The sequence below is a fragment of the Kogia breviceps genome, chromosome 1 (genome assembly GCF_026419965.1).
Source record: "Kogia breviceps isolate mKogBre1 chromosome 1, mKogBre1 haplotype 1, whole genome shotgun sequence".
NCBI lineage: Eukaryota > Metazoa > Chordata > Mammalia > Artiodactyla > Physeteridae > Kogia > Kogia breviceps.
Window position 1 is genome coordinate 127,509,807 of NC_081310.1, and position 144,179 is coordinate 127,653,985.

A 144,179-nucleotide genomic window follows, 5' to 3' on the forward strand; every position below is an offset into this window, starting at 1 on the left:
AATTTCATAGCCCACAGTCAAAATATCACACATATTGCTTTATACCTAGTCCCTTGATAACTAAATCTTGACTAAAGTGTGGATGTGTGTGTCTGTGTGTTTATACACTTTTCCCTTCAGATTTTTCACATGTATTTTTTCATATGGTAATAATGATTTTAGTAATAATATTCTCATGTTTATTGAATACTTCTGTGTGCCTGACACAGCTCTAACTACTTTACCTGCATTCTTTATTTAATTTTAACCACTCTTTTAGATAGGCATTTTATTAATACTATGATATTAATGCTCATTTTATGATGTGAAAACAGAGGCCCCATGAGGTCAGGTAATTTGCCTGAGGGGATGTGTAAACTACCGATGGTGGAGTCAGAGTGTGATCCCAAGCAGTCTGGCTCCAGTGTCCATGCTCTTAACCTTTGTATGAGACTATCCCTTGGATTTCAGTGATAAATGTTTACTGTGTTTCACTTCCCAGACTTAGTGTAATTTCAAACCTTGAACCTAATCCGTTTTCTCAGAAGGTTCTTTATCAATGTACCCATCTCCATACTCTATTTCAGCTGTATTTGACTTAAAAACACTGTGAAGGTCACCCAAACCCACTCTACATGTGTGTGTGCGTGTGCGCACACACACACACACACACACACAGTCACCCCACCACCACTATTTATTCCACAAATATTTATTGAGTGACAATAATGTGCCAGATGATTGCCTAGGTTTTAGGAATACAGCTGTGAAAAAATAGGTAAAACCTCTGCCCTGACAGAGCTTATGTCCTACTGGGGAGAGAGCAAAGAAAGAAGCAAAATAATTGGTACTTCAGATGGTGATAACTATTAAGGAGAAAAATCAAGTAGGAAAGGGAGAGGGAGTGTAGGAGTGGGGAGGTCACAATCAGGGAAGACCTCACTTAAGTAACGTTGGAGCAAAGACCTAAGAGAAGGGAGAGAGCCAGAAATACAGATATCTAGGGGAAAAAGGGGTACTTCCAGGCAGAGGGAATGGTAAAGGTTCTGGGGCAAGAGTATGCTTGGTACTTTTAAGAAAACATGAGATGGCTGGAGTGGAGTGATTGAGGGGAAGAGTAGGAGGTGAAGTTGATCAGAAAGGTAAAAGGGGTATATATTACAGTAAATCCCCTACCTACGAACGAGTTCTGTCCCAAGAACACATTCTTTTTTGTTGTTGTTTGTTTGTTTGTTTTTTGGGTTTTTTTTGCTGTACGCGGGCCTCTCACTGTTGTGGCCTCTCCCTTTGCGGAGCACAGGCTCTGGACGCACAGGCTCAGCGGCCATGGCCCACGGGCCCAGCCGCTCCGCGGCATGTGGGATCTTCCCGGACCGGGGCACGAACCCGTGTCCCCTGCATCGGCAGGCGGACTCTCAACCACTGCGCCACCAGGGAAGCCCGAGAACGCATTCTTAAGTCCAATTTTGTTCGTAAGTCCAACAGAGTTAGCTTAGGTACCCAACTAACAGAATCGGCTATATAGTACTGTACTGTAATAGGTTTATAATACTTTTCCACACAAATAATACATAAAAAACAAACACAAAAAATAAAAAAAAATTTTAATCTTACAGTACAGTACCTTGAAAAGTACAGTAGTAAAGTAAAACAGTTGGCATACAGGGGTATGTTCACATCTTTGGTTTTTATTTTGTTTTTTTTTTTGCGGTATGCAGACCTCTCACTGTTGTGGCCTCTCCCGTTGCGGAGCACAGGTTCCGGACGCGCAGGCTCAGCGGCCATGGCTCACGGGCCCAGCGGCTCTGTGGCAGGCAGGATCTTCCTGGACCAGGGCACGAACCCGTGTCCCCTGCATCGGCAGGTGGACTCTCAACCACTGCGCCACCAGGGAAGCCCAATGTTTGCATCTTTGAAAGTTTGCAACCTGAAGGTTCACATGTAGGGGACTAACTGCAGTCAGCTTTGCTGTAGTAACAAATGCCCTTTAACTCTCAGTAACATGCAACAGCAAACATTTATTTCTTCCCATGTTCTGCATTATGGCTGTGGGTGAGTTGCTGCTTCAAGTCTTATTCTGGGACACAGGCTGAAGGAGCAATGCCTATCTGACACACAATACTTTCATGGCAGAAGAAAAAGTGAGAACTAATCGAACCACGTGATGCTTTCTGAATCTTCTCCTTGACACTGGCACACCATCCTTTTTTCTGCTCACATTCCATTGGCTCAAGCAACTCACACAGCCAATCCTGATAATGGGAGAAGAATGTATACTTGCATAGGAATAGGTCGGAATGTGTGATCCTCTTAAAAGGAAGGTAGGTAATAAGGGCAATTATATAATATACCACAAGGGAGCTAGGTCCTGGATAAGGACTTTGGGTTTTACTCTGAACGAGGTGGGGAGCTTTGGATGGTTTTGAGCTGGGGAGTTACTTTACTTGATCTGACTCACATTTTAAGGATCACTATGGCTGCTGTGTGTCTCGAAGACTGTAGCAAGGAAAGAGCTGAAGCAGAAAATCCAATTAAGAGACAAGTCAGGGCTTCCCTGGTGGCGCAGTGATTGAGAATCCGCCTGCCGATGCAGGGACACGGGTTCGTGCTCCGGTCCGGGAGGATCCCAGATGAGGTGGAGCGGCTGGGCTCGTGAGCCATGGCCGCTGAGCCTGCGCGTCTGGAGCCTGTGCTCCGCAATGGGAGAAGCCACAACAGTGAGAGGCCCGCGTACCGAAAAAAAAAAAAAAGGAGACAAGTCAATAATCCAAGAGAGAGATGATGGCAGTTTAGATAAGGGAGGTGAGAGTGGGATGGAAAAAGTGATTGGATTCAGGTTATATTTTGTAAGTAGAGCCAACAGGATTTGCTGATGACATGGATGTAGGGTCTGAGAGAAAGAAAGAGATCAAGGATGACTTCAGTGAGCTTTGCTTAAGGAAATGAAAGTATGGGGTTGCTGTTTATTGAGATGGGGATCCCCTGGGAAGAACAGATTTGAAAGGGAAGATCAGGAGTTCAATTTGGGGCATGTTAAATTAGAACATAAACTGGACTATAAACTCTGGAAGGATGGGGGTTGTGTTTTCTTTCCTATTATTGTAACCTCTGTACCTGACAAATGTATCAATATATACTGAGAAAAATTGTTAACTTAATGATTCCCTGGTCCTCCCTTCTCCCCTTCCACTCTTAGTTTGTGAATTTCCAGTCTGAACAAAAGGCTTTTGCCTAATGGCCTGTGGAATAACCTGTATGCATGCTTTATTAGTTTTCTATTGCTGCTGTAACAAATTATCACAAACCTAGTGTCTTAAAACAACACAAATTTATTATCTTATAGTTCTGTAGTTCCAAAGTCTGGCATGGATCTCAGTGGGCTAAAATCAACATGTCAGGGCTTCCCAGATGGTGCAGTGGTTAAGAATCAGCCTGCCAATGCAGGGGACATGGGTTCGAGCCCTGGACTGGGAAGCTCCCACATGCCACAGAGCAAGTAAGCCCGTGCGCCACAACTACTGAGCCTGCACTCTAGAGCCCGCAAGCCACAACTACTGAGCCCATGTGCCACAACTACTGAGCCTGCACTCTAGAGCCCGCCAGCCACAGCTACTGAAGCCTGCGTGCCTACAGCCCATGCTCCACAACAAGAGAAGCCACCACAATGAGAAGCCCGAGCACTGCAATGAAGAGTAGACCTCGCTCGCTGCAACTAGAGAAAGCCTGCATGCAGCAATGAAGACACAACACAGCCAAAAATAAAGATAAATAAATTAAAAAATAAATCAAATCAAATCAATGTGTCAACAAGGCTGCATTCCATTCTTTTTAGAGGCTTTAAGGGAGAATCTTGCCTTGCTTCCTTGCCTTTTCCTACTTCTGGAGGCCCCCAGCATTTCTCAGCTTATAGGTCCTCTTCCTACATCTTCAAAGCCAGCAATGGTGGGTTAAGTCCTTCTCACATAGGGTACTCAGATCTTCACTTCTTCCACCCTCCTCCACTTTTAAGAACACTTGTGATTACCTTGGACTCACCTCAATAATAAAGGATAACCTCTATTTTAAGGTCAGCTAATTAGCAATTTTAATGTCATTGCAACCTTAACTCTTCTTTGCCATGTGTAGTAAAATATTCACAGGTTCAGGGATTACCAGGTGCTGCTTGAATATATAGGTATCAGTTTAACAAAATCATCCCAAGAAATAGTCAAAATAATCACATGTGCCCAGTTCTTTTCAAATGTTGCTATTAAATGATGTGGGTAATTTGGTTATTTCCAATTTTGGGGGAAAACAAAGTTAATTTTCCAGCAGTATATCAGGTGACAAAATTGGAACAAACATTAAATGTGTGCTGCCTTACCAAAACAGTTCATTTATTACTTTCACAAATATTAACTCCCGTGTCTAATATATTGACTAGTGACCAAGGAAAAGGGAAGATCCGATCCTAATCCTTCCTAATTGAAAAGCAGAATATCTAAGTTGCTAGGCAGATGGAAAAATTCATTAGCTGAGGTCAGCCTGGGAAAAACAGTCTAAACTAAAAGAAAATGGCTAGCTTGGGAGTACCTACCTTATAGTGTATTTGTGTTTCAGGCAAATTTTATAGTTTATTTCAGTAACTGCACATAATAAAAGCCCTGCCAACATTGTGTCTAGAAAATAAATCACTTTTAATTACAAATATCAAAATCAAATGAATAATGTAGTCCTGCATTAATTTCAATAAACACACCTTAACTATTCAAGGTTTATTTTTTTGTGCAGATTTTCCTTTTAAAAGCAAATCCCAAATAAAAGATTTGAAATTACAGCAGGTCTTACTAAAATTTTTTCATAAAACTAATGGCATACTTCATGCAGTGAATGTGCTATATTATATTTTCCAAAATTTTCCCATTAAATTGACTGCTAAAAGGTCATGAAAGATTTTCAGGGAATTCCCTGGTAGTCCAGTCTTTAGGACTCTGTGCTTTCACTGCGGAGGGCCCGGGTTCTATCCCTGGTCGGGTAACTAAGATCTCACAAGTTGTGTGGCACAGCCAAAAATAAATTGTTTTTAATACAGATATCACTTTACTAAGATTACTCTGAAATGCTCATTTTTCCTTTTCCAAACTGAAGTAAATTCATTATGATTAACAGTAGCAGAAGAGAAACTTCATTTATTCTTTTTTTTTTTTTTTTTTTTGTGGTACGCGGGCCTCTCACTGTTGTGGCCTCTCCCGTTGCAGAGCACAGGCTCCAGACGTGCAGGCTCAGCGGCTATGGCTCACGGGCCCAGCCGCTCTGCGGCATGTGGCATCCTCCCGGACCGGGGCACGAACCCACGTCCCCTGCATCGGCAGGCGGACTCTCAGCCACTGTGCCACCAGGGAAGCCCCATCTATTCTTCAAATAAAGGTTATGCCTACCACAGGGGATTGTACTACAATTGGTTTTCAAAGCCACCATAGCTGATTGAATTTCAAAACAGAATTTATGAAAGATAATACTTACAAATACTTAAGCATTCCATTTAAATATTGTTGATATTAAAACCATCTATTTTCTTTGCAAATTAGCTCACCCATTCCAGAATACCTTTTTTGCTAGCAGTGTACCAAAGGACACATTTTTTACCTTCCACACTAATAGCAAAAGACGTTAGGGGGGTAACAAAAGAAATGAGTTCAGTGGGCCCTCCTCCACATCTGTGGGTTCCACAATCTTGGATTCAACCCACCTTGGATCAAAAATATTGAGAAAAAAATTCCAGAAAGTTCCAAAATGCAAAACTTGAATTTGCCATGCACTGACAATTATTTACATATAATTTACATTGTATTAGGTATTATAAGTAATCTACAGATGATTTAAAGTATGCAGGAGGGTGTGCGTAGGTTATGCAAATACTACACCATTTTATATAAGCATCCTCAGATTTTGGTATCTACAGGGGGCCTGAAAGCAATCCCATCCCCTGGGGATAAAGAGGGACACCTGTACTGGGTAAATGCTCCGTGTAACAGTTCAAAACCTGTAATGGCACTCCACTGACTATGGCGGACATTGCATTCAGAGCTGTCCATGACCTGGTTCCAAATTAACTTTCAGGACTTACTTGTGACTGTGTTTTTTTATGAGGCTTCTAGTATTCAGGAGGATAACTACTGCAGATGAAGGAATAAGTGATACGAATTATAACTGACATAATGCAGTGATTTAAACAGTTATTAGCTTCTTCTCTTCACTTTTCTGCTGTATTGCACACGCCTGTTTACATGTTCCCATTTGTTACCTGTATGCGTGTGTGGCTTACTCCTAGCCACGAGATCTTTAATTCTAAGACCTGTAGCACTGGTACCTTATCTTCACCCAGAGTCTTCCTAAGAAAGTATTACTTCCTTGAGTCTTCTTCAATTAGCTGACCTTGTCTAGGTGGCCATCATCCTCTTTATCCTCTTTTATCTTCCCAAAGTATTTGTAAGCTCATCATGCTTGCCTCCCATCTTTTTTTTTAAATATAAAGATTTAAAATAAGATCCAAGACTAACATCTTGGGATTCTTGTATGAATGTCTCCAAGAACTACTGCTTCTTGGTCAATCTCTGCCAAGACCCTGGTTAAGCTTCAAGGTTCTCCTGGGTTCTTCCACCATATTCTGAGAAGTACATGACACCCACCCTCCAGAGATAACTGTTCCTTCAATATTTGTTAGTCTTCTCTTCTTGTTTTTCCCCTTATAACCTACTCCCATTCTTTTCTAAGATTAGATATTTACTTATTTAAGTAGATGCTAAATCATCACTTTTCTCTTTGAAATATCCCCTGAATTCCAAGCTCTCTTCCCCCATAGCATCCTCTGGCTTAGGCCTTCAACATGTTCTTCTATACCAGGAGTTCCTAACTATTTTGTGCCATGAACCCCTTTGGCAGCCTGGTGAAGCCCATGCATCAAATAAAAACATGGGATTACAAGGGAGACAGATGGTATTGAAATACAGTTATCAAACTATTTTAAAAATTATGAAATAATGTATGTGCTTCTTTATTAGTAAATTAAATAAGATATAGCAGTGGTTCTAATTATTGCCTTAATTTTGAAGAAGTGATGAGCATAAATAATATATCTATAACATCATGATATATGAAAAGAGTTATAATTTCTTCTGGTGACAAAGTCACAGGTTCCACTAATACCAAATGCATTCATTTCAATTAGCAGTTAGTAAAAATAAACATGTAAGTTTTTTCTAACCACAGATTTCTCTCCCCCCACCCTTTGACAAGATCATGAACATTTAGCTTAACTTCCTGCCTCTGTTCCAACCAGAACAGTCACCCACGGGGCATGCCTTCAGAGTTCTCTTTCTAAAATGCAGATCTTAACAAGTCACTTTCCTGTATACTAGGGAATACAATGTGGGTCCCTATCATCCATAGAGGCATTCTCCTGCAGTAGTACAGAAATGGAATTCATCTGAAATGCAAATTTCCTGGACTTCCACTGCAATTCTGCAGATCTGGGTGAGCCTGGAACACTGCACTTTAAAAATCACTATGAGGAAGTCTTGCACTAGTGGTCCACAGACCAGACTTTGCAAAACAGGATAGAGTCCAACCTTGTAAGCATCACCTTTAACACCCTTCACAGTCTGCCTCGCCACACCTACCCTTCCAATTCTACTCCGGCCTCACAGAATTACTATCCATTCTCCAAACCGAGGGGGAGAATGCCCTTCCTTCCCCACCCCTCCTGCTCCACACGATGCACACATTTCTCTGCTTGCTTAAATCTTGCTCATTCTTAAAGGCTCAACTCCAATATGACTTTCTCTCTGAAGCCTCTGCAACTTTCTCACTCAGGCTGATACAATCTTGTTTTCCCTGACAATTTCTAATCATGCCGTTCTGTATTAAATTATGCCAGGCTTCTGCAAAGGCAGAGGGCCCCAAACTCAGAGCTGCCTGAAAGATAGTTGTGAATTTATTTAGCACTCAGCATACACTGTGGAGAAGGAGAGAGAAATTACTGAGCAGCAATCGAGTCCTGCAGGTCAATAGAGGAATAAGACAAGTCCTTACTTTCAAAGGGCTAATGTTCCCCTGTTTATCTTCTTCACTCTTCATATACTCCAGCCCTTTCTTAAGTCCTGAAGTCATCTAATTACTTCAGCTCACATTAATCATTTCTTCTTTGATGTCCTATACCAGGATCATACTGTTTTCCTTTTCATCCAACCATCCATCCATCCATCCATCCATCCATCCAGTATTTATTGAGTTTCTACTATGTGCCAGGCAATGTGATAGGCAACTGGGAATGTAAAACCTGTGAACAGGTACCTGCCCTCAAAGTTCTTAGAGTGTCAACTGCTCTCTCGTTGATATTTTTGTCTCCTGGCTAGGCTGGAAGTTCTTTGAAGGCAGATAAAGTTTTGTACATTTTTGTAGTCTTCACTGCATCTACTACCTCTCTGGCACAGCGAGTGTTGCAAACGCCTTTGAAAGAGTAAGTGAAATACTTGTTTTCCAAGCTTCCTTTCCCACTCAGAGCTCCCCTTACCTGATACTGCTAAACTGAAGGGAAAAGAAGCCTCTTTGCAATACCCTGGAGAAAAATTCCTTCGGGAGCTGGAGATGGGATTTTGAATTCTCCTCTCACAGAAAAACTAGTCCCAAAAACACAAACTGCAGTTCCCCCGGCAGACTGTTGCCGTGACGCATACGTTGCTAAGAGAAAAGAGGCTAGTCGTCTGCTGAGATTGACAAAGCAGCCTCACCAATAAACTGCCCGCTTCCTAACAGTCTCTTTCAGAGCAGGCTTGTGATTGGTTGCTATGATGCTGATACGAACTGGAACGAAGTCCGCAGTTTCCCCCTAGCAAGGGACTTGTATCGAGGGCTGCAGCCTGGTCTGGCGCCAGGGCCGTGAGGCTTGGTCCATGCCTCGCACCGAGAGCAACCGTAATCAAAGGAGAACCCTTCTAGGGTGTGGTCTCCAGCAGCAGAGAGTGAAGGGTGAGATGAAGATTTAGGGCTGCTGCTCTGTTTACCCCAGCTGCTACCTGGGGCCGTCCCATGAGCCTGCCCTAGATTCCCGTCTGAGAGAAAATCCGGCTCGATTGGGTGTCGTGATATCCTAGAACTTTTAATGTGTTATATTTTTTCTTGCTAAAATAACTTTTGTATAGAGTTTGAGACAAACTGGCAGTATGAATCTCAGGTAAGAAGATTAAATCCCTCAGCAAAACAAAAATTAATTTTATCTATGATTATGGGTCCCATGGGATTCTTACAGTCAAGTTCATCTCCCTGAACAGTTACTCGCTCTCCCCTCCTTTAAAAAATAATTAAAACTGCCTAATTTGTAATCTGGCAGAATTTAATAAAGTAATTCAATTGACTGCGGTAATTGGTCTAAATTAATTTTTTACACCCAATTTAAATAAAAATACTTGGCAATAGGCTTATAGATTCATAACATATCTGAAATTTAATGACCCTAAATAAGATGATTTTACATGGTGTGTAGGAAGATCATGTACATTCTTTCAAATATCTGAAGAATTTGTGCTTGCAAAATACAAATGAATTTTACTAAAGAAATCATTAAAAAAATAAAACTGGGAGGAGGATTTATTATTGTGACATTGTGAAAAACTTTTCCCAGGCTCTTCCACTTTCTGACACTGAAAGGTTAGTTTTCCCCTGGCCTCAGCCCTGAAATCTTTTCTTACTCTTTGCACTCTCCTGGCGGCATCATAGCTATTCCCCTTAGCTTTAACCATCCTCCAAACATATCGGGGACTTCCATTTCTATACTCTCAGCCTCGTACATCTCTTAAATTCCAGACTTGAAATTCCACTGAATTTCTTGGATATATCCAAACATGTCTAGCTTAGTTCATGGTGTTTAGTAGTTGCTAAGTAAAGATATTGAGTGAACAAGTGAATAAAGATATCGAATGAATAATTACTATACCAGAGGTATCACAGTTTCGCAGAAGCAAAAATCAACTTACTATCTTTCACGTGTCTTTCAGGTATCTTTGGGAAACTTTTTTAACTTCTTTGTTTTCTACCTTAGGTAATAGTATCCACAGTCCATTATTTTGCAAAGCAAGAAATCTGAGTCATCCATGATTCCTACCACCCACAGTCACCATGTTACTAAATCCTGTCATTTTCCTTTTCTAAATTCTCTCTCAAATAATCCATTTCTTCTTAGCAATCTTCACTGCCTCTGACTTATTTTAGGTGGTAATAATGGTCTCTTGACTTGTTCTGCCTCTTCCTCTCTAATTTATTTGCTACAGTGCCATGGAGTGTTCTGAAACAGAGATTCAATCCTGTTATCACCCTGTTTACATATTTCAATCTGGCATATGAAACCCTGTACAAATAGGGTTCTGAAGGATACCTTAAAGATATCTGGAAGATAATGAGTTATGTTTCTAACTTCACTTCCTGCCTCTCACCTCAACTCAACCCACGGTTTAGCGCAGTGTTTCTCAACTGAACCCCTTAAGAGCCGAGAGACATGAAACCACAGGGGCTGGGGGTTCATAATAGGCTGATAGTAAGAGGAGTTGCAGCTTGAAATAGACTTCTGCAACTGAGATATATTTGTTTCATACAAAGAATTCATGAGGTTTTTGTATTCTGCTCCACAATGTGTTCATGTTTGTTTTCTTTTTCTTTTAACTTTATTGGAGTATAATTTGTTTACAATGGTGTGTTAGTTTCTGCTTTACAACAAAGTGAATCAGTTATACATATACATATGTTCCCATACCTCTTCCCTCTTGTGTCTCCCTCCCTCCCACCCTCCCTATCCTACCCCTCTAGGTGGTCACAAACCACCTAGCTGATCTCCCTGTGCCATGCGGCTGCTTCCCACTAGCTATCCACCCTACGTTTGGTAGTGTATCTATGTCCACGGCACTCTCTCACTTCGTCACAGCTTACCCTTCCCCCTCCCCATATCCTCAAGTCCATGCTCTGGTAGGTCTGTGTTTTATTCCCGTCCTACCCCTAGTCTCTTCATGACATTATTTTTTCTTAGATTCCATATATATGTGTTATCATATATTTTCATTTTTTAATCTGTCTAAAATCCTTATTCAGTTATATCTCAATAAACTGGGGAAAAATGTCTAAAATTACTATTAACTAAAATTGACATAAAATTGAATAAACTCAAAGAAGCCCCAGGCAGCTGTGACACGCTCATCCTGTGACTTTCCACTGCTCCTGGCATTCTGCGGCACAGGCCCAGGAGTTTGTGTGTTCCAGGATGAGAGGTGGCGGAGCTCTGGTTATGCAGAGCCCTTGACTGCTCCTCAAAGATGCCTTGCCCTTTAATAGCTGTGCATCTACTTCTTCTTCTACCTCAACCTCTAACGTCTTCCTTCATCTTCATTATTTGGTGAGCTCCTATTTATTTTTCAAGACCCAACTCAAATATCATCTTCTCTGAAAGCCATCCAGACACCCAACAGAATTAGTCATTTTTTTCTCTGTTTTTCCATTATAGCAAGTATTACATTGTGTTGCAATGGCCTGTTGATATGAAGGTCCCCCCCACTGGATTTTAGGGCAGGGATGGTGTCTCATTCCTTTCTATCTCCATTGTTTAGCACAGTATCTGACATGGGTATTTAATATATGTTGAATCATTTAATTGATAGACTGTTCTTGATAGCAAATCTAGAAAAAGCTCTCTAAAAAAAAATTTCTTTGTATTCTTCCAAAGAATGTCCTTTTCTTAAAAAGATTCATAATCCATTGCACTCAGATTTAAGGAGGTAATATTATGACCTTGTTATTTGGATGACAAACCAAATCATCCTTACAGACACACAAAGGGATGTCCATTTGGAGGAATGAGTCATAAATCCCGATACCAAGAAAGTTAGAAATCAAATGGAAAATGTTTAGTAATTTCTTCATTTGAAAAATTCAAATTATAAATGAATGACCCAACATCTGTTCTTTCATGGGAGTGGTCAGAAACAAGACATCCCCATGGTGGGTAGTGAACACTTCTATGCTCTTCCAGGAGATGCTGAGTTAAATTTGCCTGAAATTTGAAGATATTTAAAAATTAGTTTTAGTTTTATTAGTTGAGTGAAAATGTATTGAGTCAAGAAGCTGTTACTGAAGATACTTCTCTGATGATTTAAGGACATCTTGATAAGTTTTAGATTGGGTTTACAGAAGGGTAATCTGACAAATTAAATATGAGGTGGCTTTTTACTACTTATTAGTTTAGTGGTTGACTCCCTCACCCCTTTTAAGAATTTTTTTTTTATAAGAGTTCAGAAACTAGGGCTTGAAGACCCTGAATAGGAGTCTTCATGCCTTTTGTTTGTCTGCATCAGTATGCCTGGGAGCGAGAGAGGGTGGGAGAGAAGGAAGTGTCTCTGTTTGAGCCCCAAGTTGCTGGGATTATGACATGTTGGCACAGTGCTTGGGGAAACTATCATAACCTACTACACGAGGGACTGAGGAGCATCCCAGAAGAGAACTCAGCTTCAGAAATGAGAAAATAGACAAAAAAGTCTGACCTGGGAACAAAGCTTTAGGTATTGGAGGAGAGGACCAATTGTGGCAACTCTAGAAAAAACATGAACTAAAACTTCAATAAGAAATGGAGGGGACTTCCCTGCTGGCACAGTGGTTAAGAATTCGCCTGCCAATGCAGGGGACAAGGGTTCGAGCCCTGGTCCGGGAAGATGCCACATGCTGCAGAGCAACTAAGCCCATGCACCACAACTACTGAGCCTGTGCTCTAGAGCCCACGAGCCACAACTACTGAGCCCGTGTGCTTAGAGCCCGTGCTCCACAACAAGAGAAGCCACCACAATGAGAAGCCTGAGTACCACAATGAAGAGTAGCCTCCGAGGGCTTGCCTCAACTGCAGAACGCCCGCACAGAGCAACGAAGACCCAACGCAGCCAAAAATAAATAAATAAACAAGTGACACATATTAAAAAAAAAAGAGCCAGTGAAATATCAGTTCTACATGTATAATGATTATTACCATTAGGACACTTTAAATAATACTGTCCTTAAAGTTAGAAAATTATGTTGGAGCCTAAATTTGTCACTTTCTGGTTAAGGAACACCAGACAAGCTGTTAAACTCTCTATACCTCAGTTTTACATCTGCAAAATCTGGGATAATAATGCTTCCCTCAGAGCCAAGTCAGATAAAGGGTGAGAGCAACCACACTGCTGCTGTAAATGGCATTCTTCAAAAGAGATGAAACTTCACGGTAGCGAATTGGAAACACGTTGTCAGTTAGTTCAGGTTTCCACAGGGGACTTTGTACATACCAGGAGAGAGATAAAACTGATGCTTCCCCCAAACAAGTAGACAGTTTCAGATTTGAAATAAAATCTATGCTGAATATTTTTGCCATATGAGGGTACAAATCACAAGGTTTAAACAAAAGGAAATGTTGCCGCCCCTGAGTTCAGCTAGTTTTAATATTTAAATTTTGAACAGTTCAATATGTTCCCAATAACAATTTATTTAGAAATAACGAATTTAGAAAAATGTGATTTGAATTTCTGTACATTTGAAATAGGTTATTTCAAGTGTACAGAAAGAGTATACATGTTTGTTAGTGGAAATCAGTTTTTCCCTATTTCCACTAAATATATGGTAAAATAAATTTTTTTTTTTTTTTTTTTTTTTTTTTTTTTTTTCCGGTATGCGGGCCTCTCACTGTTGTGGCCTCTCCCGTTGCGGAGCACAGGCTCCGGACGCGCAGGCTCAGCGGCCATGGCTCACGGGCCCAGCTGCTCTGCGGCATGTGGGATCTTCCCAGATTGGGGTACGAACCCGTGTCCCCTGCATCGGCAGGCGGACTCTCAACCACTGTGCCACCAGGGAAGCCCGGTAAAATAAAATTTTAAAGAATATTAGTATGAAGGGATGCCAGATTATTAGCCTATCCAGATTACCCACAGATCTTAATCTGTTCCTTCCTCACAGTACTGCCATTAAAAAGGCCAGCACAGTGCCTCAAACATGGTACATGCTCAATGAACAGTTGTTGAATTAAAATGATCTGAAATTCTGTTCAAAGTGAATGATAGACATTGCCTCCACCATTTGGTGACAAAGGTAAATTTGAATACTCAACTGTCTGCTAGACATTTCCACTCAGATGTCTAATACAGAGTTATCCAAAGTGTGCCCCTCAGATCAGAACCAGCCAGGAAATATTTGTTTCTAGTTTACCCCTCCACGAAATATTTGCTACCTGTCTACAACAAAAGAAGTACAGAAATTGAAAGTGCTTAAAGACTTTCTAGCATTTTTAATAGAGTAACTGTTTTATGTTACATATGAACAAAACTGGTTTGTATTCTAAATGTCTTTATTGCATTTTCTAGCAATTTATTTGTACTGTATTTCACATAAGCATCAGTCTGTGAGAGAAATGGAAACAAAACCAAATCAACTCGCCTCCAACAGTCTGCGAAGCACTTAATAGACATCTCAAACACACGATCAAAACTGAACTCCTGATTCTCTCCACTCACCTGCTCATCCTGCTGTCTTCTTCACCTCAATTGATGGCCACTCCATTTTTACGGTTACTCAGGCAAAAAGCCAAGAGTCATCCTTTGACTCCTTTGCTTCCATCTTTCACCCTTTGGGGATATATTTTGGACACTGCAATCAGAGGGATACACTTGTAAAACATAAGTCAAATCATGCCAATTGTCTGCTCAAAACCCTCCAAAGGCTCCCATTTCACTCTGTGTAAAAGCCAAAGTCCAGAGTCCTCACAATGGCCTACAAGATCCAGCTTAACCTGGCCCCTGTTACTAGGCTCATTTCCTACCACTCTTGCCTGTGGCTCACACCTCTGCAGACACTGGCCTCCTTGGGTTACTCAAATACACTAGGCAGGCTCCTGACTGGCTGTTCCCTCTGCCTGGAGCACTTAAACCAGATCTCCTTCCTGTTTTTGCTAAAACGTTAACGTCTCAGTGAGGCCTACCCCGACCATATTTAAAATGGCAACTTCTCCTCATTCCCCTTTCTCTGCTTGATTTTTTTCTGATAGTATTTATCACTTAAAACACTCTATAATTTACTTATTATAGTCATTGACTGTCTTTGCCCACTAAACTCTAAACTCTACAAGGTCAGAAGTTTCTGTCTTTTTCATTGCTGCATCCCCAGTGCCTAAATCTATGTTTGCCATATAGAAGGTGCACCAGGTACTGTTCATTAAATAATTTGGAACAAGCCCTTTGGGGAGTAATTTAGCAGTAGCTATTAAAACTGAAAATGTATATATCCTATAATCCAGCAATTCTACTCCTGGATATTTACCCTAGAGGAACTCTTACACACATGCGTGAGGAAGTGGTTCACAGATGTTCACTGCAGAATTTTTTTGTAATGGCAAAAGACAGAAACAACCTAAATGTCCATTAGTAGGGAAATGGATAGAATGCTATGGTGTAGTAAATAAATTGCCATAAAACTGCTAAAATAAATAAACTTGAATGGATATAGCTCAGAACCAAAATGGTGAGGTAAATGTTGAAGACTATGTGCAGGGCAGTGCCATCTTTGTGAACAAAAACATGCATAAACTATTTGTTTATTATGGGTACATGTATGTAAGAAAAATATTACAAATGAACTATTGAGATGATTCACACCAATTCATGACAGAAGGTTCCATTTGGGGAGGGGCTGTTAATTTTACAATGTTTTATTTCTTATAAGATAAAAAGACTGGAAACAAAATAAAATGTAAAATTTGTTGCATTTGAGGTTGTGGATATTGAGTGAGATTAATATGGTTTTTTTTTGTACTTTTCTTTGTTTGAACTTTTCTCAGTTAAAAAAAATTGTCTTCTAGACTTCAAAATCTTTAAGAGCCGGAAATGAGTTTTATTCATATTCCTATCCATAGTACCTAATACTCTTACTAGAATTTAGGAGGTCCTCAAGAAATACTTGAATATATACGTATTGAATAAACAAACATTTTATTTTATAAAAAGAGGAGGAATTAAGGGGTAAAGAAGATGAGTGGCACAGATGTAAAAAGAAAGCTAAGAAATATTTTGGATTGACATAAGCATGACTTAATACTCGTGCTACCTAAGACTCTCAGCTGCCCTATGTTACTCTGAAACAGACAGGATTTTTGAGATGGCAAGAAGATAAAGATGTGAAAAAAGCTCTCTTCCATCCATCAGTTACCAAGAATGCTGTAGGGATTCATTGGTTATTGTAGTAGTGTTTCCAAATTCCCAAAAGAAATAAATCTTTGAGATTCAGGAACAAAAAGAAAAAAAATGGAACTCCTGAAATAATAACTTATTTTGCATTTTCATAACTTTTTTTTTTTTTTTTTTTTTTTTTTTTTTTGCGGTACGCGGGCCTCTCACTGTTGTGGCCTCTCCCGTTGCGGAGCACAGGCTCCGGACGCGCAGGCTCAGCGGCCACGGCTCACGGGCCCAGCCGCTCCGCGGCACGTGGGATCTTCCCGGACCGGGGCACGAACCCGCGTCCCCTGCATCGGCAGGCGGACTCTCAACCACTGCGCCACCAGGGAAGCCCTTCATAACTTTTTTTACATGTTTTTAAAATATAATGAGTAAACATAATAAAGAATTTATTATTTATTACAGGGTTATACTAAAAGTTCCAGAAGTTTCTTTCTGTTTTAAAAAATATAATAATAAAAGTGTCATTTATTATTTTTATGAGCCAATATATTGGACAAGATGGTATATTTCAGTTACATGCTACCTGTTATACATATTTCTTAATAAAAATCATTAAAAGAGGGAAGCATTGATGTAAAATAAATTTTTATTTTCTAAATAAAAATCATTTTTAAAGATAAAAGTATTTAATATTTAAAAAGTTATTCTTCAAATGACAATTTAAAGCACATAAAACTTTAATAGCCTTATCCAATAGATTTCATCTTTGTTTTGTGACAAATGAGAGAAAATTCCTCTTATTCTGTATTTGATGTTGGTTCAGCTGATAAAAGTGCTTCCAAAAGTATTATCAGATTGGGCATTAGGGCATATGTTGCTTTTTATAAGCTCATTTACTATTTTCACAATGAAAATATTTGGTCTGTTGTACAAAGAACTATATACTTCAGTGATCTGGAAAATGCAGCAAACAGGATTAGATAATACTTAAACAATGTTAACACTTGGATCTCCTAGCAAGATCATTAGTGTTACATAGAAATATGTTGAAATCACCAATTTATGAAGCTATTTTGCTTGCAAAATGTCATTTCTTGAAATACCATCCACAGGATTAGCACAACATATTCTATGTATATAATTATTAACTATATACATATATACTAAAATTAGTTATATAAATATATATTAAACATATTACTATTTGTTATTTGTAAAAGTGCTCAATAACACAATTTATAACATGACCAAAATTACAAGCAAGATGGACTGCCTAGATATTAACTGTTTCTAATATGTTCCTGTCATGCTTCCAGAAATGTTGACCTTTATTTTTGACTCTGCATGTCAACGTCTCCTGTCTTCCTTTTGACTTGATGTCAGTATATTGCTTTGAGCCAATAATATCACTATGTTGATCATCAAGGTTTAATTTTCCCCTTTATATTGTTTTGGCACCTCTGTCAAAAATCAATTGACTGTATATATGTAGGAATCTATTTCTGGACCCACTAGTCTGTTCCATTCCATTTTATTTTTATATGTCTCTTTTCATAAACATCAAGCTGTCATGCTTAAAGAGCTTTATAATAAGTCTTGAAATCAGGTAGGGTAAGTCCTCCAATTTTGTCCTTATTTTTAATAATTAATTAATTAATTAATTTGGTTGCGCCAGGTCTTAGTTGCAGCAGGTGAGTCCCGTAGTGGCGGCTCGCTGGCCACTTAGTTGTGGCTCACTGGCTTCTTAGTTGGAGGCATGTATGTGGGATCTAATTACCTGACCAGGGATCGAACCCAGGCCCCCTGCATTGGGAGCATGGAGTCTTAAACACTGCGCTACCAAGGAAGTCTCCTGCCCTTATTTTTAAAAATTGCTTTGGTTATTCTAGGTTCTTTGCATTTCCATAGAAATTTAGAATTAGCTTGTCAATATGTATAAAGCAGTTTGCTGGATTTGATTGACATTGGGTTGGATCTATAAATGAACTTGGTGAGAACTGACATCTTAATAATACTGAGTCTTGCAATACATGAACACAGTTGATTTTTTCATTAATTTAGATTTTCCAAAAATATGCCAGGCATAGTAATGGGGGCTTTACATGCATCCAATTAATCAAAATTCATCATTCATTTTTTTTAGGCAGATTATACCCGGAAAGAAACAGGAAGGTGGAGAGGTTAAGTAATTCCCTGAGGTCAGGCCGTAGGTGTCATAGAAAGGAATGTGGGCCCCCAGCTGCTTTTTCTATTCAAAGTCTACTTCCAGTCTACTTAACTCAGCTCTAACTAGGGCCATCACTTATGCCTGCAAACCTTTCTAAAGTTCAGATTGTTCCTGAACAATCAAGCATTTCAAACTCCCACCATCACTGTTATGGTAAGGAGATAGTATTAAATCATGTGGAGGCTATGGGCATAAGAGATTAAATTACATTTTCCAAATTGCACCTGAGGTTTGAATGTGCCAATTATACACTTTTTTAATACACTTTTGACTACCTTGTTCACAGCACTTGGAATTCAGGTTTATGAACAGCATAAAATTCTTGTACCCCACTGCAAGAAAAGATATTCCCATTTATAAAGTAGCCACACCAATTATCCTGGCTTAGGATTTGGAAAAGGTTTTGTAAAATATCTAAAAGCTCTTGATATAATTTGAGAAATGACCTGTTATGGAAATTCAGTGACCTTTACAAACTTGCCCATGGCCAAAAAAGAAAGAAAGAAGGAAATCAATGAAAACAAATCCAAATTGGTTGTCATTAAAAGTAATCAAAGTTCCTGATCTATTCCTGATGAGTTTAATTAAAAAAGAAAAAGAATTCATGAAAAAAAAGGTTATGGTTGGAGATCTACTCTTAAATAAATACTCAATGACACCTATTAAAGTGTCCATTCAGATAGTTATAAGGACCGCTGCCATGGAATTTTACAATGGAGGAGAGAGGTGGGGCTCAACCCCTAATATAGCATGGGCAAGTGGGAATTTGCAGGGTAGGGGTCAACGGATGGAAAATTACTGAAAGAAAACAATAGGGCTAAGGGGAGTTTTGGCTACACTGACCTTGCAGGATTCTTGTTGAAAAAGGGCCAGGATGATCAGACATCACCTGGGGAGTGGTGAAGGATGAGGAACCTGATCACATATTGGAGGGGTGGGGGGGGCGTGGAGTGGCTCTAGTTAGACTGACTTAGCAGGGTTCTTGCTAAAAGCGGATTTTACAAGAAAGTGCACACATGAGCCTAAGAGAAGGTTTCAGGAGCCTGACCGAAGTCTGGCCAAGCAAAGAACCTTTACTTCGAGTGTTTCCAGTCACACTTGTTTAAAGAGCTTTCCCAGGGCTCTTTCAGACCCGGGATCCAGTCTAGAAGAGTCAAGTCAACAGTCCACTAATTTCATAGCAATTCTCCCAAACTGGAAGGCCTAGAGAGGGTACAAGGCTCATGCTTGAAAAATCTTACCCTTCCTGATTTCTTTGTATACAAAACTTAGAATAGGGCTTCCCTGGTGGCACACTGGATAAGAATCTGCCTGCCAATACAGGGGACACGGGTTCGATCCCTGGTCTGGGAAGGTCCCACATGCCGCGGAGCAATTAAGCCCGTGTACCACAACTACTGAGCCTGCGCTCTAGAGCCCGCGAGCCACAACTACTGAAGCCCGCGTGCCACAACTACTGAAACCTGCGTGCCTAGAGCCCGTGCTCTGCAACAAGAGAAGCCACTGCAATGGGAAGCCCGTGCACCGCAACGAAGAGTAGCCCCCGCTCACCGCAACTAGAGAAAGCCCGCGTGCAGCAACGAAGACCCAACACAGCCTAAATAAATAAATAAATAAAAATTAAAAACCAAAAACTTAGAATAGAAGGCTGAAGGAGTGGACTGCGCTCTCACCCGCTTCCAGGCACTTTACCTCCAGCCTGTCTCTTTTACCCCAGCGAGCAGACAGGGGAAGCCGGGAACCCACGCGCTCGCACCTCCCGGGTCCGCAGATCCTGGGCAGTCCGAGAAACCCGAGGAGGGTGGAGCGGGTCGCCTTACGGGTACAGGGAGGGGAGCGAAGGGAGAGAGGCGCCCAGAGGAAGGCGACGGCGCCGGGCTCCTTCAGGCAGCCTCCTTCGCCGCAAGTCCTGAAAGACGGCTCCAGAAAGGGCGTGGAAGGGAGCGGAGCGCTGCGGCGGAGGGTCACGGGTTCAATCGGCCGGAGGAGGGAGGATGCCAAGGGCGGTGGCTCCCGACCGCCGGGCTCACGTCGGGCCCCGGGCTGAGCTGAGCCTCAGAGGCTTCTAGGGCTGGTCACCGGCCGCGGACAGAAGGCCGCCCCCACGCTCACTAGCCGGCGCCCCGCTTTCCCCCTCCGCGCGCCGCGCCCGCAGGTGAGACGAGCCCCGAAGCGCCCGGAGGCATCAGGTGTCTTGGGAACGGCGCCCGCGGCGCGAAGGGAGAGCCCGCGACGTCTCAAGCCGTCGGTGAGACACGGCGGGAGGGTCGGGCCCCGGACAGCGGCGCCATGGAGGGGACACAGGTGGGAGCGGGGTGCGAGCTGCGGCGGTTCGGCCCCGCGCCCCCTCGGCCGGCCGCCCAAGGTCAGTGGTGGCGCCCCCCGCCCGGGGCAGCCGGGACTCAAGCTGCGGCGCCGGGAGACCCTGCCGCGCCACCATCCCCCCAACCCCGGGAAGCCACCTGTGGGCGGGGCCTCGCCTGGGAGGCCTGGGAAGGGGGCGGCCGTCGGCCTGCGGCCAGGGCGGTGGGGCGGGAGCTTCGGAGACACTCTGCAGCTTGCACAGCCAGGCTGTGCAAGCCAGACGTGACTCAGTGTCCCTTTATTAGAGGGTAGGGGGTGGATGAACTTGGGGCCCAAAGCCGGCGTCTCTGCGCTGGTCGAAAGCAGTTTCCAGCCGGGCTCGGGTCGTGTAAGGAGCTCGCGTCCCTGTCGTCAACTGTGAGGCTTTTACTCTTTACACATATTCCTCGGTTTTCTTTAGTTTTCTGCAGTTCATTCCAGTTAAGCCCCTCCTCGCCGTGAATAAGGAACCTCGGTGTGTTTGTAGATTCTAAGACCAGATATAGTACCGCGGGGAGACTTTCCTGACCTGCGTCTCCACCGACCCTGCATCCTGCCCTCGCCCCGGGTGGGTGTGCAGGAGTGTTGGGCGACACTGTCAGCGGCTAGGGGTCTGGACAGTCTCAGTTTTTAAAGTGCACCTTCAGAAGGGCTTCTCTGACGGTAAACTAAGGTTTGCAGCGAGTTCAGCGGTCAGTCCTTGTGAATGAAACATCTTACGATTTGGGACAGCTTGGTGCGATGTGCTGAATAAATTAATTGTGGTTGGCTCCTTTTCTCTTTGTTCCTGTGGGTTACTGTTACACGGCGTGTGGCTAGTTTGTTTACAGTTTAATTTTACCTGTATCAAAATACAAAGGGCTGAATGTGACCTCAAATCTGTCATTCACCAATATGCTGTATTATTAAGAGCTTCATTATTATGTTACTGTTCATATGCGAGTTTCCATGAACTCGCGTGAATCATCTTCCTTATAAATCCCATAGGTAAAGTCTACTTAAATGCTGGTGAAAAATATACCTTTTTGAAGAAGGCAATAAAATGTTCTTGAGTGAAAATCCTAAGGGATTAACTTTTTTCTCTCCCTATGTCTTTATCTATGAGTTATTGTACTCGGACTTTGACAGGCATTTTAACACACATACGAGCCATACTTTAATGAGTTCTATCATAATTATTTCATTTTGAAGGTACTGCATATGCTACTATAAATATGTTTCATGCTCTATTGACTCAGCAATATCCTTTTTTCTTTCTTTCTTTTCTTTTTCTTTCTTTTTTTGTCTGCGAGGCATGCGGGATCTTAGTTCCCCCACCTGGGATCGAACCCGAGCCCTCTGCAGTGGAAGCACAGAGTCTTAACCACTGGAATGCCAGGGAAGTCCCTATCCTTATTAACCTTTTCATTCATCAAGAATTTTAAAACCTTCCCCATGGATAGTTTTTATAGCCAATATCTATTGTTTGGAGATGTTGGGTTTGCTAAGAATGTTTGATTTCAGAACCAGTTGTCGGATTCTAGACTTGGAAAGCACCTAAACAGTAACTTGTTAGATATTGTGTTAGTACAGTTTGAATTCTCCCCCGACCTCATCCCAATCTCTGAGTAGAAGTTATAGTAAAAATATCAAACAGAGCCAGCCTTTCTATTCTATAAAAAAGAACTCTACTCTCCGTGGTGATTTGGGGTATTTTATTTTGAACAAGTTTCCATAATATCAATATTAGCCTGAGGGAAAATCCAAGACAGTTTCCAGGTTCTGGAGTAACTTCTTTATCACTTTGGATAAGCTGACTATGAAGACAATAAAACCAACCTTTGCAAAGGGATTTTAAAAAAAATTATGAAGTGCTTTGAAAAGTAAAATGTGCTACATAACTCGAAGGCCTTCAATAAAAAGCTAATACAAGTGATGTTGCTGATCGGGACTTGGACTTAAATTGAGATTCTGAGTTCTCGTTTTCAGACTTCCTTTGTAAGTCCCCTGAAGCTCACACTGTTTCCTAAGAACCTTGTTGGCTGTTTAGGAAGCTGCTCTGTCTGCTGGGGCTGTAGGGAAAGTAGGCTGCTTGTTTAGTGTTAGACCCTATGCAAGGGTTTTATTTGCATTTGCTCACTAGAAACACATGAGGGTAGATATTCTTATTCCCATTTTGCAGAAGAGAAAACTGAGGCTCAGACAGGCTGAGTGACTTGCCTAAGGTCACAGAAGTGTCAAATTTTAGAACCAGGATTAGAAACCAAACAGGATCTGTTCTCTACATCAGCGGTCCCCAACCTTTTTGGCACCAGGGACCAGTTTCGTGGAACACAATTCTTCCATGGACTGGCGGGGAGGGGGAGATGGTTCAGGCCGTAATGTAAGTGATTGGGAGCGGCAGCTGAAGCTTCAAGTGCTTGCTTGCCGCTCACCTCCTGCTGTGTGGCCCGGGTTCCTAACAGGTCCCTGGGGCTTGGGGACCCCTGCTCTTCATCATATCTTTTACCTTTAACTCAATGGTTTAATTTTTTTTTTTTTTGGATAATCTGATGAAACGGTAAGTATCTCCCTGGGAAAAGTGGCCATATCCATATATCTACAAAATTTTGCATATAATTTCTGAGTCCAGCCTACTCTCTGACACCTTACCAGTGCTTTCAGGACACCCTGCTCTAATTATACCTGTTACTGAATGAGGCAGAAAGCATATAACATACTCTATATAGGTACATATAGTCTTTTATTAATAGCAGCCCTTGAATTTGGTAGTTTTCAATTGGGTAAAAATTCACTCAGTAACTTAAACAAAAAGAAAAATGACATGCTATGTTCTGATTGATTTTGTAAGCATCAAAAGTGCAGTTTTTTTTTTTGTAATTGTAACCACATTCTTTTAGTTTTTAATTTAAAAAAATTTTTGTTTTATCTTGGAGTATGGATAATTTACAATGTTGTGTTAGTTCCAGGTGCACAACAAAGTGATTCAGTCATACCTATATCTATTCTTTTTCAAATTCTTTTCCCCTATATGTTATTATAGAATATTGAGTAGAGTTCCCTGTGCTATACAGTAGGTCCTTGTTGATTATCTATTTTGTATATAGTAGTGGGTATATGTTAATCCCAACCTCCTAGTTTATCTCTCTCTCCCACCTTTCCCCTTTGGTAACCCTAAGATTGTTTTCCATGTCTGTGAGTCTGTTTCTGTTTTATAAATAAGTTCATTTTATCATTTTTTTAAGACTCCACATATAACTGATACCACATGATATTTGTCTTTCTTTGTCTGACTTCATTTAGTATGATAAGCTGTAGGTCCATCCATGTTGCTGCAAATGGCATCATTCCATTCTTTCTTATGACTGAGTAATATTCCATTGTGTATATGTACCACATCTTCTTAATCCATTCATCTGTCAATGGACGTTTAGGTTGCTTCCATGTCTAGGCTATTGTAAACAGCACTGCAGTGAACATTGGGGTGCGTGTATCCTTTCTAACCATGTTTTTCTCAGGATATATGCCCAGAAGTGGGATTGCTGGATCATATGGTAGCTCTATTTTTAGTTTTTTAAGGAACCTCCATACTGTTCTCCATAATGGCTGTACCAAATTACATTCCCACCAGCAGTGTAGGAGGGTTCTCTTTTCTCCACAGCCAGCATTTATTGTTTGTAGATTTTTCAATGATGGCCATTCTGACTGATGTGAGGTGATATCTCATTATAGTTTTTATTTGCAATTCACTAATAATTAGCAATGTTGAGCATCTTCTCGTGTGCCTCTTGGCCATCTGTTTGTCTTTGGAGAAATGTCTATTTAGGTCTTTTGCCCATTTTTTGATTCAGCTGTTTGTTTTTTAAAAATATTGAGCCACATGAGTTGTTTGTAAATTTTGGAGACTAATCCTTTGTTGGTCACATCGTTTGCAAATATTTTCTCCCATTCTGTGGGTTGTCTTTTCATCTTGTTTAGGGTTTCCTTTGCTGTGTAAAAGCTTTTGAGTTTAATTAGGTCCCATTTGTTTATTTTTGTTTTTATTTCCATTACTCTAGGAGACAGATTGAAAAAGATGTTGCTGCGATTTATGTCAAAGAGTGTTCTGCCTATGTTTTCCTCCAAGAATTCTATAGTTTCCAGCCTTACATTTAGGTCTTTAATCCATTTATTTGTGTGTGGTGTTAGGGAGTTTTCTAATTTCATTCTTTTACATATAGCTGTCCATTTTTCCCAGCACCACTTATTCAAGAGACTGTCTTTCCTCCATTGTATATAGTCTTGCCTCCTTTGTCATAGATTAATTGACCATAGGTGTGTCGGGTTTATTTCTGGGCTTTCTATCCTGTGCCATTGATCTTCAAAGATGCAGTTTAGAACAATGGTGCTTATTTGAAAGCTGATCTTTTGCCTGGACTTCATCAACTATCCTGCAATAGCAAAGAACATAGATGTTGCCTTCATTTACAGGTGTTTTTTTTCCCTCCTAGAGATGGCAAATCCTGAGGCTGTTATAAGTAGCTGCAGCTCTCATGAAGAAGAAAATCGCTGCACTTTTAACCAGAATACATCTCCCTCTGAGGAGCTTCTATTAGAAGACCAGATGAGGCGAAAACTCAAATTTTTTTTCATGAATCCTTGTGAGAAATTCTGGGCTCGAGGTAGAAAACCGTGGAAACTTGCCATACAAATTCTAAAAATGGCAATGGTGACCATCCAGGTAACCATCTCAGATCATCAATTTAGTGAAGTCTTCTTTTACTCACAAAGAGGACTATGGACAGTTTTTTTTTTATATATAACTTTTAACTGTATGCATAATAAAGAACAATAATTAAGGAGATACGCAATCTTAAACCCTCCCACTTCAATATTTGTGAAAGAGGACTTTGGTTGTTTTTTTTTTTTTTTCTCTAACTCTTTTCCTTCTCATCTTTCATTAAGTTACAATTTTACTCACATAATGTAATTGGTTTTCAAGAAAAGAAAATTTTAATATTTGGCTTCCAATCAGGAAGTTTAGCTGAAGGTTTCTAAATCAACTGTGGAAACTAGCTATTGCCCAACCAGAGGATTCTTTTTTTTCCCTAGTTAGTTTCCTAAGAATTTCTCTCTCTTCAGAAACTTCAGGATTTTTGTTAAGAGTGTTTGGATTCTCACATCCCTGTGATCATGGGGGCCCTGAAGTGGAAGAATGTGGAGTTGTTTAAAAGGAGTAGCATAGATAGTGAAACATGAGACTTCATTTCAGGAGATGTTGAATTTCATTTCCTTGCCTTCTCTTAACATTTGTGGGGGAAATTATATTTTGTGATTCTTTATATATACTTATGATTTACTCCTGTGAAGGTATGTTTTCCTGCTGGTGAGAGTAACTATCTCTTGTTAAAAGCAAAGGGTCAAAAATAAAAGATTTTAATAGGAAAAATAGATGTGATACGTTTATTTTTATTAATACTTTCTCTTAATTTGGTGAAAAATGCATAAGTAAATAAACAACTGGTATTCAAGGAGAAGTTTTTTAACTCTGAAATTGCTAATCTTAACTGATAATTGAGAACAAATGCTTAAGGTGTTAGAAGCTAAGGCTATTTCTACAGTCATATGAAGTTGGTGAAATTCTTGCCTAAGTTTCTGATGCTAGGTGTTGTGTAAAGGAAACTGACATTTGAGTGATTATTTTGTTCCCAGGACATTATTTCATTTAATTTCAACAATACTTCTATTGGATAAATACTGGAATCCTTCAGTTTACAGAATAAGGAACTGATATTTATAGAGCCACTTGATTAGTATTGACTAGTACTGCCACTGGCAGAATCAAGACTTTAGAGGCACGTGTTCTCTCCCTCTAACATATCAACATAAAAATGGATGTTCAGTTCTCATTATATTTGGCAAGCTGGAATTGAAATTCTTAACATCCAGCTGATAATGTAGTGTGTCACAATAGTGAAAATATTTATCTGTGTTGTTTCTGATAAGTTGGAAGGAAAGCCTGTGTCAGTTGAACATGAATATTTTCTACTTAGAATAATAGATACCACTTGTGTGTTTACTGTGTTTCGGCCTAAACATTTTATATCATCACATTCAATTCTTAAAACAAATCAGAGTTAGGCAGTAGTATCCCCATTACACAGATGAAAACACTGAGGCTTAGTGAAGTAAAATAACCTGTCATAGTCAGGAAACTAGAAGAATAGAACTGAGATTCAAACTCAGATTCTATTCCCTCTAAGACTTGTTCTTTTTTTTTTTTAATTTTTAAACATCTTTATTGGAGTATAATTGCTTTACAATGGTGTGTTAGTTTCTGCTTTATAACAAAGTGAATCAGTTATACATATACATATGTCCCCATATCTCTTCCCTCTTGCGTCTCCCTCCCTCCCACCCTCCCTATCCCACCCCTCTAGGTGGTCACAAAGCACCGGGCTGCTTCCCACTAGCTATCTATTTTACATTTGGTAGTGTATACATGTCCATGCCACTCTCTCACTTTGTCCCAGCTTACCCTTCCCCCTCCCCATATCCTCAAGTCCATTCTCTAGTAGGTCTGTGTAAGACTTATGTTCTTAATTACTCCTAAATCTTTTAGGGAGCTCATCTAAGTTTCCTGTGTTTCCTAGGGTGGTCAAGAGGAAAATTGACTAACAGTTTAAGATGTTAAGCCTGTTAGTAATAAGCATATAAAAGGCATTTAGGTAAGTTTTTTTTTTTTTTGAAGTAACTGAGGGTTTTTCTTAACTGTGATGTTTCCTTAATCTACATTGGAACAATCAAACAAATACTACATAAAGACTTTGAGCAAATGAGGGTGACTTGATGACAGATTTCCTCTTTGAGGGAAAAGACAGTGGTATTTCTGTTAAGTTGGAGATTTTGTGTCTGCAGCAGCAAAAGAAAGATGACTATGATGATAGATAGGCATCCTACTAAAAGTTTCCCTTTTCACACTGCCTGGCTCAGTCTCTGAATTATAGCAGTTCTGTCTGCCAGTGGTACTCCTGTCTGCCCCTAGGCCCTTGAGGGCAGGAACTGTGTCTTCTAGCTCAGTGCTGGCTTGTGAAGGTACTCATATATTTGAATGAATCGGTAAAAATATCTTTGGGAATTCTCTGGAGGCTTTTTGATCATCAGCTTCGATAGATGTAAAATCCCTGGAATATCAAGCTATCATCTTACTGAGATTTAAATAGGACACAGCTTAAAGGGGCTCTTTAGAAATGAGAGTCGAGTTAGGTAGTGATGACATGTGTGGGGTACAGGGCATACATCACAAGGCAAGGTGAGAGGCGAACAGATTGGTCTACTGACTCTATTTTTCCCTGATCAGACTTTGGATACTTTGTGTAGCATGAGCTTGGATAGTTAGAGCTTGGATTTAGTCTGTTAGACTTGGGTTAGAATTTTGACTATATACTTGCTACTGATGTAACTTGTAAAAATTATTTAACTTCTCTGAGTCTTCATGTATGCATCTGTAAAATGGGTGTATTAGGAACTATGCCGTGGGATTAGTATGAAGAAAGTTCCTGCAATAGTGTATGGAACATAGGTTTTCAGTGTTGCCCCCCTTACTCTGGTATCTAAGTCAGAATATATGTTCTAAATTTACAGAGCGCACGCATGTGTGTGTGGGGGGGTGGGGAGAGAGAGCAAGAGGACAACTGAGTTTCATGTAAAACTCTGGGGTCAATCCTGCATGAATGTTAAGGATATGTTATGTTAATATACTTTAATTTAGAGATGAGTTGAAAGAATATTTTTATTTTTGGCCTTATTGTCACAGTTTTGGTAATTCGACCTAGGAATATAGTTTGATTACAGGACTTAAACTTATGTAAGATATTTCTTAGGTTGTATTGCACACCTGCTTCAAGACCTTTTTGTTCTACAGAATTCATTTTGAACTCTTCTATTTGCCATTCAAGCCCCTGCACTAACTGACTCTAGTCTTTCTGTTCACATTTTTTTCTCACTATTTCTCTAATTGAATTATGCTTGTGTCCTCAATGTCCCCCCAAAGTGCTAAGTTTAACTAGACCTTCTTGGCCTTTCCCCTGTGCTCCTCAAATGTCTCCTGCCCAAGTTATGCACATATTTCAGGGTTTCTATTATTCTTTCTTCCTTAGAGAAACCTTCCAACTTCCTTAGTCAGTTACCTTGCTTCTCTGAGCTAAAGAACTCCTAAAGGGCTTCTCTGAACTCCTAAAGCTTTTGTTGGTAGGGAAAATTTCATAAGTGGGATCATACATGAAAATAAATGTTGAAAGTATGCAAAATCACTTTCTTTTATTTTAAAACTAGAAACCAACCTTATCTTTAAGGACAAATTAATTCACAGCTGCCAAACTTTTAATTTCTATTGAATATATTCAGGATTAATTAGACATTGAATCTTGAATAGATGAATTGATCATTTTATAGAGACCTTTATAGAGACCTTTTATTTCATTACTTTGTGACCCTCTTACTTTTTCTTTTTTTCTTTTAAGCTGATCTTTTTTGGGCTAAGTAACCAGATGGTTGTAGCTTTCAAGGAAGAGAACACTATAGCATTCAAACACCTCTTCCTAAAAGGATATATAGACCGAATGGATGACACATATGCAGTGTATACAAAAAGTGATGTATACGATCAGATCATCTTCGCAGTGAATCAGGTAAGTCAAGCACATGCATTCTTCACTTGGGAAAAAGGTTAGACTGGAAAATTATTAGCAATGTACATAATAGAAACTGACATTCAGTTGTACAAGGGTGAACATTTTTTAATGAAATATGTAAACGACATGTATAAAACAGTTAAATTTTTTTAATGTTGCCAACAAACTTTAACAGAACTAGAAGTTGAGAAAAGCTTTTGTTTAGTAACAGAGAGACAGAAACTTTAAAGACTTAATTAAAAGAGTCAGAGCTAGGGCTTGGCATGAGAACCTCAAAGGTTTAAAATGATTAACCATGACCTTGGCTATAAGTAGTCATTAAGTCTTCAGAGTTTATACTTTCAGGGACCCTTAACAAATAAGGAGAATATTAACTTTGCAGAGTGTGTATAGTAACCAAGACCTGAAAGTTCATTTAAAAAATAAGTAAGGCCTTTATGTCATACATGACAAGGATTTTATTGTAATATTGATTAACTGCCTCAAAAAAGGAAGCTTGTTTTTCATACAGATGATTCAAATTTCTATTCAGAGTTTCTGATCAATTTGTTTTTGCTACAAATAGTATTTTCTCAAGTCCAAAATCTCCTATTTTGTGGGAATCATTGGAAGCTTTTGTGAAGTCAGTATTTCTAACCTGAGTTAGTCTGTAGATAGCATTTCAAAAATATCACAACTCTTCTTCAAAAAATTATTAGAGTCCAATCATGGCTCTCCTTATCGTGGAGACAAACTATGCACAGTGAGATAAAATACGTGTTTGTGATGCTAAGGCTTTCTGATCACATTCAGATTACAAAAATTGGCCAGAAATCTATAGTAATAGAAGTAAGCTGCATATGTTGTGAAATAGAAATATGCCCTACAATTTGTAAGGTAAAAAATAGTAAAATCCTGGAGATATTCAGCTTTGAGATTCTTGTTTTAAGATTATTAAGTTTAGGGCTTCCCTGGTGGTGCAGTGGTTGAGAGTCCACCTGCCGATGCAGGAGACACGGGTTTGTGCCCCGGTCCGGGAAGATCCCACATGCCGCGAGCGGCTGGGCCCGTGAGCCATGGCCGCTGAGCCTGCCCGTCTGGAACCTGTGCTCCTCGACGGGGGAGGCCACAACAGTGAGAGGCCTGCGTACTGCAAAAAAATATATATATATATATATATTAAGTTTATCTAAAGCTACTCTGAACCAAATTGGTAGTTTAGTTTTTGGCGGGAGGGGTGGGTAGAGGCAAGATGTAAACAGTTCATTAAATTCCTCCTAAAACATTTTTACCTTTTTAATATAGTAAGCCTAAGAGCAGTCTTAAAAATATATTTGGCATTCAAGCCATTCTGTTTATCAGATTTCCGTGTTCTTTACAGAATTGCATGTAGATTCCTTGTGCTAGTATATAGGTAGATAATATTAATTGGGGTGGGATTTACTTAGGGCAAGTGACTCCCTACCATCTTCTGGGCACTATCAGGCATTTTATTTTATTCTTTTTGAATTTTATTTTATTTTATTTTATACAGCAAGTTCTTATTAGTTATCTATTTTATACATATTAGTATATATGTCAATCCCTATCTCCCAGTTCATCCCACCACCACCACCCCCAGCCCCACTTTACCCCCTTAGTGTCCATACATTTGTTCTCTACATCACTATCAGGCATTTTAAACTGAAGGTAAAGAGTATCTTGATCACAATATTCATAAATAAAGTTTTTGTTGTTACTGAGGTCAGTTATTCTACACGATTCCAGAGAACTGAACAGAGAAAATATAGACTGATATGAAAGAAAGATCTTTGTTTGCTGTAAGGAAATCTTTCGATAGTTGAGGTGATAGTCACCAAGGAGAACGAACAGATAAGATGGTAGCTTCTCAGTCCTTAGAGCTAGTTCCATGACTAATTAGTTTTCCTGAAGAGTAGAGCCCTAAAATGCCATCTAACTGCATAACCTCTAGGGTTCATCCTGATCCAACACTGGTTATAACAGCATCACTTTTGTTTAGTATATATGTTTATGTATTTGAATATCAAAGACCTAGTTATTTTTATACTATGTCCTGGCTTTTAGCAATCAGTCATGTTTGGGCCATCTTTACTGGGCTCCTCCTTTCATCCGCCCCTTCAATTAAGTCAGTCCTCAAAGGTTTGTCCTTTTCCTACAGAATTTCCTCCTCTACACAGCCTCAGCCATTGCCAAGAGAGGTGACCCTGAACCATTTGCTCATACTGCTGCATGTAGACAGCTCACGAGCACCTCAGAACCACTCCATCCAAAACGGGTTCCTGTTCTCTTCCCACCTGCTCCCCAGACATGTTTCTGTTTCTGATCACTTGCTTAGATTTAAAGGTCTCAGGATCTTGGAACCATTTATTCTTGCAGCTCAAGCATAGTCTGTATATCCCTACTTCTGGTTGGCTTCCCTCCTTCCCCTCCCTACCATTTCTTGACTGTTTTCTAAAGGATTCCTCTAAAATCACAGATTTGATTGCATAATACTACTCATTTTATACATATAACAGTGTTCAGTGCCACATATTAATATATTTATTCCATGAAGGTGGAGGTACATCCCAGGTACTCAGATGTTTGTGAATGAATGAAAGAGCTCAAAAGATTCATGTGTTCAGATCAGGTGATCACAGAGGGACCACAAAAAAATCCATCTATAATCAAGAAGCAATCGATTTTAATCTGCTTTACTTTGGGTGCCACATTACTCAGGTAAGGATCTTTAATGTGGTTTTTTTTGTGGTATGTGGGCCTCTCACTGTTGTGGCCTGTCCCATTGTAGAGCACAGGCTCCGGATGCACAGGCTCAGAGGCCATGGGTCACGGGCCCAGCCGCTCTGCAGCATGTGGGATCTTCCTGGACCGGGGCACGAACCCATGTCCCCTGCATCGGCAGGCAGACTCTCAACCACTGCGCCACCAGGGAAGCCCTTTCATGTGTTTTTATATTGTCTTCCAAAGGGTGACCTGGGGCCCATGGATCTGCGTGAGAAACTCCTTCCCTCAAGGCAGAGCTGCAGAGGCAAGTAGGGACAGATGTCCAGCCTGATTAATGCCCCACAGAGGCCATAGCCAGTTAGATGCCCCATCAGTCAGTCCTACAGGTCACCTGCCTTTCAACCATAGTCCTACACCACATTCTGGTCCCAGAGTCCTCTGACTCTGGCTCCAGAGCTGCCCTTTAGCTGGACATGGTCCTGCCACTTGCTCCTGACCACTGTCGACTGAAAAAAATGTGTAACCTAAAAGTTGAGAACTATGTTTAATTCAAGGACATCGCTGCAGACTACAGCCCGGGAAGATGGCCTCTCAGATAGCTCTGAGGGACTCTTCCAAAGAGGGTTTTTGCTGAAACCAACCAACAAACAAAAAAAACCCCCCATGTAATAAAACATCAAAAGATTACTGATAATCATAAAAAACAGATATCTCAAATTAGTGATTTTAGTGCCTTTCTATGTATGGGAAGATGCAAGAGTCTGGGCTCATGGCAGTTATTCCTTTGATATGCATCTTAACTCCAGGACCGGTAATCTGTTTTTCTCCATCCTAAATTCCCCTCAGAGCACACCCTTGATGCCACTGCAGTGGCTGAAGGCTTGATGGCAGGCAACACTTGCTGATTATTGGAGTGGCGGGCAACACTCTTTGTCTACACCATCCAGCTCCTACAGGTGCTCAGACCTCCATGAGGAGCCTTATTAAGATAGCAAGGAAGTCTGGCTGTAGCATCACTTATAACGTTAGCATGTACCTGAAGCCCTGCACTTTGGATCTTTTGTGTCTCAAGGTCTTACAAGGTTTAAGACACAAGTTTCTTAGGTAGGAGGTTCAGATCTTTAAGTATGTCCTTTAAGGAGCGGGTGCTCAGAAGGGCTACAGGGCCCCGTGTAGGTGTGACTGCTTCATGACCCCTGCTTGCCTTTCTGGCTTTACCTCCCGGTACACATCCCCTATTCCAGGCATACTGATCTCCTTGGTACTTTACCGCATTCAATATCTTTTACCTCTTTTTTCATTTAATGTACTGTTTACCTCTTACTCGCCGACACCCCAATGTAAAACTACCAATTTGGCTCAGAGTAGCTTTATAAAGATTTAAGACACTTATTTCCTTGTATGGAAAACAAACAGCTCAAAACTGAGTATCTCCAGGGCTTCCCTGGTGGCGCAGTGGTTGAGAGTCCGCCTGCCAATGCAGGGGATACGGGTTCGTGCCCCGGTCCGGGAAAATCCCACATGCCGCGGAGCAGCTGGGCCCGTGAGCCATGGCTGCTGGGCCTGCGCGTCCGGAGCCTGTGCTCCACAACGGGAGAGGCCACAACAGTGAGAGGCCCGCGTACCGTAAAAAAACAAAACAAAAACTGAGTATCTCCAGCATTATACTATTTCCCACTATATGCAGGACATAATGCTATTTAATGATTTATGTGGCTTAATTATATCACTGTAGATTTCTGGCTCATTTTCCCAATCCCAGTGCTAGCAGAAAGGTTGGTGCCATAATCACAAATCCTATCCTAGCAACTTACCATCTTGGTGTTCATAGATTAGCTCTAGTGAGCAAAGATCCACTATCCCAGTGGTCCCTAACCTTTTTGGCACCAGGGACCAGTTTCTTGGAAGACAGTTTTTCTACGGACCGGTGGCATTGTGGAATGGTCCAGGCCGTAATGTGAGCGATGGGGAGCGGCAGCTGAAGCTTTGCTCACTTGCTGCTCACCTCCTGCTGTGCAGCCTGATTCCTAACAGGTTGCGGACCGGGGGTTGGGGACCCCTGCACTATCACGCTATAGTGATTTTCACCTCACTGTTCATTTGACTCTGTCTCATACTGTTACCTGAAAACTGGGTTTGCCTCTTGGTGGATGTCACACCAAAAGACACAGCCAAGCCAAAGCTCAGGAGAAGGAAGGATTTATTACTTGCAGCAAGTAAGGAGAACACCAGGGATCTTTCCCAAAGCAGTGTCTCCTCAAACAGCAAAATTGGGGAAGTTTTAAGCTAAGGGTACGTGTATAGTCATGAAGGGGTTTGGGCTGTCAACAGAGTCCAGGTTTTTGTTGATTGAAGTCACGAGGGTCAGAAAAAGTCAACATCATCATCCTTTAGATTTCAGTTGACCTGGCAGTTAAGTGTTTTGGGCTACTCTTTACCGTTGAAACAGAACTGGGAATCTTTACAATTGATGTATTATCTTTGCTGTTGTTACTTCTCTTGCCTGTTTCTGCATTCTATTTTTCCCTTAATATTATTAATTACTGAGACCTGTTCAAGGACCAGCATTAGATCACAAAAAGGCTTAGGCCAAAAATGGTTTCTCTTATGTCAAGAAAGCCATGCCTGTTCTCTTTCTCCAGGGACCTCCCCTACCCTATCTGCCTACAATACTGTTCTAAGTGCTGGGGTTAGAGCAGTGGACTTGATCAATTCCTTGCCCTGTGGAACTTACATTCTAATGGAGGAGATGGATTTTAAACAAGTTTAGCCAAAATCAGTTGATTTCCAACAGTGATGAGTGCTATGAGAAAAAAAATTAAGTGGCATAAAATATTAACAATGGACTCAGGATGGTCAGAAAAGGCCTCTCTGGGGACTTGAAGTCTGGGGGAGAATATTTCAGGCTGAAGGAGTGGCAACAGCAAAGGCCCTAGAGGCTAGAAAACATTTAGTATGTTTAAGGCAAGTGTGCAAAGGAGTAAGGGAAGGACCAGGGATAAGGCTATAGGTCTCTCAGGGCTTCACAGGCCCTGGAAAAGAGCTTTGAAGTTTATTCTGAGAGACAGGAAGCCATGGAAGGGCTTTCAGTAAGAGAAAATTGCTATAAAAGTGACCAAGCTGTATTCTTACAAAGATAAAGATTTTTAAAATACATTATTTTTAGACAAAGTTTTTCTGGTTACCCTGGAACAATTTTATTCCATTTCCTATATTATAGTAGAGCAGAACTCTGACTTTATAGGAAATAGTTCAAAGATAAATAAAATTTATATTCACATTAAATGTGAAAGTCAGTTCCTAAACATAGTTCTTTAAAGGACGAAAGAACCTGAGAGTTTATTTAAGGTTAAATTAAGCCTTTAATTTTGCAGATAAGAAAGCAGCAACTCATAAAGTCTGTGACTTGCTCAAGGTCACAGAAATGAGACTTGAACCCAGAACTCGAATTAATTCAAGAGTGCTCCTTGACCTCTGTGGTCCTGGTGCACAGTAGCACGTTAATTACTCTGCATATTAGCGTGCAAGTCTCCACATGGACAGGCGGTGGGAACCTGCCGTTTCAAAGGCAGGGAGGGAGGGGAATCATGGCTTCACTTCCACCTGGCTGGGTGTTCCCCTTTTTCTGTTTCTCTTTTTGCTTGAAGTACTTGCAGCTACGCAACATCTCAGTTGGGAATCACGCTTACGAGAACAAGGGCACGGAGCAGTCAGCCATGGCAATCTGTCAGCACTTCTACAAGCAAGGAAACATCTGTCCTGGAAATGATACCTTTGACATTGATCCAGAAATTGAAACTGGTGATGTTCTTCTATAAGCTAGAACTTCCATTTTTAACTCCTTGATTTATACTTATTTATAAATCAATTTATACTTATTTATACTAATTTCGTCTCTGAAAACATTGATTTGACCTGTGCTATTAGGTCATAGTAAGAACTTTATCAGAGTTGTGTCAGGTACTTCACTATAACTCATGATTCTTAAAACAAACAAACAAACAAACAAAAAACCCCACAAAAACCAACGAGGCAAGTTTATTATTATCCTCGTTTTATAGAAGACTGAAGTGTGCCTCAGAAGGTTAAGTGATCTGCTCATGATGGAGCTAGTAAGAGGCAGTGCTGAAATTTGACCCAAGCCATGCCCTTAGCCACTTTATTCCACAGCCTCTCTGCTGAATAAGCCAGTTAAATAGACAGATATTGTCCTTATAAAACAGTATGCTTGCAAATTCTTGATGTATATAAAACTGTCTCTGCTCAACAGCACTTCACTATTCAGTGTCTTTGGGGTAGGCTGGGCCTGAGGGGGCGGGCAGGGGATGAAAACCAGAACTTAGAATAGCACAGCTTATTCTTATTAGCAAAGTTCTATTTGCAGTTTGTATCTAAAACATTAGCTTAGGTCATCGAGTCAAAAAAAGTAAGTACTTTTAACAATAGCCACTGGGACTTTTTCTTTGAGAAGAATAGTAAAGGATTATAGCACTGACTAGTGAAAACCTTCTAATATGCTATCTTCCTTTTTTAAAACAATGTTTATTGAGGAAAAATTGTCAACACATAATATTTTTTTAAAAAGATCCTTTAAGTGTAGAAAATTTTATTTTAGAAGCTACAGATGCTTCAAACCTATGCTTAGGATACAAAAAGGAAGAAGGGCCTCAAAGTTTAGGCTTAAAAAGACAGAAAGGAAGATGGCATTCTTTAGAAGACTAGTGAGATAGAGTTCAGATCTTTCTCTACCCCCATCCACTCCAGAAATGTCATAGTCACGTATTAAAAACAAATAAATCACTGTAACCACTTGGTATGGATATTTAGCTTTAAAAATCTTAATTTACAAAAATACCAGAATCTGAATATCTGGTTTTAAACATATGATCCTTTCAAGATGCAGTTTTCTATATTTATTTTAGGCGCTATATTATGGTTTGTTCCTTTCTGTGGCAGAATGTTTCTTTGTGGCGCCAGATGAACCTTTTAATGTTGGAACACTAGAAGAAAAACTCAACTTAATGCTGGACTTTCACAGGTGAGGGAACAGATGGGAGTGTAACTCATGTTTGTGTGTATATGTTTTCACTGCACTAAAGTCTCCTGTCTTCTAGACTCATAACAGTGGAGCTGCAGTTTAAATTGAAGGCCATTAATCTGCAGACTATTCGTCATCACGAGCTCCCAGATTGTTACGACTTTACTCTGACTGTGAGTGTGGGCTGGGCTGAATTTGATTCCTATCTGGAGAAAAATAGTTTTATTTAGTTACAGGTTTATTTACTTGTATTAAGGGGTGATCAAATGTATAGGATGTTCCCATTCCACTTGGATGTGCAGAGGGGAAGCATTGGTTCAGCTAGCTCTATTTTGTTATGAAGTAGTCCCTTATCTGCGGTTTTGCTTTCTGAGGTAAGTTACCCTAGGCCAACCTTGGTCACAAAATATTAAGTGGAAAATGCCAGAAATAAATTTTAAATTGCATGTCATTCTGAGTAGCATAATGAAAAATTTCTGATCCTCCCCAGATATGAATCATCCTTTGGTCCAGTGTATCCCACCCATTAGTCACTAAGTAGCCATCTCAGTTATCAGATCAGTTGTCACAGTATCACAGTGCTTGTGTTCAAGTAACCCTTATTTTACTCAATAATGGCCCCAAAGGGCAAGAGTAGTGATGCTGGAAATTCTGATATGCTAAAAGATTCCTTTAAGTGAAAAAGTGAAAGCTCTCAACTTAATAAAAAAAGAAAAAAAATGTATGCTAAGGTTGCTAAATCTACAGGAAGAAGAAATCTTCTATCCATGACATTGTGAAGATGGAAAAATAAATCCATGCTAGTTTTGCTGTTACACCCCAAACTGCAAAAATTATGTCCAAAGTGTGTGATAAGTGCGTGGTTAAGATGGAAAAGGCATTTAATTTGTACAAGATATTTTGAGAGGGAGAGAGACCACATTCACATAACTTTTATAATAGTATATGTTATAATTGTTCTATTTTATTATTAGTTATTGTTGTTACTCTCTTACTGTGCCTAGTTTATAAATTAAACTTTATCATAGGTATGTATGTATAGGAAAAAAACATTGTATATAAGGTTTGATATTATCTGTGGTTTCAGGCATCCACTAGGGGTCTTGGAATATATTCCCTATGCATAAGGGGTGGCTACTGTACTAACTTGTTTACTTGTTAATTATCTGTCTTCTGTACCTCAGTGTAAGTTCTCTGAGGGCAGGGACCTTGTCTTGTTCACTGCTGTGTCTTTAGTACCAAGATCAGTGCCTGGCACAGAGTAGGTTTGTAGGCTCTGTATGGTCAGCTCTCAGCAGTCTGTGGCAATCTGCTTAAGGTCATTGCCAAGGGTTCTTGCTACCGAGTTTCCTCACTGTGGATGTTTGTAGCCTTTGGGTTTTGCTCACCGTGCCTCCCTTGTGCTGCCTCTAGTGCTCTGGTTAGCTTCCTCACCTTCAGCCTACCCTATCACATCTATGTTCTCGGTCTTCCAGTCGCAAATGGAGCTTTTGATGCTCTCTAGGCAGCACAAGATGCCCCTCATGTGAGTTCATCACTTCACGAGGATCAGTCAGTAGTAACACAATGCTGTATCGGCATATGTAGGACAGCATTTGATAACAGCTTGTCTTCATGTGGTCCAAATTTCTATTACTTCAGCAGTAGTTTGTATCAAAAGTTATGTCCACGATACTCAAGTAATTGGCTGTAAGAAATCAAGTTTTCAGAAATTGAGGTTAAAAATATTTTCAGAATATAGGATAATGTAATAATTATGCATATTACTTAATAAGAAAAAGCACTAATTCTATAAGACTATTTTTATTTGGGCTACAGATTTTGATCTTAATACTAACCAGCAAGTTATGAATTTTCAAAATTACTTGATTTTTTAAAAATTGAGCTATTATACACAGTCTTCTCTCTTCTCTCTCTGTAACTCTGTCTGTCTGTTTGCCTCTCTCTTTCTCTCATGGAAAATGATACTTTTCAGAAATCTTATAATCCTTAAAGGCTTTGGTCAACTGACAGCTCCTTCATGAACCCTTTTGTGATTCCTCAGTTAGCAATGCATTCTGTGTTCTGAACTCCCAGATTTTGTTTTCATTTTTGTATTTTGTATGTCTTACCACCTTCTCCTTTGTTTTAGGATTTTGTAGTCTTTATCATCAACTCTACTAGACTGAAAGCTTCCTGAAGGCAGGAACCATTTTATCTTTTCATCCCTCAGAGAACATAGTAGGTGACAAATATTTGTTGATTGAGTAAACAAAACACTAGATCCTTTGTCATGACTCACTACATCAGTAAAAGCAACTTGGCCTTTAGCCACATGCAAATGTCATATTTTGGCCATTCTTGTAGAATTATCCCAAGCTATATCTGTGCAGTGTGGATTTAGCAGTGCATCTCACAGAACTGTGGTGGAACTTATATCCTATCAGGTAGTTTGATAATAAAAGCCATTAGTGCAACTTCATTGCCGTAAGTAAACATGAACTGGGGCATCATGCCTGATATAAAATGCAAGGTCTTTGGAGTCAGACAAGCCTAGATTTTAATGTCAGCTCACCAGTAAGTAGCTATGTAACTTTAGGCAAATTACTTAATTGGTTTGAGCCTCAGTTTTCTCATTTGTAAAACAGAATTAATGTCCGCCTACCTGACAAAATTGTTGTCAAGGTAGAACATATATGAAGGACCTACCAAAGTATATGGTATGTAGTAGATATTTGATTCATTCAACAACTATTTATTAAGCCTATCCTGTGTGTGCCCAGTTGGATTTATAATGTAAAAGTAGTGCATTAGCATTCATTCATAGTAGTTTGATAAATTCTTTCATCCTGTATTTTGAAGCTCTTTATTAGGTGTATAAACATCTAGGATTCTTGTGTTCACTTGAGCTGACTCTTTTATCATTATGAAATGGCACTCATTAACCCTAGTCATATTCTTTGCTCAAAAATTTACTTTGTCTGATGTTAATATAGCCATTCCAGCTTTCTTTTGATTAGTGTTAGTATGGCATATCTTTTTCCACCCTTTGAAACTTATTTGTGTCATATTTAAAGTGGGTTTCTTGTTAGGCAGCATATAGTTGAGTCTTGCTTTTTTTTATCCAGCCTAAAAATCTCTACCTTTTAATTAAGGTGCTTATTACAACATTTAAATTGCATGTGATTGTTAATATGATTTCTCTCTTTTTCTGCCTTCTTTTGGATTGAGTATTTTTTAGGATTCCATTCTATCTCATATGTTATCTTATTAACTATAACTCTTTGTTTTATTATTTTAGGGTTTCTAGTACACATATGTAACTTATTACAGCCTACCTTCAAGTGATGGTATATACCACTACATGTATAGCATATAAACCTGACAGTATATCCATTTCTCCCATCTTGGCCTTTGCGTTATTGTTGTCATACAATTTACTCCAGATATAAACTGGAACAATACATTGTTATTATTTTCACTTTAAACAGTCAGTTATCTTTTGAAGCAACTTAAATAATAAAAAGTCTTTATATTTGCCCATGTAGTTATCATTTCCAGTGCTTCATTCCTTTGTGTAGCTCCAGGTTTCCATCTGGTATCATTTTCCTTCTGCATGAAGGGTTTCCTTTAACATTTCTTAGAATGCAGATCTGCTGGTAATAAGTTCTTTCAGCTTCTGTATGTCTGAAAAAAGTATTTCACTTTCATTTTTTAAGGATAGTCTCACTAGGTATAGAACTCTAGTTTGACTGTTTTTTCCCCAGTACTTTAAAGATGTTGCTCTTTTACAAACTAAAAATACAAACAATACAAACTGCTGTCGCTGCTAAGAAATCTGCTGTCTTCTTCATCTTTGTTCTTCTGTATGGGATGTATTTTCCCCCCTCTGGCTGCTTTAAATTTTTTCTCTTCATCTCTGATTTTAACAATTTGATTCTGATATGCCTTGATGTAGTTTTCTTCGTGTTTCTTGTATTTGGGGTTCATTGAGTATCTTGGATCTATGGGTTTATAGTTTTCATTCTATTTGACATTTACGCAGTGTTATTTCTTCAAATATTTTTCTCTCTCTTCTCCCCACTCTTCAGAGATTCAATAATATGTATCTTTGGGAACTTGAAGTTGTCCCACAGCTCTCTTTCTTTTTTTCTTTTTTTTTTCAGTCTTTTTTTCTCTTTATTTCATTTTGAATAGTTCTATTGTTGTGTTTTCAAATTCACCAATCTTTTTTTTCTGTATTATCTAATCTGTTGTTAATTATACCCAGTATTTTTTCTTCTTCATTTAAAGAATTCAGCTTCTTCTAAACCTTACTTAGATGTGATTGACATTAAGCCAAAATTTATTTAATGAGCATCTACTATTTGTAAGACCCTGAGGCTCTTTGTGTGGGAAAAGCATGGTTTTTCCTTGGCAAGGATTTCTGACTCATTCAAATAATACTGAACATCTTCCTTATGTGAGGCTATGGGCTGGTTCCCTCAGCAGCTATGGAGATGGGCAGACACTAGCAATGACCTTGGTTGCTTGTCAAGGGAAGAAACTTGCAGTCCAACATGAGGAGAAACAGAGTAACTAAACTTACTAAGTTTATTTGAAATCTTATATCTGAAGTGGTATCTGATTACCCCACACGAAGATTTTCAATAAAACTCATTTAAATGACAGACTTTAAAAGAACTTTTCTTTTTCTTTAGGACTTGAGAGAAGAGGCACCAAAACCAAAAACAAAACCCCCAAACCAGACTAATTTCCTTAGCTTGCCTTCTTGGTGTATGCAAGGGGAAAGTGGAAGGAGCTAGAAGGGGAAGACAATGGAAGAACTATGAAAGGTGTTCTGGCATGGCTTTGTCCCCTTTGGTGCCTGGTGTCCCAAAATGGTTATCATTGAAGCCAGACATGCTGTTGGTTCCCTGTGACCACACCTTTTGTAATACATATTGTTCTATAGTGATGAAGAAACTTGGTCCTAGAAGGAAAATCAAAAAAGCTCCATTTGAAACGTTTCAAGACAGAAATAATGAGCATCTGTGTTAGTAAGAATTACAACAACATTAAAAGTCTATCCCTGGCTGAGGCCCTGCTGGAAGGCAGAGGAAAACATACTTGTACTCGCTCTTGCTCATTGTAAGAGGGCAATCTAGGGACGCTTAGAATGGGAAGGAGGGGGAAATTCTTTTGTTTTATAAGTGGTTCAGGGCTTGAATACTGTCCTGGAAGCAGGATTGTAGAGACTAAATGTTCTCTATGGAAGATCTAGTTCAACTTTCTCAGTTCACAGAGAAATAAAAAGAACTTCCCAAGGTTGAACAGAGTTAGCAACAGGTCAAAGATAAGAGTCTGGTCTCCTGTAGCTTTGGAAGAATTGTTTCCTAATTAATGCATAGAGGCATCTTGGCTTTAAAAACTATAGGTATGTTTTTTTACCCTTTTCCTGTTCTTCACAGATAACATTTGACAACAAAGCCCACAGTGGAAGAATTAAGATAAGTTTAGATAATGACATTTCCATCAGAGAATGTAAAGACTGGCATGTATCTGGATCAAGTAAGTGATGAATTTTACTAGTTTTAAAGATGGTTATTAAATAATATTAAATGGTTATTAATGACTTGTCCCAAGGATGTGTGGAACATTAAATGAAAGAATTGGGCCATACCCAAGTTCCTAATTCTCTGCAAGTAGATCAATTCATTGTAGTTATCTGATGTTCCAAGTAATTCCCAAGTTATTAGTAACCAAAATGGCTTTTCCTGCCTTCTCCATGAGCCCTCACTGGCCCACTCCTTACCAAAAAGAAAAAAATGCTTATAATCCCCCCAGCAAAAAGAAAATCACATATACTCAAACCAATGTTTATCGAGTGCTTATTGCATAAATATAATACTTCCACCTACATCTTCCTCACTTCAATATTTTAAAATATCTTTGAGATAGGTAATATCCCTATTTTTACAGATGAAGAAACTAAGACTCAGTGAATTTTGGTGTGTATGGGGTCATACAGCCAGTGAGAAGTCAGGTAGGATTTGACCCTGATGTATCCCACACCTTATAATTATCTTCTATCTAGGTCAAAAAAGTAGATGAAATAAGGAAAGGGTGCATTCCTAGAAATATGGACACAAACTCAGGTGTAAAATGAGTATCACTCAGAATTTTGGAGCTGAACTGGATAAAACTGACTGGGGGGCTTCCCTGGTGGCGCAGTGGTTGAGAATCTGCCTGCCAATGCAGGGGACATGGGTTTGAGCCCTGGTCTGGGAGGATCCCACATGCCGTGGAGCAACTAGGCCTGTGAGCCACAACTACTGAGCCTGCGTGCCTGGAGCTTGTGCTCCGCAACAAGAGAGGGCACGATAGTGAGAGGCCCGCGCACCGCGATAAAGAGTGGCCCCCGCTCGCTGCAACTAGAAGAAAGCCCACGCACAGAAACGAATACCCAACACAGCCAAAAATAAATAAATAAATAAAATTAAAAAAAAAAAACTAACTGGGAAGAATTGATCTAATTTCCTAGTCCCTTGTATTGATATGTAGTGGTGTGTTGTGCTAGACTTTAATGATTAGGTCAGAGAGTCTTGGATTCTAGTGAACAGAAGCATCATTCCAAGTACCTGCTGAGATGCAGTTTCTCCAGCTTCATACAAGACAGTCTGTAGGTCTGGGGGTGAGACCCAGGAATGTGCAGGGAATCCTTATTCAGACCATACTTGTATAATAATTGCTTTAGGGTTTCCTACTAATGGATTCACGAAGTTCAGATGTAGTAATGAGATAGTATGAGTAAATAAAATAAAATAAAATAAAATAAAATTTCCTCATTCTAGTATTCTTTTCACTAATAGATAACTTCAAATATATGAAGATCTTGAATCACAAACTTTTATTTCAATCACAAAGTTGTTTATTTGAAACACAAGCCTGTTTTGTCATCTGTAAACTTTGTAATACTTCTCCACAAACTTGAGAATAGGGAAAATGAGAGCATATGAAGGTGCATGGAACATAGGCTTTCTCTCAAATGTTTGTTTCTTGAATTTTAAGTTTTTCTGAAGTAGATTTCTTCGTGTAACAATTAGATGCCTCTTGACAAAATTACGGGATGCTTCATTTCAGAATAGTCTTGAGTTCTTTCTCTCAGCATAGAGCGGTACAACTTGTTAAGTAAAGACACGCTGTGTAAGAGAGCATGTGACGGCCAGCCCTCTGCTTACCTCTCTTCACCGGGCTCTGCTTATGCTGGGAGGACTGATTCCCAGAATCTCTGCATGGGTGGCTCTGCCTTGTCACTCAGGCCTCAGCTAAAACCCACTGCCTCTTTGGTGAGGCCTTCTTTCATTATGCAGTATAAGTGAACCTTTCTTTTCCCCATTCCCCCAGCTAAAGCTCCCTCAGCAATAGTGATCAAAATTTAGTGTTACCTGGAGAGCTTAGGAAAACACAGTTTCTGATTCACTGGGTCTAGGGTAAGGCAGGAGAATGTGCATTCCTAACAAGTTCCCAAGGGATGCTAAGAGCCACTAACACAGAGTGTTAGTGATGGATTCTGGAGACAGACTGCAAAGGTTTGAATCCTGACTTTGCCACTTACTGGCCGTGAAACATTGGGCAATTCTGTGACCTCTCTGTGCTTCAGTTCTCACCTACAAAGTGGGATAATCACACCTACCTCGTGGGTGTTGCTGTGAGGTGCAAGTGAGTTAAAACCTATAAAATTCTACTTAGAACTCTGCCCGGCAGGAAATGCACTCAATACATGTTAGCTATTTGGATTTACTTTCTTCATATCACTTACTCCTGTCAGAAAATAATTTGTTCATTTACTTGTTCACTTTTTTCTCTTATATCACTGGAGTAGAATAGAAGTTCCACAAGGTCAGGGGCTTTGTCTGTCTTGTTCACCCATTATACTCTCAGCATGTAGAAACACACCTGATGCTTAATATGTATTTTATACCTAGATAAGTATATTTAAATAGGATATGCAGGAACCCTAACCATATTAAGAACAAAAGACTACAAGCTGATAAGTAAAGAACTTTGATGGATAATTGTGATGATTTTTAAAAGAAGGACTTTTAGTCTCCTTTAAATACTCGTGGAAGAATCTGTATCAGAGCCTTTTCTCTTTGTTGTCTTTGTGCAAAGAATGCTTGAATTATTTAAATTATTCTAAACATGAGTGTGAAGGATCCGTATAAAACTTGAAAATGCTTCTGAAGGATGCAAAAAGAAGACTTGAATCAATTAAAAAAACAACTATGTTTTTGGACAAGTGATTCAACATGATGAATATGTCAAGTCTTCCTAAATTAATCTATAAATTCAACATGATTTCCCCCCCAAAAAATTATCTGTAGGATTTTTATTGGAATTTGACAATTTGTTCCTGAAGAATATATGGAAATATAACAAGGAAGACTAGCCAGCAGAAATTCTAGGAATTAGTAATGAGAGTTATTTTTCTTAGGCATTACAACACACGAATACGTCAGAAGGGTAAGATATGGTACTTGAATACAAACGGCCATTTGGTACATGGTAAAGATGGCATTTCAAATCATTTGCTCTTTTAATTGGCCAAAATTAAAGAATATGGAGAAGAGGTGGAGATATGTGTAGGTATGTAAACTGGCATGATCTTTTTGGAGAGCAATTTCTTAGATCTTTTTTTAGAAAGATGCATATGCCTTACCCCAACAATCCCATCTTTGGATATTTATCCACCTAAAGGATCACTTGCACCTGGGCACAAAGAGGACCTGGAGAATGGTTTGTAGTAGGGAAAACCAGATTCCAATCCAAGTGTCTTTACAAATATAGTATTGTACATTTATACTGAAGTATACAATGCAGCAGTTAAAATAAATGATGCTAAAAACGAAAAAAAAAAAGAAGTATATGTCACCATATTAATGTTTCACTGCATAAGCAGGTAATCCATTTTCCTTCCAGTTCAGAAGAACACTCATTACATGATGATCTTTGATGCCTTCGTTATTCTGACATGCCTGGCTTCGTTAATCCTGTGTGCTCGATCTGTGGTGAGAGGACTTCAGCTTCAGCAGGTAGGGATCACTGCTTTCTAGGAATGTGATGGACATTTTGATTGATAGAGAAATTCACTGTGCCTCCCTTGTTTTCCCGAAAGGAATTTGTCAATTTTTTCCTCGTCCATTATAAGAAGGAAGTTTCTGCTTCTGATCGAATGGAATTCGTCAATGGATGGTATATTATGATTATTATTAGTGACATATTAACCATTACTGGATCAATTCTGAAAATGGAAATCCAAGCTAAGGTAAAATTTTTTCCTATTTATGTCGTTGTTAGTATCAGATTTGCAGTAACGGTCATTTATTTTTTCCAAAACGTTAAGAATTCTCAGAGTAAATGATTTCTTTTCAACATTGTATTGAGTAAACCTGAAATAACAGTAATTTGTAAAAATCGAGTCCAGAAATCTTTTAGGCTGAGTTTTCCAAAGTGTGATTCACAATCCTCTGCATCAGGATCATTTGGGTAGTTGGTAAATACCCCACGTTAGACCTACTGAATGTGAACTCTGGGGCTGGGGCCTGTGAATTCTTACACACACCAAAAGTCATACACACTCCTAGGTAACTAAAGTAAAAGGTGTTCTTTGTTGTTCTTACAAGAAATACCAGAATCTTCAACAAAAAGAGTCGGCTGGGGCAGGTGGAGGGAAGTGAGGCCAAACTACTATAGTGTGAGTCATTGCAGTTGTATCAACCCTCCCCCAAAACAAAAATCAAAAACAAAACAAAACAAAGCAAAATGAATACTGTTCAAACTAATTTCGTTCAAATTTATATTTTTCTAGCCTGACTACAACTAAATATGAGTATGATCCTTGTGGGGAGACTCTTAGGGTTCAGATTCCTGGGCAGAGACCCCAAATGCGATGGCTCAGTTAAGACAGGAATTTATTTCTCCCCATGTAATAGTCAGGGCGGACTTTACGTGCTGGCAAGTTGCTCAGCTCCACACCATTCAGGAATCCAAGTTTGTCCCATCTTTTTCTCTGCCGACAATTAAGAGCTCACCCAGACTGCATGATTGATGCTGGGTTGCCTCACAAACAGATTGCAACCCATGAAAGGGAAAACCCGGTATGGTAGTAGGTCTCTCACAGTCTTATAACCTTGGCTCAGAATGTCAGCCTTCATTTCTGTTCAGTCCTACTAGATAGAATTTAGTCACATCTAACTGCAAGGGAGCTGGCGGAGATAACCCAGGCATGTACCTCAGAAAGAGAGAATGGGTTTAGGAGGCCATGGAGCAGCTGTCACTATATGTCAATGTAGTATATATATATCATTAGAATAGATGTTTAACTTTAGGGACCAAAAAAAGAGGAGTAGGGGGAGATTTGCAGCAAATCTTTATTTTTTACCAACCTCACCTACCATTAACTTCAATGAGCCCTTAATGGTGTCCAACAATCTTTCGACATCTTTCTAAGCTATTCATTCCCCCTGTCTTCTAGCTGATCATTTCATATTTCTTCTCTTTTGAAACTTGTAATACCTCCCTGCCCCATCCTCACTCTCAGCTGATGACCTCACTTCCTATTTCACAAAATAGGAATTCCACAAATTCCCACTTCACTTATATACCTGCCAGCATCAGTGCCCATATGCTTTGCTTTTTCTCTGCTACTGTAGATATATTATTTAGGTTACTATCCAAGACCAGCTTCTCCACCTCCTGCTTTTCAGATGCCATCCCTGCTTGCTTGCTCCAGGGCATGGCTCCAGCTATTCTTCCTCCTTTTCTCATGCATCCTCAATTTCTCATTCTCTACCACGATATTTCCATCAGCATGTTTTTGTTTTTTTTTTTCTCCTTTCTAAAAAGGCAAAATCTCAACCTATTCCCTCCAGCTACTTCCCCATTTCTCTGCTCCCCTTTATATAGCAAAAGACCTCAAAAGAATATTTAATCCTGTTCCTGACTCTGTGCTTCCCATTCCCTCTTGTATCTGTTCCAGTGAGGCTGCCCTGCCACTCCAGGGCAACGTTCCAATGACCTCTCATGTTGCTACGTTCAATAATCAATTATTTATCCTCATTTTGACCTATCAGTAGCTTTTAGCACTGCAAGTACACCCTCTTCATTGAAGAACTTTTTCACTGGCTGTCACTTACCTGGTTTTCCTCCTAAATCACTGGCTGGTCTTCTGACTTTCCATTCCTGGTTCCTTCTCATCTCACCAACCTATGAAAGTGACAGTATTTCAAGGCACGGTGCTTGGACACCTTCTTTTTCTGCCACTGTCTTGGTGATCTATCCTGTCCCATTGCATTAAATAGTGTCTATTTTCCAGTGATTTTCAAATCTCTATCTCCAGCTTGGAATTATTCCCTGAACTCCAGTCTCACATATCCAACCGTCTATTCCACATCTTCACTTGGATGTCTACCTGGCCTCACAAATTTAACATACCTGAAACAGAACTCCTGAAATCTCCACCTCCACAGTCCAAACCTGCTTCTCCATGGCCTTTCTAAGTTCAGTTAATGGCAACTCTTTTCAGTTGCTCAAGACAAACGCCATAGATTCATCCTCAACTCCTCTCTTTCACTAATCCCCTCTCCTCCATATCTCATCCAAGAGGAAATCCTATTTGTCTACCTTAAAAAAAATCACCTCATCACCTTCACTGTTGCCAGACTGGTTCAAGGCACCGTCAGCTCTCATCTGCACTATTGCAGTAACCATCTCACTCTTCCAACAATCTGCTCCCAACATATCACTCCTGTTCAGAGCCTCAATCTCCCCAGTCTATTCAGAATAAAAGGTAAAGTTTTAAAATCACACTCGTGAGGCCCTAAACTACCTGCGCTCTCACCTCTATGACTGCACACTCTCCCCCATAGCTCACTCCAGCCAGACTCACTATCTTGCAAGGCGCCCTCCTGCTTTGGGGCCTCTGCACTTACAGGTCCCTGTGCCTGGAAAGCTCTTCCGCAAGATTTTTGCTTGGCTTGCTCCCTCACTCCCTTCATGTCTTTACTCAAAGGCCACCTGTTCAGTGAACAGTCCAAGCTATTTGAAATGCAACACACAGCCTTCCCTTATCCCCTCCCCTGAATTTTCTCCTCAGCACTTACCATCAGCTAATGTACTAAGGGTTTTGCTAATTTATTTCTATCATCTCTCTCTCTCTCCACACTAGAATATAAGCTTCATGAGGGCAGGGAATTTTGTTTGTTCACTGCTTTGTCCTTAGCATCTAGAACAGTGCCAACTCATTGCTACTCAACAAATAATTTTGCCCCAAATGAATTTCTGCTACATAACTGATTATTTTTTCCACTCTGTTTTAGAGTCTGACAAGTTATGATGTCTGTAGCATACTTCTTGGTACCTCGACCATGCTTGTGTGGCTAGGAGTCATCCGATACCTTGGTTTCTTTCAGAAATACAATGTAAGGAATTCCATGATTCTCCAAGCTGCTGGTATTTCTCTTTCAAAGTTATTGCACTGCTTTATCTAAAGGACAAAGGGATTCTAATGACCTCTCTTACTTTCCCAGCTCCTTATTCTCACCCTTCAGGCAGCGCTGCCCAATGTCATCAGGTTCTGCTGCTGTGCGGCTATGATTTATTTAGGCTATTGCTTCTGTGGATGGATTGTGCTGGGGCCTTACCATGATAAGGTACTGATAAACAATTTTTTTCCTGTTGTTATTAAGCTCTCAGAGTAGTGCCTGTGGCTTGTTATCCTTTTAAAATAAGCTCCTTTTACATAGTGACTCAGCCTTAAAATGTTGTAGGTAATGTATCCATTGCCAAGTTCATAAATTGGTAAGGTAAGACCACCTTGAGAGGATAACTGATTCGCTTGACTGCCTCAACTCCTTTTGTGGAATATGTCAGATAATTAAGTCTTTCTTACCATCAGTGAAGTCAAGCTTGCCAATTTGATTCATTGATATATACTGGAGTGGGCTATTTAGTTAAGTCTTATTGAAATTTGACTTTATTTTAAAAGGTAGTATAGGGAGAAACTTGTAGAAATATTCAATATTTTGTTTACCAGAGTTATAGTCTTGACTATAATGCCATCATCTTAAATGGCATGAACTTTAAAATGAGAAGCATGAGTATGCATGTTTGGGACCTGTGTTTCTCTCAGAAGCATTTCAAGGATCTCTTTCTACCAAGGTAAATGGGAGGGTAAAGCTTGACTCAGAAAAGCACTGAAGGTGCAGACCAGCTCTCCTATCTTCAGTTCAGGCTGCTCCTATTATGAGGAGCATCCGAAGGAGCTGCTTGTTCCAAGAAAAACAGTACGCATGTACATGTTGTGAACATCACAAAACAAAGGCCTGGAGGAATGACTCCGTTTTCCTGGGTGTCTCCAATGTGTACATGTTATTAAACTTTTGTGTGATTTTCTCTTGTTAAAAAAACGCTTGTGGGGCTTCCCTGGTGGTGCAGTGGTTGAGAATCCGCCTGCCAATGCAGGGGACACGGGTTCGTGCCCCGGTCCGGGAAGATCCCACACGCCGCGGAGCGGCTGGGCCCGTGATCCATGGCCCCTGAGTCTGTGCGTCCGGAGCCTGTGCTTCACAACGGGAGAGGCCACAACAGTGAGAGGCCCACGTACCACCAAAAAAAAAAAAAAAAAAAATGCTTGTGTTTACCCCAGGTTATTTGTTTGAAGGGGTAACTTGGGGTATCTAGTCCCACTATTTTTAATATGGTGTCATGATCAAAGTCTCCAATGGGAAGGAACATGAAGTAAAGTGAACTTTTCTTTCTTGTTTTTCCAGTTCCGTTCTCTGAACATGGTCTCTGAGTGCCTTTTCTCGCTGATAAATGGAGATGATATGTTTGCCACATTTGCAAACATGCAGCAAAAGAGTTACTTGGTCTGGCTCTTTAGCAGGATTTACCTCTACTCATTCATCAGCCTCTTTATATACATGATTTTAAGTCTTTTTATTGCACTGATCACTGATACGTATGAAACAATTAAGGTAGGTTCATCAAGAACAAGGAGGAACAGCATTTTCCTAGAACTTGCAGAGTGGCAATAAAATAGAGTACCTGAGGATGAGGGCATCAATGGAATGGTTTCTTCAGGGTAGAGAAGAAAGATCTCAATTTTAGATGCTAAAGACAGAAATGAAAGAGAAATAGAATTTATAGAATGTTGAAAGTTTTGTCTCTGCGTAATTGTGCTTATTCAGACAGGGTTTCAAATCGTTTATTAGAATTATAAGGATCAGTAGATACTGAGTGAGTGAAACAGACAGTCAAACTTTTGAGGGAGCTTTTAAAATCCACTTTTCATAGAGAAAAACTGACCTCTTCATTTGGAATGAACCCCTGCGTGGGACTACCCCAGAGGCCTGTCTCCAGGACAGTCAAGGGATTAATATGTCAAGTACGAGCCATGTGTGTGTTACACAGTCAGGAACATGATTTGAAAAGCTGTTATCATTCATGTTGTCACTCCACATTGAATATTTAAAAATCAGTTTGTGCCCTTTGAAATATGGAAAGGCAGAATAAATATCCATATGTATTTAAATTTCTAATAACTTTATACTGTTAGGTATACTATTGGCATAGACACTTCCACTTGGGGACTTTTCTTTCCAAGCATGAGAGGGGTAATGAAACATGATGCCATGCAAATGTATAAGGAGAAAGGCCATCAGGAGTTGATGGATTATGAATTGATAATTACAAATACCTTGCTCACAAAGCCAGGGTTCTGACTTCATTCTTACCAAATCAGATGTCAGGAACCGACTGTCCTCAATACTTGCTTGACAGACTTGCTTAGAGTCACCAAGGAGACTGGGAAAGAATGTAGTTGTACCCATCCAAATCCCTTCCCATGGTGCTCTAAAAATTCACTACCTTCAACTCTGCATGCAGAGAGCTATATATATATATATCATTCGAGGGTGACATCTGAGGTCTCAGAGAATAACATGAGTTGACAGCTCTGGATGACACAAGCCTAAGACTCGTAGTTTAGATGTTAACCTTCTTCCATGGTCTCAGAGCACTTGTCAAATGTGTGAGTCCTTTCTGATCCTTGCTGGTCGGGGCCCATTCTAGAGATCTTAGACCCCCAAACTGATTAGGCCTTTAAATAAATCTGTCTGTCTGGAAGAGAGACTCCAAAAGGGTGTGCAGGCTGGGCTTTACCTGGAAGGAGCTCTCAGATTCAGATTCAACAGGCCCATTTGGGGTTGAATCAGACCCACAAAAGAGAGCCCAGGAGGGCACTGCAGAATCCTAGACCCATTTTTCCTTAGCCAAACCTAAGACTGGCTCTAGAGGCTACATCCCCATGAAAATACTTGGAAGCAAGTAAACTATCCCTTTAGAAAAATCCCCACCTCTGTAGCCAAATGATCCACTTTGAATTTGAAATAAAGTTGTTTTCAAGGGACTTATTAATGAAAACTTTTCTTTTTTTTTTTATTCTTCTATATAGCATTACCAACAAGATGGCTTCCCTGAGACTGAGCTTCGTATATTTATATCAGAGTGCAAAGATCTGCCCAATTCTGGAAAGTACAGATTAGAAGAAGACCCTCCAGTATCTATATTCTGCTGTTGTAAAAAGTAGCTATTAGGCTAATCTATGCCCTGGAGGGAACTATAATGTGTAGCTGAGTTGGGAGACAAAATGGATATTTTAAGATCAGATGTAGTATGTTTGAAGACTATTATTTTGAGCAAATTGGTGGCTATAATTCATCAAGAACTGTGTTTATATTTTAAAGCAATATTTAATGTCTTTGCAGCTTTATGCTGGGCTTATTTTTTTTTTAAACCTAACTTTGATGAGGGAAACTGTTGGATTCTTGTCCTGTTTATTTTTGCCATAGCTTCAGAATGTGTTTTCCATACCCTTCTCTACTCTTGCTTCCAGTTATTCTGACTGTGCTGACTGTGTCATCAGTGGAAACAATGCCTGATCTGACCTCAGACAACTCAGCAACCCTGGTCTGGACCATTCTGAGGGGCTGTCCTTGAGAGAGACGATGATTGCTGTATATCCAGTAATCATTGCATTTTAAAATCTCTTAAAGGGAAGAATAAGAAAGAAAAAACCATCACCAGCTAACAGTCTCGTATTTGGCTATGAAGGACAACTGTTATTTGATACTGCTTTTAATTCTGGAGAAGATCAGGTTTTTTAGTATAAGTTTTCTCTTTTCCTTTAGTGTTAAAGGACAAAGTCGAAAGAGTATTCTATACATCTATGAAAATTAAACTGCATACCAAATGCATATTCAATCCTACAAGGATTGTTTTATTAGTACTTGCACAGCCTTGTGAAAAGTGCATGATGTGCTGTGCCCCTCCTAGGCACATTCAGTCTCACAGAAAAGGGTAGCATTTTTTTCCTCCACATAAACTTCACTGTGAATATTGTTCTTGTCTGCCTATCCCAGAAAATTGTTGCATTTTTACTATTAGCCTGTCTCATGTTTTCTAGACTACTTTTAAAAAATCCCCTTGAACATTGTAAATCAGTGAAAGTTTTATATGAAGGCAACCTGCTAGAGAAATTCAAGAAAAAGGTTTGTAAATTTAAACTTTCATGTTAGAGTACATTACTGAGCAAAATATTCTTCTGTTATTTGGTTATTGGTCATTATAAATGTGAATCAGGGTACAGAACTTTTTGTACTGTCATATACAGAACAGAACATAGACATTTGAAAGGAACAAAGCACAGCACAAAACAATGACTATTACTGCCCAGTGAGAAATGAGCCAGGATCTTTGCCATAAACAAATGATTTTTTGAAAGTGAAAAACATAATACCTATTGTAAATTAATTTACTAATTTAGAATTGTTAGATTTGGTGCATAGAAACTATAATTCATATCTTAGTATGTGTGATATTCACAACTTTCAACAATCCGACTTCAACTATCCTTAAGTCTCATACTCCTCCCCTCTTCCCCATCCCCAGTTCCCTCAAACATGCAGGTTAAATTTTTCCTAGAGCCTTGCTGTTTAAAGAGTGGTGAGTGGACCAGCAGTATCGGCAACATCTTCTAGTTAGAAATGCAAGCCCTCAAGTCCCATTCCAGACCCACTGAATCAGAGTCCGTTTCAATACCATCCCCTGGAGTTTCATTTGCACATTAAAATCTGAGATACTTGGAGCTGCCTTTTACAACTATTTCTCCCTCTATAGTGTTTTATAAGAACTTATCTATGGTTTAATTTTTAAATGATACTTTTATGTCTATCAATAATATATGCATCACCAATTACAGTTATTTACGTACATGTATCTCTTCTCTACTTTGTGAAATTAGTTGTAGATTATTACAGATGTGAAACTGTTTACAGAAACTGCTCCAAATTAGGAGAGCTACTGAAGTGTAGCAGTGGTTAGTCATGTCTTAGCATGTAGTGGTGTGGTGAGAATCAAAGTTTAGGAGACTGAAATATTGAATAAAAATCTAGGACCTACTACATATTCTATGGGTGACCTCAGGGAAGTAACTTAAACCTCTCTGAACCCATGTCCTCACTTTGATAGGGAGATGACAGTACATAGAGCATTCAGTGAGATAATGTATAAATCAACCTTGGTACCTAGTGTTTCTTCTGGCCCCTTTGAAGCACAGGGCCCTTGTACATGGTAAATGTTCTTAATAAATGCAATGTTAACAATGGATTTTCCTTTTAACTACCCACTGGTAAGTTATTCAGTAGAATTGCCCTGCCTTTAGAAAACACTTATAAAGAGAAGTTTGCTGATACAAAAAAGATGTTATCCCAGTTTACAATTCCCTTCTAAAGGGACTGTGACCCCTAGTGGAGTCCTAGTATTTTGAAGTTAAGTGTTGTCCCTTCATAGTGGCTTTTCTTTGAATTAAAAAGGCTTAAAAATTCTTTAGCATAAAAATTGTATATATAGATACTGTATATATAATATATATACAGTATCTATATATACTATATGTATAAATATAATATTTCTTATACTTCCTCCAACACTCCAATAAAGTCACAGTTTGCCTCTTTACACTAGAGTCCACATCCTTCCCACAAGAACAGCGCTGTAACATTTCCTCTCCTTTTCTACTAAAAAGGAACCACGCCACCATTGCACCCACCTGCAGGGACTGTAACTACACAAACGGGAACTTCCAAACCTGTCTCTACCCAGTGGGCATCTCTGATGAAACGGACTCTAAAATAAGGCATTTGCCTGATAGCATACTGGAAGTGACTTTCAAAAGGGGGCGTAAAGAAAAAAAAAATGTTGGGACTTCCCAGGTGGTCCAGTCGGTAAGACTCCACGGTCCCAATGCAGGGGGCTACGGTTTGATTGTTGGTGGGGGAACTAGATCCCGCATGCATGCAACTAAGAAGTCCACATGCCGCAACTAAAAAGATCCTGCATGTGGCAACGAAGACCCGGCACAGCCAAAATAAATAAATTAATTAAAAATAAATCTTAAAAAAAAAACAAAAAAGGAAAACTGTTGCCTGCCATTTCAATTTTACAAGGATCAAGCCATTAGCCACTACAGTCACCCATGGACAGTGCCCCCTGAGGGGAATTCAGGATAGAGAAAAATAGGGAGCATTCTGGGCTTTGTATACACCTAGATAGTTAAGATGCATATCTAAGGGAAAATTTCAGTGACCCCAGATTCTTCTCATACATAGAAAAGCACTAAAATCATTAACTTGAGATGTCGGTTCTTTGTGATTAGCAGTAATCTTTGGCTGTTCCAGGATGTGTTTTTGTTTTGTTTTGTTTTTTCCCACAGCAAAAAAATTCAAGCATACCCTGGCTCCTCCCTTACCTCGCATCAGCAACCTCAGAACTATCTGATGGACTGTTTCCAGGGCTATAGCCCTCAGTAAGGTCCTTGAATAAAACTTAACTCACAACTTTTGAGTCGTGTGTTTGTCTTTCAGTGGACGGGGGGGTCAGTTATGTATGCTTTTATATACCTTATGTATTTCCAACTGCTTCTACCTGGAGATGCAATATAGAAATAATTACCTGGCAGAATATTCTTTGCCCTTGTTAAACCCAGAGAACTTTTAAACATTTGCTGATTCAAACAGCCTGGAACTCGCGGACTTTGCTGCTGCTGCTGCCACCAATAGGAATAGGCCTCCCTGGAAAAGAGGCTATTGGCTCGTCGGAACTTCCAAGTCAACATCACCCACAGCTGAAAGTGGCATTTGGGTAAGTGACCGCGACCCTCATCTCTAAGATTCATGTCCCGTTTCCGACAGGCGTCTTCCTTTGAAGCTCCGGGAGGGAAGAGCAGCAGTGGCTGCACACCAGCACGTGGGCTTACCGAGTCCCAAGGCTCGGGTCTTGCAGGTCTGCGCCGTCCCTCTGTGCCCGCCCCGGCCACGTGGACACTCACTCCCCGCGCAGGAGGCCCGCCCCAGCTTCCCCGCGCGAGCTAACAGCGATTCGTTTCTCTTTCCCTTGTGCGCCCGTAGCACTTTTTTTTTTTTTTTTTTTTTTTTTTTTTTGCGGTATGCGGACCTCTCACTGTTGTGGCCTCTCCCGTTGCGGAGCACAGGCTCCGGACGCGCAGGCCCAGCGGCCATGGCTCACGGGCTTAGTTGCTCCGCGGCGTGTGGGATCTTCCCGGACCAGGGCACGAACCCGTGTCTCCTGCATCGGCAGGCGGATTCTCAACCACTGCGCCACCAGGGAAGCCCCAACCGTAGCACTTTTAACATCGCCGAAGCACGACGCTTGTCAGAGTTTTGTGATCGTGCACTTCAGAATAAAAACACGTCAAAATGAATGAACTTTTCATTTAACGTGAAGTCCTGGAGGGAAAGGATCTGGTCTTTCGTATCTCGGTGCCCACAGTACTCAGCCCTGGGCTTGGCATTCAGTGAATATGGCCTGTGTCTTGAACGCCTCAAAATACAAATGACTTTTAAAATGGGCAAAGGAATGGATGTAGGAAACAAGAAAAGAATGCCGAAATCAAGGAAAGACTGTAGTCAGGAGCCCCGCAGGGCAGGGAGTGCACAGCCCGGCCGCCCGGGGGCGGTGTGCAGGGCGCACCGGCAGCCCAGCGTTCCACCGCGTGGGCCCCTTTTGAAGGCGCTTCTCCCCGGCCCTACCGCCCGGTCGCCACCCAGGAGGCCTCCTCCCCCCGTCGCTCCGGGCAGCACCATGGCTCGTGGCGTGGAGGCGCTGGACCTGCCGGTGTGGAGCAGAGCCTCCGGTCCGTCCCGGGGGCCTCAGTGCAGGTCAGTACCCCAGGGGCGATCGCCGTGGGGCCCCCCTCCATCCCACGGCCGTTTCTCGGGCTCCCACGGACACCCCGTCCCCGGGCTGCTTTCCTCCACGGGTCTCCTGACGCGCGTACCTCTGCCCTATCTCCCACTGCCCGCCCCCTGCCACCTGCCTCCTGGGGCTCAGAGAGGTCAGCTCTCTGACTCGAGGAAAAAGTGCCCCAGGGCACCAAGTTGAGACGCTCTCCGCAGGCTCCTCAGCCCGGGCGGGAGGCGACTGGGGGGAGGTGGGGACTCGGGGCGGGGCGGGAACTCCTGGCCACGAGCCCCTTCCCCGCCGCCGCGCACCTACCCGGCCGGCAGCCTGCCGCCGACGCCGCCCGAGGGGGACCAATCGCCCCCGCCACTCGCCGCGCCTGCCAGAGGGCCGGGGTCTGTGCGCCCCGGGCGGCTAGTAGGAAGGGTAAGAGAGAGGCGCTAAGAGGAGGGGGGCCCGCCTAGGAGGGATCCGACTTCAGGGGAGGCGTTCCCGGCAAGGCTGAAACGCGTGCAGTGAACGGTTTCTCCTGCTCCGAATCCCGAGAGCCGTGGAAAGTTTTGAAGGCGCAGGCCTGGCCCGGCAGCCCTGTCCTTTTCCCCAGGCCAGGAAGCAGAGGAAAGACCAGGTGATTTCAGGTTAACTGTCAGATGAGGCGCCTGAGCTGTGTCTTTCTGGGTATTGGACTCCGGAGAAACCCTCATCAAGTGGATGGCTTTCTTGTTCTAGACTAGAGCTTTCTTGCTGCCTTGCTTATAGTAACTGCTTGCAGTTAGTTAAATCAGGCCAGGCTTTGCCTTCCGGAACAAACAGGCCTTTTCCTCAGGTGGGAGGGTGATATAGTGTTTAACCCCAATTCCTCTGCCTTTATGAAAAGGCGTACAGTTCAGCCCGGTGGCTCTGCCAGTGGGCCCCAACTTCTTGGTCAAAGCTCCAACCACCCAGCTGTGCAGCTGAGCCGGGGGCGGGTAGTGCATACAAACAGGCCTTTGCTCCCCTCTTAAAGCTCGCAAAACAAATACAGTGGTTGGTGGTTAAACTTTCTTAAAATAGCGTGGAGACTTTCCTGCACAGCGCTCTCGATATTAAATACAAATGAACTTAACGCTAGCAAGGAAAGCCAGAATTCAAGAGGAGGATTTATTTGATCTCTGGTCACTGTCCAGATAAGTATTTAACTAATTCCAAGCAACTGTGGTATATGTTTTTTAGACTTTTGACAGAACAGTTTTGAATTAGAAGACAAAACTTTGGTGTAGCTTTTTTGGACAACTGGATACCTGTGAATGTCACATCAAAATGACTGGGTATCGTGTAATTTATAAACCATCTCTCTTAATGCTAAGTGTTTATTTTTAATAGAGCAGAGGGGTAGAAGTTATACACTGCTTCCATCTACCGTAGCCCTAAAATCACTGTCCTGAAAGGTAGGGAGGAAACTGACCCTGGGTTTATTTACTATCTTTTGCTTGGACTGATTGACAGGCTTGTGCTTATGGTAGGCATGGTGTGTATAAACTATTTTTTTTTTTATTTGAATTTAGGTTTTTTCTTAGCACATTTCGACAGGACTTAAATGGTTTTATCATGTCCAGTGAGTATCTTCAGAAGCTCCCATTCTTAGAGTAGAGGAAACATACTTGGGTGTGCACATAAGTAGGTTTTGAACGGATTCTAATTTGAACTATACATATGTCCGGTTGTACAGTACCAGTGGGAGATAGGATTTTGTTTCATCACACACTGAGAATGGAATAAATCTGTAAGAAAGAGGTAGGAGAGGTTGCCTATGGATGTTAGGATGCAAATTCTGATATGTAATCTTGAGGGAATCAACTATATGGTTCTCCCAGATGTGGGATGTGGACTTCACACTTCAGGACCCGCTCACCATCTCTGTGATGCACTAACCACACAGCACAAGTTTGGGGGAATCTGATAACTTCTTTCTGTTGAGTCAGCATTCTCGAGATTTTTAGCTCATCTTCCTCTAAATACTTTAAGATGAGTTAAACTCCCATTACTGTGAACTCTCCCTTCTTCTTTAGCAAACCTTCTGTAAGCAGGTTCTGTGGCTTGGATCCTTTAAAAACAGGCACATTTTCCACACGTCTCCTGACCATTTCCATGCAGAGGCCATCGTGATAGTGCCAACTGTATTTAGTCTCCTGCACATTAAAACGGGTAAATCCTGATGAAGAGTTTGAGGGGGCCATGTTCTTTTCTCCCAAGGAGGAGCATATGAAAAGTGTTGTTTTTAACAATAAAATAATGCATATAAAACGTCTTAATGAAGCAAGGAGGAAGAGTAGGGAGACAAATTTTGTACAGAATGGCAGAGAATATAGAACTGAAAGTCAGGGATGATTGTATATGGCAGCTAATCACTTTGGCTAGGTCTCAGTGAAGTGAAACCCAGAATAAGACAATTTTTGAAACTTAATGAAAAACAGATGTCTTCCTGTGGCTACAATTTTTAAAGTGGCCAAAATAGTGGCCAAAGAAAGCCTTTTTGGCTATGAAAATTAAATGTAGACTCTTCTCTGAGACTGGGCTGTTCTCTCTAGCTGAGGCCTGGAGTCCAAGCCCCACCTGTCAGTTCCCAAGAATGAGATCACCCTTCAGTGCGCTCTTACATCATGTGTTCTGGGCTTCATAGAGAAAAGTAATCTTATTTCCAGACCTCATTTTCTTTATCAAATTGCAATATTCTTTTCAGTATCAAATGCGTAAAGCCATGTTTTGGTTTGTTTACATATTTGTTTGCTTTGGCAGTCTTCTGGGGTTTTTCCTTCTCACTTTCCTCAGCCTAACTCTAGCTGAGCTTTCTACTCTGTTTTGAGCTTGGACCCCATTTTCTTTTCCCTGGTGTGAGGAGAGAGCTTTCCGGGTATGTTGCCCATAGATATTTCCTTCCCCTCAGTTGGGGGGATCCTTCCTTTTTTCTCCTTTGAAGGTTGTATTTTGTTATCTCCCCTTGAATACATCTAGTGGTTTCAGCTTAAAAAATCCTGTCATTCAAGAATTGGTGACTAGTGAGGCTAAAGATTCTGGAAAATTGTCCTTGGTATAATTCCAGAAGACCCACAATTTAAGGGGTGAGCTTTAAAAAAATCCTGTCACCTATAGCAACTAGAGGGAATTTCTAGAGATAGTGTGCATCTAGGGGTTCCCCAACTGGCAATGAGGTGGGCTTGTCCAAAGATAAGGTAAACTCATCCAATGGTTTGAGGAAAAATGATTAATTATAACTTTAGTTATATTTTATAACTTTTTTTATGTTCCAGTAAAACTTTGTTTACAAAAGCAGTCTACTGGCTATATTTGGCCCTTGGTCCATAGGCTTTATACCTTCTTTTAATTTTACTTTTCCTTAGGGAGAGTCATCAGCATTATTGAAAAATTGAGCACTTATTGAAATTGAGCACTTACTGAAAATGTTAGAGAAAGCAAAATGTAAGGAATGCCATAATTCCAGTCATCTTCTCCAGCTTTAACTGCATTTGGAATCCTGTATTGCTTAGAAATGGAGTTTTGCTTTACTTTCCTCTCGATTCAGGGATCTGATGCTTCAGGATATGTTTTCATAGGAGGTATGGCTTGTTCAGAACGAGCACTTTTAAGATGTCAAATCCTAGTTCTACTTTCCTGCTGGCCTGAGGCAGCAAAGTAGTGATGAGAGATGATTTTATAGGACCTTGGTGGCACAGTTGTCTTTAGGGAAATTCCTGAAAGTTGTAGCATGCTCATCTTTTACGGGTGGCTCTACAGGAAAATGAAAAGCCCCTACAGTCTTTCTTCTGGGTATTTCTCAGAATTAGAATGACGATGTCATTTATGTTCTGAGAGCTGTGCTGAGAAGGTAACTAAGGTTTCTTTCTTTGACCTTTTTTTTTCTTCTCTTTAACTTCCTTTAATTGCATCCCAACTACCCAGAGCCTGAGCTATCTGAACATTTTTTTCTCTCTCTCCTGAGATTAGCAAATCATGAGAAAGTCAGTTCATTGTAGGAACTGGAGTGAAAAAAAAAAAACAAAGAAAAAACCCATGTGGGAGTTTGGGAATGGGCTAAAATCTTCCATCTGCTAGATTGCCCTGGGACATTCACCCTACATGATCATTGCTGTAGAAACACCGAATTTTAGTCTCTGCATTTACTTCCCCTGACTCTCCACTTCCCATCCACCACACACAAACTAAGGACAGGGAAACATTTGATTACCTGATATGTATTATTAGACCCTGTGAAATAGCTTATTTTAACTCATAATGATAACTCAAGAATTCATGTTAATCATTCAAAATCAAGAAAATATGGAAAACTTGAAGAAGAAAATTAAGATTACCTATGATACTACTTCACAGAGATTACCAAAATTTTTTTTCTGGATTACGTACTTCTAGACTTTTAAAATATCTACATATTGAAATCAATGTCCACATTTTTGGAAAAATGAGATCTCAATGTGTTTAGTTTGTAACTTTGAAAAAATTTAACAATATGTCATAGACGTGTTTGAGTCAACACAGAGTTACAAATAGGTTTGCAATGAACATTTTTGTAACCATCCTTTTGACTGGTTATTTAAACACTTGTAAGATAAATCCATAGAGGTTTGATTCCTAGATCACAGATACTCTTCTGATCTCATTCTCTTCTACTGCTAAGTGCCCTTCAAAAATTTACATTTCCCTTCAATAGAGATGTGGGTTTTTTTTTTTTTTTTGCATTATTGATAAATAAAATTTAAGATAGGTAGATTTTCACCATTCTTTTTTTTTTTTTTTTAATTGTGGTACGTAGGCCTCTCACTGTTGTGGCCTCTCCCGTTGAGGAGCACAGGCTCCGGACGCGCAGGCTCAGCGGCCATGGCTCACGGGCCCAGCCACTCCGCGGCATGTGGGATCTTCCTGGACCGGGGCACGAACTCGTGTCCCCTGCATCGGCAGGTGGACTCTCAACCACTGCGCCACAAGGGAAGCCCACACCATTCTGACTGTTAGTAAATTTGTTGTTAAATGTTCATTGACCTGTTGGGGTCCTTTATATACAACAGGATAAATATTGAGTTGACTTTCTCTTATTAATAATTTGGAACTCTCTACAGGTAATGGATAGTAAACTTTTGCCTGTTTAAATATATTGTAGACATTTTTTTCCCAGTCTGTCTTTTAACTTTTTGAAGTCTTAATTTTTGTTAAGATCTGTCAGTTATTTTCATTGGCTTCTGAATTTTCTCATGCTTAGAAAGGGATGTTAAATTATATTTTAAAAAATTCTAGATCTTATGCTTCTATCAATTTTATTTTTTAAATGTGTCTAAGTTTTATTTTTGCATTTGTTTTCAAGGAGGGCTCTTTCTCTCTCCCCAGTGGATTGCAAGTTTTCATAACAATTCATTGAATAATTCATTCTTTGTAAAGACTTCAGGAATATTAATTGAAACAAAATAGGGTTTTTATCAGCAAACCAAGCAACTAAATTACCTAACACTCTCTAATGTATCTTGGCTAAGCAAGACTTTTCAGTATATTTTTAACGTAATTTTTCATATCAATTATTTTAGATTTTCTATTGTTTTGTTGTTTTTTTATATTTGTTGTTTTAGTATTATAATTTGATCTTAATGGGTACTGGCTAAGGAAAAGTTCACATAGTTAGAGTTGTCATCTTTTTCACTGACTCATTTCTTTTTTCCAGAAAATTATTCACTGAACACCTATTATGTGTTAGGTAGTCTGCTTTATGCTGGGGATATAGTCATAAGCGAGACCAGGCCTTCATGGAGTTCCCTTGTAGGGAAGACCAGCAAAGATTGCAGTCTCAGATATGAAGGAAATTGATGAGAGAGGCTGTGGGAAAGGCCTCTTTTAATAGAGTGATCAAGCAGCCCGCTCTGAAGAGGTGCCACTTGAGCTGAGACGTGAAGGTGAGAAGGATCCAGACATGCAGAGCTGGGGGAGTAGCAGTAGGTAGATGAACCATCAAGCGCAATGCTCAGAGCCAGGAAGGAGGTGTAGTGGGGTAGTGAGGAAGGGGAAGAGAGGGTATGGGAAGGAGTGGGCAGGAAACTTTCAGGCCATGGTAAGAGGATTGGATTTTAGTCTGAGAGCAGGGGGAAGCCATATGGGGTAGGGGAGTGATGTCTGTCTTATTTTTAGACAGATGTCTGTCTAATTCACTTTTAGAATTACCCCTCTGGCTACGATGTGGAGAACTGGGAAACTGTTGCAGTTGTCTGGTGAGAGCTGCTGCTGCTGCTGGGACCAACGAGGCTGCAGATGTAGAGAGAAGGGGACCACTCCATGTTGTGTTTTGGAGGAAGACTTGATCGAGTGGGTGTGAGGGTTGAGGAAAAGGGGGAATCAAAGCATGACTCTGGAGCAAAAGTTCCTGTACTTTGCTGCACGTTAGAATCGCCTGGAAAACTTATCAAAATCTCAATGCCCAGCTTATACCTAGGCATCAATTAAATCAGAATGTCTAGGGGTTGGAAGCCAGACACTGAAACCTTTAAAAAATTCCCAGGTGACGATTATGCAGGCAACGTGGAGAACCATTGACAGAATGAGGGATTGCAGCTGAAACATATAGATAAGAGTGTGTGATCAGGCATTGAGCAGATGTGCAGAGAAGAGGGTGGAGGGTTGGTATGGGAAACCTATTAGTCATGTGGGTGGAGTTTCAAGGAAGAGGTCGGATAAGGGAGTCTCTTCCAGAGAGATTTGCCAGAGGTGCAAATGTGAAAGTCCACATCCTGTGGATAGTATTTAAAGCCACAGGACTCCATGAACTCTTCTAGAAGGGAGGATAGAGGATAGAAGTGCCCTGGACAGAGGATAGAAGTGCCCTAGACAGTCCTGAGGCACTCTGGCATCTGGAAGTCAGATGGAAGAGGAGCCAGTAAAGGAGAGCCAGAGAAACCCAGTGAGGTAGGAAGCAAACTAGGGGAGTGGGATATCCTAGAAGTGGAGAGATGAGGTTGTTCCAGGGACGTGGTGGATAGCTGGATCAAGTGCTGCCGAGCCACCAAGCCGAGACCTGAGAAATGGCCGCTGGAATCTGCAGGCGGCGATGGTTCCCTCTGAGCAGGTTTAGAATGGAAACCCAGTGTTTGCTGTAGAGAATCTGAAGCACAAAAGTACCTCGAGGAAGGTAAATGCTGGATTCATTCCATCATGGCTTTACTTGCTTTTTCCTCTTCCTTTCAGTAACATTTAGAAGTCTCCTGAATTTACGGACTAGGATGCTGTGGTCTGCAAAAAGTATCACACTGTTTTAAATAAGAGAAATTATGTTGGAAACATTAGTTTATTTGAATGTAACATTATTTTCCTTCATTCGTGACCATCTTACAGGCCATTGCTCTTTAAGAAATATTAATTCAGGGATCAGAAGGAACACTGGACAAGGATTCTTATTGGATTCTTGAATCCAATTCTTATTCTTAATTGGATCCTTATGGTTAGGGGCAAGTGGCAACCTCAGGGCACCTTAGTTGCCTCGTTTGTAAAGTGAGGAGATAGGAACAAGTAATCTCTAAGGTAAGGATTTCAAACTGGATGTACGTTAGAATCACCTGAGGAGCTTTTTTAAATACCCCCATGCCCAGACTGCACCCACACCAATCAGGCCAGAATCTCAGGGAAGAAGCAGGGCATCCGTACTTTTGAGGTGCCCCCTGGCGACTTGGTGTGCAATCAGGTGTGAAAACAATGATACGAGTTCTTGTCTAGCTCTAATACTTTGAGTTATTCTGTCCTGGGTATAAATACATTCCTGCCTTAGACAAAATCAGAAAGAAGGGAGGAGTGAATAGACACTGGGTGGCAGCTAGCAGTGTCTGTCATGGGAGGTCTCAAAATTTACCTTCCAGACTTCCTCTCACAGGAAGGGATTGAAGGATACTCTCCACAAAAATGAGGGGGTAAAGAAAGAGGTGGAAATGGGATCCAGGAGATGCTTCTACTTCTAGTGCTGCTATGTCAATACATGATACCTATATGGGCCTGATAGGAGAATTCAGAATCCAATTTAGGAAGGAGGTGAAGGGAATTCCCAAACTGATGACCTTGAATAAGGATTAGAAAGCAACCCGTGTAGTTGGAACAGGAGGATGAGGGCTCCATGAATGATGTCCCTGGGAGAAGGGAATTTACAGGATGCCCAGCTTGGTTGACTATACTAAAAGGAGCTGGCAGATTCAGCTGGAGTTTGGTGATAAAGTCCTGGTTAGTATATGGAAAACTAAGCAAGTGGAGAAAAAGGCAATTAACTCCAGAAAAAAATTTTTATAAGAGAGAATATAGGGCTTCCTTGGTGGCGCAGTGGTTGAGAGTCCGCCTGCCGATGCAGGGGACACGAGTTCGTGCCCCAGTCCGGGAGGATCCCACATGCCACGGAGTGGTTGGGCCCGTGAGCCATGGCCGCTGAGCCTGTGCTTCCGGAGCCTGTGCTCCACAACGGGAGAGGCCACAACAGTGAGAGGCCTTCGTACCACAAAAAAATAAAAATAAAAAAAGAGAGGATATAAAATCACAGTGTACTGGGGGCTTCCCTGATGGCGCAGTGGTTAAGAATCTGCCTGCCAATGCAGGGGACAAGGGTTTGAGCCATGGTCCAGGAAGATCCCACATGCCTCAGAGCAACTAAACCCGTGCGCCACAACTACTGACCCTGTGCTCTAGAGACCGTGAGCCACAACTACTGAGCCCACGTGCCACGACTGCTGAAGCCTGTGCTCCTAGAGCCCATGCTCCACAACAAGGGAGGCCACCGTAGTGAGAGGCCTGTGCACAACAACGAAGACCCAATGCAGCCAAAAATAAATAAATAAAATAAATTTATTAAAAAAAATATATATATAAATAAAAATAAAATCATAGTTTTACTAATAGCTCAAATCTGAAGAGTATTTGCATATTCACTTCATAAGTTCTGAATGTTAATTTATCTGAATGTTTATTTATTATCAAATTTTTATTAAAACTTTGTTGGGACAATGAATGGGGAGGTGAAATGTGTGTGTTGGCTGGGAGGGGCAGCTGTAAGAGCTACATCCCTATTTTCCATAGGATGATATAAATTGATAATATACTAAAGAGGAAAAAATAGAGAAATGGTATTATTTAGAAATGTTAAATAACAACATCAACAAAGCAGATAAAAGTGGTTGCCCCTAAGGGGCAGAAATCAGAAGAGGGGTTGGAGTTGCCCTTGGTCATATGATAGGCTTAAAATTAGCTGACATCATACAGTCTTGATTATCTGGGGAAAGAGTAGATTTTCTTAATAACTGATGGTAGCTCTGATGGGCTTCCTTTCTGACTTCTTCCCACAATACCAGTGTCAGGCATCCTTCCTAAGTCCAGCTTCTCTAGCTTTTTTTTTAGCCCACTGTGCGGATGACTTTCCATTGTATTCCAGATCTTGTTTTTACTCTTACAAATACTGTGTTTTTTTCCTTTGATATTTGGGTATTTGTGCCATTTATTAAGCTTATACAAATCTATGTTTCCTATGGTTTCGTGAAACAAAAATAATCCATAAGAGTCGTGATTGCTCTTATTTATTTCCTGCAATTTCAGTTGCGTGACTGCCCTGCAATTGATGGATCAGTGTAACTTAGATCTTCATGGATATCTGTTCCTTAACTGTTTTTATGGTGTAGTCACTTCTCCTGGTTGTGTTCCCACCAGTTAGCAGCTCTGTCCTTTTCTAAACCTGTTGGTGATTTTCATCGTTTTTGATGGAAGTTGCAGTATTCCTCCTGCTGGTCTAATTCTTGCTTACCAAGTTGTGATTGCAGCTTTCAAGCCTCCTGTACCAAACATCCAGCCCGGTGCTCAGCCCTAGAGGGTGTTGGATAAGTATGTGTCAAATGCAGCAATGTTTTAATGTTTTAGTCTTATGATATTGTCCTGTCTCTCTTTTGTTTTTTAGTGTTCCCTCTTCTCACTTGGCCCTTTTTCTTTTTTGGCACGGTTGTATTTTTGATATAATGATAAGATGTGTGGTTGTGTGTGCGCCTGTGCATGCCCATGTTTAATACCCTTCACCTACTGGGGAAATCGGGAAAACCCACAAATTGAGAAGAGTGGGGCAGTAAAGTGCCTTCAGAAATGTAGAGTTTAGAAAGCTTACACATTTGCATTTTCCTTGAGATACCAGAATTTTTGAACCAAAATATCATTAATATTTTTTCTGTATTTTTATCATTGTATCATCAGTTGATCACATTTGACTAGTACTATCCTGTATTTCAACTATGGGCTCCTGCATGCTTGAGGGGAAAGGTTTTCATGCTATTTCATTTTTCTTTTTATTCTTCACAGTGGTATGAGTACTGCAGCTGTTCTCTAAACACCTAAGTGAAAAACTTTGGAAGGTTTTTAAATAATTAGTGTAAATAATTTAATACAGTGAGTGATCCCCATGTTCATTATCTGCTACTTTGCCTTTTTTTTTCTTGGCCAAGACTTACCTTCTTAATCGGGTTTCTTAGGGTAATATTAAGAGCAGTTATCATTTCCTGAACATTTAGTGGCCATATTAGTTGAGGAAACCAGCAGCTGGAAGAATTACTTGAAGCCTCTTGGAGCAATTGGGCTGCATCAATTCCCTTCTCTTTGTTCCAGGGCCCTCAAAGCATACTTCAGTTATATCACTTGACACATTTTATTATACTTTTCTCTCTTCACGTCTCTCCCTTCCACTGGACTGAGCTCCTGGAAGGCAGGAAAATGTCTCTGTCAGAGCTTGGCTCACAAGGTATTCACCAAGCACTTGACCTACTACCCTGTGTTTCATTCACACCACTGTTTTCCAGGGAACAACCTCCTCTTTCTTCAGTACAGTGTTTCTCACACTAGAGGCCGAGGGTAGGTTCGGGGAAGGAGTTTCCATGCCTTTATTCTCAGGGTTCTATCACAACTTTTCAGATGCCCTTTTTATTTTACTAAATGAAAAGACATTGTGAATCATCAGGATAAATACATTAGCAACACAGATCCACTGAGGTGATGGTGGTTAACGCTGAATTCGGTATCGCTCAAACATGCCCGCGAAGCTTCCACAGGCATGTTCTCAGGGTTCTGAAGGTTCATATTGGAGGATGTGGCTCTTAGGCACAGTTAAGATGCCACCTTCTTCTTGGAAATGCCTCCCTTGATCCATGCTCTTCATCAAGTGCTCTGTAGCACCTGCCAACTCCGTGTATTAGGACATGTTACGGGATTCCCCCTATGGCTCTGAAACTGTCTCCCCAGAGGCAGACCCCTGCTTCCATAATACTTTGTATACTTATGGTACAGCAGCCACTGAGCTATTTGATAACTTGTGAATTTGCACTCACAAGTCTGTCTCTCCTACTGGATGCTGAGCATCTATTCAGCTTTCTGTCCCGAGCACCCAGCAAAATCGCTCAGCACAGTAAGTGTTCAGTAAGTTGGTTAGATGAAATCAGGAGGTAACTATAGCAGCTGCAGGGCAAACACATTTTAAAAAGTCTACTTATTCTTTTGAAATAAGACTCATTTTGGTCATTGATTTTTCATTTTTTTTTTGTTTTTCCCAAGGTTTTCTTATAGATATTTTTACCTATATGTCTTTAAATATGGTAAGCATGGTTGTTTTCTAATCTGCATCTGATTCTGATATGCGTGGCCCTGTTTCTGCTGTTTCTTAAGTTGACTGCTTCATGCTACTTGGTTTCTTCGTGGGCCTGGTATGTGTTAGTACCTGTTAGTCAATGTGTTTTACAAGTTATTTGTTAGAGCTCCCCAAGTCCTAGGGTGAGCGTCTAGAGAGGTCTGCATGTGTTTGCTAGGAGACGAGGGCAATTCCAGTCTGAAGCCCCCTGAACCAAGCTAGCTCACAGTTTAACATTCCCTGTCTCACCCAGGCAAGAGGCTCAAAGGGCTGGGTTGTGACCATCATTTCTCAGTATGGGTCTTTCCCTTCCTTTCCCTCTCCCTCCCTCCCTCCCTACCTCCTTCCTTCCCTCCCTTCTTCTTTCCAGCAAAATAACCTGGCCTACTAATTCTGGAAATAGGAGGTCTAAATATTAACTTAAAAATAGTCTGTAAATAGGAGGTCTAAATATTAACTTAAAAATAGAAAATCATTAACAACTGAGTATAAGCCTTAAAAAGTCTTAAAATAAGCCTTAATATAGTCTCTCTTTTTTTTGAGCTTCTTTTAAATTTGTTAGTCAAGCTAAATAACATAAGTCATAAGTCAATATAAAAAGTCATTAAGATATTTTAGGTGAAAAGATCCCTAAGAATGACCCCCAATTATAAAAACTTTCTAAGAAATGAGTAACTTGAATGATCAGCTAAACTTAATAGAGTTTATTCATTAAACTTACCATCAAGATGCTTCCTGTTTCAAGAAACAGAAATCAAACTTAAACAAGCTTAAGGTCCAAAGAGTGTTTATTGGCTCAACTTGAAAGTCTTGGAATCATGGCTTCAGGCATAGCTAGCTCCAGGAACTCAAACACTGTCATTAGGCAATCTTAACTGTTCTTCTGTGTTAGCTCCACTCTTTGGCAAGCTCTCCTATGCTGGCCTCCAGGCGAGATGGTGAGATGACTTCCAGGAATTCTAGACTCAGCCTATGCTTTAAGTCTGTGATCCCCAAACTTGGCTGATTATGCATTCAACAGTAAAAGGTAAACACATATCCCCAATGTGTATATATTATTTATAAATTATATGCTACTATATACCACTGTTATTTTATATGTTATATTATTAGCAGAGCTCATTTTTCTGTTTGTTTTTAAGATAAAGAATAAAATAGAAGTACTAATATTTTCTATTCTCCCAGTGGATTGTTTTGCACACCCCATTTTGGGGACTACTTAGTGGAAAGATCACATCTCTTCCATTGGTTATAATTACAGTCCTGTGACCACATTTCATTGGTTCTTTTTGGCCTAGCTTGAGTCACGTGCCCATTTCTGAGTCCAGAGTCCTTGAAATAGTAAAAGCAAAATTTTGCTAATATATAGGGTGACACAATTATATGATTGGTCATAAATAGAGAGATGCTATTTTAACTTTAAAGATATTTATAATTTGGGATCTTATAATCACTGATATATCATGCACAAAAAGAGAGACATAATCCTTCTTTCAAGGATTATAGAACAGAGAGTTATAGAAAAGACATTCTCTATTTCTGTAACAATTTAATTCCTTTAGTCTGTACTACATTTCTGTGATTTCACACCTAGCATATCACAAAAGTATCCCACCTAGTTTTTGTTAATACTCCAGTGACAGGTGAATGCTATCTGTTAGGATGTAGGAATTGACAAGTCTTGCAAATAAAATCCTATTTTTATAATTTTGATAATGGCCACTTGGAGCAAGATGGGTAGCTATATGTAAAGGCAGGTGATAGAAGATCCTGAATCATTTTCAGATTTCTAAAGTGAAAAGGACTTCACTGGCTGGAGAGAGTTTTGCTTGTAAGAATGGGTAAAGCATGTGAATGGAAAGTATTAAGTATTATTCAGGAGCTTTCTGATGGACAGGCTCTTTTGTATATTTAAAAATTAATCTTCTTTGGCAGAGATGCAATGGCTCATCTTGATTCTGAGGTGAAAGAAGAATGTCTGAGAGAAGACCTGAAGTTTTACTTCATGAACCCTTGTGAAAAATTCCGAGCCAGGCAACAGATTCCGTGGAAAATGGGTTTGCAGATTTTGAAGATAGTCATGGTCACCACACAGGTAAATTATATTATCAGTTCACTTGTTCTTTTTCTTACCCTAGGATGAAACTGTTTTCCCATGTTCTGCCACTTGACTTTTGTCCTGAAAAGACCACGCTCATGTTCATAAACCTGTAAAATTATATTGATTCTGGAGGGCAGGTGGTAGGTCGAAGTTCGGTTTAGATGCCGACTTTGTTTTAATAAGGGACTCTGAGGTCATCTCTCACAGGTTCTGTAAATATAGATAATACTAGACCTGGAGGGTGTGTGGGGTTTCTATATCTGAATGAGGCACAGGGCTCGTGAAGGCTGCCCAATCCAAGGTGATCTGTGTTCTTGAAATCTTTTATCTTTATTCAAATACATCTTATATAAATACACTTTGGAAATCTACATTTTGGACTGTTTTGATTTTGGATTTATGGAATGCTAAGTTTTCTTTTCATCAGTAGCTAAGTGCTTAAGTAAACACTCCCCCACCTTACCTATGCCCTGTCCCCTTTCCCAGGCACTATCAGGAATGTCTAAAGACTACACTGGGACCTTTTGTTTAAATTCATATTGTTAAGCACTTTATTATCAGTTGTCATCTAGTTTTGGGGCCTGTGCTACTGAACCAGTTTTAGGGAGGCTTCTCTGTAGGTAACTACATTTGAAACACACGTCCTTTTAAAAACTACTAATTTGGGATATTAGGCTCCATGGGAAAATAATTCTGTCATCAGTGTAAAAACTGTTTGTAAAGATGTGATTTCTGGAACACAAAAGTAAATACCTTTCTAAAAATCACTTCCATATAGTTTTAGAAATGAGAGAGGCGGCTCCTGCAATAACTGAAGTTGCACCTTTGTCCTGTGTTCATAAAGAGGTCTTGTCACTGCATGACATACTGTACCAGCTCATCACGTTTTAGGGTAAACAAGTTACTTCCAAAGAAACAAAGATGAGAGGCAGGGCCAGTGTTAAATGTATATGCTTAGCTATTTTCTTTGAAAATTGTTTTCATTTTAATTCTTGGTTTTGAAGTTTTAATTTTGGCAACCTACCTATAAAGTAGGTGCATTGCTAGTATTGTTTGGAAGAAGGAGAAATAATGTCCCCTTTTGCTATTTGGTTAATTTAAATTTTTCCCCAATTACTTCTCTTGCCAAACCAGCTGTCATTTCAAGATTTTGATCTATTAATGTTATTAAAATTGTAACTTACCCAGGCATAGAATATCATCACCCTCTTTTGACTTACCTTTTTTGTCCTGATAACTACTAAATCCCATGGAGTCTTCCTTCAAAACTCTATATCTTTATGTTTTGCCATATTCACTATCTTCTCTCTAGCACAAACTCTTACATTGTTAGTTAATTAAAAATGTGTATGAAGCACCTCATTGCTCTGCATTGTCTTGGGAGTATAAGCTGTGAATGTGTTACCACTGCTGACAGCTCATACGTAGCCTAGCCGTTCCATGTGTCAGGCACAGTAAGTGCTTTACGTGTGTTAGCTCATTCCATCCTCACTGGAATGCGTGAGGTAGGTTCAGTTTTTACCCCCTTTGTATGGATGAGGAAACTGAACCAAAAAGAGCTGAGTAATTTGCCTATGGCCATTCAGCCAGTAAGTGGCAGAGCCCGGATTTGAGCTTCGGCAGTCTGGCTCTAGAGTCTGCACTCTTATTCAAATAGTGTTTCTTTCTAGATGTTTATCTTCAGAGTTTGCACTCGAGGAATACACATAAGTTAACTAGGCTGCTTCTGGAATTCTTCTTAGACCTACCTTTTTTTATCTCCATATGCACCAGTCCATTCAATACACGTCAGATTAATTTTTCTTAGAATGCTTTTATTGTGTCTCTCCTGCTCAGAAACTTCTGTAGAGCCCTATTTCTCACAGAAAAAAATTTTGACTCTGTGGCCTGAAATTCACAGATTTCCACAGTCTGCTTCAACTTGCCTTTCCAGCAGGTTTTCTTCTCCTGTTTCCTCCCCACTTCCCAGACAGATGGACCCACCCAGTGATTCTCGTCCCTGCCCTGGTGTTTCTCCACGTCCAGAGGGATTCTTTTTCTCCCTCATCCTGCAGGTGCTATTTGAAGTCCACCTCGCCTGGCAGCCTTGCCTGATCACTCAACGTGTAGTTTTTCTTGGTTCACTAGTACCCCTTGCTGGTCACATCACTGATTTCACTTTTAATAGAATATTTCTGGGAATCGATCATTTACTTTTTTGTGTACCTGTACCCGGCCTCCCCTAACAAAATTGTGGTGGATTAAACTTGTGTTCCCCTGTAGGGTCATTCTAATGAGTTTTGCTACTTGGGTGATATGTAATTGGAACAGATTTCTCAAATACCTTTCTTTCCTTCAAATCCCACTTTTCCCTCCTCCTCTTTTTCTGTCTCTTTTAGCACTCCATCCTCAAGTCTAATGGGATGGGTTCTGTTTTATCGTGGTTGATGGGAAGGAACCTTTTTTTTTAGACATTCCTACCCTGCATTCTGCAGTGATTTATAATCTTGAGAGAGGTGTCTACATTCTTTTGCTAGACCTGCTCTTTCTCTCCCATATTCTTTGTATATTATTAGAGTGGTATCTTGTTTTTACCTGGTACAGAATATTTTCTCCTCCATTGATTTCATAATCAGGTCTTAAATTCACAATCTTTGCCAGGCTGCACTTAATGTGTAATTATTTTTCTGTCTTATAACCTCAGCAAATCTTAAGATCTAGTTAGTGGGGCTAGAATGCACTTTTCTGTCAGCCCCTTTTAAAAAATGATATTATTTGACCAATCCTCCATCATCTCTTCACTCTTGCACTGTAGGGGGTGTTTCGTTCTGCCATCGCAGGAAGGGGACCTCATGATATCCCCCTCCAGGGTTTCTCTCCTCTACTGAGAGATGCTTGGAAAATCCTACCCCTGACCTGATTTGGGGCCATACATGTGGATCTTTGCTTGTTCTGTGAACAACAGGATGGAGAAAATTTCCTGTTCTTGATGCCAGATGGAAGTGGTTCCAAGCAGAGATTATACCTCCATGTTCTCTCATTCCCAAAACTGAGGTAATGAGCTTTGAGTCTAAATAAGGTGGTAGCTTAAAATAGCAGCAAATTGAATGCCGCTGTCCTGGTCAAGTTATTCACTCCCCATTCACTTTTGAGTCTTTTTTTTTTTTTTTTTTTTTTTTTTTTGCGGTACGCGGGCCTCTCACTGTCGTGGCCTCTCCCGTTGCGAGGCACAGGCTCCGGACGCGCAGAGTCAGCGGCCATGGCTCACGGGCCCAGCCGCACCGCGGCATGTGGAATCATCCCGGACTAGGCCCATTCACTTTTTGGGTTTCTTTAGCCTAGCTAGGAGCATGGGAGGATTGGCTCTAATATTCTCCACTTCTAGAGTTAAGTTGGCAGCATTTCGGTTTGAGAGGTTGTAGGCCATGTGGTCAAGAGAACTAACGGGTGAGTCAAACAAACCTGGTTTGGACCTCCTCTCTCACACTTTTCTTTTCTGTTTCAACCTGGATAAAGTATCTGACTTCAGGTTGCTGGCGTATAAAATGGGATGGACAGATTCGGTATTTGACTCTGACATTGTGATGGCCACTATTCCAGTTCCTGAGTGCATAGTAGTGGGGAAAAAAGAAAAAAAAAAATCCCTGTCCTTGTGGAGTCTAGTGTAATATCTCCCTCAGAGGGTATTGGGAAATAAAGTGAGAAAGAAAAGTTATAAATGTTAGGCACAGTGCCTGGCACTCAGGACATAAGAGCTGTTATTCAGCACTATGCAGTGTCAACCTTGCCTACTTTGTATGCCCTCTTGGCACAGAATAAGCACTCAGTAAACTTCGACTGAAGAACTTGATTCATGTGTGTGTACCAGTTTTTTTTTTCATTTGTATGTCAGTATTTAATAAAACCCCCAAACAATCATGTGTGTATTGTTTCCCTGGTTTACTTTTTTAGCTTTTGAAAAGCAACGTGACTTTTCCTTTTCTGGCAGTTCCTACAGGCACCATTGATAGACATCACATGCTTGAAAGAATCTTTAGCCTTTGGTTGCTTAGCTTTCAGCCCAGGTTGGATGTTGTGGGACTTCTTATCTGATATTTTCCTTAGAATAGCTGGGTTAAGCAATGGCTCAATCCTTTGACCAGGTATTTGAGGAATGCGATCTGGTGAGGCTCAGATGCTAAAGAGTGTCATTTATGTACATTCTCGAACAATAGTTGCAGGTCTGGAAAGCTAGCACCTAAATTCTTTAACAGGAGTCCTAAAGTCAGATTTTTCAGCAGATGGAACTCCTGTAACATAATAAAAATGACTTTGGATTTAGGCCTGGCTTTCATTATAGTTAGGTGTCTTGGGCAGTGTAATGAGACTAAATCTCAGTTTCCACATATGTAAAGTGGGATTAACAGTATTAACATTTTCATAAGATTCTTGTGTTAGTAAGTGAGATAGTGCATGTAAAGCAGTTAGTACAGTGCCTGGAGTGTGATAATTGCTGAAAAGTGGTAACTATTTTTAATTATTTAGCCTTTTTAAAAAGTTGGGCAAAATGTAAAAGATAAAAAATACAGAGACTTTCCTGGTGGCACAGTGGTTAAGAATCTGCCTGCCAGTGCAGGGGACAAGGGTTTGATCCCTGGTCCGGGAAGATCCCACATGCTGCAGAACAACTAAGCCCGTGTGCCACAACTACTGAGCCTGCGCTCTAGAGCCCATGCTCCGCAACAAGAGAAGCCATTGCAATGAGAAGCCTGCACACCACAATGAAGAGTATCCCCCGCTCGCCGCAACTAGAGAAAGCCCGCATGCAGCAACGAAGACCCAACCCAGCCAAAAATAAAAATAAATTAAATAATTTTTTTAAAAAAATCACTAAAAATATTATGTAAGTTTGCATGTGCAACATTTGTTTCATCTGAAAGGTCTGGTAGTTGAACCATGGAGTGACAGCAGGTGACACAAATGTCAAGGTCATCTTGTTGAACTTGCTGGTTTCACACATGACAGCAGAGTCCCAAATTGTTTTGGTGACTTAGCATGGTGACGGTTTGGGTTAAGTTTTCTGGACTCTCATTGTCTTATAAAGCAGATGAGGAGATAAAGTAGGTAGATGGAGAAGGGTGTGGGGGACAGGGTTTATACAGGTTTGACTTCTGCCATGGCATGTGTGTGTCTGTATGTGTGTTGATGTGAGAAGGAGAGAGAGCAGAGCAGCAGAGCACATGTGAGGGTGTACGTGTGAGAGGGGGTGTGTGAGAGTGAGTGAGAAAGAGTATGTGACAGAGCGTGCGTTGAGTGTGAGTGGAGAGAGAGGCTGTTTGTGCATGGAATTTCCTGGGTTTTGGGGGTAAACATTTAGTGCCTACTAATTTTCCCTACTTGTTGGATTCCAAGAAGAAAACTTAAGGGCAGAAAGAATACATTCACTCCTGGTGAAGACAGCCCTTGGCATCTACCCTGTACTATGATACAGTATAAGGAGGAATAAGTGGGAGTTTTATCACAAGAAGGTGGGTGCTTGGTGATGATGTTTGGGTCGACATCATGGAGGTGGAGCGACCCCTGTTATCCTTTGTGGTGCTTTGATGCTGTAGATCTTGGAGACAGGAACTCTTAGGTGTAAATCTCATACTAGTTCTTGCAGAGCTAGAGGAATTGAATTCCTTTGACGACAATTACCTCTTCGCTGGAGGAAGTACTATACAGGCCACTTTTCAAAAACGTTCTTCAAAAGCCACGTGCAAAACATTGTTACAATTTTTTGAAATACTTACAATTTCTAAATGTGAAATCATTTAGATGTAACTGTCCAATAGTAGTCAAGCACGTGAATTAGTGGTTTACTAAGCACAGTTGACCCTTGAACATAGCAGGTTGGAACTACACAGGTTCACTTATACGAGGATGTATTTCAGTAGTAAATACTACAGTGCTACATGATCCATGATCCATGGTTGGTTGAATCCTCGAATTCCCAGGCCAGACTATAAATTATACTTGGATTAACCCCTGCATTGTTCAAGGCTCAAATGTCCATCAGTTTTGAAAACAATAACTTTGAAATGCAAGTATAAGAAAAATAGATTCAAATTAGATAACCAACCAGGACCTACTGTATAGCACAGGGAGCTGTACTCAATATCTTGTAATAACCCATAATGGAAGAGAATATAAAAAGAATATATATATATATATATATATATATATATATATATATAAAATTCAATCACTTTGCCATACATCTGAAGCTATCGCAACATTGTAAATCAACTATATTTCAATAAAAATTTTTTTGAAAAGAAAAAATAGCAAAACTATAGAAAAAGAAAAATGGATTCAGACGTAACTGATTTGGATTCCTCCTTCCTCTTCTCCTTCTCCATCATTAAAGGCTAGTAAGGTTGTTAGTCATTGGGAGTGGTCATTTCTTCTAATTTTATGCTATTTTGAATTGCTGATTTAGCTTGATGAGGTTATTTCTGGGGGGAAAGAATTCCTATATTTTGACATTGATATGATTAGTAAAAACCAAAGCAGTGAGATTTTTCTGGCTGATGTTTATAGGTGAGGATTCATGATAATAAGAAGGCATTTGCCTCCCCTGGTAAATGGTAAAATTCATATACTTCTATTTGATTTTCTTTCCTAGCTTGTTCGTTTTGGTTTAAGTAACCAGCTGGTGGTTGCTTTCAAAGAAGAAAACACTGTTGCTTTTAAGCACTTGTTTTTGAAAGGATATTCCGGTGTAGATGAAGATGAATACAGTTGCAGTGTATATACTCAAGAGGACACCTATGAGAGCATCTTTTTTGCTATTAGTCAGGCAAGTATTTTGTTGTGACTTACCTATACTTTGAGAATATGTTGATCCTTGACCTTGTTGTCTTAGCAAAGAAAATAATTATACATATATTAACATATTCTGATTTAAGTTTTGCATAGTCTGCCAAAAAAGTTTATTGCTTTTTCTGTAGCTACATTTCCACACAATAGATTTTGCCTATTTTAAGTTTTCTTTAAGATTTATGTTTGTATTTATCCCTTCCCACCCACTACTGTTGGGAGATTACTGCAGATCAAATAGACAAATAGCTAAAAATAGGCTTATAATCTCAGAAGGTTTGATGAATGAGAGACCAAATCTAAGATTCTAGTGTCTCAATTTTGATGTCTTAGCATTAATAAGCCTAGCTGAACCTTAAGAATATGGAGTAGGATATGATAATATTTGTGTCTAGGTAGTATTGAGAAACCAGATTGGTAGGCCTGAAGAAAATATTTAAAGGAGAGAAATTCTTATTCTTTCTTATTCATTAATTCATTCATTTACTCATTCAGTAAATATTTGGGTACCTAGTATGTACCAGGTACTGTTGTAGACATTGGGGATATAGCATGAATAAAACAGACAAAACTCCTGTCCTTAGAGAGCTTAATTCTAGAGGGGAGAGCCAGACAAATGCAAAGAAGTGAAAAATATAGTACAGAATGCTGACTCCTTGAAGACACCACCAAAACAAACAAGCAAACAAACAAAAAAACGCATGTTGAGAGGCAAGACTGAGCTCACTGCTAACAGTGGTAGTAGAGATGGTCCCTTGACCATTCTCCATAGGTTGTAGAGTGCAAAGTCTGGCTATAGATTTTGAAGTCTGGTTTAAGGCACGTCTTTCAGTGTGAGGGGAGCTGGATAAGAATTGAGTAAAGATCATCATATAATAGTTTAGGATTGGTGGGCATAACAAGATGAGGGTTTTGGTGGGGGATGTTCAGAGAGTCTTGAGAGTTATTAGACTATATCTTCAAAATGATCATCTATTTAAATGAGGTTTTGTGATGTTCCTGAAGTAAATAATACAGTTATTTGCAATTTTTATGTTCCTGGGCAAAAGTTTCCTGGAATAATAAATTCATATTAATGAAGATAGGGGCCAGTAAAGCCCTGGTAGTACAGATAGGCAGATGGTAAAGCTGTGTTAATGTAAGCGGTGGGTGTGGATGGCTTGGGTCCTCAGAGGTATGTTGAAAATGATAACTGGAGGGCTTCCCTGGTGGCGCAGTGGTTGAGAATCCGCCTGCCGATGCAGGGGACACGGGTTCGTGCCCCGGTCCGGGAAGACCCCACATGCCGCGGAGCTGCTGGGCCCGTGAGCCGTGGCCGTTGAGCCTGAGCGTCCGGAGCCTGTGCTCCGCAACGGGAGAGGCCACAACAGTGAGAGGCCTGCATACCGCAAAAAAAAAAAAAAAAAAAAAAAAATGATAACTGGAATAAAGCAGGGGAGGAGACTGGACTGCCTGGTGGTGCCTGTGCACTGGAGATGGATGTTTGCAGTTTTCTTTGGGTGGTAAGGAAAGGCCTCATGGAGACGGTAATATTTGAGTCAAGGTCTGAAGACGTGAACCTTGCAGGTAGATACCTGGGCTTCTAGGCAGAGGTAACAGCAAAGGCCCCAGGCAGGTGTGCCTAGAGAGCTCCAGAATGGCCTGGAGGTCAGTGGGGCTTAGGAGGTGGGGGGGTGGAGCCAGTGGCCAGTAGTGGGCTGGGAGTTCAGAGAGATAGGCAGGAACTTGACTTTGGCTCTGAGTAGGTGGGAGCCTCTGGCTGCACTTTAGTTTCGAGTTCTGTGATGCCGTGTGTCTCTGCTCAACCCAAGAAAATTACCTTGTGGTGTTTTACATTGGGGAGTTCTACTGAGGGATATGAGACAAACAATAAAAAATAGCTAAAAGTATATTCCATGTGCTGTAACTTCTGATGAAACTTGTTAAGCTCATAAGTGTCTTTATTTAACTATTTTTTAATAGTTTCATCGGCTAAGAAATTTATCTCTGGGGACCCTTGGTTATGGAGAAAATGAAGACAACAGAATTGGATTAAAAGTCTGTAAGCAGCATTACAAGAAAGGGACCATGTTTCCTTCTAATGAGACGCTAAATATTGACAGCGACATTGAAATAGGTAATACAGTGATAATTTCATTATATTTCTTTATCATCTCTGTGGTAAGAACAAAAAATACCCTCGTGCACTGGCAGCCCAAATGAAACAACTTTGCTTTTGTGACGGCTGACCTATCTGAGGCTTTAACATTTGCCTGCAAAGGGCTTTGGCTCAGGAAACAATGGGTCTGACGTGACAGGACCAGGAACATTTGTGGATCTCTTTGGTGCAACTCAAGATTGTTGGTTTTGGGGGTAAATGCACAGGTGTTTCCTGTTTGTTTAATTTTTTCCCTCCGTGAGGGGGTGATTAGGCTTTTTGAAAAAAAATGAGTCTGTATTTGTTAAATGAAATAATGTGAGTTAAAATGCTTGGTACTCTTGCTTTTATTATTTGTTAAATATATTAATGCCCTTCAAAGGTGAATTGTGATTAATAACTCATTTTCTCTGTTTGGAGATTGGCAAAAAGTTAACATCTAATCAAGTAGAATTGTTTTGTGACATTCTGTTAAGAATTTAAAAGCATACCATATATAAATGCAAAGTATTTGACTTGAGGCTCTGGAGGTTTTGTCTTTCATTCAACAAACCTTTGGTGTACAGTTATCACACCTAAAGCACTCCCTGTTTTATGAACTGGGGTTTCAGAGATTAATCAGTCATGGCTCCTCAAGTAGCTAACAGGTCAGAAACCGGGGTCCTAGTAGCAGTGTAAATTTGGAGTGTTTTTATTAAAAAGAGAGCTCCAGAGTTCATTTGACCATATTTCCTATAACCCGATTTTAAGGTGCCTTGGTAATACAATAGAAGAACATCCCTGTAAAACAAAGGTTCTAATTCATTTTCCACAGGCTACCTGTTTAGAATCTTTTCATGAGTAAATGTGTCCTACCCTCTTGACTCTAAAAGAAACAGCCCATAAGCCAGCACTGTCAGGGTCCCCGGGTTGCTTTCAGAGACCCATCAGTAGCTTGGTTCTGTGGCCAGCAGCCTTGAAATGTCCCTTATCTTATTGCCCTGCAGGCGCTGCTACCCTGAGATCTGTGTGGTAGTCAGTCTGCAGGGGCTGATCCAGTTTCACCCTGCATCTTTCTCCTGAGCTGTCAGCTGTGCTCCCCGCTGTGGGCAGTTCCTGTAACTGGGAGTACTGAGAGGTGGAGCTGAAAGCTTGTGCAGTGACCCTCTGCTCCAAATGAGCCATGGCCACTTGTCCTCTTAAAAATGTGAGCCTTAATTGGATAAATCATACGACTATTTTGCAGTGATTCATATGTTGTTTTCCTCAACTGATTTTTCTTGGAAAATTGATTAAAGAAATGTGGCCAAAGTCAGTATCAGTGGCTAGGCAAGACAGAGCAGAAAGCAGGATTTATTCCCTGAGCATTGGACAGTGGTGTCCTTGGTCATTTCCTTTCCATCATGTGGAATATTTTTAACCAAATGGAGAGAAGTTGACTATTAATTTGACTTTATTTTAAGAGAGACTGTTGAAGCAAGCTAATTATATTTTTTAACTTATTAAATTAAATATAACTTATCAAAGAGAACTTTTTTTTTTTTTTTTTTTGTTTGTGGTATGCGGGCCTCTCACTGTTGTGGCCTCTCCCATTGCAGAGCACAGGCTCCGGACGCACAGGCTCAGCGGCCATGGCTCACGGGCCCAGCCGCTCCGCGGCATGTGGGATCTTCCCGGACCGGGGCACGAACCCACGTCCCCTGCACCGGCAGGCGGACTCTCAACCACTGAGCCACCAGGGAAGCCCAAAGAGAACTTTTTGATGTATCTATTCAAAAGGTGTAAAAAAATAATCTTAAAAATGATTGATACTGCATTTTAGACTTTCTTGTCTTGGACACATTGGAGGAAGCCTGCAGACGGTATAAATAGGGATTGAGTTTGACTTCATTGGTGTGGCATTATAGTTTAAATAGGTGAATTAGCAGAAGCTGTTCTAGATTACCTATTTATGAATTTTGCAGTATCTTTATGATTAAGAGAAGCATCCTTCAGTGTGCTCAGTGCAGAGATCTGCGTGTGTTCTGCTTTCCTGGTGGGTTTATGTTTAGCTGCATGACTGATTGTACAGTTCAAGCTAAGGGTTTCCCCTAATTCATGCTGAGGACATATCCCTCTGTCCCTGCCTCTAGACCTATAGCTTTACAGTTCAGCTTTACTGGGGGTACTGTAATGAATCCTGTTAAAAAAAATTTTTTTTTACAACATTTAGATGGATATCATTCTAATACAGTGTTTCACTTTCTATAATGCAGATTTTGAATTTCTTATCTTCTCTTTTCCACATATTCTTAGCATGAAACATTATGACCATTTCATCATTTTACCTGTCATTTTAAGAACATATTGAATCCACCCTCCCTTTGTCTCTGAGAGGGTTGTTATTTCATTTGCTGGAGTGTTCTGCCTTGTAAATGAGATTCATTTGAGTGATGAGGCTGCTACTCCAATATCAGTTTGTTCTGTTTGAGGTTTGATGTTTTACTCAGGGCTTTTGCCATTCTTTAAAAAAAAAATCTCAGTTCTTAGGTTTTGCTGCCACCAGGTGCTTGGTGGCCTCATTAGCAATGACTGTAGCATGAGGTATGGCAGACTCCAGGGAGTTTTGAATGTATATGTAGCTAAAGTGTAGTTCTATTACAATTACAGAATCTGAATAATCAAATAGAATTTTATAAGGCAAATTTTATAGATAGTGTAACATTAACTAACATATGCTGTCATATTTCTCTGAATCCGTCATCAATTTTTAAAAAACTCATCTGTTTTATAAACATTTGAAAGTGAAAAAACTTAATGTCTTTTTTCATTTTAAAAAAAATTTTTATTGGCGTATAGTTGCTTTACCATATTGTGTTAGTTTATACTGTACAGCGAAGTGAATTAATGTCTTAGAATGAATGAAATATTGGAGAAAAAGACCTAGGACAGTATCTGGCACACAGATTTTTAACATATTCCTCCTTCTTTCAGAATACAGTCATTTACCCAGATAAGTTTCATTTAAATATTATTTTTTCCTTTTCCTTTACTTTAGAATAAAAATGTTAAAGGTAGAAGGGCCTTAAATAGCTTCAGTTTGGCCTTCACTTTACAGTTGAGGAAACTGATGTTCAGTCAAGCTTGGTGACTAGGCCAAGGTCATGCAGTGATTTAGTGACCGTGGGTCTTTGCTACTCTAAACCCGGTAACATGGGCATCACCCAGGAGCTTGTGAGACGTGCAGAATCTCCAGGCCCCACTAGACCTGCAGAATCCAAATTTGCATCTTAACAAGATCCCTGAATGACATATACACACATTAAGCTTGGGAAGCGCCGGCTCAGTACTCTGCAGCTGAAGGTCTTTGACTCCGCACAGACCTCTCTTTTACCAGCTTCACGTATTTTATACTGTCCATCACCATCGGCCTTCAATGCCCCCTGTACCAGCTTGGACACCTCTGTCCATCAGTGTCACTCCCTTACAGAAGCAGTTCGGGCGCTTGCCTCTCCCTTCTTTCTCACCTGGATCCTGCCAGCCGTCACCAGGGTCCTCCGTGGCTGAGCCCCAGTGCCCCAGCTGCTGATACCTCCTGGAGAAACGGGCCAGAGCACACGCTCCCACTGCCACACATCTGCAAGCCTCCAAAGACAGCACCTCCAGCAGGCTTCCCGTCAGCCCGGTGCTGCCGAGGCGAGGCCACGGCCAAAGGCCTCCCACAGCACCAGGTCCCACCCCTTTCAGCTCTGCGAAGTCGCCTCCCTCTCTGCATCTCTGAGCTCAGTTCCTCCCTGAGTTCCAGACTCCTCCTCCATTCAGCGGCTGCTTGACAGGCCACTTGACAACCTCCGCTGTGACTCTAATAGGGATTTCAAACCTGCTGTGTCCAAAACAGAACATTTCAAGCCTCCTCCACCCCCCACCCCTGGCTCAACCTGTTTCTTTCTACTCTTGCCCGTCTCAGAAAATGAAACCAACATTTTCACATCATGCCATCATATTCCCAGTTGCTCAAGCCCCAAACTTGAATGTGTTGTTTTCTCCATTTCCGTTGCCACCTCTGTAGTCCAAGCCGCTGCCACTCTTGCTTGGACTGGTCTCCACCCCCTGCCCTGCCCCTCGGCAACTAGAATTATATATATATATATATATATATATATATATATATATATATATATATATATATTTTCTTTTTTTTTTTTCACTGTTGTGGCCTCTCCCGTTGCGGAGCACAGGCTCCGGACGCGCAGGCTCAGCGGCCATGGCTCACGGGCCCAGCCGCTCCGCGGCACGTGGGATCCTCCCGGACCGGGGCACGAACCCGCGTCCCCTGCATCGGCAGGCGGACTCCCAACCACTGCGCCACCAGGGAAGCCCGATATATATTTTTTAATTGGCTAAATTGGGACATCTCATTCCCTGGCCTAAAAACCACGAGTGGCTTCCCATCTTTTTAGAATAAAACCCGCAAGTCCCTGTAGGACCGGCCACCCGCCTGCCCCTCCAAGCCCCCGCTTCCCTGGTCCTGCCTCCTTTCTGTTTGTTGAACAAGTCAGGCTCTTTCTTGCCTGGGGCTTAGTGCTCACTTTTGTCCTGCCTGGAGCGCTCCCCCTGGATCTGTGCTCAGCTGGGTCTCCTTCCTCCCTCAGGTGTCGGTTTAAACAGCCCCAGTGCCTCAGAGCCCTTCCCAACAGTTCTCCTCAGGTAGGGCCTCCCCACCCACTTAACCTCCATCACTTCACTGTGTCTTGGCAGAACTGTGCACACCGTGAAATTATCTTGTGTATATTTTTTCACTCTTGGTTTATCTCCCCCGGTACAGTGTGAGCTCCATACAGACCTCATCTGTCTCGTTCATTGCTCTACCTTCAGTGCCTGGCACAATGCCTGGCCCCTGAAAGCTTTCAGTAAATATTTACTGAATAAGTGAATGAGTCAGGTAGGGAGCCTGGGCCTTCTGAGTTTCCGAAATAGGTGCTCAGAGGTCAGCCTCATCACTGTACTGGTGAAGAGCTCAGGCTCTGGAACTGAGCACATGTGGATTTAAATTCTGGTTAGCCACCAGCTAGCTGTGTGACCTTGAGGAAGTTTCTTGGCCTCTCTGTGCCTTGGTTTGTCCATCTGTAAAATGGCAACCATAGTGTATCTCTCACAAGGTTGCTTCGGGGGTTAAACAGGATGATGCATTAAATGAGAAAACCTATAAAGCCCCGAGCACAGTGCCTGGCAGAGAGTAAGTCCCTGTATGTTTTTCCTATCTTTATCATCCTATCTTTAGTTTCCTATAAAAAAAGTTTCTTTTGATCAACTGCCCTCACTGTATCAATCAAGGCCCAGTCAGGAAAACCAACATTGAATTGTTTCTTGATACTAATGGTCCATTTGCCAAACACAGGGAGGCACCCCCTCTGACACCTGCCTTTCTTAAATATTGTGGCTGTTGAGCTGTCCATTCAGCTCCGTGTCCTTGTTTTTGGCCCAGGTGGCCTGATTGTCATAAAATGTGAGTGTGTCCTCCATATTTTGAGTGTCCTATATACTAGGCAATGGGTGTTCAACAGCCACAGCATTTGTGCCCTTGCTCTCAAGGACCTTATCCTCTAGTTGAGGAGATAGATAAGCAAATAAAGAGTCAAATTGTGAGAGAAGATTCTCAGAGAACAAGCCATAGGGCCTACCCGGGTTCTCAAGCACCTGCTGAGTGTTGGGCACTGCAGGAGGCCCTGACTTTTCCATTTTTGAGGCAGCACAAAGGGGGCAGCAGCAGCCCAGGTGAGAGTCGGCCAGGCTGGTTCACACCAGTTCCGGCATCAGGGCTGAGTGACCTTGAAGGGCGTTGTCCATGAAAGGTGTTCATTGTCTCCAGGCTTCCTCAGTTTCCTGCCAATGTGTTAGGCTACACAATAATGAGAGTAATTTTTATGTGCGGCTCTTGGAATCATTCTTTTACAGTTTATAGCTCATAATTTATTTTTTTTTTTGCGGTACGCGGGCCTCTCACTGTTGTGGCCTCTCATGTTGCAGAGCACAGGCTCCGGACGCGCAGCCTCAGCGGCCATGGCTCACGGGCCCAGCCGCTTCGTGGCATGTGGGATCTTCCCGGACCGGGGCATGAACCCGTGTCCCCTGCATCGGCAGGTGGACTCTCAACCACTGTGCCACCAGGGAAGCCCCATAATTTATTTTTATTTGAATACAATCTAAGTTCCTTTCTTTCTCTTGATTTTTTTTTTTTGGAAAAGTATCGGACTAAACAGAAAAGTTGCCAAATATCACAAAGATGTCCGTGTATACCTTTCATCTAACTTTCCCGAATGCTAGCATTTTACCACATTTGCTTTATCATTCTTCCTACATAAAAAAATTTCTCCTGAAATATATGAGACTAAGGTGCAGACACAATGCCCCTACCTCTAAATACTTGTGTGCATCTCCCCAAACAAGAACATGCTCCTCATAACCACTGAATAGTGCTCAAAAGCATGAGTTAACGTGGATGTGATACTATAATCTACAAACCCTATTCATATTTCATCAATTGCCCTAACATTATCTACAGCAAAAGCCATGCCTAACCTCCCTGGTCCAAGATAACATATTGCATTTAGTTGTCATATATCTTTAGTCTCCTATAATCTGGAGAAAAATTGAGTTCTTGTCTTTTTTTTTTTTTTAATGACATTGACATTTTTAAAGAGTAGAATGTCCCTCCCTTGAGTTCTCCTGTTTTTCTTTTTTTTAAAAAAATTAATTTATTTATTTTTGGCTGTGCTGGGTATTCATTGCTGCACGCGGGCTTTCTCTAGTTGCGGCGAGCAGGGGCTACTCTTCGTTGCAGTGTGCGGGCTTCTCTTGTTGCAGAGCACAGGCTCTAGGCGCGCAGGCTTCAGTAGTTGTGGCACGTGGGCTCAGTAGTTGTGGCTTGCAGGCTCTAGAGTGCAGGCTCAGTAGTTGTGGCGCACGGGCTTAGTTGCTCCGCGGCATGTGGGATCTTCCTGGGCGAGGGCTCGAACCCGTGTCCCCTGCATTGGTAGGTGGATTCTTAACCACTGTGCCACCAGGGAAGTCCCCCCTGTTTTTTTTTTTTTTTAATACATTTATTTATTTATTTTTATTTTTGGCTGCGTTGGGTCTTTGTTGCTGCGCTCGGGCTCTCTCTAGTTGCGGTGAGCAGGGGACTACTCTTCGTTGCGGTGCGCGGGCTTCTCATTGCCGTGGCTTCTCTTTGCTGTGGAGCACGGGCTCTTGGCACATGGGCTTCAGTAGTTGTGGTGCACGGGCTTAGTTGCTCCATGGCATGTGGGATCTTCTCAGACCAGGGGTCGAACCCGTGTCGCCTACATTGGCAGGTGGATTCTTAACCACTGCGCCACCAGGGAAGCCGCTGCCCCTAGTTTTCCTGTTTCTTTATGCTTAGATTGAGGTTACGCATTTGGGGCAGAAATACCACACAAATGGTACGTTATTTCAGGAGGCACATGATGTTTCTTTATCTCAATCCTGGTGATGTTAACTTTGATCACGTGGCTAGGGTGAGATCTGCTAGGTTCCCCACTGTAAAGTTACTGGTATCCCTGTTGTGATTAATACGTATTCTGTGGAGAGATGCTTTGGAACTTGTTGAGTCTTCTGCTCTCATCACACTTCGGCCCACTGGTTTTAGCATCTGATTCTTGCCTGACAGTCACTGTGGTTTTTTCATGGTCCTAGACTGCATTCACCTAGACCTCCAGACCCTCTCCAAGAACCCTCAGGACTGGAAGAACTCATCATTCTTCAGAATGGAATTTTATCGGTAAATATGCTTTAAAGTCTCATTGCCCAGGAGACGTAGATGGGGAAAGGAGAGTAGGGTAGAAAGACTGTGGCAATTTATACCTTGTAATATTTTTTATTCAGCCTCTTGCAAGTTGAAATCTCCTTTCATCTCAAAGGCATTGACCTGCAGACGATTCATTCCCGAGAGCTACCAGACTGTTACATCTTTCAGAATACGGCAAGTGTCTATTTTACTAAGGCATTTTATCATTTTTCTCTACTCCTTTTGTAGGTGCAGTATGCAAAGCACGTCCACCTATAGATGTGTTTGATGCAGTTGTGTTTAAAACAGTTTTAATGCCACTTTATAGCATCGTTGGTCCAGAGGCCATGACTTCTAAAAATGATACAAGCCCATTCCAACTTTTTAAAACTAGATTTTTGGGTTGAAAAGAGTTTTCAAGGTGGACTTTGACTTCCTACTCTCTGAAATACATTTTTAAAAATAGCTTATGACCTGTGTTTTAAGTGCCTATAATGTTTTTCCCACCTTCGAAGGAAGGTCTTTGCAAATGTTGTAGCAAATGTTTTCAAACCTCAAGGCAGAAAGTGTCCCCTTGGTCTGAAGGCCAATCTGCAAAGGATCAATTGCTGCAGCCTTTATTTTGGAAGGGGCAGGCATGTGCCATGGACTTCCTCCCTTCCTTCCTTCCTTCCATCCTTCCTTCCTTTCTTCCTTCCTTCCTTCCTTCCTTCCTTCCTTCCTTCCTTCCTCCCTCCCTCCCTCCCTCCCTCTCTCCCTTACTCCCTTCTTCTCTCCCTCCCTTTGTTCTTTCATGTTTCTTGATGGGCAGAACTGAATGTTCAGTTGGACGTTATATGTAGCTGCTGTTTTAGCAATTCAGAAGCATGCTTCATTCAACAGCAATCACTAAATGCTCGATGAGTCCCTACGAGGCAGCAGGCAAGTTGCCATGCTCTAGAGGTACCATGGCCCTCAGGAAGCTTACAGCCTAGTGGAAGAGATAGAAAAAGAAGTCAACAAAAAAATTAATTATAAATTGTGACATGTAGTAAGGAAGAATGTCTCCCCCAGAGAGTAGCATGATTAATCTCCCTGGGGTGACCCACACATTACAAAACGCATTATGAAATCCAAGGCAAGGCAAAGCTTGGAGAGCTGACCGTGTATGTGATCTATGATTAAACCCACAGGTGCCTGAACATCTTTGAGCACAAGCCACGTGCACATTACACATTCTCAGTGTAATCTAAGAATATCGTTATGACCAAACCAGAGATTCGAGAATTAAGCTGTACAGACCTCATTTCTATACCTATGAGCTAGGACCAAACTTCGACTAGCCGTGGCATTCAAGGCCTCATTTTCCCCCAGGAAAGCCCCTAAAATATGCTGCATATTTCACTTATAAACTTTAAATACTTGAAACACAATGTGGAAGATTGAGGGCATTTGGAAATCTTAAATTCAACCCATAACCCTGGAGCAATCTTTGCCACTTCTGAAAGCACATGTAGCACTTCTGAAAACATATATATAGCGTTTGAAGCAAATAGAAAAATAATTTCTAGCCTAGTAAAAATCTAGAGTTTCATACCCAAAGGACTAAATTAAGGCAAATGCTTGTAAATTCCATTCAGTATAATAAATGAGGTCTTTGTGTTCTCTTGTTAAAAATTGGTGGTGAATTCTCATTTTTGTTCTTTGGACTGGTTGGCTGCTTTGCTTTAGAGTTTCTCTGAATCCGAATGTGCTTTTAGTAGAATTTCATGTATTCCCCCTTTGGACCACATTTTTTCATTAATAATAGGAAGTTGTGAAGGAATCATGTGATGAGGACATTTTCATCAGTCTAACTCTCTTTGGATCAGCACGCTATCTGGATGCCATTGATATTTTAAGCAGAATTGATCTAACCAGTCATACTTTCTGCTGGGCCGTAACCTCTTCATCAATTTGTGTCTCCAGATTATCTTTGACAATAAAGCTCACAGTGGCAAAATCAAAATCTACTTTGACAGTGACGCTAACATCGAGGAATGTAAAGACTTGAACATCTCCGGATCTAGTAAGTATGTTATATGCTTGCCCGTTGTGGATTATGGAAGATTTTTATCACTTCATTTTGGGATTTGGGATATATAAATGGTTTATTTGGATGATGATAAGAAAAAAGGGCTCCAAAAAACCACATTTTGAGCATTCGCTTCTGTTAAGCATACCCCGAAGCTTTGCATTTTTGTTCAATTCAGCAAATGTTGATTACAGACCTTGTAGGAGAGGTCGTGTGGTCCAGCGGTTAAGAGCAGTTTCTGGAGCCAGACTACCTGGGTTCGAGTTTTGGTTCTGTTTCCTGTGCCTGTGATCTTGGACACATTGCTTAACCTCTCTGTGTCTCAGGGTCCTTCTCTGCAAACTGAAGGTAATAATAGTACTTACCTTCCAGGATGTTGAGTATTAAATGAGTATGTAAAGCAGAGCACTGAGAACAAAAGTTGGCACACAGTAATTGTAGGCGCTCTGGAAAAGAAAGAAAATGCCTTCGTGAGCGGCACTGGCATGCCTATAAAATCTCTAGCATGTCCTGACTAGGGTAAGTGGTGGAGGCACAGAAGATATGAGGATCAAGAAAGCAAAGGTTCCGGCTTCGCTGGTGGCGCAGTGGTTGAGAGTCCGCCTGCCGATGCAGGAGACGCGTGTTCGTGCCCCGGTCCAGGAGGATCCCACATGCCGCGGAGTGGATGTGCCCGTGAGCCATGGCCGCTGAGCCTGTGCTCCGCAACGGGAGAGGCCACAACAATGAGAGACCCGAGTACCCCCCCCAAAAAAAGAAAGCAAAGGTTCGTTTTGATGGGGACAGAGTGAGACGTAGAGTCCAGCAATGCTTCTTGGAGAAGGTATGATTTAATCTGAGCCTGTGACAGTGGAGTGGGATCAAGGCCTTCAGAGCCCAGAGAGCAGCCTGAACAAACTAGGCTGCAGCCATTTTATGTGATAAAAGCTAACCCTCGTCAAATAGGAAATGTGGTTTGGTATAGTCATTTGACCAAATAAGTTATTCAGTCAAACACGTTTGCCAGGACAAGGTTTCCTTCCTCTCCACGGGCGTCCTTTTAATATTGGGGAGCTGTCCTCGCCTTTGCTCAGAAGAGAGGCGCTCTGGCTCCCTCCTGTGGCCAGTGAGGAGAAACACAACCTCACAGCTAGAAGCATTGACATTTATATATGCTTCTCCCAGGGCGGCGCCATCACTAGGAGAGCACAAATTGAAGATGATGTGACAAGTCTTAAAAAGCTGAAGTTTGGAAACCAGCTTAGGAAATGGATTTTTTTTTCTTTTATAGGAAGCTGTCTGGTGGATTGATTGCCTTGGCTCTGGGGGAGTAGAACAAAGGCAAGCATGACAGCTGGTGGGATCCTTGTGCTATTTGCAAAACATTCTGAGATTCATTCACATCCATGTGCTTACCCTGACGCTTCTCTCTCCTTCTTGTCATTACCCATGTTATCTCAAGGTGAAATGTAAGGGAATGCACATTTTTACATACAAACTTGAAGTTGCCTTTTCTGACTTCTAATACCCATGCCCAGTGTACCAATGATCATCACATTAACTTGATTTTATAAATGTAGCCATTTGGGCATGGGAGCTGGAGGAGGTAGGTACTGATGGACAGGATTCCCCACTGATGGGTGATGTAAACGTATGTCCCAGGGAAATGGGGTTTAGTAAGTGTGGGAAGCCCTGGTTAGGGTCACACAGGCGGCAGTGGTGGTGTGTGTGGGACTTCTCAGGCCCCTGGAAGGACTGGGTGGGGTAGGATTTTCTTAACCACATTTCCAGAGTCATGTCTCTGGACTAGTGTTATAGAAACCCAGGTTTAGGAACTGTTCCTGTGAGAATAACATAATTTCAGTAGAAGAAGAAAGCAATTATGATGTTTATAAGATACTTTTTGTAGCCACATCAAACTAATCTTCTCAATAAATCAAATTGAAACAATACAATACTGACTTCCCTGTTAGGAGGGACGGTTTATCTTCCTAGTTCTGGGCCTCAGTTTTCTCATCTGTAAATAAGGCCCAATTCAAGTAATCTTAGAAATTTTGTTCTAGTTATAGGTCAGAAAGGAAGGTACTCGAGGCTGTTCTTGCATTTTTTAAGATTGCGGTCCCATCTTCCCAAGAACTGCCCCTCTTCCCTCTGCTTCATCCCATGGTTCCTGCCCCCCAAAATGGCCTTGGGTTTTGGTCAGGTTGTTTTCTTACCTACCCATTAGATGGTATCTCAGATAACTTAAACTTGTGAAGGATAAAATGGCCAAAGGTGGCTGTAAGTGCTCCGTAAGAAGCACTGACAAGCACTCAACAGGGATTGTTTGACCTGATTTCCTGACAGCGTGTGAAGCTGGTACAGCTGTGCTCCCATTTGGTACCCGAGGCATCTGAAGCTTAGCAAGGCTAAATAACTCACTCAGTGAATTACATTTACTTGCTGGCCATGCTCCTAACCCACTTAGGGGTCATGGTCACTCACACTGCTGTTATTTCTAAATCTGTGGACAGGGCTTCACTGGTGGCACAGTGGTTGAGAGTCCGCCTGCCGATGCAGGGGACACGGGTTCGTGCCCCGGTCTGGGAAGATCCCACATGCCGCGGAGCGGCTGGGCCCGTGAGCCATGGCCGCTGAGCCTGTGCGTCCGGAGCCTGTGCTCCACAACGGAGAGGCCACAACAGTGAGAGGCCCGCGTACCACAAAATAAATAAATAAATAAATAAATCCGTGGACACACTCCCATCTTTCTCTTAAATGCCTTCTCTGCGGAGGTGTCACTGTGGAACACCCTGACTTTAGACTCTCCTGAAGGTTGCCTGTCCCCAGCGCTGCTTCCTTCTCCCCTGGCCTTTCTCTGTCTGGTTTCTGAGTGCATCTCCTCTCCTAATTCCCAAACATTGCCACCCCCGCCTTCCCATCCTTCCTAGTCTGCATTCCACTCTGTCATCTCTCTGAGAGGCTGTGTCCACACCCATGGTTTCAGCTGCCTCCAAGTTGTCCGCTCTTGTCATGAATGTCCAGACTGAGCTCAGTTGACCCAAGACAGAAGAGGAGTCATTCTTGGTCAGTCCTTCCTTACTCCCTAAGTCCCATTAAAGACCAGGTCGAGTCTCTCTTCTTCATCTTTCGCCACTTTGTGCCTTATCTTTGTGCGCCTTCTCTGTCTCTAACTTCGTTCAGACCTTCACGCGTTCTGACTTAGATTATTCAGTGGTCTTCCTGTGCTCTGCTGGGGTCTCTGCACTTATCTGTAAGTGTACTGAAGCATTATGGGGACACACATAAGCACAGGCACTGTCATGCTGAATAAAAACACACCCGGTCCCTGCCTCCCAGAGCCAATCATGTCCGGGGGGAGATGGACATTGAATGATATAATAACCACTGAGTTTGCTGTTCTTGTGTGCATGGGGCTGCTCCAAGTGCTTTCATGTGTGAACTTATTTAACCCTCACAACAGCCCTATAATACAGGTATTTTTTCATTCTACCCATTTTTTGGATGAGGAAACTGAGGCAACTTCCCCAAGGCTCCACAGCTTCTGAGTGCAGGGCAGAGATTCAGACCCAGGTCTCAGGCTCCAGAGACCGTGTCCTTTTTCATTTCACACTGTCTCTGTGCTCCTTGCTGTGCTGTCTTTGAAGACACAACTGTAAGTTCAGTGACCATCAAACAGAGGGCAGTAAATGGAGATATAGATGTGTATACTTATGGACAGGGCTATGATAGGGTATTGGGGGGAGGGTTGATGGGGATGGGAATTTAGGGAATTGTCCTGTTCTGTTCTGGGGAGGAAGATACTCAATCTGAAACCCAAGGCTGAGTAATCACCATGTGTGATGGGGAGGGGGTGCTGTTCCAGGCAGAGAGATCAGCATGTGCAAAGTCCCTGAGGCAAGAAAGAGAGAGAGGAGAGAGGGAGGGAGAGAGCTCCAGTGCCTGGTAGGAGCAGGGAAGGAGGAAGAGAGTGGCCTCAGGGTGGGCAAGGTGTGGGCCAGGAGAAAGCAGTGTGATGAGACCACAGGGGGTGAGTAGGGGCTGGGCAGGGGAGAGCCATGGTTTGGGATTTGGGACAATACCATGAAGTCTGAGAGAAGCGAAGGTTACAGTTTCATCTTCCTCCAGTACCTTCCCTGTGTTACTGTGTTCCAAGGCAAAAATCTGATTACTACTCTCCTTACTCTCATTCTAAGAAGTGATTTTTCCCACATGCAGAAAAAGCTTATTGAATTGGCACTCTTTGCTGGGAAAATACAGAGTAAGCTTGAGAAGCAGAAATGGGGATTCTGAGTGGTGGGACTTTAAAATGTGTGTTCCCCCATAAATGGAGAGCTTGATGTTTGTTTTTATGTGAAAGAACTCAGAGTATGTCAGTAGTTTTGCCTCTTTTTTTTTGGCGGTACGGGGGCCTCTCAGTGCTGTGGCCTCTCCCGTTGCAGAGCACAGGCTCCGGACATGCAGGCTCAGCGGCCATGGCTCACGGGCCCGGCCACTCGGCGGCATGTGGGATCTTCCCGGACCGGGGCACGAACCCGCGTCCCCTGCATTGGCAGGTGGACTCTCAACCACTGCGCCACCAGGGAAACCGAGCCCTGGTTGTGCCTCTTTTGAATGGAGCCCGAATGGACCACCTTCTACTGAATTCCACTCTATAGTAAATATTTATGAATACACTTTAGTACATCTGTTAAGAATTTATATGTTTTTAAATGTCTAACTCAACATCAGGGAATGATTTCCTTTTTTGTGAACCTCTGAATGAGTGCAGTGTGATTTGTTTCTGATGTTGAAGCATTTATCATTTGATCTTATTTTCCAGCTGCCATCTTGTTTGGAAATTATTCCCAAGTGAGGGGTGTTTGACATTTGAATTCTGTTTTCATTTCTCAGTTCAGAGAAATACTCAGTATGTCCTGGTGTTTGATGCATTTGTCATTGTGATTTGCTTGGCATCTCTTATTCTGTGCACAAGATCCATTGTTCTTGGTCTAAGGTTACGAAAGGTAAGTGTGTGTTGGAATTTCCTCCCTCCCTTCCTGACCTCCGCCCGCAGTTTGTCCATACAGTGGGGCCTTGACATTGGGTCATCCTACCCTTTCTGGGGCCCTTGACTGAATTGGATTCCTTTGAGTGACTGTCCCCCTACGAGGCATTATCAACCTGGGGTGTAGAGAGTGAGTCAAAGCTCCCGGCATGTCAGGTGGAATCAGACAATTATCCTGCTTAAACCTGAGCTAATAAGCACAGATACACAGTGGTGAATGATCAAGCTTTTGAACGCTTCTAGAATAAATGAGACCCTTTTAAATTCAGGAGTGATCTTAAGAACAGAGTAATAACATGTGTGGGTTTCATCTTTTGTCTTCAAATCAGAGTTCATTCTGACAGGGAGACATGGTAAATGGGTTATAATGAAGCATAAAAGACTTTATTCTATTATTTCAACTAGTTTAAAAATTCTTCCCTGAGTTTCATTTTACCTTTTTACCCTTAGGGCTCTTGTGAATATATACTCTAGCTCACCACAAATCTTATTCTGGTGTGTGGCATGTATGTAAATACAGACTGGGGTCAGTGGACGTAGGAAGTCATCAGAATACCATATGTAGAGGAAGGAAGCAGTCTACATTCTATTTTTCCAGGGCTTGACCTGTGTCGATTTGTTTTGTAAATATCCACTTCTCTTAGCCACCCTCCCGCACTCTACAAGCCCCTTGATATTCTGAATCCAAAGCCAGGGTCTGGGTTCTGCCGATGCGAGGGTGGCACACTGGGAGCACACGCTCGGGGGCCAGACTGCCTGCACTCAAGTCCCGGCTTGGCCGCCCCATGTCTCAGTTGCCTCCTCTGGAAAGAAGTGTCCATGGTGCCTAGTTCGTAGGGTTTTCGTCTGGTTGAATGCGTTGAGAATATGTAAAGTGTTTGGAATGTGCTCTGTGTTAGCTATTTCAACAAGAGTCTGTTGGAGTGAGAGCACAGCACCGAGTGGTTGAGTCGCTTAGTTAACTGGAATGCTCACCTCTAGCTGGGGTGGATGGTGGAGGAAGGTGTGGGCTGTAATCTCTGCCCCCCAAGTGAGGATCCGTCACGTTGGGAAAGGTAATGCCGTGTCTTTGGACAGGCGAGAGCACTGTTTTGCGCTTTTCTCCTTCCAGAGGGCAGTGTGGTTTGTAAGAAATGCTTTTTAAAATGTTTGCCGCAGAGATTCTTAAATTTCTTCCTGGAGAAGTACAAGCGATGTGTGTGTAACGCCGACCAATGGGAGTTCATCAACAGATGGTATATCCTGGTGATTATCAGCGACCTAATGACAATAATTGGATCCATATTAAAAATGGAAATTAAAGCCAAGGTAAGCGGCAACCCATTGTAAATCTTCTGTCCTTTCTGTTCTTCTGGATGGTCTCAAATACTGTAAAATATGCAGTGATTCTCAGGTTTTCTCTTTTCTCACGCCCATAAAACGGAAGCCTCCTCTGACTTGCTTTCTCGTGAAGGGAAAATGAGGAAGCGGATGTTCTGTGGAAGGTGATACTCCTATGAATATCCTCTAGGAAACTTGACAGCATCTTCAGAATAGGAACTGAAGTTTGAGAAGACTGGTTGTTTGGGCGGGCTTTGTTTGTTTGTTTAAGTTGCAAAAGCAGCAGCTGGCCCATGAGCCAATCACGTCAAGAGCCGAGGTGCCCATCCATGAGTGATGGGGGCTCTGATGGATGGCGTGAGGGCAGGAATATTTGAGTGCCTCTAGGCGCCTGGCTCTTTGGGTAACTTAGTCGATTTCGTCCCCTAAGTCTTGACTTCTCTCCTCCGTGCTCTGCCGTCAGCTAGCAAATCTTACCAGCCTTCCCTCCTGACCTCAAGATACCTCCGTCTTGTCCACCCTGACTGCTTCGGCTTCCTTCAGGCCGTCTTCCTCTCTGACCCCGATCGCCGCAGCTGCTCGTTGTTTTCCTGCCTTCAGCTTATACCCCTCGCAGCCATTCACACAGCTGTCAGAGTCATTTTTCTGGGAGTGTCTGTCCTGCTGTGACGGTCCTTTCTGCCGCAGGGACCCCCTTTGGGATGAAGTGGCCTTTCTTCAGCGTGGCCTCCAGGGGCCTCATGATCTAGCTCTGCCTTCCCCTCCTGCCCTCGCTCTCCCTGACCCTTCAGTGCTGCCCCTCTGGCCCGTCTTGCGGGCTCTCAGCACTGGGCCCTGTTCAGCCCCTCTCCATTTGCTTGCAAGACTCCCCTAGCCTGTCCTTCAGGCCCAGCACTGCTCTGGGGTCACGCCCTCGGGAAGCCCTCCATGACAAGTCCAGCATTGTGTCTCTCTCTGCACACAGCATATTGTATTAGAATTACGCTTGTGTGTGCGTCTCCTCAGTTAGAGTCCTTGAGAGCAGGAACTGTTAGCAAGTCACATTGGAGCGTTCTTTCAAAAGTAGCTGAAAGGTATTGTTTGATATTTAACAAACACCATTAGTTTATGCGCTTTAGTGCCTAGGTCAGTGGTAAATGCAATTTCTATTTCAGGATATTATTTGAACAAGAATTCAGTTCAACCAATCTTAGTACTAAAAGGAAATGAGGAACACATTTGGAATCGTGCTCTCCATTATTTCCTTCTTCAGTTTAAGAACTCTCAGAATCACTGTAGAGAGGCAGGCGGTCCATTCTTCTCCAGTCAGTTTAAAGTGAGGTTCATAAGCTGAGTGGAGTAGAATATTTTACTCATGTCTGTTTTTTCATTCCCTAGAATCTCACAAATTACGACCTGTGCAGCATTTTGCTTGGAACATCTACGCTCTTTGTCTGGGTTGGCGTCATCAGATACTTGGGTTACTTCCAAGCATACAATGTAAGGATGTAGCTGTTGGGTAGCACCACTGGGGTTGAGGTCCATTTCTTTGGGCTCTAGTAGCTACTTTTTAATCCCCCCCGCCATTGTGCTGATTTTTTTCAGGTGCTCATTATAACAATGCAAGCCTCACTGCCAAAAGTTCTTCGCTTCTGCGCATGTGCCGGTATGATCTATCTGGGTTACACCTTCTGCGGCTGGATTGTCTTAGGACCATATCATGACAAGGTGTGTAGCCTCATTCTTCCTTCTGCACATGAAGCACTTAGACCCTTAAATGTGGGTTTCTAGCACTGACCTTCATCCCACTTTTCTCCAGCACATACCCTGGACATGAGTAAGCATGTATCTTTGCATTTGTTTTCTTTTTCTTTCCCTTTTCTGGATATTGAAGTGGCTTCGGGATATTGAAACAAGAACTGCAGGGAACCAGAAAGCATGTTTCATGGTTGTCTGGGTCTGGCTTAAGGGGTCACATATTAACCCAGCCAGTCACCAAGTAAGAAGTGTTTGGATGTGAGATCACTGTAATAAAAATGAAAATTAAATGAAGAAAAGTATTACAAAATCTTCCTAATTCAAAGTATTAAGGTTTTCATCCAAATTAACTGAGGAGACTGGAGGAGGATAAAGACTGCCCAGAATGACCATGTTCGGTTTATGATTTAAATGATAACACATCTTGCCTTTGCAGGTGTGGTTTTTTTTGGGGGGGGGTGGGGCGTGGCACGCGGGCCTCTCACTGTTGTGGCCTCTCCCGTTGCGGAGCACAGGCTCCGGACGCGCAGGCTCCGCGGCCATGGCTCACAGGCCCAGCCGCTCCGCGGCGTGTGGGATCTTCCCAGAACGGGGCACGAACCCGTGTCCCCTGCATCGGCAGGCGGATTCTCAACCACTGTGCCACCAGGGAAACCCTGCAGGTGGTTTTGATTTCAGTGTCCTCTTAGTGCCTTATTAAGGTCAGTATCTGAATTCTAAACTATTGCTGGACTTCAGTATCATAATCTCAAGGACATCAAAGTTATGTTCAGATGTTCTTGTTTTAAAATGATAAATTTGATTCAAAGATATAGCAGGAAATGAAATTAGGTGGGTCTTGTTTTCAAACCAAAAAAAATAAAAGCAATGACTGCATCTTACAGTTTTTTTTGCATGGGCCTCTGGCAGTTGGAACAACAGAAACAACAAAAATAAAAATAACAGCTAACACTTGATGCTATTCTAAGCATTTCTCTCTTCTCCCTCATTTAATCTCGTCAATAGCCCAGAGGACTGTTATCTTGGCTTAGGTGTTCTACAAGGAGAGAAATAGAAATATAATGATGCTGTTATAACAGCTCGGCCTTAAGTTTTGACCTTGATAGCTGCATTAAACAAAACACGGTCAAATCTAGTTTACAAACTCTTCACAAAAATCGAGCAATCCACAAAACGTTCGATATTGTCCTATTAAAATAAATCCTAGTAACTTGGCATCCACCCAGGCTTGCTCCTCTTTAAGTGTTTCATTTAATATGTCCAAAGAGAATTCCCGTTTTCCTATCTGAGAAACTGTATAATCAACAAAGTGCCAATCTCTGGGTTAATAGTAAATCTTGGTAATCTTATTTCTTTCCAGTTCCATTCCACTGATTTAAAGGTGACTCATGAGTAAAAATTGTTCTTCGATGTGATCTCTCTGATCCGGAGAACTGTCTCAGTGCCCAGGAAAATTTACATTTTTCTTCCTTGCTTGCTTTACGGTCTGGATGCTTTGCCATATTTTTGCCACTAGAGGGCAGTGTTGCGCCACGCGGCATAAATACTGAGCCTCTGAGGCCAGTGACTCAAGCGGTCCTATCTCCGCTGCCCTCCGTCTTCCCTACGCCATCATTATTTTGGAGGGTGCTCAGAAAATGTTGCTTGAATTTCACTAAACTAGCTACCATTCTGAACTGCTGTGTGCTAGATAGGTATGGTGCCCATGTTCTTTACCTCCCTTTCTAGGTTAACCTTTCCAGAAGCCCTGTGGGGAAATATTATCCTTTGACAGAAAATAGCGATCTTAATATGTTAATTTTCCTCAGGTTGTATAGTTAGTGAATGGCAGGGATAGGACGCACACCCAGGTCTGCCTGACCCTAATACACATGCTTTGAGCAATACCCTGTAGGACTTTTCTTCTTTTCCTGGTATTATCTAAAACAGACGATTACAAGAGAGCATTCAGTCTGACTCAAGAGTAGATCAATCGTGAGAAGAAAGCCAAGTAATCAGTCTTATTTCTTTCAGTGTGCATCAAGGTTACCTTGCGAAAAATGATGTTGTTTGCTTTGTGAGTCTGACTGCATTTTCATATGTTTAGTTCTGTCCTTTCAAAGAATCCAGGGGAGACTGGGACACTCTAGATCAGCACTATCCGAGAAAAACATAATGAGAACTACAAATTAGAGCCAAGTCTATCCTTTTAAATTTTCTAGTAGTCACATTAAAAAAAATTTGAAAGGAACAAATGAAATTGATTTTAATTATATATTTTATTTAACCCAATATATTTAACATATTACTTCAGCCTGTATTCAGTATAAAACATTGAGATATTTTACATTCCCTTTTTAAGGTACTTAGTCTTTGAGATGAGGTGTGTATTTTATCCTGACAGCATATCTCACTTTGGACTGGCTGCACATCAGATGCTCCATAGGCACCTGTAGTTGGTGGCTGCCATATTGGACGTTTCACCTCTTGACTTGTGTCTCTTACTTAATGCCGGCCTTTCACTTCTCCCCCCGGGGAGTAGAGAGATAAGAACTGTATCTCTGGGGTTGTCTAGCAGGTCTGTTTATGGCTTCTATCTCCCAGCTCTAGCCAGGCTGAAATATTGCGGAAATGCAGAGTTGAGTTAATTCAGTGAATGCACTAGTCAGTAGGATGAGAAAACCTTCAGTCTGGATCTGGACTTACGTGCTTTTCTTCTCTGTGTTACTTCTTCTTTGAGTCTGAAGTTAGAAATGTTTACTGCCCCTGCACGTATCTCTCCAAATTAACCCAAATTGTCAGAATTTTCAGGTTCTGCCAGTCAGTCAGTATCTGTTGAATCAGAAGACCTTCAGTATTGCCTGGAGCCTTGAAAAACAGCACCATAGTGAACATTTTCTAGAATTTCTAGAACCACAGCTAGCTTGGATGTGGAAGCTAACTCTTTCTTTAAAAAAACAAACCAAAAACTCTACAGAGGAGGTATCGGGAAAACTAGAATTTCACCCTGCTGTTTGTATGGCAGCAGGAATCCCACGTTTCAGCTTCGCGTTTTCCGGTTAGACATCGGATTTCGATGGTTCAACTGAAAGAGTATAAAAATACAAGAAGTGTCCCACCAATGTTGCGTCCAGCACTAATGGGCATTGGCACAGCGCCCTTTCAAAATGTCTGGGCACAGCGGGCTGGAGACTGTTGATGTTTAATAATGCAAGATGAGGAAAGGAGACACATTACTCTCATGTGGCTTTGACGTTTCCAGAGGACTTTCCGAGAACTAAACCGTTGTCTTGAGTTCATTGTCCCCATTTTACAAATGAGAAGGCAAAGCATTGAAAAATCGTTGGACTTGGCTGATGCCCTCGGTAAACGTTGAGCAGCACCCGTGTTACATTTGTGCTTTCAAGCCCTCTGCTTTTAGCCAAGCACCTCTCTTACTCAAAACAACTATTAGCTGGTTAAAACATTTTATCTGAATGCTGCATGAGGTTCTTAGCACCAGCTCTTGAAACAAATTTTTATGTCATTCTCTGACATAAGCCATTGCAGGTTATGTTTTCATTCAAATGAAAGTTCTTTTTGGCTCAACTGCAAAATTATCATTTGTGGAACAAATGCTTGGGTTCTCACTGTGTTCCTCTGGAACCTGGGAGGACCCTTTATGGAGATATTCATTTAATATTTATTAAATGTCTACTGTGCACCAAACACTGTCGGGTTCTTCTAGCCCAGGTTCTCGCAGGGCAGGGACCATGGATTATTGCTCTTTGCGTTCCCCGTGTTGAGTGTGGTGCATTGAACATGGTAAGGGCTCAGCAAGTTTGCTGAATGAACCAGAAACAGAGACACAGCAGTATCTGCTTTCCAAGTGCTTACAAGCTTGTAAGAACCAGAAAACAATTTCCTATGAATGCAGTCCTTCTAGACTGGAAGCACATTAGGACCTTATTTCTCCTTACCTTGGGTATTTTTTTTAATCTCTAATTTTTAAAATTGAAGTATAGTTGATTACAGTGTTTCCGGTATGCAGCAAAGTGATTCAGTTACACACACACACCCACATATTCTTTTTCAGATTCTTTTCCATTATAAGTTATTACAAGATATTGAATATAGTTCTCTGTGCTATACAGTAGGTCCTTATTGTTTATCTGATTTATATATAGTAGCATGTATCTGTTAATTCCAAAGTTCTAATTTCTCCCCCCCAGCCTTTCCCCTTTGGTAACCATAAGTTTGTTTTCTGTGTCTGTGAATCTATTTCTGTTTTTTAAATAAGTTCATTTGTATCGTATTTTAGATTCCACATATAAGTGATATCGTATATTTGTCTTTCTCTGTCTGACTTCCTTCACTTAGTATGATAATCTCTAGGTCCATCCATATTGCTGCAAATGGCATTAATTCATTCTTTTTTATGGCTGAGTAATATTTCATTGTATATATATACACCACATTTTCTTTATCCATTCATATGTTGATGGCACTTAGGTTGCTTACATGTCCTGGCTATTGCAAATAGAGCTGCTATGAACATTGGAGTGCACGTATCTTTTCAAATTAGAGTTTTCTCTGGATATATGCCCAGTAGTGGGATTGCTGGATCATATGGTAACTCTGTTTTTAGTTTTTTAAGGAATCTCCATACTGTTCTCCACCTTGGGTATTTTAAAAGCTGATTTCTACTATGGATTTTGGCCACTGAAACTGGCTCACAGCCACTTCTTGTGGGACGAAATGATAGAGTATGTACCAATTACTTACCTTATTGGGTCTCTGTTAAACTTTTTGGTGGGTTAAAATAAATCTCACATGCCCGAGAAGAGGGAGGTGAATAACATTAATGCTGAGATGGATTTTGTGTCTAGACTGATTCTAAGTAACTACACAGGAAACTAAGGGATGAATTTGCTGTGTGCCCACCAACTTGCAATTCTGGAACCTGAAACACAGACTTGTAGGGGTTCTTGACACTACAGAAAGGAATTGGCCAGATTCCAAAAGAAACTCTGAGAAATATGAATTATTAATGGTGCTGTCAGAGTTGTAATTGACGTCCATAGAAACCAACTTGAACTTCATTGTCTTAAGGCTAGTGGTGGGGATGGAAACTATCTAGTCTGGGAACTGGCTGTCTTACTGGTAAATTATCTGCATATTAATAAGTGATTTGCTCAGATGGATGTTCCCTCCAGATCTCTGTAGAGAGCGATTTTAGTGCTGCTCTTCAGAGCTGCTGCTGATGCAGCAAGACCATAGGCATGATTCTTGTTTGGGGTACATTTATGTACTCTCCCTTGGTTACAGACTTTACCCCATGCATCCAGCCATGGAGCAGGGAGGGTAGGACCTGGTGTTTGTTAGTTGGTTGGGGTACAGAGAAGCGTGTAGAGAACAATTAGAAGACCAACAGTAGTTTCCTCTGTGGTTCTTACTGACACAGAGAGCAGACTAGAGCTGCCAGGGCAGTCTGTCTTGATGCAGACTTTGAAATGGCCCTTCAACATTGGCTTCATCAGACACAGACAACAACGAACATGCCAGATGAAGAGAATAAATCCCATGATTTAAAGACAGAGAAGATGCCTGGGTGTCGTGAGAGGAGGGGGCACACACGGGATGTTAATACTGCCATGAAGGGATGGAATGAGGCCACACAAAGGAGGAACCTTACTCCAAACTTCTTGGTTTGGATTTCTACTTTGCCTCCGCACTTTGAATATTGTTAAGCAAGAGACATGACCCGAAGGCTATATTCTCTGAAGTTTAGATTTTACTGTAACTTGGACTGGATGCTGAAGAGGCTGAAGTAAAGAAGGCTTCCTTGGAGGTTTCTGTAATAAGTATGTAAGTGTTGACATCAGAGTGGAGTAGAAAGAGTGGGTCAGAGAAACATCATAGGAACAGACAGACCTTATTAGATTGTAGAGCAGGGAAGATAAATGGATTCAGCGTACGGGTTTTGTTTTATAAATTTATTTATTTATTTATTTTTGGCTGTGTTGGGTCTACATTGCTGCGTGCAGGCTTTCTCTAGTTGCGGCGAGCGAGGGCTACTCTTTTTTTTAAACATCTTTATTGGAGTATAATTGCTTTACAATGGTGTGTTAGTTTCTGCTGTATAACAAAGTGAATCAGCTATACATATACATATGTTCCCATATCTGCTCCCTCTTGCGTCTCCCTCCCACCCTCCCTATCCCACCCCTCTAAGTGGTCACAAAGCACCGAGCTGCTCTCCCTGTGCTATGTGGCTGCTTCCCACTAGCTATCTATTTTACATATGGTAGTGCGTTTAAGTCCATGCCAGCGGGGGCTGCTCTTCATTGAGGTGCGCAGGCTTCTCATTGACGTGGCTTCTCTTGTTGCGGAGCACGGGCTCTAGGCACACGGGCTTCGGTAGTTGTAGCTCAGGGGCTCTAGAGCACAGGCTCAGTAGTTGTGGCGCATGGGCTTCGTTGTTCCACGGCATGTGGGATCTTCTCAGACCAAGGCTCGAACCCGTGTCCCCTGCATTGGCAGGCAGATTCTTAACCACTGCACCACCAGGGAAGTCCCTTTCTTTTTTTTTTTTTTTTTTTTTTTTTTTTTATGGAGTAGAAAGAGTGGGTCAGAGAAAAATCATAGGAACAGACAGACCTTATCATACTGTAGAGCAGCAAAGATAAATGGATTCAATGCGCAGTTTTGTTTTTTTTTTTAAATTGAAATGTAGTTGATTTGCAATGTTGCGTTAATCTCTGCTGTACAGCAAAGTGATTCAGTTATACATACATACATACATATATATATATATATATACATTCTTTTTTTAATATTCTTTTCCACTATGGTTTATCACAGGATAGTGAATATAGTTCTCTGTGCTATATAGTAGGACCTTGTTGTTTATCCATTCTCTATATAGTAGCTTACATCTGCTAACCCAAACCCCCTACTGCATCCCTCCCCCTTGGCAACCACAAGTCTTTTCTCTATGTCCATGAGTCTGTTTCGTAGATAGGCTCCTTTGTGTCATATTCTAGATTCCACATATAAGCGACACACAGTTTTAAGCACTTGATTATTTTGGAGTAATTTTTCTTTAGTAGGAGACTGGAATCACTGACAGAAATAGAGACATTTGGAAGGACAGCACGTTTTCTGGTAGGAGGTTTTATTGTGTTGCCTGTGAACTAGTAGCACGACTGCCAACTGGAAATGTCCCAGAGACATTCATGAAGGACTTGGCTGTCCCCAAAGCCACACTTACTGACTTGATGGATGTATAGGCCCCCACCACCAAGGACAGAATTGGTTCACAACTCTACAGTAACTTGTTGCATCTGCATTTCTGAAAACTATATTGCCTTTTGCCTATTAAGTCATTATCATTCTTTACATAGAAGTTTTTCGCATTCATCTAATGTTTAACCCTCTGACCCCAGAGATGTTCATTCATTAAGCACCTGCTGTTTGCTTTCAGTCGATGTGGCAGTCATTGGTCAACCGCGTAAGCCAGATGGGGGCTGACAGATTCCAGGGGCATTCCACACCAGGCCCTGCCCGGCTCTGCCCCTCAGGGCTGTCAGGTGTTCAGTCAGCCTCCAGCTAACTACCTCGTGTCACCGCTTCTACCCGGCCCCTCAAACTCGCCTGTCTAGAACTGAGTCCAGCAGAGGTCCCTCCCCTGCCCCCTTCCGGACTTAATTTCTCCCCAGTTTCCTCCTCAGTTTTCTGTGGATTCCTTGCAGTCCTGGGCCCCTGCACTCACTCTCACTGGCATCCAGGCCCCTGGGCTGTTCTCATCCTAGGAAATCTTCACAAGCCACGGTTACCGTTTAGAAAACCAGATTAGATCCTGTCCCTCTTCTTTGTTTTTTGTTCTGGAATTTATTTTTTATTTTTTAAACATCTTTATTAGAGTATAATTGCTTTACAATGGTGTGTTAATTTCTGCTTTATAACAAAGTGAATCAGTTATACATATACATATGTCCCCATATCTCCTCCCTCTTGCATCTCCCTCCCTCCCACCCTCCCTATCCCACCCCTCTAGGTGGTCACAAAGCACCGAGCTGATCTCCCTGTGCTATGCAGCTGCTTCCCACTATGTATCTATTTTACGTTTGGTAGTGTATATATGTCCATGCCACTCTCTCACTTTGTCCCAGCTTACCCTTCCCCCTCTCCATATCCTCAGGTCCATTCTCTATGTCTGCGTCTTTATTCCTGTCCTGCCCCTAGGTTCTTCAGAACCTTTTTTTTTTTTTTTTTTAGATTCCATATATATGTGTTAGCATACGGTATTTGTTTTTCTCTTTCTGACTTACTTCACTCTGTATGACAGACTCTAGGTCCATCCACCTCACTACAAATAACTCAGTTCCGTTCCATTTTATGGCTGAGTAATATTCCATTGTATATATGTGCCACATATTCTTTATCCATTCATCTGTTGATGGACACTTAGGTTGCTTCCATGTTCTGGCTATTGTAAATAGTGCTGCAATGAACATTTTGGTACATGACCCTTTTTGAATTATGGTTTTCTCAGGGTATATGCCCAGTAGTGGGATTGCTGGGTCGTATGGTAGTTCTATTTTTAGTTTTTTAAGGGACATCCATACTGTTCTCCATAGTGGCTGTATCAATTTACATTCCCACTAACAGTGCAGGAGGGTTCCCTTTTCTCCACACCCTCTCCAGCATTTATTGTTTGTAGATTTTTTGATCATGGCTATTCTGAACGGTGTGAGATGATATCTCAATGTAGTTTTGATTTGCAATTCTCTAAAGATTAATGATGTTGAGCATTCTTTCATGTGCCTGTTGGCAATCTGTATATCTTCTTAGGAGAAATGTCTATTTAGGTCTTCTGCCCATTTTTGGATTGGGTTGTTTGCTTTTTCAATGTTGAGCTGCATGAGCTGCTTGTAAATTTTGGAGGTTAAACCTTTGTCAGTTGCTTCATTGCAAATATTTTCTCCCATTCTGAGGGCTGTCTTTTCGTCTTGTTTATGGTTTCCTTTGCAGTGCAAAAGCTTTTAAGTTTCATTAGGTCCCATTTGTTTATTTTTGTTTTTATTTCCTTCTCTCTAGGAGGTGGGTCAAAGAGGATCTTGCTGTGATTTATGTCATAGAGTGTTCTGCCTATGTTTTCCTCCTAGAGTTTGATGGTGTCTGACATTACATTTAGGTCTTTAATCCATTTTGATATTATTTTTGTGTGTGGTGTTAGGGAGTGTTCTAATTTCATTCTTTTACATGTAGCTGTCCAGTTTCCCCAGCACCACTTATTGAAGAGGCTGGCTTTTCTCCATTGTATATTCCTGCCTCCTTTATCAAAGGTAACATGACCATATGTGCATGGTTTTATCTCTGGGTTTTCTATCCTGTTCCATTGACCTATATATCTGTTTTTGTGCAAGTACCATACTGTCCTCATTACTGTAGGTTTGTAGTATAGTCTGAAGTCAGGGAGCCTGATTCCTCCAGCTCCGTTTTTCTTTCTCAGGATTGCTTTGGCTATTCAGGGTCTTTTGTGTTTCCACACAAATTGTGACATTTTTTGTTCTAGTTCTGTGAAAAATGCCATTGGTAGTTTGATAGGGATTGCACTGAATCTGTAGATGGCATTGGGTAGTATAGACATTTTCACAATGTTGATTCTTCCAATCCAAGACAATGGTATATCTCTCCATCTGTTTGTATCACCTTTAATTTCTTTCATCAGTGTCTTATAGTTTTCTACATTCAGGTCTTTTGTCTCCTTAGGTAGGTTTATTCTTAGGTATTTATTCATTTTGTTGCAGTGGTAAATGGGAGTGTTTCCTTAATTTCTCTTTCAGATTTTTCATCATTAGTGTATAGGAATGCCAGAGATTTCTGTGCATTAATTTTGTATCCTGCTACTTTACCAAATTCATTGATTAGCTCTGATAGTTTTCTGGTAGCATCTTTAGGATTCTCTATGTATAGTATCATGTCATTTGCAAACAGTGACTGTTTTACTTCTTCTTTTCCGATTTGGATTCCTTTTATTTCTTTTTCTTCTCTGATTGCTGTGGCTAAAACTTCCAAAACTATGTTGAATAATGGTGGTGAGAGTGGGCAACCTTGTCTTGTGCCTGATCTTAGTGGGAATGGTTTCAGTTTTTCACCATTGAGGACGATGTTGGCTGTGGGTTTGTCATATATGGCCTTTATTATGTTGAGGAAAGTTCTGTCTGTGCCTACGTTCTGGAGGGTTTTTATCATAAATGGATGTTGAATTTTGTCGAAAGCTTTCTCTGCATCTATTGAGATGATCATATGGTTTTTCTCCTTCAGTTTGTTGATATGGCGTATCATGTTGATTGATTTGCATATGTTGAAGAATCCTTCCATTCCTGGGATAAACCCCACTTGATCATAGTGTATGATCCTTTTAAAGTGCTGTTGGATTCTGTTTGCTAGTATTTTGTTGAGGATTTTTGCATCTATGTTCATCAGTGATATTGGCCTGTAGTTTTCTTTTTTTGTGACATCTTTGTCCGGTTTTGGTATCAGAGTGATGGTGGCCTTGTAGAATGAATTTGGGAGTGTTCCTCCCTCTGCTATATTTTGCAAGAGTTTGAGAAGTACAGGTGTTAGCTCTTCTCTAAATGTTTGATAGGATTCGCCTGTGAAGCCATCTGGACCTGGGCTTTTGTTTGTTGGAAGATTTTTAATCACAATTTCAATTTCAATGCTTGTGATTGGTCTGTTCATATTTTATATTTCTTCCTGGTTCAGGCTTGGAAGGTTGTGCTTTTCTAAAAATTTGTGCATTTCTTCCAGGTTGTCCATTTCATTGGCACACAGTTGCTTGTAGTGACCTCTCATGATCCTTTGTATTTCTGCAGTGTCAGTTGTTAACTTCTCCTTTTTCATTTCTAATTCTATTGATTTGAGTCTTCTCCCTTTTTTTCTTGATAAGTCTGGCTAATGGTTTATCAATTTTGTTTATCTTCTCAAAGAACCAGCTTTTAGTTTTATTGATCTTTGCTATCATTTCCTTCATTTCTTTTTCATTTATTTCTGATCTGATCTATATAATTTATTTCCTTCTGCTAACTTGGGTTTTCTTTATTCTTCTTTCTCGAATTGCTTTAGGTGTAAGGTTAGGTTGTTTATTTGTGATGTTTCTTGTTTCTTAAGGTGGGACGGTATTGCTATAAACTTCCCTCTTAGAACTGCTTTTGCTGCATCCCATAGGTTTTGGGTCGTCGTGTTTTCATTGTCATTTGTTTCTAGGTATTTTTTGATTTCCTCTTTGATTTCTTCAGTGAACTCTTGGTTATTAAGTAGTGTTTTGTTTAGCCTCCATGTGTTTGTGTTTTTTACAGATTTTTTTCCTGTAATTGATATCTAGTCTCACAGCATTGTGGTCGGAAAAGATACTTGATATGATTTCAGTTTTCTTAAATTTACCAAGGCTTGATTTGTGACCCAAGATATGATCTATCCCGGGGGATGTTCCATGAGCACTTGAGAAGAATGTGTATTCTGTTGTTTTTGGATGGAATGTCCTATAAATATCAATTAAGTCCATCTTGTTTAATGTATCCTTTAAAGCTTGTGTTTCCTTATTATTTTCATTTTGGATGATCTGTCCATTGGTGAAAGTGGGGTGTTAAATCCCCTACTATGATTGCGTTACTGTTGATTTTCCCTTTTATGGCTGTTAGTATTTGCCTTATGTATTGAGGTGCTCCTATGTTGGGTGCGTAAATATTTACAATTGTTATATCTTCTTCTTGGATTGATCCCTTCATCATTATGTAGTGTTCTTTTTTGTCTCTTGTAATAGTCTTTGTTTTAAAGTCTATTTTGTCTGATATGAGAATTGCTACTCCAGCTTTCTTTTGATTTCCATTTGCATGGAATATCTTTTTCCATCCCCTCACTTTCAGTCTGTATGTGTCCCTAGGTCTGAAGTGGGTCTCTCATAGACAGCATATATATGGGTCTTGTTTTTGTATCCATTTAGCCAATCTCTGTCTTTTGGTTGGAGCAGTTAATCCATTTACATTTAAGGTAATTATTGATATATATGTTCCTATTACCATTTTCTTAATTGTTTTGGGTTTATTATTGTAGGTCTTTTACTTCTCTTGTTTTTCCTGCCTAGAGAAGTTCCTTTAGCATTTGTTGTAAAGCTGGTTTGGTGGTGCTGAATTCTCTTAACTTTTGCTTGTCTGTAAAGGTTTTAATTTCTCCATCAAATCTGAATGAGATCCTTGCTGGGTAGAGTAATCTTGGTTGTAGGTTTTTCTCCTTCATCACTTTAAATATGTCCTGCGACTCCCTTCTGGCTTGCAGAGTTTGTGCTGAAAGATCATCTGTTAACTTTATGGGGATTCCCTTATGTGTTATTTGTTGTTTTTCCCTTGCTGCTTTTAATATTTGTTCTTTGTATTTAATTTTTGCTAGTTTGATTAATATGTGTCTTGGCGTGTTTCTCCTTGGATTTATCCTGTATGGGACTCTCTGTTCTTCCTGGAATTGATTAACTATTTCCTTTCCCATATTAGGGAAGTTTTCCACTATAATCTCTTCAAATATTTTCTCAGTCCCTTTCTTTTTCTCTTCTTCTTCTGAGACCCCTATAATTCGAATGTTGGTGCATTTAATGTTGTCTCAGAGGTCTCTGAGATTGTCCTCAATTCTTTTCATTCTTTTTTCTTTATTCTGCTCTGCAGTAGTTATTTCCACGATTTTATCTTCCAGGTCACTTATCCTTTCTTCTGCCTCAGTTATTCTGCTATTGATCGCTTCTAGAGAATTTTAAATTTCATTTATTGTGTTGTTCATCATTGTTTGTTTGCTCTTTATTCTTTTAGGTCCTTGTTAAACGTTTCTTGCATTTTGTCTATTCTATTTCCAAGATTTTGGATCATCTTTACTATCATTATTCTGAATTCTTTTTCAGCTAGACTGCCTGTTTCCTCTTCATTTGTTAGGTCTGGTGGGTTTTTGCCTTGCCCCTTCATCTGCTGTTTGTTTCTCTGTCTTCTCATTTTGCTTAACTTACTGTTTTTGGCATCTCCTTTTCACAGGCTGCAGGTTCGTAGTTCCCATTGTTTTTGGTGTCTGTCCTCAGTGCCTAAGGTTGGTTCAGTGGGTTGTGTAGGCTTCCTGGTGCAGGGGACTAGTGCCTGTGTTCTGGTGGATAAGTCTAGGTCTTGTCCTTCTGTTGGGCAGGTCCACATCTGGTGGCGTGTTTTGGGGTGTCTGTGGCCTTATTATGATTTTAGGCAGCCTCTCTGCTCATGGGTGGGGCTGTGTTCCTGTCTTGCTAGTTGTTTGGCATAGGGTGTCCAGCACTGTAGTTTGCTGGTCATTGAGTGGAGCTGGGTCTTGGCGTTGAGATGAAGATCTCTGGGAGATTTTCGCCATTTGATATTGCATGGAGCTGGGAGGTCTCTTGTAGACCAGTGTCCTGAACTTGACTCTCCCACCTCAGTGGCACAGCCCTGATACCTGGCTGGAGCCTGTCCTCCACATGGCTCAGAATAAAAGGGAGGAAAAAAAGAAAGAAAGAATGAAGATAAAATAAAGTAAAGTAAAGTAAAATAAAATAAAGTTATTAAAATAAAAAATAATTATTAAGAAAAAAAATTTTTTAAGTAATAAAACAAAGAAAAACAAAAACAGACAGACAGAATCCTAGGACAAATGGTAAAAGCAAAGCTATACAGACAAAATCACACACAGAAGCATACACATACACACACACAAAAAGAGAAAATTGGAAATATATATATATCATTGCTCCCAAAGTCCACCTCCTCAATTTGGGATGATTCATTGTCTATTCAGGTATTTCACAGATGCAGGGTACATCAAGTTGATTGTGGAGATTTAATCCGCTGCTCCTGAGGCTGCTGGGAGAGACCTGGCCCTCTCTTTTTTGTTCGCACAGCTGCCGGGGTTCAGCTTTGGATTTGGCCCTGCCTCTGCGTGTAGGTTGCCCGAGGGCGTCGGTTCTTCGCTCAGACAGAAATTCGGGGGCTCTGGCTCACTCAGGCCGGGGAGAGGGAGGGGTACGGATGCGGCGTGAGCCTGCGGCTCCAGAGGCTGGCATGACGTTGCACCAGTCTGAGGCGCGCCATGCGTTCTCCTGGGGAAGTTGTCCCTGGATCTCGGGACCCTGGCAGTGGCGGGCTGCACAGGCTCCCGGGAGGGGAGGTGTGGAGAGTGACCTGTGCTCGCACACAGGCTTCTTGGTGGCGGCAGCAGCAGCCTTAGCATCTCATGCCCATCTCTGGGGTCTCCGCTGATAGACGCGGTGCGCACCCGTTTCTGGAGCTCCTTTAAGTGGAGCGCTTAATTCCCTCTCCTCGCGCCCCAGGAAACAGAGGGAAGAAAAAGTCTCTTGCCTCTTAGGCAGCTCCAGACTTTCTCCCAGACTCCCTCCCGGCTAGCCGTGGTGCACTAACTCCTTCAGGCTGTGTTCACGCCGCCAACCCCAGTCCTCTCCCTGGGATCCGACCGAAGCCCGAGCCTCAGCTCCCGGCCCCCGCCCGCCCCGACGGGTGAGCAGACAAGCCTCTCGGGCTGGTGAGTGCTGGTCGGCACCGATCCTCCGTGCGGGAATCTCTCCGCTTTGCCCTCCGCACTCTGTTGCTGCGCTCTCCTCCGCGGCTCCGAAGCTTCCCCCCTCCGCCCCACGCCGTCTCCGCCCGCGAAGGGGCTTCTAGTGTGTGGGAACCTTTCCTCCTTCACGGCTCCCTCCCACTGGTGCAGTTCCCGTCCCTATTCTTTTGTCTCTGTTTATTCTTTTTTCTTTTGCCCTACCCAGGTACGTGGGGAGTTTCTTGCCTTTTGGGAGGTCTGAGGTCTTCTGCCAGCGTTCGGTGGGTGTTCTATAGGAGCAGTTCCACGTGTAGATGTATTTCTGATGTATCTGTGGGGAGGAAGGTGATCTCCGCATCTTACTCTTCCGCCATCTTGAAGCTCTCCCTGTCCCACTTCTTGTCGAAGTTTTCACTAGTTTCCAGGGAAGGCTGGGATTAGCCTGAAGTGTGTAGAAGCTCAGACAGGGCCCTGTGCAGCACAGCATAGACTCACCTTCCCCGCCACTCCTTAGGCTCAGCACCGATTCCTCCATATGCACCGAGCAAATCCTTCTCTTCCTCCTCTCGCTGGTGAGCTCCTCAGCCTTCAGCCTGAGTTCTGAGGGTCACTTTTCTTAGGCATCCCACCCAACTCTACCAGAGGGCGTTATGTATCTTGGCAGTGGCCTGTCCACTGTCAGCTGGGGAGCCCTCAGAAGACACTAGCCATGATCATTCATCCTAATGCACTTTCCCACCTCTGGTAATCTTTAGTATTTAAGACTCTGAAATTACCTGGACCTGAACTTGGAAAGGCTGCAGGGAAGTCATTCATCTAGCACAGTTTTCTTGAGCCTCTGTCTCTGGCCCTTCCACTTTGTCTGGTGGTCTGCAGTTCTTTCAGAAAGCAGTTTGGCAGATTGTAGCTTTAAAAATGTTAATCGCTTTGAGACTTCCTTGGTGGTGCAGTGGTTAAGAATCCACCTGCCAATGCAAGGGGACACAGGTTCAAGCCCTGGTCCGGGAAGATTCCCAAATGCCGTGGAGCAACTAAGCCCGTGCGCCACAACTACTGAGCCTGCACTCTAGAGCCTGTGAGCCACAACTACTGAGCCCGTGTGCCTAGAGCCCATGCTCCTCAACAAGAGAAGCCACCACAACGAGAAGCCCATGCACCGCAACTAGAGAAAGCCTGCGTGCAGCAACGAAGACCCAACGCAGCCAAAAAAAAAAAAAAAAAAAAAAAAAAAAATTAATTGCTTAGACCCAGTAATAGGAAAAAAACATTATGCTAAGAAACGTGCATTGCATTGTTCTTTATAATAGCAAACATAATTGGCATGTCCAGTGACAGGGAAATAGTTAAATTTGACATTTCCAAGGAGCGGTTCCATTATCTAACATGCTAAGTATGAATAACATAAGACTGTGTTAAAAAGAAAAGAAAGAAGAATCTGGATCCAAAATTGTTAGATGATATGACCACAAATATATAAGAAGTGCAAAGGAAAAAAACTGAGGGAAGTGTCAAGAGATGATCTTTGTGAGTGTGGAGCAAAGTTTTGAGTAATGCTTTCCTACACGTGGTACGTGTGGTATTCCAGATTCCCTAAAGCGAATGTTAATAACAATGGCAGCAACATCTTCAACAAAACCAGCTAACTAGATAATTCTCTGCTTCTTTGGCTAATATGTCTCAAAAACTACTTTTGGTCTCCCCCTCACAGTTTGAAAATCTGAACACAGTTGCTGAGTGTTTGTTTTCTTTGGTCAACGGTGATGACATGTATGCGACCTTTGCTCACATCCAGCAGAAGAGCCTCTTGGTGTGGCTGTTCAGTCGCCTGTATTTATATTCCTTCATCAGTCTTTTCATATATATGATTCTCAGCCTTTTCATTGCAATTATTACAGATTCTTATGACACCATTAAGGTAAGCAGTTATCATTATTTCCTGCCAAAAAGCTATTGCAAATTCTGTATAGATCAGAACATGGGAAAATACTATAATATTTTACTTACTTAAAATACTGTAGTTTTACTTAGATTTTGTAGAAAAGAGACTTTTTAGATGCTGGAGGTTAATTTAAATATGCATTTAGGACATTGTCCCTGGTGCCCAGTGGATTGGTTTGGAGGTGTGGTGGGAAAGAGAAAGGAAATGGGTAAAGATGGGCTGAGTTTGGTAAATCAAGTAGCTGGGCTGTCAGTCTTGGCACTGACAGGTGTACCTACCTGTCCCGGAACTTAAACTTTGAGTAGTAAGTTTCAGTGATAAGGGGTGACCGTCATCCTGACAAGTGTCCAGATATTGGCATACCTCATACACTGGATGCCGCTCGTGTGGTGCAGGTTTCCTTCACATTTTGAAAGCTAAGGCTTTTGTGGCTGTTCAGCTTCCTGCCTTCCTAAGCCACCCGGTGGGTCGTGTGTCCTTTCAGACTAGGTCCATTTAACTTATCTGTAGCGTGAAGGAAGCTCTGCTGCCTCGGGGGCAGTGGTGTCTCCGCAGCAGATGGTCATGCTCAGAAAATCCTGTTTCGGGGCCAGCATCTGAGCAACCAGGGATGCCATGTTCGTGTCTCGGGGTGTTGTCCTCTTCTTGAACCCGTCTCAGACTATCTCAGAAGAAGCCAGTCCATTGGAAATACTTCTGTGCACTTTGTGTGCGAGGAGATGCGTGTTCCTGTGGGAATGGGTGGTTGGCTCCCCAGTGGGGCTGGCCATGGGGAGATGCAGTGCCTTGCTCACCCTGGGAGCCTGTCCTTGAAGTGGCCGTGTCCCCGTGAGTGCGCCAAGCCTTGGTGACCTGGTGGATGACCTCACTAAGCGTGAGGGGAGGGGTCTCTCAGGGTCTTTATGTCTGCTTGGAGGGACCTACTGCCTTCTACCTCACTAAGTGATCAACTTCTACAAAAGTAGAGGAAATAGGGATTATTTCCCAGCCAGACTCTGTAGGGGCAGTGTGGGGAAGAGGAGGTCTTACCGGGTCTTGCAATTAACATGAAAGCTTTAGACTTCTGACTATTTCCTTCACTCCTTTAATTAACACACCCCTCCCCTGCCCCACCATGGCTTGCTTTCTGGAGTTTTCCTCTGGATGGCTGTCTGTTCCCATGGCTCTCTGTTCAAGCCACGGTGACCCTGGCTTGGCTTTCAAGGGACTGATAGATTGATTGATCATTGTTAATATCAGTTCTTGGATCTGTGCTAGCAACGTGGGAGAGTTCTATTTTAGCAGAGATGGATTTGGTATGTTGACAAGAAGCAATTTCTCTCCGTATAACTAAGGCAACAACACTGTGTACCTTTTAAAGAAATACCAACAGAATGGGTTTCCTGCCACGGATCTTCAGGAATTCCTGAAGGAGTGTGGTAGCAAAGAGAAGTGTCAGAAAGAGTCTTCAGCCCTCCTGTCCTGCATCTGCTGTCTGAGGAGGTCAGTACTGTATTCAGTCGGGTCTCCGTGCTCCCAGGATGAGATGCCCTGCTGCCTTAACAAAGAGTCCTCCCAGGTCAAATGCTATACTCAGGAATCAGCTGACTGGGGGAAATAATGCATCCCTCCTTGCTTTCCTCCCACTGTAACTGGCTTTAGAAATGAATTGTTTCTTATAAAACAAGGTAGAAAGGTACATGACATGGTTGAAATCTCTTGGGAATATTATGAGACTGTTTTGAGAAGGCATGAACTATGTCCCTGAAGTCAAGAGGGTGAGCTGGCCAAAGGAAGAGGTCAAAGCCCTTCCTTTTAGAGGTGGAGTTCTGGGAATGTCAAAGGTGTTTTCACCTTTTCGCAATCTGTAGTACAAATAACCTTCCTTGAGCAGAGCAGGAAACCTGCTTGAGAGGAGGCCGTACGTGTCCTTGGCTGCAAACACAAATCAGCTGATCACCTGCTCTTTGCTTGCCATTCATCGGTACACTTAACACAAATAGTCTGGACCTCAGTGGCAAAGCCTCCACATAGTGGCTTGGGGACTAGAAAGGGGGTCAGATGAGGATAATTTTCTTAAGTATGCCCATGTTTGTTTTCATCTGAAGTCAGGAGTAGGGGTTGTTAACTGCAAGTACCCCCTACTCATGTGTTTTGAGAAGGATTCTCTAAACCAGATTGCTGAAGGAAGATGGGAGAACATAATTGCTACTTAAAATCGCAGGATGTATTTTCCGTTAATCAATTCATACTGCAACTTGGGATTTGAAATGGTATGTTGGAGCATTTCCAAAGAATGTCTGGTAAATATGAAATGAGGTCTTCTGAGAAGAGTTAAGTTTTTACAATCACAGTTTATCCTCTCAGAGCATTAAAGTGTTGCCATGGAAGCAAGTATAAAGGGAAATTACTTCTCTTAATAGGCAGCTGCCTCCTAGGAGGCACCTTGTATTATAAGGAAAGTCTCTCAAAGTTGCTTTTCTAATATGTAGTTAACTGTAAAGGGAAAAAAAAAGCATTTAAGAATGTAGTTGTGAATTCTAGAAAGTAATGGATAGGTTTTGGTGTTTGATTTTTGGACCTCAGTTTATACCACAAAAAGCCCTGGGAGGTTGTTAAATGATTTCTTTGCAGCCATATGGAATGAGTGAAAGATTTAAGGAGTGAACTTGGAAGACCGAGTGATAAGATCGGACCTGAGTGGTGAGAACAGAGCAACAGCAGCAGACAGTCTTCCCTAAGACATGCTAAGGGTTGTAGAGAGGGTGCCTGGTGCGGAGGCAGGTCTGCCCATCGTGAGGAATGAAAGGATTAAATGGAACAGAAGAGTCGACCAAAGGAAATCAGGTGAAGAACTAAGATGCTGAAAGTGTTGAAAAAAGAGGATATCAAAAATAAAAACAGAAGTGGCTGAAGGTGGTCATGGATGAAGTCAGCTAGATCAGTTTTAGCTGAATAATCAGATCAAAGCCTGGAACCTAGGGTGGTCTGGATGGACCCTGCAGAGAGTCAATGAGGGTCATAGGGCCTGATGAAGGAAATGGGTTGTACTGGGGCCTTGGAACAAGTGATGGCTTTGAAATCACCAAAAATTAAATACACCTGGATGTGTTTAACAGCCGGAAACCTAAGAATGGAATAAAATTGAGGAAGGCTATGAATGGAGAGTACATATTGGAGACAGACCTCACTGAGGGAACCTGGGGAATAAGGGCATCATAAGACTTGGTGTCTGGGCCCCTCTCCAGTGCCCATGACATACAACCCAGCTAACACAGCTTCACCTCCTCTGGAGCGTGGCCGGGTTGCTCTTTTTCAACCAAGCAGTCCAGCAGCCACCACAGATTCAATCTCCCACAGACTGATTCTCCCTTCAATAGTTGATTGAGCCCCTAGCCTGATGGTCAGAACACCTGGGTTTTCGTTTTGGACCCTGCCAATTACTGAATGTGTCCCCTGACCTTTCCTAAACCTCTTGGTTCCTCTAGTGTCGTCAGAGTGGAACAGGTAGCCTCTGCAACCTCTTCTAGTTCTAATGTGATCTGTTTCTTGGGAGAGATGTGCTTGGTTGAGCAGATGCAGAGTTAACCTTTCTCTTTCTCTACCACGAGGAGGAAAATCTGCGGTTCTAGCCATTGAGAAGCTTTGTTAAAGGGAGATGAAGGGTAGACAGCTCCTCAAAATTACCAAAAGCGGGCTTCCCTGGTGGCGCAGCGGTTGAGAATCCGCCTGCCGATGCAGGAGACACGGGTTCGTGCCCTGGTCCGGGAAGATCCCACATGCCGCGGAGCAACTAAGCCCGTGAGCCATGGCCACTAGGCCTGTGCGTCCGGAGCCTGTGCTCCGCAATGGGAGAGACCACAACAGTGAGAGGCCCGCATACTGCAAAAAAAAAAAAAAAAAAAAAAGAAAAAAAAAAATTACCAAAAGCATCTAGTCAAAGCCCAAATAATGTAAATTGTCCTTCTTAAGTTTTCTTCCTCTTAAATATCACACTCAGCATGTCAATAACCTATGTATGCCTATGTGATAGAGTATGTATTCCTGTTCCGTCTCAAAGATTTTTAAGCCATTGTTCTCTTTTCTCTTTCCTTGTCTTCCTCTCTATTACAGGAATGGAAGCGATGACCACTTGATGCTTATTAACTAAAATCCTGCTGCTGAAGATAGTCAAGTTTCAGGTCTCCGTATCAAATGACAATGAAGAGGGACCCCAAATGGTTTGGGCCAGCACTTCCAAAAATACTGATTGTGGAGTGGGAAAGAGGACTGGCTATGAGCTGGCTGAATAGAACTGAAGTTTCAAAATTCCTTTTTATAAACTTGGATGATGAAGAGTAGACCACAGTCAACTACTGGGCATTAGTGTCATAGAGCAGTGATGGTGAAATTCTGTATTAGTCTTTTAATTTATGACATCACAGTGTTGGGATGGAAAAAAAAATCACATTTCAGAGTGTGCAGAACAATGGTGTTTAAAGCCATGCATTTGATGATATGAGTTTATTATCAAATATGGGTTTGTCTTAAAAGTGATTCTTGGGTTAGAAGACATTTGTGAATTCATGGTCTGCACAAAACTGAAATTGGTTGCAATAACAATTTAGGCACTCAAAGCTGGAGAACTGTTAAGCCATGTAAAGATTACACTTAAATCAACAAAAAGACCTCTTGCAGTGGACATTTCTTGGCTTATTTTCCTGTGGTCTTCTCAACATGATATGAAACTATCAGCAAAGTTAGTGGGATAAACTGGAAACAGTCATTTGGACACCTTGTTACTTGTGCTAATTGTTGATTGTACACACATGACATGCGGACATTATACTACAGCAGTGGTCATTCATTTTAACAACCAAACTCCACTGTGGTGGGCACTTACTGTTGTCAAGCAAGGAAGATGGTATTTTTTCCCAAATAAATTAAATTAATTTTTATCATAACATATGGAACTACTACTACTTTTTAAAAATGTATTGTCTCTTAACATCCACTTAGTGAAAAATTCAGATCACATCTCTATCAGCTATCTGGTCTACAGAAGGGATCTCCCACTTTCTTAAAAACAGTGAAGGAGATATAGAGGCTAGTTATTCAAGAAATATTTATGAGAATGACTTCAGATTAAGATCACTTCATGCATAGATTTAGTTCATACCTGAGCTATTTTAGGGGTCAGCTATTTTAAATTTACTGGTGAAGAGTAGGGTTTGAATTAAGTAGGACTCTCACCCCAGGGCTCTCCCTCTTTTTATCCTGCTCCTCCCCGCCAAGCCCCTGCCAGAGTCCTGGTGCCCCACTCCTCTCTCCATGCCCCCATACTTTCTTCATGTGCTCACACCAAATCTAGGCCAGGAAAGTCTTCCAGTTAAGGCCATTAAAGTCTGTACGTGGGTGACTCAGGTCTATACACAAAATACTTTGCTAAAATTATCATTTTAGTTATAAACTACTTACCAAAAATGTCAAGAATTATATTCAATTTTTAAATTAAGAACCATTTAACCCATGGTTCTAGGGTCATTCCCATGACTCCAAAATCAGTGTGCAGTTAGATCACTTATTCACCTCTGAGGATACCTCCAGTACATCGTTTATCTCTGAATAGAATTGCTATTAATGCCTTTTATGTAATCTGCTGCTGTGATGGCACTGTGACTACCATTTGAACTGAAGATTAATGATGGCCTTCTATGCTCATAGTTTTCTTTTATTGGCTTTCATGTTTCCTTTTATTTCTTTTCCCTCCAGCTGGACAAAACACTTTCAGGAAGAAAAATCTTTTTTCAAGTTTACCCTGTATCTGTGGAAACATTGTTTTCTCTCTTCTTAATAATTTTAAACAATTGTCACCTTGCCAACTATATTATCTACTTGGATTTTATTGAACAATGTTTTCTCATAACTCTGCTAATAGACACATCTGGGACAATCCACTTTCTCTCCTTCCCTAGGCTTCCACTTGGAGAGTTCACTGTGAAAGTTAGGAGACACATTCTTTCTGCCTATTGGTTTCATTATGGGATCTCCTGTTCTTTTTGAATGTACCTCCTTGGCTTGCAGTGACTTGCTCAAAGCCAGATGCAGCATCCTTAGGCCTGTTGACTTGGGGTGGTAGAAAAGATCATGAGCGTGGAGGATATCTAGACAGACTTGAGTCAAAATCCCAGTTTATCCTGTAGCTTTGTGGCCCTGGGCAAATTACTTTCTGCTTCTAAGTGATGATGACAAACCTTAAACTGTGGGATTGGCATTTAAGTCAGGTAACTTATGCAAAGCCTGGCACTGAATTGAAACTTGAGCCATTCTTTTCTTTTGATTTTCTGCCATGTTTGTAAGTAGGTTCCATGGGATCGTGGAGGAGTGAAGATGTTAAGACATTTAGTCTGCCTGGGTGCCTGTCCTACTATTCGAGTCTCCTTGGACAGGTCATACCAGCCTTAGTTTCCTCATCTGTAAAGTGGAGCTTGCAAGGATTAAATGAGTCAAATTTAAATTGAGTAGAGCAGGGCATGACTTGTAAGTGCTCAGTGAATGTTAGATCTTCAAAAAGCTTTTCTTTCATGGTCTACAAATGTACAAATCTATCACCCGGGCCAGCCAGGAAGATCTTTGTTTTGAAGTGAGCTCACCACACACTTTTGGTGGACTTTGTTAGGACTCTAAGTGTATAGACACCCACATCCAGCGTCTAAAGTTCACGCAGTTGTACAGGAGCCTGTGGACATGAACAGCCTAAATGCCCTGCCTTCAGGGGCAAAGCTGTCAGTCCTGATGAGAGGGTAAAATCCCCCGAGGTGTATAAGTATTACAAATCCCCAGTCCTTCACCTTGGGTGAGACCCTCTGTCCTTAGCTAGGAGCCCACTGTCTCAACCAAATTTGTCAGAATGTGTGAAGTATAGGTCAGCTATTGCTGATCTGAGGTAGCAAATGTGAAAAGGTGAGAAAGGGTATTTAGGAAAAGGTCTTCAAGAGATTCCAGTAACCGTCCCCAACCCCTGCTGAAGGCTCACATCATAACAATCGTGGGAGGGTTGCCTGACCCACCCTCCTGCCCGAGGAGGCCTAGGCTTAGCATCTTAGGTTTATGAAAAGCACAGTGGTCCAGCCTCTTGATTTAGAGGTTACTAGCCAGTCACCCTGTAGTGCCCGAGGGCCTCCCTGTAAAAATAGCCCCGCACTGTCATTGAGGTTTAGGGACCCTGTAGTCATTGGGAAAGTATGTTCCCCTAACTGCTACTATGGTCTTGGCTATGGATTGCTCCTGACAATATAAAGAGCCGTGATGCTTAGAGATACAATTCCAGATATCTGTATCACTCATGTGTTGGCCACTTATTCCAACTTATTCCAATAACATTGAATAACTAGACCCCATTTTACTAGTCACTGGTTCACCTTTATTTTCATGTAACTTGAGCAAATCTTATTTTGCCACCCATGACTTGAAGTTTGAACATCTCAACCATAATATTCCAACGACGCAGAGTCTTTCTCTAACAAATATCTAGAATTTCCCATAATTGTAGAACATGCACAAAGTAGCTCTTGTGTGACAGGATGATTGAGGACCTCACAGGCAAAACCCTAAGCGCAGCATCCTGATCTAAGGCAGTTTAGGAAGGACAGTGAATGATGGCATGGGAACTGGTGCTGGAGCTCCTGCTGAACACCTCTGCCTCCCCTTGTTTTTTTCTACTTGAGAGATTCCAAGCTCTCAGTACTGATAAAAGGCAGCTTCATGGCTGTGTGACCTGTGCATCTGAAAAGGTTTAATGCTCTGCCCTCACAGTCTTGAAATTCTCAATATTTTTTTAACAGAGGGCCTCAAAAATGATGTAGCAAATTCTGATGATGGGACTGTGTAACTCAACAACTAACAAAAGATTAAAGCATGGCCTTTTGGGCTTCCCTGGTGGCGCAGTGGTTGAGAGTCCGCCTGCCGATGCAGGGGACGCGGGTTCGTGCCCCTGTCCAGGAAGATCCCACATGCCCTGAAAAAAAAAAAAAAAAAGCATGGCCTTTTAGGAAAAGACTAGGATCCCAGCATTGTACATTTTCTTTAAAACAATTGAAATGTAACAAAAGGACAGAGTGAAGCTGACTGGGAATACTTTTTTTGTGTGTGTGTGTGTGTGTGTGTGTGTGTGTGGTACGCGGGCCTCTCACTGTTGTGGCTTCTCCCGTTGCGGAGCACAGGCTCGGGATGCACAGGCTCAGCGGCTATGGCTCACGGGCCCAGCTGCTCCGCGGTATGTGGGATCTTCCTGGACCGGGGCACGAACCCGTGTCCCCTGCATCGGCAGGCGGATTCTCAACCACTGCGCCACCAGGGAAGCCCGGGAATACTTTTTAACAGACTTTTGGGTGCACCATTTTTCTAAGTTTCTATTCTCCCAAGTAAGTGGCTGTGGGGCTTCTTCTCATCTCACATCTTTGTTTCACAGATTAAACTACTGTGGTTGGTGATATTGGCCAATATCATTTCCATGTCCCACTGGCAGGTTGGAGCTGGGCTGCTCACCTTTACCCCCTTCCCTGTGCACCACCCTGCCTCCTACCCCCCATCAATGAAGAGCCTCATTTTCCAGATTTCCACTTCCTGTTTTTCCCTTGACAGAGAATCAGCTTAGGGTGGTTCTTCTAAACTCGAGCATGTTTGCCTAGTTGCCATATGACCTCCCACCTTGCTCAGCAAAGTCCTTTGGGACCTGCTCCACCCACTGGATAGTCCAGCACTTGCTCCAAGGTCTTTGCAGCCATTTGCTTTTAGAATGAAGGACCCATCTTTGAATGGGAAGCCGTAGAATTGTTCAGCATGCTGTGTATTGGAGAAAATACCATAGTAGCACTGGGAAGACTTCAAGATGAACCAAATCTCAAAACAGATGCTCAAGTTGTTAGGGAAATCAATACAACTCGTGGCAGTTCTACCATAGGCTCATTTACAGCAAATGAGGCTGCAAACCAGAGGATGAAACTGATGGCCAATGTTTCTCTTGCCATCTGTCTCTGCCAGAGAGCCAGGGAGTGAATCAGAAGATAAATGGGTACACATGAACATTTCCACACCACCTTTCGTAATAAGGACAGCAAAACTCTGACTTCTTAAAGATCCCTGGGAGCTATCGGCTGTGGTGGATGGAAAAGACAATTTGTTAGCGTGATATATGTTCCTTAGTTTCTGATGATACATAAATTATCCCATGAGCCATGATACATATGGTTTACAGAGAATTTTAAGTGAAAGCAATTTTTTTTTTTCTAGCAACACTAATTGCCTAGCAGCAGTAAATTACTCATTCCCTGCTTCCTGTGGGCTGCGGTCATTACTCTCTCCTGGCGGTTGAGCCCATGTCCCCCAAGAGAAATGTTTGCTTTGACAGTGAATTTACATCCTCACTTGTGAGCCTGCCATGCTGGGTCTACAGAAGAAGAGGGTATTAATAATGCCTGATTTCAGACCTAGCACCAAGTGTTTGTGTTATCCTGCATGTGTTATCTATGAAAACAGGACAGTGTGTTGGGTCTTAGCTCTTGGCTGCCTTTGGAGAAAAATCAGGGAGCTGCTATCAATATTTAATCTTTTCCAGCTTGGGGGTTTAAAAGGTAGACTTAGATAAGAAACATGGACATTTCCAGGATGACAAGTTAAGCAAGGGAAGTGATAAGCACCATTAATTTGGGGAAATATTAGATAATGACGTGTGTAGATGGAAAATGGTGATGCTATTAAAGACTGTAATTTGATACATATTTGTTGATTTCCAACATTGTGCTAGGAGCTTAGGAAGTAAGGAATGAATGACACGATCCCTGCCCTCACGAAGTTTGGTGTCTAGTGGGAGGGAGAACCATGTACCAAGCAAGGATAATACAAGGTCACCCACGGTACTAAATGAGAGCAGAATGGCAGTAGCTCCTGCCTGCCTGGAGTATAAATGAAGGCCTCTGAAGGAGAAGTAGACAATGCTAGAACTGAGACTTGAATAACACATTTTATTTGACCAGTCGGCCATGGTGTAGGGTTGGGGGTGGGGGGTAGGGCTTTCTGGCTAAAAGGAACGGTGTGGCAATGGCTTGGACATCTGAGAGAGAACCCAGCCAGTTAGGGAAACTATGTTTTGGGGTGGTCAGAATATAGGTCACATGTTGGGGAAAATGGTAGAAGACAAAACTCGAGAAATGGCAAAGGAGGGCTTTAGACCTGGAAGGTACATGACCAGAGAAGGCAGAACTGGGAAGGATGGATCAGGGTGGTATGAGATAAGCAAGGAAATCAGTTACAAAGTGGTTGCAATTAATTTTTTTTTAAAAAGTGATGCTATTACCCTGTAATTAAACACAAAAACAAACACAATGAGAAACTTTGCCTGAAAACTGTCTCTGAGGAATATACCAGCTCTCACATATATGTGTTATCTATCTGTATGTATATTTTTTCTTTTTCTTTTTTTTTTTTTTTTTTTTTGCGTTACGCGGGCCTCTCAGTGTTGTGGCCTCTCCCGTTGCGGATCACAGGCTCCGGACGCGCAGGCTCAGCGGCCATGGCTCACGGGCCCAGCTGCTCTGCGGCAGGTGGGATCTTCCCGGACCAGGGCACGAACCCGTGTCCCCTGCATCGGCAGGCAGACTCTCAACCACTGCGCCACCAGGGAAGCCCTATTTTTTCTTTCTTAAAAGGTTTCTCTGGTAAATACCCTGTCATTTCCCTGAGAGTTTGTGCTTTTAGACTATGCATTTAGAGGGAGGGTCTCTTTTCATAACTTCTATTATTGAGAAATGTATTTATTAGGATGAATGGGTTGAATGCATATTTCTATCACATGGTATTTCTCTTTCCCACATATTTAAAAAGAAGCTTATCTAAGACTGTCTCCACATCATCCCTCCTCACCTATCCTACACACACACACACACACACACACACACACACACACACACACACCACTCTGCAGCACCCTGAACTTGACCAGCCACAGTTTGTGTCTGTAAAGGTGACGAGACTTGTAGGTGTGACTGGCTAACAAAGCCAGCCTGACATCTCTAGTCTGAAGTTTACGGGTGGCACACAGACTTTCGGAAGTTTCCATCTCCCTGCCCCCTACCCAGGACAGCCATCCAGATTTGGGTGTGGGATCGCAAAGGTCAGACTGAGTGTGGCCACCTGGGAAAGCGGTGTCACTGGGAAGTGCTGGGAGGTGCTTTGCCTCGATGCCTCCTTAGGCTAGGACAGCGTGGCAGAGGGGTGTGGAGAGGTTGAGGGTTAGGGGACGGGGACGGCGGGGTGAACTGATTAAAGGACTCTGAGAAGAGACTGTGTGATTTGGAGGTCTGTAGTGAATGTGGTCATGTTAGAGGACTATTCCTGGGCTCAAGTAGCCTGAGACTGGGAGGAGAGCCGGGGCGGAGAGGGTAGCATAGCTTCCATCTCACAAATGTAGAAAACCTGGCATGTACAAGTGCACTATTTCCTTCCAGAGCCCTGCAGAGGAGGTCAGCAGTTTGTGCTGAGACCAACGCATCATTCCTCCTTTCAAGGTCTACCCGCTCCAGTGCACTCACCTCGTGAGCACCAGAGGTGGGAGACTCTTAACAGCTCTTTAATTCACGGAATGGGTGAGGGGCAGGGGGTGGGAACCCTATCAGGGGTTTCCTCACCTCTCAAAGTAGGAGGTCAGGGAAGCCAGGCTGGGCGTTGGTGGTTCACCCTCTCAGCTTGCTCAGAGGGCCAAACCGTGATCTTCAGGCACTCTACACCAGCACCGTGACCCTGGATGACCAGCAAGACACTATGCGGGCAAACTCTCTGGTCCGCAGCTGTTCCTGGGCAGTGAGGCTGCCCAGCCCGAGTCTGATCTCTGGTGAAATGCATTGGAGTTTCCAGGCAGACTAACTCGGAGACTGTTTCCTGTATCTTTTCTCGAGGAAGTCAAGTTCCTGGAACAGTACTTAAGGAACCATAGTAATGGACTGAGGAAAGGATGGGTGGATCAGTGATGATTCTTCTACTAGGTTTTTATCTCTTTTGCATAAGTGGCTCCAGAGTCCATCTGGGAAAGATGAGCATGTGGGAAGAGATGACAGGCAGATGAGGGAAGTTTGGGTGCAGGCATGGTTATGGCTAATGGGTGATGACGGGGCTTGATCTCTCTCACACTTTTCTCTGGGCTTCAGGAGGCCCTAACCTTTAGCCCTTATGCAAAATATTCTGTCACAGTTTCCACATGCATATGATTGAGACAAAAGAGTTGACATTTGTTATTCTGCATTCAAAATGAAGCAACTAAACGGGATAGACCCCGTAGATATATATTTCTACCCCACGGGCCTTTTCCAAGAAGGGCAATTCATGTTCACAGTAGGCAGTTCAGACAGTAAGTTATTGAGATAGAAATGTGTACAAGCCAAATGAGCTGGTCTCATCAACCAGCATCATCAGGAATGTGTCTTAGAAAAGATAACTACTCAGCACCTTGCAACCATGTAGCCAAATAAATTCTGGATGGATTAAAGATTTAAACATGAAAAATTAAGCCTGTAAAAGAACTAGAAAGAAATATAGATGAATACTGATCTGACCCAAGAAGTAGAGAAGGGCTTTCTGAGTTTAAAGCTGCAAATAAACCATAAGAGAAAAATCAGACAAATTTACTACACAAAAAGGAAAAATTTCAGAGAATTAAGAATGTAAACAAAAATTTTAAAGTGCCCTGGGAAAAAAGGATTGCAGCATATATGACTGGCTTAGTATCCTTTCTCAGTGAAGAAACATTACAAATTTCTGGAGGGTGAGCCCCAAAGGTAAGGACTAAATTTTTTGTGTTTCTGTATTTCATGTGTATAGCATTTTTCCTGACAAGTAGCAAGCACACAAAAAACAGTATATTTTTGAAAAGCTATATTTAGCTGGATGCCTACTATGTACACCTATTATTGTTACTCATCCCAACAAACTTACAGCTTATGTATCAGGATTTCCACTTTACTGAAGAGAAAACTTCAGATTAGGTGACAGAGCCTGGCTTCAAATCCAAAGCTTCTGACTCCTAAGCTCTCTCTCATCTTCCCTTTCTTCTGCCTGCTTTCTAAATAATGCTTGCTGAATAGAACTGAATGGCAGGAAAAAAATGTTCAACCTCCTTCATGACAAATGTGACTTCTATTTTCGAACAACACCCTGTTAAGCAACATTCCTTGAACTCACACAATGCTGGTGCTAGTGGAAACTAATCCTTATCTTTGTAGGGGAGTTGAAAGCTCCATAGAGGTTCCCGGTTTTTACATTAAATTGCCAGGTGATTTAAACAAGTTATCAAGATGCTCAAAACCTGAGAATCCTTATCTTTAATACAGAGATAATAAAATTGAGACTACAGAGAGGTCAAGTAACTTGTGCAGGGTCACACAGCAGTAATCACCAGAGCTGGGACTCAGACCCAGGCAGTCCATGTTAGAGCTGGCTAATTCACAAGGTTGATGTAATGTCTAGGAGATAAGGGATGTCAGCAAGGTTTGAAAAGGATAAACTGGACACATTGGGTGAAGGGAGATAAAAATTAAAGTTATAAACCTGTTTTTTGTGTGGGCAAGAATTGTGAAAATAAGAGCTTGATAGGGGCATCTCAGATGTCTGGGTGTGTCCTTCTTGACCTAGTATCTATTTTAAAGTTTCTACAGCTTAAAATGTACACTGACAGTATTGATCATCCCCTCCCTCCCATCCCCTTTATGTAAACCAGTATGGCAGTACTGATTAATGGATTAAAGACAACATGCCCACACTTAGAATCATACCCAACTAATTTTTTCAAAAGAAAAAAGAAAATGAAAATAAAACAGATAATTGCATCCACTGGGGTGGAGTTTCTGGCATGTGCAATGATGAATCACCATATAGTTGTGATTAAGAAAAGACAGCCACCCCATAAAACCTCAACTCAGCACCTCTTTCATCTCACTGGCGGGAAGCCAGGAGAGTCCGTGTTAAAACCTGTTTTAATATCGCTCATGTACTTTTCATGCCTCCGTACAGTATTTGATCATTGACAAAGTCAGCAGTTGTATGTGCATCTCAATCAACATACCTTTCAGGAAACAGCCTTCATATTCTGTCTCTCTAATTTATATAATTTATTTTTCTAAACCATTTGAGAGATAGTTGTATATATTACATCCCTTTATGCCTTAAGACTTCAGTGTGTATTGCCTAAGATCAAGAGTAGCCTCTTATATACAAGGATATATTGTACAACACAGGGAATATAGTCAATATTTTATAATAACTATAAATGAAGTATAACCGTTAAAAATTGTGAATCACTATGTTGTACACCTGAAATTTATATATATTGTACGTCAACTTTACCTCAATTAAAAAGCAAACAAAAAACAAAAAGAGTAAATAGCCTCTTATAGAATCATAGTACAATAATTAAATTCAGGAAATTTAACATTGATACAATGCTTTTATCAAATCTACCATCCATATTCCAGTTTTATCAATAGTCCCAGTGATATTCTTCATAGCATTCTTTCCCCTCCAGGACAGAATCCAATCCAGAGTCTCTACTGAATTTAGTTGTCATATCTCCTTAGTTCCCTTTCATCTAGAAGACTTTCTTAGACTTTGTCTTTCATGACACTGAGATTTTTGAAGAATACTGGTCATTATTTTACATACAGCCCCTTAATTTGGATTTGTTGATGTTTCTTCATGATTACAATTACACATAGGTTATATATTTTTGGTAGAAATACCACGGAAGCATTGTGGTGTCCTCCTCACAGTATCATATCTAGAAGCACATGACACTGGTGTGCTCCTCATGGGTGATATCTATTTTGATCACCCTGTCAAGATGTTGTCCGGTTTCTCCATCATTATAGTGGCCATAAAAATGCACAACTCAGATCTCCCAACGTGAGAAGCCTAACTGATGACTGTCCCGGCTGCTGTGCACAGAATCCATCTGGGTGGAGACTCCACTTTCCACTGACTGCTCTGGCCGATGAGTGAACACAGCAACAATCATAAGGCAGGCCCATTCCTGCCAGACGGGGACCCCTCTGATGGGCTCACAGCAGCCTGGCTGAATTCCTCTTCGAACCGGGTTGCATCTAAGACTCTCCTACCCAGCACTTCATCTTCTCCTCCCTCCCTCGTGAGGTCAGACTGGCATTGTCTGACAGCCATCCCTGCCTCCTGTGGCTCACTCCCCTTTTTCCCTCACAGCTGCTTCCTCTCCCTGCAAATTCTTTTGCATTTCCCAGCGTCTGCCTCTTGGAGGGTCTGAACTAACACAAAGTGACACAGAAATAGGTGGTTGAAAACAGGTGTTAAGATGGACATTTGGGACTGGTTAACTCATCCCTGGTGGGTGAAGAGGATACCGTCCTGAGCGGTAGGTGGGGCACACATAGTCTCTGATACAAGGTGGTGGCCTCGTTGCCAAAAATTTCACTACTGGTGACCTGGAAATGCATCCTGGTGATCAGGAATGCCATTGCAGCTGTGATGATTCAGGATGACTCAGTCATTTTGAAGATATGGGGAGAAGAATGCTTACAAAGACAGTAGAATTGGCTGATTACTTCTAAGTTGACTGGCCCTCTGCAGAGAGGTGAGAAACTAAGGCTGAGAAGAAGTAGTTAAAGGCCTAGTGTGGGAGCCAGAGGTCTTGGTGGTAGCTTACAAAGAGCACTTGATCTCCTGAAGTGCAAGAGCAGACAGACTGAGCTGTGGATTGAAGACCCTATTTAGAAGACTTTCTTATCCTTATTTTATATATGGGAAAATGGAGGCTCAGAGAGATGGAGTGACTTGCCTTTATTCATGCAGCTCCCAGCTTTTTGACAGGTCAGTGTACGTACTCTTTCTGCAGATATGTCTGTGTGAATCCACAGACTTCACAGAAAGAGAAGGCAGCCATTGCTTTTGGAGGGAACACTGCTATATCATATCCACTGAATATTCCATCTCACCCCCTCTTCACTACTATTTTGACCACTTTTTTTTTTTGCCAGATGCATGTCTCCACCTCAAAAATTCAGGGTCACCTAAATAAGAATGATGGTTTAGACATTCTAACCAAACTTACAAGAGCTACAAAACCAACCGCTAAGAAAAAACACTTCTTTACCCTAAACACTGAAACAAGTTTTCTTTCTCTTTGGTATACATGTAACTCCAATGTGTGCATTTCCAGTGAGAGAGAGATGAATGGTGAGAATTGTTTTACTGGGCCATGATTTGCTAATATTTGTGTAACTGTACGAATGGGAGTAGTTTTACTCTTAAACATTAGACAAAGCACAATAACAGATAATTGAGATTTTACAGGCATGTTCAAGAAATGGTGAGTAAAGCTAATACTAACAATCCATCCTAGGACCATGGATTCATAATAACATCTTACATTCAATAGTAAATACTAAAAGGTTCGCAAAGGGCTGTCACATGTATTATTTAGTTTTATTCTGACAATAACCTTGCACTAGGTAGAGCAAGTTTTATTATCCCTATTTTATATATGGAGAAATTATATTCTTTCACAAACAGAAAAACTAAATAAAGAAAGTTAATTGAAATGCTTATGCATTATAAGAAATGCATCTGAAACCTGGCAAAAGAGGAACTCAGTTTCTGAAACTACCTACTGTTCTGCCTGGAAACTTTCATTTCTTTTATAATTTTAAATATTTAATATAATTACTGATACACTATAGTCAGTGTTTCCAACTTGCAGAGAACCCTCACTTAAATCTATAATTCCTTTTGCTGCTCTTTTCAATCAGAATTTAATGAATAAAATAATACAACACTCAACATGATTTCCTTTTCTTTTGACATTGCTGAACATTGTAAGCAGCTTAAAACCTTTTAAACTGCCATGGGGTTAATTTAAAAGGAAAGACAAAAGAACTAAACTTAGTAATTTCTAGATCTGATTTATTTGGGAGGTGGGATGGAAAGGGGTTATTATTATTTCTTCCAGTAGAAATACTTCTCTAAAGGTTACATGGGAAGTGAGGAAAAAACAGTTTTATAGCCAAAACTGTGCTTTTTTATTTAGCAAAGTAGTTTCTTGGAGAATAATTTATGTATGTGAGGATTCTCTTTATCTCAAATACATTTTGCCTTAAGGTCTCATTTGTTGGATATTGATAGAGTTATAGAGGTTTTCTTTTGGTTAATCTTTGCTTAGTATATATTTCTCATCATATGACTTAAATATATCTCATTCAAATAGCATGTAGCTGGATTTATTAGCTCAATCAAAGCATCTATATTTAAACTGGATACTTTATTTTGTTTATGCTGCTGTGACAACAGACATATTTGGATGTGTTTCTACAATCCTAATTTTTATTTTTCATAAATTATGCTCTTTTTTTTCTTGTTTCTTTCCCCCTCCTTTCCTTCTGTTGGATTAGTGGAGCTTTTCTTTATTCCCTTCTATTTCTTTTCTTTTAGTATTTACTCTTGACTTTTGAACGTTTTACCTGACTTAGAAAAGTCTCAAGTTAATTAAAAAAATTTTTTAAAAAATATGTATTGGGCTGCACCGGGTCTTAGTTTTACATCACATGGGCTCTTAGTTGTGGCATGCGGGCTCTAGTTCCCTGATCAGGGATCGAACCCTGGTCCCCTGCATTGGGAGCATGGAGTCTTAACCACTGGACCACGAGGGAAGTCCTTTAAGTTAATCAAAATTTTAATATTACTCTAATTGCATAAGAACCTTGGTTTTTTGCCTCAGGTCACCCTCATTTTCCATTTACTGTCTGTATTACATGATTTTCTTGTCTAGTAATTTACTTCCTTTTTTTATCTCCTTTCCCTCATTAATTGTTATTTTTACTTATTGTCTGGTACAGGCAATGTTTATTCCGATTTACTCATAGTTTTACCACTTACCTTAGTAAAAATACTTTTTGCAAACCACTTCCTCTTTCTGGGTTTAATTTTCTTTTTTTCTTTAGTAGCTCTTTTATCTAGTCTGTCTTCATTTGAAAAACATCTTTATTTCACACTCGGTTGTCAATATGTAACTCTTTAGCTGGAAATTAAATTAAATGGTAACGGTATTCCACTGCCCTGGTCTCTTGCTGTTGAGAAATGTTATCAGTCTAAATAAACTGTCTTTTCTCACTGGTTGCTTTTAAGATTTACTCACCTTTAATACTTCAGCGTGTGTGTGTGTGTGTGTGTGTGTGTGTGTGTGTGTGTGTGTGTGTATTTTTAAAATTTACTTGTTTGAGGTAGTGGTGGTTCTTGAATCAGGAAATGTATGTCTTTCTTCAATTCTGAAAATACTGAGTCAATAGTTTAAAAAAATAGTATTTCTTTCTGCCCATTCTTTCTTATCTGGCTTCCTGAAACTCTGATTATAAACCTGTTGAACCTTCTCTTTTTGGTATCTCCTTATCTCATATTTTAATCCCCCTTTTTTCTTTCTGCTACAGTGTAATGAATTTCTTTAGGTAATATCTTTCAGTTCATTAATTCTCTCTTCAGAGGTTTTAAAATTTTTGTTCAAGTGGTTCATTGAATTTTTTTGAAATTCAAATGACTCAATTTTTCATTTCTAGAAGTTCTTTTTGGTTCTCTTTTTTTACTGTCCTATTTTCTTTTAAAAGTGTCTTGCTATATTTTCAACTTCTTTTTTTTTTTTTTTTTTTTTTTTTTTTTTTTTTTTTTTTTTTTTTTGTGGTACGCGGGCCTCTCACTGTTGTGGCCTCTCCCATTGTGGAGCGCAGGCTCCAGACGCGCAGGCTCAGCGGCCATGGCTCACGGGCCCAGCTGCTCTGCGGCATGTGGGATCTTCCCGGACCGGGGCACGAATCCGTGTCCCCTGCATCGGCAGGCGGATTCTCAACCACTGCGCCACCAGGGAAGCCCTATATTTTCAACTTCTTGTATGAACAGGACTCATAAGATATAAACAGATTATAATTGTAATCTTTCCCCAAATTCCCATTTAAGCCTGATGTATGATCAAGCCTTTTCCCTGCCTTTTAGGTGAAGTCATAAGCAAGTCTCATAAATGTCCTACTTTTTATTAGATAATTGGGCATCCTGTGATTACTTTTAGACCCAAGAGCAATAATAAAAAGACAACCCAATTTTAAAGTGGGAAAAATACTTGAACAGACACTTCAAGAATATAAATGAATGCTAATAAGCACATGAAAAGATGATCAAAAGTCACCAGGGAAACACAAATTAAAACTGCCATGAGATACCACTTCACACACACTATAATGACTAAAATTAGAAAAACTAAGGATATCAAATGTTGGCAAAAAGTGAACCAGCTGGGAGTCTCAGATATTGTCAAGAAGAATATAAAATGGTACAACCTTTTGAAAACCTATTTAGCCATTACTTACATATTTAAACATACACCTGCTCCATGACTCAGCAATTCCACTTAGTTATTTACTCAAGAAAAATGAGAACATATGTCCACAAAAAGACTTGTATAGCAGTATTCAGAGCAGTCTTATTTGTAGTAGCTAAAAACTGGAAATAACACAAATGTCCATTAACAGATAAATGAATACATTTTAAAATATCCATACAACAGAATACTACTCAACAAAAACAACAAAAAGTAATGAACTACTAATACAACAACAACTGGGGTAAATATCAAAAGCATTAAGTTGAGTGAAAGAAGCCAGATATAGTATATGATTCTATATATGAAGTTCTAGAACAAAGAAAACTAAGATATAGTGATAGAAATCAGAGGGTCAGCGATTCACTGGAAAGGGCCCCAAGAGAACTTCTGCTCTTCTTTTTCTAGCTTTTTAAGGTAGAAGTTTAGTTCATTGATTTTTAAACTTTATTTCCTTCTATTATCAGTAAGTAAAGCTATAAATATCCCTCTAAATACTGTTTTGGCAGCAGCCCATAAATTTTGATATGTAATGTTTTCACTATCATTCAGTTGAAAATATTTTCTAAATTCTCTTGTGATTGCTTCTTTGACCAACAAGTTATTCTTCAATATGTTGCTTAATTTACAGATATTTGAGGATTTTCTAGATATATTTTTTTTTTATTGGCTTCTAATTTATTACCATTTTGGCCAGAGAATAATTTCAGTCCTCTTAGATTTATTGAAACTTGTTTTATGATTCAGAATATGGTCTGTGACTGTTACCTGTGCACTTAAAAATATAAGTACTTTGTAGTTGATGGGTCTAATGTTTAATAAATGCCAACTAGGTCAAGTTGCTTGATAGTGTTATTCAGATAATCTATAATGTAATTTTTTGCCTACCCACCCTATAAATTACTTAGAAACAGATGTTAAAATCTCCAACTATGACTCCCTCTTGTGAGAGCACCGGAATCACAACTAACTGCTGAACAATCATTGACAGGAAGACACTGGAACTCAGAAAAAAATATACCCCATATCCAAAGACAAAGGAGAAGCCACAATGAGACGGTAGGAGGGGTGAAATCACAGTAAAATCAATTCCCATAACTGTTGGGTTGGTGACACACAAACTGGAGAAGACTTCTAAAACAGAAGTCCACCCACTAGAGTGAAGGTTCTGAGCCCCACGTCAGGCTTTCCAACCTGGGGGTTCAGCAACAGGAGGAAGAATTCCTAGAAAATCAGACTTTGAAGGCTAGTGGGATTTGATTGCAGAACTTCGACAGGACTGAGGGAAACAGAGACTCCATTCTTGGAGGGCAAACACAAAGTAGTGTGTGCATTGGGACCCAGGGGAAGGAGCGGTGACCCCATGGGAGACTGAACTAGACCTACCTGCTAGTGTTGGAGGGTCTCCTGCAGAAGCAGAGGGTGGCTGTGGTTCACCATGAGGACAAGAACACTGGCAGCATAAGTTCTGGGAAGTACTCCTTTCTGTGAGCCCTCCCAGAGTCCGCCATTAGCCCCACCAAAGAACCAGGTAGGCTCCAGTGTTGGGTTTCCTCAGGCCAAGCAACCAACAGGGAGGGAACCAGGCCCCACCCATCAGCAGCCAAGTGGATTAAAGTTTTACTGAGCTCTGCCCATCAGAGCAACAGCCAGCTCTACACACCACCAGTCCCCCCCATCAGGAAACTTGCACAAGCCTCTTAGATAGCCTCATCCACCAGAGGGCAGACAGCAGAAGCAAGAACTACAATCCTGCAGCCTGTGGAACAAAAACCACATTCACAGAAAGAGAGACAAGATGAAAAGGCAGAGGGCTATGTACCAGATGAAGGAAACAACTAAATGAAATGGAGATAGGAAATCTTCCAGAAAAAGAATTCAGAAAAATGATAGTGAAGATGACCCAGGACCTCGGAAAAAGAAAGGAGGCAAAGATTGAGAAGATGCAAGAAATGTTTAAAAAAGACCTAGAAGAATTAAAGAACAAACAAAAGAGATGAACAATAAAATAACTGAAATGAAAAATACACTAGAAGGAATCAATAGCAGAATAACCGAGGCAGAAGAACGGATAAGTGACCTGGAAGACAGAATGGTGGGATTCACTGCCATGGAACAAAATAAAGAAAAAAGAATGAAAAGAAAGGAAGACAGCCTAAGGGACCTCTGGGACAACACTGAACTCAACAACATTCACATTATAGGGGTCCCAGAGGAGAAGAGAGAGAGAAAGGACCCGAGAAAATATTTGAAGAGATTGTAGTCTAAAACTTCCCTAATGTGGGAAAGGAAATAGCCACTCGGGTCCAGGAAGCATAGAGAGTCCCAGGCAGGATAAAACCAAGGAGAAATATGCTGAGACACATAGTAATCAAACTGATAAAAATTACAGACAAAGAAAAAATATTGAAAGCAACAAGGGAAAAATGACAAATAATAGACAAGGGAACTCCCATAAGGTTAACAGCTGATTTCTCAGGAGAAACTCTACAAGCCAGAAGGGAGTGACATGATAGATTTAAAGCGATGAAAGGGAGGAACCTACAGCAAAGGTTACTCTACCCGGCAAGGATCTCATTCAGATTCGAAGGAGAAGTCAGAAGTTTTACAGATAAGCAAAAGCTAAGAGAATTCAGCACCACCAAACCAGCTCTACAACAAATGCTAAAGAAACTTCTCTAAGAGGGAAACACAAGAGAAGAAAAGGACCTACAAAAACAAACCCACAACAATTAAGAAAATGGTAATAGGAACATACATATCAATAATTACCTTAAACGTGAAAGGATTAAATGCTCCAACCAAAAGACACAGGCTTTCTGAATGAATACAAAAACAAGACCCATATATACATTGTCGACAAGAGACCCATTTCAGACCCAGGGGCACATATAGACTGAAAGCGAGGGGATGGAAAAAGATATTCCATGCAAATGGAAATCAAAAGAAAGCTGGAGTAGCAATACTCATATCAGATAAAATAGACTTTAAAATAAAGAATGTTACAAGAGACAAGGAAGGACATTACATAATGATCAAGGGATCAATCCAAGAAGAAGATATAACAATTATATAGGCACCCAACATAGGAGCACCTCAATACATAAGGCAACTGCTAACAGCTATAAAAAAGGAAATCGACAGTAACACAATAATAGTGGGGGACTTTAACACTTCGCTAACACCAATGGACAGATTATCCAAACAGAAAATTAGTAAGGAAACACAAGCTTTAAATGAAACAATAGATCAGATAGATTTAATTGATATTTATGGGACATTCCATCCAAACCCAGCAGATTACACTTTCTTCTTTAGTGAGCATGGAACATTCTAAAGGATAGATCACATCTTGGGTCACAAATCAGCCTCAGTAAATTTAAGAAAATTGAAATGATATCAAGTATCTTTTTTGACCACAATGTTATGAGATTAGAAATCAATTACAGGGAAAAAAACGTAAAAAATACAAACACATGGAGGCTAAACAATACAGTCTTTTTTTTTCTTTTTGTAGTACGCAGGCCTCTCACTGTTGTGGCCTCTCCCGTTGTGGAGCACAGGCTCTGGACGCGCAGGCTCAGCGGCCATAGCTCATGGGCCCAGCCGCTCTGCGGCATGTGGGACCTTCCCGGACTGGGGCACGAACCCGTGTCCCCTGCATCAGCAGGCGGATTCTCAACCACTGCGCCATCAGGGAAGCCCAAACAATACATTCTTAAATAACCAAGAGATCACTGAAGAAATCAAAGAGGAAATCAAAAATACCTAGAGACAAATTACAATGAAAACGTGACAATCCAAAAGCTATGGAATGCAGCAAAAGAAGTTCTAAGAGGGAAATTTATAACAATACAAGCCTACCTCAAGAAACAAGAAAAATCTCAAATAAACAATCTAACCTTACACCTAAAGGAACTAGAGAAAGAAGTACAAACAAAACCCAAAGTTAACACAAGGAAAGAAATCATGAAGATCAGAGCAGAAATAAATGAAATAGAAACAAAGCAAACAATAGCAAACATCAGTAAAATTAAAGCTGCTTCTTTGAGAAGATAAACAAAATTGATAAACCATTAGCGAGACTCATCAAGAAAAAGAAGGAAAGGACTCAGATCAATAAAATTAGAAATGAAAAAGGAGAAGTTACAACAAACACTGCAGAAATACAAAGCATCCCAAAAGACTACTATAAGCAACTCTACGCCAATAAAATGGACAACCTGGAAGAAATGGACAAATTCTTAGAAAAGTATAACTTTCCAAGACTGAACCTGGAAGAAATAGAAAATATGAACAGACCAATCACAAGTAATGAAATTGAAACTGTGATTAAAAATCTTCCAACAAACAAAAGTCCATGACCAGACGGCTTCACAGGTGAATTCTATCAAACATTTAGAGAAGAGCCAACACCCATCCTTCTCAAACTCTTCCAAAAAATTGCAGAGGAAGGAACACTCCCGAACTCATTCTATGAGGCTACCATCACCCTGATACCAAAACCAGATAAAGATACTACAAAAAAAAGAAAATTACAGACTGATATCACTGATGAATATACATGCAAAAATCCTCAACAAAATACTAGCAAACAGAATCCAACAACACATTAAAAGGATCATACACCATGATCAAGTATGCAAGGATTCTGCAATATATGCAAATCAATCCATGTTGTACACCATATTAACAAATTGAAGAAAAAAAGCCATATGATCCTCTCAAAAGATGCAGAAAAAGCTTTTGACAAAATTCAACACCCATTTATGATAAAAACACTCCAGAAAGTGGGCATAGAGGGAGCCCACCTCAACATAATAAAGGCCATATATGACAAACGCACAGCAAACATCATCCTCAATGGTGAAAAACTGAAAGCATTTCCTCTAAAATCAGGAACAAGACAAGGATGTCCACTCTTGCCACTATTATTCAACATAGTTTTGAAAGTCCTAGCCACAGAAATCAGAGAAGAAAAAGAAATAAAAGTAATACAAACTGGAAGAGAAGAAGTAAAACTGTCACTGTTTGTGGATGACATGATACTATACATAGAGAATCCTAAAGCTGCTACCAGAAAACTATCAGAGCTAATCAATGAATCTGATAAAGTTGCAGGGTACAAAATTAATGCACAGAAATCTCTTGCATTCCTATACAATAATGATGAAAAATATGAAAGAGAAATTAAGGAAACACTCCCATTTACCATTGCAAAAAAAGAATAAAATACCTAGGAATAAACCTACTTAGGGAGACAAAGGACCTGTATGCAGAAAACTATAAGACACTGAGGAAAGAAATTAAAGATGATACAAACAGATGGAGAGATTTACCATGTTCTTGGATTGGAAGAATCAATATTGTGAAAATGACTATACTACCCAAAGCAATCTACAGATTCAGTGCAATCCTTATCAAATTACCAATGGCATTTTGTATAGAACTAGAACAAAAAATCTTAAAATTTGTATGGAGACACAAAAGACCCTGAATAACCAAAGCAGTCTTGAAGGAAAAAAATGGAGCTGGAGGAATCAGGGTCCCTGACTTCAGACTATACTACAAAGCTACAATAATGAAGACAATATGGTACTGGCACAAAAACAGGAATATAGATCAATGGAACAGGATAGAAAGCCCAGAGATAAACCCATGCACTTATGGTCAACTAATCTATGGCAAAGGAGACAAGGATATACAATGGAGAAAAGACTGTGTCTTCAATAAGTTATGCTGGGAAAACTGGATAGCTACATGTAAACAAATGAAATTAGAACACTCCCTAACACCATACACAAAAATAAACTCAAAATGGATTAAAAACGTAAATGTAAGACTGGACACTGTAAAACTCTTAGAGGAAAACATAGGAAGAATACTCTTTGACATAAATCACAGTAAGATCTTTTTTGATCCACCTCCTAGAGTAATGGAAATAAAAACAAAAATAAATAAATGGGACCTAATGAAACTTAAAAGCTTTTGCAAAGAAAACTACAAACAAGATGAAAAGACAACCATTAGAATGGGAGAAAATATTTGCAAAGGAATCAACGGACAAAGGATTAGTCTCCAAAATATATAAACATCTCATGCAGCTCAATATTAAAAAAACAAACAACCCAATCCAAAAATGGGCAGAAGACCTAAATAGACATTCCTCCAAAGAAGACATACAGATGGCCATGAAGCACATGAAAAGCTGCTCCACATCACTAATTATTAGAGAAAAGCAAATCAAAACTACAATGAGGTATCACCTCACACCAGTTAGAATGGGCATCCTCAGAAAATCTACAAACAATAAATGCTGGAGAGTGTGTGGAGAAAAGGGAACCCTCTTGCACCATTGGTGGGAATGTAAATTGATACAGCCATTATGGAGAACAGTATGGAGGTTCCTTAAAAAGCTAAAAATAGAACTACCATATGACCCAGCAATTCCACTAGTGGGCATATACCCAGAGAAAACCATAATTCAAAACGACACATGCACCCCAGTGTTCATTGCAGCACTATTTACAATAGCCAGGCCATGGAAGCAACCTAAATGCCCATCGACAGACGAATGAATAAAGAAGATGTGGTACATATATACAGTGAAATATTACTCAGCCATAAAAAAGAATGAAATTGGGTCATTTGTAGAGACGTGGATGGATCTAGAGACTGTCATACAGAGTGAAGTGAGTCAGAAAGTGAAAAACAAATATCATATATTAATGCATATATGTAGAACCTAGAAAAATGATACAGATGAACTGGTTTGCAGGGCAGAAATTGAGATTCAGACGTAGAGAACAAACGTATGGACACCAAGTGGGGGAAAGTGGCTGGGGGTTGGTGGTTGTGTGATGAAATGGGAGATTGTGATTGACATGTATACACTAATATGTATAAATGGATAACTAATAAGGACTTGCTGTATTAAAAAAATAAATAAAATTCTAAAATTCAAAAAAAAAAAAAAAAAAAACAGCTTCCAAGGCCTGAACCAGGATCAAATTGTTGGAAGTTACATATGGAGACAGATCTGGCTCTACAGAAAGAAAACTTTTCTAACATTACATCTGTTCTTAAATTGGATGTCCTGACTTACCATGTCAGGAACTTTCCAATCTCTGGTCACTTTCAGCCGGATACTCGAGGCCTAGAATCATCCTTCAGGAAGAATTTCTGTGCTGGGTGGGAGGTTGGAATAAAAGTCACCACCTAACTCTTTATAAAAAAAGAAGAAATCTCCAACTATGAGTATGGATTTGTCTATTTCTCCTTTTAGTTCTGTTAATTTTTATTTCATACATTTTGAAGGTCTGTTATTTGATGAATTGACCCTTTTAACATCATGAAATAACCCTGTTTTATTTTTCTAGTAGTAATCTCATCTTTTAAAAAATTACTATAGTATAATATTTCTTGTTAATTTTCAGTGCAGTTTGAGGTAGGTACATTATTACATTTATAGTTGTAAAGACTGAGTGAAACTGGCCAAGTTTGTATAACTAGTGAATATGGTAGAGTATACTAAAGTTTTTGAACTTGACAGCAAGTCTAAGAAGTTATAGGTACTTTAATTCAAACAATCTTCTATGATAAAGTCTTATAACATGTCTTTTAAAAACCTTTTTGGTTTTCACAATATTTATTCATTTAATATTTATTCCTACACACGAGTCAGTATTCTTCTTACTAATACTCATGCTTCTCTTATTGTTCTTTGCCTCCACTATGTTCATTCCCACCATAACACAACATAATCAAAGTAAGCCATGACCCAGAAATTAAAAGGAGCTGAGAATTGAGCCTTCTAAAAAAATCTTCAATTATAGCCAAATAATTTATCATGACATATTTTCTTGTTTGTAAGAAAGAAATATTCATTAATGATTGTAAAACCAAGTATAAAATTATGTGATGTAGTTATTACAATGTGCTTCTTTCATAAAATCACAGAACCCTATTTTATTTTATATTTTTTGGTTTCAAAGTTTACTACATTAAAAAATAAATAATGAAAACTTCTCTTGATCTTCTATTTTGAATGAATCAATCCTCTGTTTTAAATTGAGTAAAGGTTAATAGCTGAGATTGTTTTTATAGTTTACTCATGTCTCAGTCTTCTGTATTATTACTCAAATTATACAAAAAACATTAAATATTAACCCAGACAGTATCCATCAAATCCAACTGAAACAATCAATCCCTGAGATGAGAATGTTAGGGTCATATTACAGCTTTCTTTCACAAAACAAGAAAAAAAGTTCAGTGCATGGAATGCAGAAACTTCTGACAAGATTTATTTACAACTATTTGCTTTTTCTTTTTCAGGTTACCAGAATAAATATTTGTGCAGCTGAAAGTGTTGCTCGTAGCAGGTTCCTGATGGCTTCTCAGACAGGGCAAATATCTAATCATAGCTTGAGTGTCAGGTTTGGGAGCAGAAACTGGCCTATTATATAAGGTGTTCTCATTGTCCATGCACGGCTTTAGCTTTGCCTGCCAAGACTCTCAGCACCCCACAGTGGTTGAATAGATGCAACCTCCATGATGTGTTCTTAAAGTATCTTGGTGTAGTATGTGCACATTTCTCAGGCTGCAAACTGAGGCGGGCAAACATAGAACTATTTTTCTAAAAGTGGATCTAAATTCTATCTTTTGTGGTACGCGGGCCTCTCACTGTTGTGGCCTCTCCCGTTGCGGAGCACAGCCTCCGGACGCACAGGCTCAGCGGCCATGGCTCACGGGCCCAGCCGCTCCGCGGCATATGGGATCTTCCCGGACCGGGGCACAAACCCGGGGCACAAACCTGTGTCCCCTGCATCGGCAGGCGGACTCTCAACCACTGCGCCACCAGGGAAGCCCCTAAATTCTATCTTGAACCTGCTATTTCTATCACTGACAGGCAAATTCAGCAGTCTTGGTCATTTGAAGTTTATACTTAGGCTTCTGCTCCTGGCATTTCCTCCCTGTTGTGACATCTGAGACCTGAATGGACTTATTAGTATTCAGGTGTTGGGGTTGAATGGTTGGGTAATGAACACATAGTATACATTCTTTTAAGAGGTGAGTCTTTGGATTCTGGCTCTATCTCTGGTGCACCCACTGCCAGTATATGTCCCTTTAGGTACTTTTCCATACAGAACTGACTTCAGTGTTTTTCTGCCTCAGTCTGGGGCCCACCGAAAACTTAGACAGTGGATTCAGTTCCTCCTACGTCTAACTATGCCATGTCACCACTTCGGTATTGCTGTTCCCTTATCACCATAGCAGGGAGCACACATGCAAGAAAGTTTCCTACCCAAGTCTCAGATGGACAGCAGGGCACAGTATGTCTCTACTTGTATTAATGAGGATAAGTTAGATTATGATGTGGTGACAAATGCTCCCCCATTCTCAGTGGCTTAAAAGGACAAAGGTTTATTTCTTTTTTTTTTTTTTTGCGGTATGCGGGCCTCTCACTGTTGTGGCCTCTCCCGTTGCGGAGCACAGGCTCCGGACTCGCAGGCTCAGCGGCCATGGCTCACGGGCTTAGTTGCTCCGCGGCGTGTGGGATCTTCCCGGACCAGGGCACGAACCCGTGTCTCCTGCATCGGCAGGCGGATTCTCAACCACTGCGCCACCAGGGAAGCCCAAATGTTTATTTCTTGCTTGTATGTCATTCCTGGGTCAGGCACGGTACTGCTGTTCCATGCCCTCTTTACTCCTGGATCCAGGAACTGGATGATGGAACTGTCTCTGACTGGGACATTGCTGATATCAGCATGGAGGAAGAGAGAACAGAATGAACTGTGTTCTGGCTAGTAGTCCAGCTCACACTTTACTGACCAAAGAAGTCAAATGGATAAGCAGAGAAGTATAATTCTTCCCCAGGGAGGGGTAGCTTATGTTTTTAAATAATACAATCTACCACACTATTCCTGGGTTCATAACTTAAGGGAAAGATCTCTGTTTCTCTGATAATTTCGCTTGAGGAATGGTGAGAAGTCAGCTACTTCATGCTCAAGGCTATCAGTGTTGCTTCTTCTTCAGCTCAATTCTCTTCTCCAGTAAGGGAGAACCTTATCTAGTCTCCAGGGAGGGTGGTCTGGTTCTTCATGTGCTTTCTTTTTTTTTTTTTTTTTTTCGGTATGCAGGCCTCTCACTGTTGCGGCCTCTCCCGTTGCGGAGCACAGGCTCCGGACGCGCAGGCTCAGCGGCCATGGCTCACGGGCCCAGCCGCTCAGCGGCATGTGGGATCTT

At 41.2% G+C, this 144,179-nt stretch overlaps 2 protein-coding genes across 2 annotated transcripts; both read left to right on the forward strand.

Moving 5' to 3' along the window:
* The first annotated feature begins 20,573 nt into the window (after positions 1-20,573).
* Positions 20,574-53,833, forward strand: MCOLN3 (mucolipin TRP cation channel 3). The gene is made up of 13 exons (XM_059061524.2): positions 20,574-20,656; positions 25,221-25,450; positions 29,232-29,399; positions 35,774-35,927; positions 37,083-37,164; positions 37,241-37,337; positions 42,594-42,693; positions 46,105-46,217; positions 46,301-46,450; positions 49,503-49,604; positions 49,713-49,835; positions 50,955-51,161; positions 52,640-53,833. The coding sequence occupies exons 2-13, from the start codon at positions 25,223-25,225 to the stop codon at positions 52,772-52,774; spliced, it is 1,659 nt and encodes a 552-aa protein (XP_058917507.1). The 5' UTR covers positions 20,574-20,656; positions 25,221-25,222; the 3' UTR covers positions 52,775-53,833.
* Positions 53,834-57,790: 3,957 nt separating this feature from the next.
* On the forward strand, positions 57,791-119,461 carry MCOLN2 (mucolipin TRP cation channel 2). Its single transcript, XM_067040974.1, has 14 exons — positions 57,791-57,870; positions 71,030-71,189; positions 77,821-77,994; positions 79,977-80,130; positions 87,823-87,907; positions 88,012-88,108; positions 89,861-89,960; positions 94,839-94,951; positions 96,151-96,300; positions 97,690-97,791; positions 97,897-98,019; positions 114,317-114,523; positions 115,908-116,029; positions 118,640-119,461. The coding sequence occupies exons 2-14, from the start codon at positions 71,037-71,039 to the stop codon at positions 118,674-118,676; spliced, it is 1,617 nt and encodes a 538-aa protein (XP_066897075.1). The 5' UTR covers positions 57,791-57,870; positions 71,030-71,036; the 3' UTR covers positions 118,677-119,461.
* The last annotated feature ends 24,718 nt before the right edge of the window (positions 119,462-144,179 follow it).

Excerpts from the sequence above, each read along its gene's own strand:
- MCOLN2 (XM_067040974.1), top strand. The coding sequence starts at position 71,037 with ATGGCTCATCTTGATTCTGAGGTGAAAGAAGAATGTCTGAGAGAAGAC. Across the intron at positions 80,131-87,822 it reads TGACAGCGACATTGAAATAG|ACTGCATTCACCTAGACCTC; the intron begins GTAATACAGTGA and ends TCATGGTCCTAG. Across the intron at positions 88,109-89,860 it reads GTTACATCTTTCAGAATACG|ATTATCTTTGACAATAAAGC; the intron begins GCAAGTGTCTAT and ends TTGTGTCTCCAG.
- MCOLN3 (XM_059061524.2), top strand. The coding sequence starts at position 25,223 with ATGGCAAATCCTGAGGCTGTTATAAGTAGCTGCAGCTCTCATGAAGAA. Across the intron at positions 29,400-35,773 it reads TCATCTTCGCAGTGAATCAG|TACTTGCAGCTACGCAACAT; the intron begins GTAAGTCAAGCA and ends TTTTGCTTGAAG. Across the intron at positions 35,928-37,082 it reads TGATCCAGAAATTGAAACTG|AATGTTTCTTTGTGGCGCCA; the intron begins GTGATGTTCTTC and ends TTTCTGTGGCAG.